Source organism: Hevea brasiliensis, chromosome 5 (assembly GCF_030052815.1).
Source record: "Hevea brasiliensis isolate MT/VB/25A 57/8 chromosome 5, ASM3005281v1, whole genome shotgun sequence".
Taxonomy (NCBI): Eukaryota; Viridiplantae; Streptophyta; class Magnoliopsida; order Malpighiales; family Euphorbiaceae; genus Hevea; species Hevea brasiliensis.
This window is the reverse complement of record NC_079497.1, coordinates 9,606,870-9,745,869: the sequence shown is the minus strand read 5'-3', so window position 1 is coordinate 9,745,869 and position 139,000 is coordinate 9,606,870. Positions and strand designations below refer to the sequence as shown.

Sequence of the window (139,000 nt, the reverse complement as noted above, 5' to 3'; positions counted from 1 at the left end):
GTTTCAAAGGAAATTAAGGAAGTTCGAGTGGAGCAAGTATCAGCAAATGAATTTGTACCTCATGATGGGATTCTCCTCACAATTCATGATAAGACCAGTGACAAAGAATCAGACAAGGTCATGGTTCATCTGGGTATGGGGAAAACTAAAAATGGAGACAATAGCAGTCAATCAGGGTCTTTTCATCATTTAGAGAAAGATTGTGTATCGCAATCAGGTGAAGAAGGGAGTTCAGGCACAGTAACGGTATACAAGCCTTCTTCTTCGTATTCTATTACTGCTCCTTCTCCTTTAAGTGGCCTGCCTGAATTCTCTCACCTGGGTTGGGGTCATTGGTTCACTTTGAGGGATCTTGAGCTGGCAACAAATAGGTTTTCAAAGGAAAATGTCCTTGGGGAGGGTGGCTATGGAGTTGTTTATCAGGGACATTTGATCAATGGCACTCCTGTGGCAGTGAAAAAGATCCTGAATAACTTGTGAGTTTAAGAATAGTTTTGTCAGTTTCCGTGTTTCCTTTTTGGTTTTTGGTGAGAAAAATGATTTGTTCTTCTTATTCTATCAAGTTCTTGTTCAATTAACTCTTTAATTTCTATCTTTAGGGGACAGGCAGAAAAGGAGTTTAGAGCGGAAGTTGAAGCCATTGGTCACGTGCGCCACAAGAATTTGGTTCGCCTTCTGGGATATTGCGTAGAAGGAACTCACAGGTACCCCACCAAATTTTCATTGTGATTGGGATTAAATTTGAGGTTGATTCCCTGCAAAACTGAATTGAGGAAATCAGAGTGTTAGCTTGCTTCACAATTGTGCAAATTTTTTTTGTTCTTATCATGTAGTCTCATCTGTGTTAATGATTATACAGAATGTTGGTTTATGAATATGTCAACAATGGAAATCTGGAACAATGGCTTCATGGAGCTATGCGTCAGCATGGATATCTTACTTGGGAAGCCCGCATGAAGGTTCTTGTTGGCACAGCTAAGGCGTAAGTCAAATTTTCTTACATATCTTTTAAGAAGTCTGGCTCTGATGTTGACTTGGTAATTGGTATTTTTCTTGCAGTCTTGCTTATTTGCATGAGGCCATCGAGCCAAAAGTGGTGCATCGAGACATTAAATCCAGTAATATATTAATTGATGATGACTTTAATGCCAAGGTTTCTGATTTTGGCCTAGCTAAGTTGCTTGGAGCTGGCAAAAGCCATGTCACTACGCGAGTTATGGGAACCTTTGGGTAAGGACTTTTTTCATTAATATTTATGACAGTGCCTACATAGATGATGTTCCAGCGTTTATCACTTTGTTTATTTTATTTATTATTCTTTGATAGTAGAGGAATAATCACTTCGGAAATCCACCCTATTCTTCTCTCTCACAAAATGATATCTTGCAGTTACGTGGCCCCTGAATATGCAAATACTGGTCTTTTGAATGAAAAGAGTGATGTTTATAGCTTTGGGGTTTTGCTCTTGGAAGCTATTACTGGAAGAGATCCTGTAGACTATGGTCGTCCTGCCCATGAGGTATGCAAGAATTATTCTCTTTTAAAGCTTCATAAATTGCTGAAAATGCAATTACTAAATTGCAGGCATCAACAATCATCAATAAGCTACTGCATTTACCATGGTTTGGATGTCCTAGCAATTAGTGGTTCTAGAGTTGATTGCATTACCATAAGGGTTAATGGGTTGGTTTTTGAATTGGGTAATAAGTAGACTGAACGGCTTTTGTGCTTTTCTTGATAGATGGGATAAATAACCAGAAGCAAGACCTTAGAATAACTCTTATAGCTCATAGTTTAATCTTCTACTATGCTAAAAGAAATGCATCTGAAACTTGATAGTATTAACTGGTGCTTGGACAAACCAAAGGAAGGTTTTGACTTGATAATGCCAACCCAACAATGGATTATTTAATGTTTTAGACTTGCCTTCTGTAGCTCACGGTACTTCTGTGTGAGTTTAGTTATTGTATTTGACGTTGAAAGGAGTGCTTTTTGGAGCCCATGAATTGAACAAAATAGTTGGTTTGAAAACTAAGACATAACTTTGTAGACATGGATCAATTCACATTACTTTTGTAATCCACCTTCTCCTCTTTGCAATTATTGGGCTACATAAAGGGTCTAGCCAGTTCTTCCCTGCATACCCAGTTGAGCTTTTTGAACCTGGACTGGAATCCTAGGTTCATATGATTCGTTTGTAAACTTTTGGAATAATTTTTATATTGCTAGTAGATTGACTTCATTTTAATTTTTTCCTGTTGTAGAAATCAGAGAGTTGCTTTCATCTTATTTCTTTTATCTTCTTTTAGTTTTGTCCTGTTAATGGATTGTATCCCTTCAATTCAACATGGGCGCATCTCACTAGTCCAAAATCTATTTCCTTTTTCTTGTCTGGATGATTTTGCTCCCCGGAACTCTTTTGCATATTTCTGCTGTATCCATTTCCAATTGGTGCAATTAAACACGAGTGAGACGGAGAGTATTATGTTTATATTACTTATCTATTGAAAAATGATATTTTATTTTAGAGACTAGTTTATTTTGGCAACTGCCTAGTTGTTTATGACATTACTTTTCAGGGTTGGGGTAACAAATCATGAGGAATTGACTTGTCTCATCAAATGTAATAGTTTGATTTTCCAAGGATATCAACGGTCTGGTAGGATGGCAGTTCCGTGCCATCATACTTCTCATATAATTATGAAAGACTCGATAACTTCATTAGCTGAAGTTCCATGTATTTGATCAGTCTATGGCATTTCTTATTTTCCCATTAGCATATTCTAGAGTTGTATTAATCATTAAATTATCCTATTTGCAGGTAAATCTTGTTGATTGGCTGAAAATGATGGTTGGAAGCAGGCGGTCTGAAGAAGTTGTAGATCCAAACATAGAGGTAAAGCCAACGACACGAGCTCTCAAGCGAGCGCTCTTGACTGCTTTGAGGTGTGTTGATCCTGATTATGAAAAAAGACCTAAAATGGGCCAAGTTGTAAGAATGCTTGAATCCGAAGAGTATCCTATTCCGAGAGAGGTTAGTTTTTTTCTTCAATCTTGTCACACAAAGATGCATCAGATACATTTTAACTTCATTTATGGAGGTAGAAATAGAGTGAAATTTGTGTATGACTCTGCTCCATCCTTCATTTTTCACTGCATAGTTTATGGTGATGCAACATACGGTGAAAATATGATTCTTGATGATGCTAGGAACTTTCCACTTTCCCATGAGAACATTAAATTTAGTTGTCAATTACACAACTTTGATTTACAAAAAATCTAGATGGATGACTTTTGACTGAATTCTATGTTGAGCTTAATTTTTCAGGATCGCAGACATCGAAGAACACAAAGAGACAGCATGGAGATTGAGTCTCAGAAAGAGAATTCTGACACTGATCACAGCGATTATCCAGGATCAAGATCAGAGAGCAGGCGGACGTAATGAAACATGGCTTTTAGTAGGATTTCAGTGGGGAGGAGGGAGATAATTCTTATAATTTTTTTTCCGACTGTTTAAATTCTTGGGTTGCCTCCATACAAGCTGTTGATATCTAGGACATGGGATGGGATAGAAGAGATATCTTTTTTTTTTTGCCCGGATTGGTGTTGTGAAGAACCCATATCATTTGGGAGTGTGTGTACAGTATTGGGTTAGCTTTTTCAATATTATCTGGTGTTTTAGCTAGGACGTGAGAATGCTATAAAGTTTAGTGCTCTTTCTTTTCAGCTCTAAATCATTTACACCATGGAGCCGCTATGACCATAAACTATAACATGATATCTAAATCTTCTTTTTACTCGTTTAGGTGTAACATAAAAACAAATTGATTGGAGAAAATAGCCTACCTGTAATTTCTTTGTTCAGTAGCTGGTAAAGACCATGATAACAATTTGAACTACAGAGGTTCCTCTTCTTCCACCGGAAGGACGAAATTGTTAACATCGGCTTGTACGCAATGGAAGTGTATAAATTATATATATATATATATATATATATATATATATATATATATATATATATATATATAAACAAATATGTAAAATACTATTAATATTTAAAGAAAATTCTCATAATAAATTGATCGTGGTAAATACATTAGTTTTAGTACTTGTAACTACTTTTTTTTTTCCTCCATTGGATTGCAAATCTTAGATTAAAACCTTTCTTCTTCTACGAGATTTCAAAAACTATTCATTAATAGGCAAAACCCCTTATTAATATGCAAAACCATTTATCAACAATTGGCAAAATCATCTTCAATGGGCTAAAACTCCTCTTGAGACTATCCTCGATCTTAATCTAATTTAATTAAAAATATCAATCAATTTAAGAATAATACAACAAATAGGATTTCTAGTCTATGTAGAAAATAATCTCTATTCATCTTGATACAATTCCTCAAAATATATATAAATAATTCAGTAACTCAGGTTTTTGGATAATCCATAGGCCTAATAATATTTAATAGTTTAATAATGAGACTCGTTAAATTGGTTCAACCATTGTAATGTAACACCCCAAAATTTTAAATTTTATGAGCATTTTTGGTATTTTAATTTTATTTAAATTTTAGGAATTTTTTTGAGATTTTTCGGATTTTAAAAATCGGATTCGATTTTCCGAAAATATAAACTTTGATGAATTTTAAAAATTAATTTAAAGACCACGTGGCAAAACTAAAAATATATTTGGAGTCTACGTATTTTTTTGAGTTTTCTGAAATTTTTTTGGAATTTTTGGACCTCGTTTTCGGTCCCGAGGCAGAGTAAAAATTCAAAATTTTGTATTCTGAATCGAATCGGCCGAATCGAACCGGTCCGGATCGGACCGGTCTTCTTCTCTTTTTCTCCTCCCTCCCGCGCGCGTCGACCCTCTCCTCTTCTCTCTCTCTTTTCTCTCTCCTCCCTCCTCCCCTTGCCGCGCCGCCGCCTCCCCTGCGTCCCCACCTCGCCGGCGCCCCACCTCGGCCTTCCCCCACGGCCAGCCGCCGCCTGGAACGTCAGAAAACGGCCTTGGAACGGACGCGTAGCGCGCGCGACTGTTGGACTTCTCGGCCAAAATCCGGCCGATCCGGCTACCAATTGGACCGGGTCTTGTGTCTAAAATCATCTACTCGGCGAGAGCTTTCCATAGACACCAAGAACGCCGAAATCCATCGAGCGGTTTGTCCAATTTTCGCTCGGGAAGTTTTTAGCCCATTTCGACTTTTGGGCTAGATTTCTCGAAAACTGTGAATCCCACGAGAAAACCGAGGCTACCAGCACGCTCCACTCGTCGAGAGCTTCGCAACGACATAAATTTCGAATTTTTCCGACACCGTTTTTCGATGGGTCCCACGGAACTCGCAGTATTTTTCCGAGCATTAAATGAGCTTAGAAAATTCTGAAAAATTTATGTACTAACCCCTGTGTTATGGGCTTCGTGTAGGTATCCTCGATTCGCGGAAATTTGTGATTGACCGGTGCGTGAATTTCGCCGCATGCACTGCTACAAAAAGTCTCCGAATTGGACCAAGGTTTTGGCTAGCCCCCTATTGTCAGACGTCCCGAGCGCGTTCCCGAAGTCGGAATCGGCAAAGGTAAACCCGAACCTTGTTTTTACGTAATTTTCTAGTGCTTAAATAGGATTAAAAATTCGTAAAATATTCGTGGTAGCTTAGAAAATTATGATTCTTTTTGCAATAGCTTAGTAATATTGCTAAGGACCGCGGGACAAAGTTTTAGAATTTTTAGAGCTTATTTGGGCAGTTTTTGCAAAAATGGTCAATTATAAGGACTAAATTGAAATATTACATACTGTGATGGATGATTGATTTGATGGGCCCAGGAGGGGCTGTGTGATATGATTGAGTTGTGGATATATGGATTGTGAGTATAGAAGTGTGTTTTGAACCCTTTTGCAGGTTGGGTAGGTCCTGGGTATAGGGGAGACTCTGCCGGATTTTCGGCACGACTTAGGACGTATTGGTCTTTTTCTTTGTTTGTATTGAGTCAGATTGTATTAATAATTGTAATATAATTGTCGTGAGTCTGACCTTTCTTCCTCCGCCCAGCCGCCATAGTGATTGTCGTCATGTCTGTGAGTAGAATATTAATTTTAATTGTAATTTCGATATTATTATATGTTCAAGTATGCCCAAGCATCACTTATATGCATATATTTATGTAGTTAAACTCTAGGCACGATTTATGTTGCATTCATAACTGTTGATGTGCCATGGATGTTGTTGTGGTAATTTGGAGCAGCAGCGTGCGTTGGCGTGCGTGTGATATGGTGTGGACTATGGATAGGACGGGTAGTCACGGCTTGAGTAATTGGGACCCGATCCTTCGAGGGTAGTCAAGGCTTGAGTAATTATTTGGGACCTCGATTTGGTTATTAAGTGGAAGTCCGAGCTTGAGTAATTCACCGCACCAGTTGGATTTAAGAGAGTCAGATAGGGATCGGCTCCCATATGTTATGATTGATACTACAGGTGTGTGAGTGCTCCAAATTACCTTTTGATGCTATGATGTGAATTTATTGTCGATGTTGCACCTCATTCCACAGGTTGCATTAGTTTTAGATAGTTATAGAGATTATGGTTAAAATTGATATTTTACTCTCTGAGTCGAACGCTCACTCCTGTTCAAAAATTTTTACAGGCCACAGGAGGATATTTTTTGAGGTTAACCTGCTTTCTCCCTCGCAGGTCAATTATTACTGTTTGTATAAACTTGTTAAATCTTAGAATTTCCGCATGTGTTAGAAATGTTTATTTGATTTGGGTCTGTAAACTAAATTATTATTTTGGGACCTATAAACTTAATATGCTATGCATGTTTGATGGATTGGATGAGGGAGCTGAGCTCCCATTTATTATTATGTTGATGAGTATGTGGAGGGTGAGCTGAGCTCCCCAATTGATTATATATTGTGTTTATAGGTCGGGTGAGTCGAAAACTCCCCGTTGGTAAGTCCATTTTATGGCCAGACTCTGTCCGTTTGTTTTCTTGAAATTGGGCCCAAATGGGCCTTAGAGTTGGGTTAATAAATAGTTAGGCTTACTACGGGCCTCGGGGGCTTTAGGCTGGCCCAGGTCCTAGTGCCGGTCCGGCCCATAGGTTGGGTCGTGACATGTAAGACCCACTTAATAAAAGAAAAGAATTTTGATTAAAAATAAGTAATATTAGTAGGATTGCTAAATATAGCAATGCCTATAATTAGAAATATAATCCTATTATTATGTTAATTAATAATATCTATATAATTCTATAATTGACTTATCATGACCAATTATTATCTATATCCTATATAAAGATATCAGATAATTTATGAATGTATGTTATTTCTCCTTAATTAATTTAATACACTGTTCTCTCATATCAGCTCTAACTTGAGCATCGGAGGATATCAATCCTATGGACCCTTGATTTATTTATTTATTTTCTGTTTTGTACGTTCATACTCATAAATAATTTTCATGGACCATAATAGTAGTGCTGTCTGTGGAAAACTGAACACAAAAAGCTGTGTTTTTCATTATATCTTTCATATCTTAAATTTAAACAAGATGGAATTACTGTTTATGAGATCAAGGCTAAACAAAATAGACGACTTGTGGTCTGTGACAACTCAACATGAAAATGACCCCAAAAAAAATTATCGTCACCGCATAAATAATTTCTTCTATTAATTTTGTCTAGAAGAGATCCGAATTAAATAATTTTCGTCGAAGTAAAGTTTGTTTCAATCTTTAGATTTTAACATGTAAAAAGTTTTAATTTTTTAAAATGTTAAAAATAATATCTGGTGTGAAAATTAATTTCTTACACTGGTTCAACCCGAATGACTCCTAGTAGTAAGGTTCCCTTTTTGTGTTACTGTTTGTCACAAAATGATTGGCTGGGTGGTTAACAACCCTCAATGGTCGTCGCACGAGAAAGAAGCTCGGTCTAGCACGCACGGCCCAATGAGGAAGAAAATGGCCGTTGCTAAAATTTCCCCACTTTTAGCCCTATTTACAAAAATGCCAAACGGTTATTAGATGCACTCCAAATATTAAAAAATAATGCACATTCTCTCACAGAAAAATTGATCATTTATATTGTATTGAATATAAAGAGTGAGTCTGATATGATTGTGAAAAATAATACATATACATCGAGTACACCTAATAATTTCTCTTGTTACAGTGGGTGCCTTATTTTTGTTGAGAATTAAAAAGTTGCCATTGCTAGGGGACAGTAGTTTTCGGTTTAAATCGAAAAATTGAATCGAATCGATTGAATTTGGTTCAATCGGTTCGGTTTTAAAATTCAATCAGTTTAGTTTGGTTTATAATTTCGATAATTTTGGTTAATTGGTTCGGTTCGGTTATTTTCATAAAAAAATCAAAAAATTGAACCTAACTGAAATTATTAATATATATAGAAAATCAAAAAAATCGAATCGAATTGAATCGAATCGAATCAAATCGAACCAAAATCAAAGAAAACCGAACCGAACCTTAAGATTTTTTAGTTTTGATTTCTAATTTTTTTTATTTTTATGTTTTTATTATTTAGATTTAATGTTAAAAATATGAAATTTTATAAATTTCGGTTTGATCGGTTTAAAATTGAATCGAACCGATATTTATCGGTTCGATTCGATTTCTCTTATCAATCGATTTGGTTCGATTTTTAAAATTTTTTATTTTCAATTTTTGGTTTTATTGGTTCGGTTCGGTTCTGAACCGAACCGATCGTTTGCACACCCCTAACCATTGCTATATGATACATTTATTGTTATTATTATTATTATTATTATTATTATTATTATTATTATTATGATTAAATTTACAACTCTCTCACTGATTTTTAGTTGCAAAGAAAGTTTCTTTTATTTACACACATGCCATGTTAGCCTCTGTACATGTTTTTGGTGAATATTATAAGTTAATCTATTTTTCTTTAATGAGTGAAATGGCTTTGATTTTGGTCAACATCATAAACTTGCGCCTACACATGGTCTATAAAATTAAGGTTGCCTAGTTTTTTGATATTTACAACTTTACCATTTAAAAAAAAAAAAAAAAAAAGTTCGACAGAGGTATAATTGAACCACGTGTACATTGAGTCTTTGATTTCCCATGCTTGGAGGATCTTGTTCAGAGAAGGAAAAGAAATGGAAAGTTTCGACCTAAAACTATAGTGGTTGTGTTACTCGCGCTCGGCGAACCCTGTACAGTCCAGCTGCGGTCCTTGATAGACAATACATGCCAAGTTTTCATTCTAGGAAGAAGGGGCGTGAAACTCATGGCCGGCATTTAAATGCATAATTGTTAAAATTAGGGCAATTGTGCAAGTTTGATTGAAATAAATTATTTAGTTTATATGATTTTCCAGGATAAATAGCAAAATTATGGGCATCTAAATTTATCTTAGAATTTATTTTTATAAATTTACATGTGCAAATATTCTTGTACTTAAAATTTATTTATCATGCCCCAAGCTTTAGCCTTTGAGTGAAGTTATTTCAAATACAAATATAATGCCTTGTTGGGAAATCCTCATTTAATATAAATGTCTCTGTTATTGATCAAAATCAGAATGTAAACCCTTGGAAATGTACATTATATATTTGATTTATAATATTATTTATTAAGAAATTTTGGATATGTATTATATGGATTATCTTCACAAAAATATTTGTGCAAGTATTATTTTTGTAGATAATTTCAAAAAAGCCAACAGCTCTAAGGCGACAATTCGCCATTATCAAGATTACAAAGGCAACAATCTACCAAGGTAAAAATAAAGGGTGCTTAGTTCATCTACAGCGATACTCTGTTGGACTAAATAAAATAAGGGTGTTTAACCTATTCACGGTGATATCACTTGGCTAAAATAAAGAGTACTTAGCCCATCCATGATGATAGTCCGCTAGGCTAGATAAAATAAGGATGCTTAGGCTACCCACAGTAATAGTCTACCAAGCTAAAATAAAGGATGTTTAGTTTATTCATGGTGATAGTCCACCAGGCTAAAATAAAGTGTATTTAACCCATCTACGGTAATAGTCTATCAGACTAAATACAATAAAGATACTTTGTAACACCCCTATTTGCATAGCCTAGTATATTTTACTGTTCCGGTGACCGGTGTCGATCCGGACAATTAAAGGGATTAGAACCACACTTAAGACAACTAGATAAGCCATAAACACAAATAATTAGTAATTGTCAATTAGTTAAGTATAAATAAGAAAAACAGAACATTAGAAGTTAAACGAGCCGAGAGTCACAGCGATGGGTGACCTTCTCGGGAAGTACTGCGAAGTCATTTTAAACTTAAATTTCAAAATGTAAAATGTGACGCCGCGGTCCTTAGGACCATTACAAACACAGTAGAAAAGAGAAAATCATGAAAAAGAATTGTTAAGTCAATCAAATAATTAGGTCAGGGAGCCGAAAGAAATATTGAATTATTTGCAAATCAGGATGAACCGGCGAGGGGCAATTTGGTCAATTGACCCAGAGAGCTGACTCCTGACCTAACTGTCAAATAAAATCGGAGAAAAGAAAATTTCAGAGTCGGGAATTAAATTAAAGAACTAATAGAAAAATAAAAAAAAAGAAAAGAAAAGAAAAAAGCTAATTACATCACTTTATGATATCAAAATAATGTCAAAATTAATTATTTTAATACCCACAATTTTTAACCCATTCAAATACATAAAGCAAGACTTAAAATACATATATATATATATATATATATATATATATATATATATATATATATATATATATATAACCTTTCTCCTACCTCAAAGAAATCGGCAGCCATGGCTCTTCAAACTCCACTATTGACTCCTCCATGAAAGCTTGAATACAAGCTTTTAAACACCCCATTTGACTCTACCTTACCCCAAATTCTCCCATAAAAACTTGTTTTAGTCACTTGAGAAGAAGGTTTATCACCAAAGAAAGAAGAAAAGAGGAAGGAAATTAGAGAATTCAAATCCAAGTGGAGGTAAGCACCCTAAGTTGAAAATTTGAGAATTTTTAGTTATGTTTGTAGCTTAAAATAACTTAAAAGTTAAAGAAATGAAATGAAATAAATTGTGGAGGACCAAACTAAAATTTCGGCCAGCATGATGGGGAGGGTGATTTGCATGGTTTGATTTATTTGAATGGGTATATGAACCTTAATTAGTTGAATGACTATGGTTAAAGGCATGAAATTGGTTAAATGCAAGAATTGGTGAATTAGGATTTGAACACTTAGGGTTTAGAGACAAAAAATGTGAAAAATTGGTAAATGATATCTTGGACCTAGTTTGAAGGGAGAAACGGTCAATTGTGACCAAATAGAATGTGTTAGAAGTGTTTGAACCCAAACCAAATTCGGGTTGAGTGTGATCATGCTGCTGGCAGCATGACCAAGGTCCCTTTAAGGGACCAAAAATGAAAATTTACAAGTCCAATTGGTATGAGACCAATTGGGAATGAAAATAGACACTAAATGACACAATTTTCATTTAGGAAGTATGCCGAAAAAGTGACCAAAACCTAGTGAATAAATTGACCAAACTTGGAAAATCACAGTCTGTCCTGTACAAAGTGACCAAATAAACAGTGTTTATTTATTTGGTCATAACTTGAGCTAGACAGGTCAAAATGATCTGAAATTTTACCAGTGGATAGTTTAAACATAGACCTAAAATTTTCATGAAGAACACAAACCCAAATTATGCAATTAACCAAGTCATTTGGCCACCCAAAGTTGGTGATCTAAAACTGCCAGAATCAAAAATTGCCTAGAATTCTGGGTTGAGTCTAATCCGGCAGCTATGGTTCAAATAGCTATAACTTGAGTTACAAAACTCCAATTGGAGTGATTCAAATAGGAGAATAAACTTAAGATAATAGGAAACATTTTCTATGAAGAAAGGTTTACCAAATTCTAACAGTAAGATGACCAATGGAACAGTGCAACCTTAGACACCAAAACTGAAAATTTATCGAATTTGCCTAAAAGACTTAGAATTTGAATAAACAATCAAAACCAACAAATTTAATGACCAAAATGTGGTATGTAGGTGAAGTTGGAATTCCCATACCTATTAAGCCTTAGAAAGTCAACAATTTGACTTGAATAGTGTAGTAAATAGTAACCCGAAACACAAAAATTTAAAGAACGTCGAGTTTAACACATTAGAGCTAGGTAAAAGTGAAGTTAAATTTATTTTTGGATTTATGCTAAGTTATGGTACTGAAACACTGTCAAATTGTGTGTTTCAGTTGAAAAGAATACCGAAAAATAACCCGAGGAACCGAGTCAAGGCCAAGAGGCGACTCGTTTGAGTTTTGTGCACAACATCACAATGCTTTAAAATTCATTGATAAAGTGAATGAAATATGTATTTTACTTTTGCTTTGAATTGTTGAAAATTTATTTGTGACATTATTTATGATATTTTGATTTAAATTGTGAAAGTTATTGTGTATATTTGAAATAGCAATATTTAGTAAATTGTTAAGATAAGTTTTGAAACCATAGTGTCATGACCATATATTTGAACACCTCACTAGCACCACTAGTGGAGGTAATTAGTTTCAAATTTTGATTCCTTCTCTGGAGAAGTGTTGAGGTGTGCCAGTAGAAGAGGATTTGAATGGATATCCATATATTTGAGCTAGCTAGCCTTGTGATGTGAATTCTCCTTAGCCTCTGGCTATTGAGATTATATTTGTTTCGAATGACATGATCTAACTGTGGGTTTTATGAAATGTGTTTGATGCTTCGAAATGAAATTGTTTGGAATAAAATCTCATAATTCATTTTTTGTGTTTTAACTCGCATGCTCAGTTCAATTTTTGAATAAATATGATTTAAATTCTGCATAAAGATTCTTTTAGTATGTTGTGTACTATTGAGTCCTAGTACTCAGCGATAGCTTTTATTGCTGTCGTAGATTTAGAGACTAGAAGAGCAGCAGACTAAGCTGCTGAGGTGTGAGGATCTATCAACTTGAAGTTATCGGGTATAATTTATACCCTGACTATAAATATTTTTTTTTGAGGTATGTATTGCACATAATTGTATGGACATGTAAAAATAGGTCTTGAGCAGCTTGTACAAAATTTGTATAAAAATTTGTAATAAATTTTAGTTGAATTTCTCTTAATGTAAGTTTTGTAATGATGTATATAAGTTATTTTGTCCTTAATGAAATATAAATGTAACTATTTTATTTAATTTGAATGAAATGGATTGCTAGTATGTTGATGATCATTGGATAGTGGATTTGAAATTTGAAAGTTGATAACTGTGTTGAGAAATTGATTGAGATTGAGTATGAATTTGAACTGTTTTCTCAAAATACAAATGAAATTCTGTCAAAATTTTTATAAAATTTGCGAAAAAATAAAATGGGCAAAAAATATTAATTTGTTTTAATTTTAATTAAATGTTTTAAATACCTATTAGAAAATGCTCACCACTTGTCAAAAGTAGGAAAATTGTTTTAAAATTCATTGTAGGGTACTTAATGAGTTATCGGTAGGTGAAGTTCGGTAGTTCATTAGATATTCTACGGGATCATGTTATGCCTTACAGAGGGGTAAGGTATGACATACTTAGCTCATCTACGGTAAATAGTCCACCAGGTTAAAATAAAGGTTCTTAACACATCTATTGTAATAGTTCGTCAGGCTAAAACAAATGTGATTAACTCATCTAAAATGATAGCCCACTAAGTAAGCAAATTAAAGGAGTAAGTCTATCTAAGGAATAGTTTGCCAAACTAAGCAAATTGAAGGTGCAAATTCACCTAAAGCGTAAATTCTACCATTATCAAGTTTATCAATACGATAGTCCGCACTAAAAAAAAAAGGGCGATGACCAAAGCTTCAACATGTAAACGAACCTAAAGATTCGTACTCGAAAGGGGGACTAACGATAGAGCTCCTCAAAATATATATAATTAATCCAATAACTCGAGTTTTTGGATAGCCTATGAGCTTAATAATATTTAATGGTTCAACACGAGATTCATTTAATTGGTTCAACCACTGTAAGAATCACTCAAGAAAAGAATCTTGATTAAATATAAGCAATCTTAGTAGGATTGTCAAATATTGTAATGCCTATAATTATACACTATAAATAAAAATTGAATCATATAATTACATTAGTTAATAATATCTATATAATTATATAGTTGATTTACCATAATAAATTATTATCTATATCCTATATAAAGAGATCAAATTATAGAGGTATGTTTTTTTTCTTTAATCAATTTAATAAACTATTCTCTCGTATTAGTTCTAACTTGAGTGTTGAAGAGTTCTCACCGGATCCATACTCCTGACTAATTTCTGACCCATTTATTTTCTGTTTTTTAGGTCTATACCTATAAGAAATTTTCATAAATCGTAATATATTTTATAAAAATATATATATATATTTCTTCCACTCAATTTAGAAAAATGGCCTATTGGTTGTCTTGTTCTCAAATGACGGATATGATTGGAGTTGCATGTTTAGCATCGATGAGTGGTAAAGATACTGCAATTGGTAAAAGTCTTGGAATACAAGCTAACAATTATACTAAAATGGAAAGAAAACACAAGGTGATGCTATAGCACGGAGAGATGACCTTCAGACAACTGCCAAAAAACATGCCTCACCAGATTTCTATAGAAGTATCCCGTTTTTCTTCCGAATGGTCGATATGGTTTCGTGACGGATGTGGCTGGCTGCCACCTTTGTGCCCGCCTGATCATTGCTTACACGGGAAAGGACAATGCAAACAGGACTTTCAAAATGGAAGTTGCCGAGAACTGGAACACGGAATTTATGCACGTTTTTGCGAGTCACGAGCACATGGCATAAATAGGAGCTATGACAATTCAATACCGAGTGAAATGTGGTTTCAACTGAAGTTTGCCATTAAAGTTAAGCTCAATGGCTCATATATGTATCTTTCAAACAGCTTGGGTAATTGTAATAAAATAAATCTATGGACCTTTTGGCTCTGTTATATTCCAGCGTCTAAAAGTATTAAAAATATTAATTAATGAAAAATATATTTTATTAATTTAAAATTTTTTTATTAAATTATAAAAACAGTTATACATATATTATATAAATATATATAATTTATTTAATATTGTAATTATATAATTAAAAATACTTTTACATTTTTTTTTAAAAACATAATTTAAAAAATATTTTTTATATATAAATTATTTTTCATAAAATAAAAAATTCTGATTTTTATTATTATTTTTTTAAATTTAAATTATTTTCTTATTTGGATTAAAAAAGCATGGGCTTTTGCCTTTTCCAAATTCCATTTGCATCCACGCGTTTTTGGCTGGATTGCTAAAATAATACGCTACCCACCACACGTCTCAAGAGTGTCGGCGGAGAAACAACACTAATCAGAATATTAAAACTGTAGTTGTAGCTTAGATACACACAAAAATATAATATTTTTCATAATATTTTTTTAATAATTAAATTTAAATTCTCCCACTGAGAATATAATGATTATTATCATTACATTCAATAGTTTTAGTGTTCATTTTTTTTTTTTGCGTTAATTATAATATATAAAATTAATAAATAATAGTAATTAAATTTAAAATAATTTGAAATAATTGAAATATTAAATAGGTTGGAATGGAATGATTTTCAAGGTTTCGTATTCATTGTTATCCTTGTAATTACTCCTACTTCTTGCATTTCTGAAATTCAAGTTCCTGAGGCTGACTTAATTTATTCAACCAAACAAAACCTAAAAGGAAGGAGGCGAGATGCCACATCGGCGGTTGGTGAGGTTGGGGTTGGTGAAAACGCTGAAGCTACCGTGCACTGGATGTCCCGATAGCCCAGTTGGTCACTCGCCGTCTCTTTCCTCCACCGACTCCAATCAATCCTAACCCTCCACTTTTCACATCCAACGGCTGTTATCTTTTCAATTCACATCTCTGACTTTCAATGAAATGTGGGCCCAAGCAAAGGCAATAATTATGCTAAATAATTATTAAAAAAATATAAAAACCGAAAATAATTACTATTACAGCGAGACCATTTGTCTATAAATACGGTGGCAGAGCAATTCTGTGAGAGTCGCCAAGAGTTCCTAGTTAAAGAGGACTTGTTGAAAGGTCAGCTTCTGCTGTAATTTGAAATCTCTAGATCTGCTCTCTCAAGGGTTTTTCACTAACCGGTAAGATTTCATGCTTAGATTTTGTTCAAATTCCTCTTTTTGCGATTTCCTTCAATTTATACTGTACTAGAAATCAGAGCACAAACTGTGAAGGCTGCTCCAATTTTGGATTTGTTCGAACTTCGTGTGTGTGTGTGTTTTCGTAGATCTGAACCTTTGGGATAAATGGGTCGTTGTTTTTAATGGTATTTGTGGTAATCTATCGTTAGTTTTTAGTTTGTTTGGGGATATAGTTTTTTTTTTTCTTTCCTTTTTGCCTCCTTAGTGCAAGTCATTTCTTTTACTTGTAAATGCTGGCTGTTGGATTTGAGGTCATTTTGTGCTTGGAATTTGGGGTGTCTGGATGGATCCATGTGAAATGAAAATGATATTCTAGTTAGTAATTTTAAGATCCCAATTGCTGGCAGGATTTTGGAGAGGATATAGTTTCCATAAGTTTTCTGATGAATTTTCAGATCTGATGGTATTTTGGGGCGTTTATTCACAAAATTTTAATTTGCACGCTGACCATTGGATGGATCACACATCTCTCATGCCTTGATCCTGAAAGATGGATATTTAGCTAGTTAAGAGTGGCTTTTTGTAATACTGGAAAATCATATTTATACTGAAATTTTGAGTGTGTTTTCTGACTTGCAGTTGCCAGAATGGAAACCTTCCTATACACATCTGAATCTGTGAACGAGGGCCACCCCGACAAGCTCTGTGATCAGGTTTCAGATGCCATCCTGGATGCGTGCCTTGAGCAAGATCCTGACAGCAAGGTTGCGTGTGAGACTTGCACCAAGACCAACATGGTCATGGTCTTTGGGGAAATCACAACCAAAGCCAATGTAGACTATGAGAAGATTGTTCGCGACACCTGCCGTTCAATTGGATTTGTTTCTGATGATGTGGGTCTTGATGCTGACAAGTGCAAGGTCCTAGTTTACATTGAGCAGCAGAGCCCTGACATTGCCCAGGGTGTCCATGGCCATCTTACCAAGCGCCCCGAGGAGATTGGTGCTGGTGACCAAGGTCACATGTTTGGCTATGCCACTGATGAAACCCCCGAGCTTATGCCCCTCAGCCACGTTCTTGCAACCAAGCTTGGTGCCCGCCTCACTGAAGTTCGCAAGAATGGTACCTGCCCTTGGTTGAGACCTGATGGCAAAACCCAAGTCACTGTTGAGTACTACAATGACAATGGTGCAATGGTTCCAGTACGTGTACACACCGTTCTCATTTCCACCCAACATGATGAAACTGTGACCAATGATGAGATTGCTGCTGACCTCAAAGAGCATGTTATTAAGCCTGTGATCCCTGAGAAGTACCTTGATGAGAAGACCATCTTCCACCTTAACCCATCAGGCAGGTTTGTCATTGGTGGTCCACATGGTGATGCAGGACTCACTGGTCGTAAAATTATCATTGATACCTATGGTGGTTGGGGAGCCCATGGTGGTGGTGCCTTCTCTGGAAAGGATCCCACCAAGGTAGACAGAAGTGGCGCCTACATTGTTAGGCAGGCTGCCAAGAGCATTGTTGCCAGTGGGCTTGCTCGCCGGTGCATTGTTCAGGTCTCTTATGCTATTGGTGTGCCAGAACCATTGTCGGTGTTTGTTGAAACCTATGGCACTGGAAAGATCCCAGACAAAGAGATTCTCAAGATTGTGAAGGAGAACTTTGATTTCAGGCCTGGTATGATTTCGATTAACCTGGATCTCAAGAGGGGTGGCAATGGTAGGTTCTTGAAGACAGCTGCCTATGGCCACTTTGGAAGAGATGACGCAGACTTTACCTGGGAGGTAGTGAAGCCCCTTAAATGGGAGAAACCTCAAGCGTAAAATTCTTGCCATCACCAGAAATCAATAATTTGCTTGGCCTTTGCAGCTTCTCTGAAACCATTAAAAAATCTTTCTATTATTTGCTTGTTTTTGTCTTTATTTTTTCGATTTTCCTTTTTGTATTTTTCTTCCATATATAAATATATGGTTTTGAGTCTTGCTAGAAGAGCCGTCTTCATGCCTTGTGCGATTGCTAGGAAAGAAATTAAGAATGCAAAAAGAGTCGGCTGCAGAGCAGGACTGTTATAGTGCCGTTTGTTTGACAATGGAATTCTGATTCATTCTTTGTTATGTTCTCTCAGTCAAGGCTAGTGTATTGGTTTTTCTATTCTGATTTTTCTTTGTTAACTTTGAACCATGATTTATCTCTGGGCATTTGACAGTTTGGAGTTGAATTTTGGTCTTATGTTAGACCAGCAAGCTATAAATTGACAATTAGGGTGATTATATTATATGGTTGTTTGAAATTATAGAAACTGAATGGCAGTGCTAAGGGTCGCCTCATTATCTTAGATTTGAAAAGTCCTGATCTTCAAAATTTGTATGCCAAGGCAGCACTAGAACTTCATGTTCAATTGTGCACATGTTTTAATAATATAATTTCTTGACTTATTCTGGGAAGAACTTAGAGAACTAGCTGATGATAGAGGCCCAGAATGCAACCCAGGCCTAAAGTGCTAGCTGACGAGTTCGGGTAATGACTTGATGTTTGAAAAGCGCGAGAAGAATTGAGAACTTTAACAGTGTTCTGGTGACGCTGGTAAGCAGCCATTGTGTTCCTACCGAACCCATTCATTTCGCTTCTTGATCTTCGTTCCCTGCTGGTTAGAGCCATTGGAATTGGAAGGAGAAATAACGATTCTTCCAGCAGGGTGCTTGCAGAGTTTTCCCCTAAAACAAGACAGTGTCTTGAAGAATACTCAGAATCTGTAACAGCTGATGGCTAAAAAGGGTTAACAGTCGACTCCATTTCACTTGTTTCTCTGTGGCTTGAAATTGTTTGGGCATTCAAGGAACTGTCATGAAACCTTGCAGCATTAAATGTCTCAAGCGTATCTTGTTGCTGATACTGGAAACTTGTTGGCGTCTGGATGAAGGAAAAGAAAGAGTAGAACTCTACCATATCCATCAGATAAAAAGAAATGAAAATTAAGGCATGAATATCATGAACAGCTGAAATGCGGTGGATACCACAAAATATGAACCAAAATATGTATCCAACATTGCATAAACAAAGGCAAAGAAGTCTATGCACACTTGCAGTGGGGCATTACGCTTGGAAGGAGGCATGTGCCCTCCATGTTCCATTGGCATCATGCCTCTGGGGATATCAGAAGTACATAACCAGTCTGAATTATATATAGTACACTCCTGGAAAAACTAAAAGAAACTTTCAAAAATGCTTAACAAAAAGAAAATGTACATCATACAAAGTAGAGTGGTACTTATAAACAGTCAATGCTGATGGAACAAATGAATCCTCAGCTTCTCAATGCTGTTAAAATCCCCTGCTCCTTTTGATCCTCCGCTTCTTTGTTCATTCTTTCTGTCACAAACAGTAGAGTGTTGCTGCAGTGACTAGTAGTGACAATGACTGGCTGGGTTTAATTTTGCCAACGCGCAAAAGTTAAAATGGAGAACGGTAGAACGTTCAGCATGACGACAGTTCATTTGCTTGAAGGCAAATACAAGGATAAGCATCATGGTGGAAAATATTATAGAAGAGTTATGGATTCATTTGATCTTCTAATTTTATTCAATTAATTACTTAATAACATTAGACGTGTGGATTATGATTTATAGTTAACATCTGGATAGTAGCACAAGAAGCGTATTTTCTTTCATAAGATCTTCTTAGAGAGAGGAAGAGAGGATTAAAAGATAAATAAATTAAAACAACCATTATACTAATACCAACATTACAGACTGATTAATTAAAAACAATGGAATAGATCAACAAGATTAGATAATTAACCACACTCACATTCTAGACCACAAACCTTATAACGCATTACAAAATACATAAAACAAGGCGCCAAACTCTAGCAAACTTGGATATAATTAAAAAAACTACCACAACCCAAAAGAACCTCTTCCTAACCTTGCCCTTCCTCATGGTGGTGAGCCTACGCCAACACCAGGAAGAGTGGGACGGACCCTTACACAACCGACCCCAGGAAAGGAGCAAAACCCAGATGGACCAAGGGCAATGGTGGGACCAAAAGGGCTTGGGATGACTGAACCAGTTCCACCAAAGCTTCCAAAGTAGTTTTGTGGGTGGTCAACTTTAAGTGTCCTTCCTCCTTCAACATCCCAGGCAAGGACCACCAGAAACATGGTCAGGATCACCGGCAGCTTAGTAACTCTCTCCATCTTGTTACCACTTTCCTCAACGCCTTCCGCTACAATGAAGATGGAAGCCTAGCCATCCCCAGCCATATTATACTACTTGAGGTTTTTAACTTAGGAAAGTCAATATATGATCATCTTCTTGATTATGACAGTGACACAATGTAAAATGGAAAGTAGACAATTAATAATTCTGCTTCAAAAGTTATTAGTTACCAGACACTTGGGTCTGCCACCATACTAAGTTTAAAAAGCTCCGACCAGGCAAATATACTTAAATGTCCTTCCCATTAGAATGGCTCTGAGCCTCAATCTTTCACTGGAATGGGGTTAGAGACTAGATTGCAGGTAAGGACATTGTGGTCTTTTGGATTGAAAAGGGCATCCCATTTCACAATGACAGCGACAGGAGGAGCACAGGACTCTGGAGGTGTCCAGCTCACGAAGAGCTATGCAATGGCAGCACTGCTAGGGCTGGGTCATTCGGTTCAAATTAAATGGAACCGAATTAAATTGAATCATGAAAATTAAATTAATCGAATGATTATATTTTAAAAATTTAATTGAATTAAAAAAATAAAAAATTAAATTGAATAGAACCTCTCTATTTCGGTTTGATTAAATTCGAATCGATTAATTTTTGAGTTTTGATTATTTTCTGATTTAAATTTAATTTTTAAGTTATTTGATCTGATTTTTACGTTGATTTGAATCTAATAACTATTTATCAATGAAATTAAATAATATATATATATATAATTACATATAATTCATAAATTCCTTATAAAAATAAATTAATTTATAAATTCATAAAGTAATTTAGTTCGGTTTGATTCGGTTCAATAGATATTTTTTCTCTCTAAAATCAAACCGAATTGAACAAAAACAACCTAAATTCTTAAAATACAAAACCAAACTAAATCAAATTATTTTAAAAATCAAACTAAATTACAAAATTAAAATGATTTAATTTGATTTATTCGATTCAAATCGAATAGAGCTTAGCCTATGCAAGCCTTTAAAGAGTGGAAATTTAAGTGAATTTATAAGGGTCTCACCTAACACCGAATAGGATATAGGTATGTACTATCCCTTCAAATGCTATGGTAGACACATGAATTCTGTTTCTCTGTAGTTAATTCATTTCCATTTTCTGGACCTGCCTCTGATTAAATCTTATCTACCTTCTGATGCATTACTATAAAAATATTGTAATGGAGAGGGACAGCTCAGCATTGTAGGACAACACAAGACAATTCAGTGCTTTAGCCTTCCTGTCAAGTGGAACCTTCACTGCATTAACTTTCAGAAGATTTTGATTTTATCATAGTTTTACTTTTAGATTGTCCATAATATTATGGTGCTATTCTCACAAACAAGTCAAGACATATATTCTTATATTCATTCACACTCGAGATTGGATAATGTCCATGTTTTGCGAAAGAACTAAGGTTGATATGATTTAGAATTCTCTATTGACATGCAAAACTGCATTTTGGCAAAGCTCAAAGGTCTAGATCCGCAAAAATGAATATTCACACTAAAAAAAATAAAAGCTGCCACCAACAGTAAGAGCTTTGATGCAGAAACAAAAATGGGAGAGGGTGGTTTTGGCCATCTCTGCAAGGTAATTGCTTATTCCTTTATTTGTCATTTATGTTAAATTTTTGTTTTGGATAGTAAGGTACATATGGGTCGTTGTAGTATAGTGGTGAGTATTCCCGCCTGTCACGCGGGCGACCCGGGTTCGATCCCCGGCAACGGCGTCCTGTTCTCTTTTGTCCTTGTCAACCCAGGGACTGTGAGGGGCGGAGCAATTATGACGTTATGAAAATCTTTATAGTTTTGCATAATGATAATCAGGTCCCGCAGCTCAGTTGGTTAGAGCGTTGGTCTTATGAGCCGAAGGTCGCGGGTTCGGGCCCCGCCGTAACCATTGTCTTTATAATCAAATTTTCCCAAGCATTGCACCGCTCTTGTACAAACGCATAGCTAAGGCTGGTAAGACCACATGCACATCTATTTAATTACAAAGGCTTTTTAATGGTTATCATTTTTATTTGTACCATTAACATTTGTAATTACGATATTTGATCTGTCGGTTAACCTCGACTCATGTAAAAAACCAACTCTACAGTACAGAGAAGTGAATATACCAATTCATGACGTCCACCAATATAGATAGAAACCAGATCACACCTCTACAAAGAAAATATACCACTCTTTCTTCTATCAGCCGGACAAGTTTCACAATTTAAAGGGATATAACGTCCCCATTGAGCTCGGGCAACTAAAACCACATGTCACCATGCCTGGATATTGCGAAGAAGACTAACTAGCATCCAGTGGCTGTTACTATATCCAAAGCATTACAAGCAACTGACCTGCTAAAATTTATGACCCTCAACCCACTATTTTACAAGCACAGACTATATAATTGAACAAGTTTGATCCAGATCCAAACAGAACAGCACTATAACAAAAACATTTTCAACTTGTGCTCTCTCATAAGAGAGATTTTACTGGCTAGATTAGGCATCTACCATCTACCGATGCAGCACCAACTGGTTTACCTTCCACATATCAATAAGACAAGACAGACACCTTGTTTACCTTCGACATATCAATAAAACAAGACGGACACCTTCATTCACCTTAACTTGGGCCTTTTGGGAAGACTACTGCTAGCATTCCTTCTATGAGGTGCTCGAGCTGGTGCTCGAGCCTTACCAAAGGCCTTCATCTTCCTTCTTTTTCTCTCTTCTTCACTGTCTGAGTCATCCCCCTTCTCCCTGTCGGCATAGCTTGCTTCTCTCTCCAACTCTTCCCATGTCTTACCCTCATCCTCATCTGAGTCTTCCTCAGAGTCCTCATCCTCATCATCCTCAGACTCCACCAGTGACTCACTGTCATCACCCTCATCTTCAGATCCTGAGTCAGACTGTACATCTGAAGGCTCATACCCTTGGTCTGAGTCCACTGAGTTCTCAGAATCCGAGTCACTAACTTCCATGTTTAAAAATTCCCAACCACCATCCTCTATAAATTTTTCTGGATCATCAGTGATTGTTTTCAGTATAGGCCGCCAGTTCAGATTTAATCTACTCTCATAGTACTTGAGATCAGTTGTGTTTAGCCACTCCTTGATGTTATCTAGCGATGTGGATGGAATAGAGTCTATCCGAAGGACATCCCTCTTGAAGTCTTTAAATACAATAGTCATATCAAAATTCTTCTGCCCAAGACCAACTCTCTCTAGATTAACTATCTCAATCTCACTCAGGGTGATCACAACAAAAGGAGTCTCTATCAGTTCAACGAGGCAGCTTGATGTAGGGACAATAAAAGCTGAGGCTTTATGGGGGACTCCATGGAACCCAAGCTCTCTCAAGGGTTGATCAAACTCAAGGTCAAGTGCTTTGAATTGAGGTTGGCCCCAAACATCATTCACCCGGTTTACAAAGTTCTGGAAGTCCATGTTTATTTTATTCTTTCGGTCCCTCTCCCGTTGTTCTTCCTCAATCTCATCTGGGTCATAGGCAGATCTCTTTCCACCTCCAACAGTCTGGACCACATCCATCACCTCAATATAAAATTGAACATCTTTGGTCTTCTTGTTCCCCACCATTATGTGATTATGCAAATGAAAATGCAGAAGAGTGATCATTTCCTTATCTGCTGGTTGGAAGAACGCATGTTTGATATTACCATACATAACATCAACACGTTCATCCGGCCTTGAAGTTGAATATCGAAACCCATTTGCATGGGCTTCAAGTGAACCAGTCAGCTTTCTTCCACGACCACTAAAGACAGGGCGAATCCAAAGATCTAGCAATTTTATAGGCTTGAACTTGGCAGATGCAAATTGCAGCTTTTCCTGAGTAACTAAGGTTGCCCTTTCAGCCCTCTCAGACTCTCTGGAAGTGACCTGCCGACGCAGGGTTTTAATCTGTTGTACCACTTCACTTATATGCCTAGAATCCTTGGAGCGAAACGAAACTTCCTTCAAATATATTGACCCTTGAAACTTGAGAGTGTTTGCATCATGAGGACTGAACGGGGTGCCAGGAACATTAAATATTATCCGTATGTAGCAGGTTCGATTACTATCCTGCTGGCTGGACACACTCTTGACAGTAGCAACATGGAAAGGGACCATGGTTCCATGAATTGGCAATAGAACAGCCTCATTCTTCTGGTCAATCTGAATCATCAAGTCTCTTGGAGGGGGTAGGTCATTGACATTCTTATATGCAATCAAATCACCAATCGTCTTCACAAAACCTCGATTGTCTGACGCGGAAGACCCCCCACCAGCAAGCCTCCTGGCTGTCTCTTCATTCTTCTGCCGGGCAAGTTCAGCCTGGTGCTGCCTTCGTAGTTCTTCCTTCGATATTTCCTGGTTGTCTGACCTGAGTGTTGCCTTAGACAAAGTTGTCTCGCCCCCTTTATCTTCAAGTCTGGCTTTGGGCCGTTCTTCTTCTTCATCATCATCATCATTGAATGAATATGCCACATCCTTGACAGCTTTGGAACACTTTGAAGTTACTACATCAGGGAGCTTTTCACCAACAATCACTGTATCTGCGAGCAACACTGAAAATTTCTGGGTCTTTGGGTTTTTAGTCTCTGTCTGCAAATTCTGAAAGCCAAGTGACACATTGAAAACCATTCCAGGTTTCAAAATTCGATCATTTTTGGAATTAAGACTAAGTCCTGACTCACGAAACTCAAGGCCAATTCCAGTTCCTGCAGTTTTAGTCAAGCTTCCAGCCAATTCAGGTGCGTCCTTCTCAACTACAGCAAGTGCTGCTTGATAAACAGCACTGACTTTGTTCCCAGATTTCAATGCACCGATTGCTGCTTCTTGGGCTTTAAGCAGGACTTCATATGCCTTGCTCTGCATGGAATTGGCATCAATCAAAAAAGTTCTAGCAACATTTGAGCAGTAGCTATTGTATCGGGATCCAATTGCACATACAATCACACTAGTGGAGTCATAGTAAAGATTCTCATCATTGCTTGCAGCACTTGGCTTCAGATCAAATTCTCCCCCACTCTGAAAAATTGGAGGGTAACATATGTCAATATTCTCTGCCTTCAGCTTCACCTTAATTCTAGCAGGTTCTAAAATTGCCTTCTCTGTGTCATCCATCAATGAAGAATGGGAGACCTTCTTCTCCTCATCAATCACCTTTTCGAGCTTTGGTACCACAAACTGCTTCATGACTGATGAAGTCAAGAATGCTGCTTTCCTCACATTAGTAAGCTCAATGTTGTCTTTGACAGCAAACAACTCTGAGAACCCATTTGTCACATCACTTAACTCACAATTTGCATTCTTTAACTTTCCATCCCATATCTCCAAAAGCTTCCCTTCAGGACTTTCTTTTGCTATGTGCCCGATGACAGGAGTATCATGACCATTAGAGTTTGACTGAGCATGGACAGCACGAAAAATGTTATCCATCAAGCCACTTCCATCATCACTTTTGGCCTTCACATGCATCACAACTTCAACCCCAACAGAATCCTTGGCAGATTTCTTCACAACATCAAGCAGAGAAGCCTTTTTCTGACTGCATAAGAAATGAACCTGCTTCTTCATGAAGACCATAATGGTCTCTGGAAACTCATAACCAACCAACCAAATATTCAGTGCCGATGACTTCAGGTACCGCAGATCCTCAGAAGGCGGAGGTGTTGCTACAGCAAGAGCATCAGAAGCACCCCACAGGTCACTGTTGTTTTCACTCCAATGTGAATATAACAGTTTCAACCGCTTAGTGAAGTTATCCAAATCTATAGAATAAGGATTGGTGGCCCCTGAAGACTTGCTATTAGAAGGCCGAACATTAGCATTGTGATCACCCATTGAAAGTAGTACAAATACAGATTTTGATTTCCCAACAACTCAGCTAGATAAGCATGCTGACCTGCAGATCGATAAAATACAAACAAATGTCAGTTTAATCTCTCTCTCCATTTGACGAAAGGCTGACCAAAAAGACTTTCATGACTTAAACAAAAATGGCACTGAGTGAATACTTCACAAAATGAGGACTAAGTTCCCAACTTATTGCTTCTCAGGTTTATTAAACAATGAACTTCTTTCCAATCTTTGATCATAAAATTAAAGAGCTACCCGATATCTATAATCTATTATTGCAGAGAGATGCAAAAATGCAAGAAGTACTGGGTATCTTGAGTGTCTTGCTTTGTTCAACTCGATAAAAGCACTTTCCTTGTCCAAAATTAAGTTCATCCTTTCAAGTTCCCAGCTAATAAAACACTCAAATCATTTTCATAGTTAGCTTTTACTTCCATTCATTTTGCTCAGAAACCAAAAAGAGAAGTAGATAAACTTACACCTTCCCCTCTCCCAAGTAGCCGATGCACAGCATCCCTGCACCACAAAAGAATTATCAAACATAGCTCCTCATGGACTTCCAATCCACAAAGACCCATTAATGGTATAAGTGGTATTGGATTTAAAAAAGAAAAAAAAAGTGAGATGCTTTACCTATGTAAAAAGGGAAATCTCATCAAAATCTCACTTTCCTATTGAACAAGCTCGAATCTAATAAATAATTAACGAATCACAAATCGATTTTTTCCTGTTCCTGCAGTTAAGCACTCTCGATCTAACGATCCAGCTGCAAAGAACCAGAAAAAGAAAAAAAAAACTTGGAAGTTACATTTAGTGCTTGAATCCTTCAAAATATAAGGAAACAAACAAAACCCAAGCAAAAAATGAAATTGAAATCCAAAGATTACAAATTTATTGGTACAAAATCATTCGATTTTGATTCAAGATGAAAACACTCCAAGTCAAAATGTGCGAAATTAGAAGGTTCAATTGCGATGAAGTGAAAGACTTGAAAACAGAAAATCATTGGAGATTTGTGAAATTTGAGATACAAAGGAACCAAATAAGATGGATTCAGATAAATAAAACCAAAATTATTATTTATTTTTCAGGGTTACACTTACGATGAGGAAAGGTCGAAGAAGATCAAAAGCAGAGGGTTAGAACAAAAAAATCCAGAGGGGTCACCAATCAAGTAGAAATGGCAATTTATATGTGAGGGGTCAGGCCACTTCCCTCCAGTCGCTTCTCCTCCGGTTCTTCTCTTGCTACGGTTTCTTTTTTTTTTTAATAAAAACCAAAAAATGTAAATGATTTACATCAAATTATTATAATATAAAATATATGATCTCCTTTTTAATTAATTAAAAAATAAATTTAATATTATAAAATATTAAATTTTAATGGATATTTATTCATTTAATAAACTAAAATAAGTATTTCCAAGGAATAAAAAATTTTAATGGTCTTTATTTACTATATTATTGTTTTTCCCTCTTATAATATTCTTGACCTTTTATATATATATATTAGATTGGAAATAGATAAGACTTGTAAAATGATGCACATCGTCTTAGAATATCCTTGTATACATGTCCCCCTTAGGCTTAAAAGCTCAATTATATTTCTTTACTTTAATCTATTTTTTATTTTTTTGTTAAATTTAATTCAAAATTTTTAATTTAAATTCAATTTAATTTTAAAATAAAAAAATTGATAAATTAAATATCTTAATTTTTAAGCTTAAATAGCAAAATTTAATCTTACAATTAAGAAATTAAAGTTTGAAAATTTATATTTTTTTTTCTACTCAGACTGTCTCTAAACAAAAAATTTTAATCTATATTTATATATGTATATATTTTTTCTCTTATGAAAAAGATTAAACAGTATTTATCTTACTATTCTTATCAATAAATTGCCATTTTATAAAAAAAAAAAAAATTACATTATTAGTGTTAACTATTACCACTTAAAAATGATAACGAAAAATATTATCTTTAACTATTACAAGATAATTTTAGTTGCTAATTATAAATAATACCAAAAATTAAATTTATTAAATATCTTATATAAATAATAATAATGTAAAATACAGTTGAAGGTCAAAAATGAAAGAAGGATAAAAATTTAAGGGTGATTAGTAAAAATTACCCCTCAATCAAATAAACACTAATTTTAGTTTAAATAGTGGTAATTTATAATATAATCCCTAATGTTTAGTAAAAATTATAATTTAATCTCTAGTTTTATAATAATATACGATTTTAATCCCTGGGATTTAGTTAATGGTTTGGCTATTCTGTTAAAATTAAATGAAATTATTAGCCATGGAAGCAACTCTAACATAATACTAGTCTGGATCATTTAATATTTTATTATTAAAATTTATCCATTTGGAATTATGAGGGAAATGTTCTAAACGTTGCCTCTTTCTTCAAGTGTATTTTTGCCATTGAATTTTATGACATTTGTTGACTACTTGGTTTTAATATTGACTAACAGCCAGGACTATACAACAAAATTGAAAACCTGAAGAAACCCATGAAAATTGAAAGAAATCAGATCAAAAATAATGAGTTTTATGCTTATGGTTTAGTTGTGGGTTGAAGAATGAAAGAACGCTAAGTAGTTGGTTCGGTGAGAGAATCCATGATAAAATTACACTCATCTCTCGTCACCTTCTTCCTTCTTTTGATCCCTTCACATTTAGTCTTGATGATGCTGTGAGTTTTCTTAAGATAAAACTTGGTCTACAAGAATTTGTGGCTCTAAAATTTATGGCTCTTCAAAGTGGTTTTTGAGTTCTATTTGGATAGATAAGTGACTTCGTGTTTTCTTATGGGTATTTTGAAGTTAGATTTGCTAATTGTTGATGGGTTATTGTGAATTTTGGGATTTATTTATTGCAATCAACATCTTCACCAAATTTTTTTTCCCCTTAGTTCATATTCGCTTTGAATCTGAAAAATAGAATGATTGTCCCATTTTTGCATTTAGATTTTCTTTTTATCAATTTAAACCTAAATCGATTAAAGAACCTTCAAATCTAATCAACACGGTTCTTTCTTTTACAACAATGGTTTTGGTGGATCCTATCAATTTGTTTTGACTTAGAATAATAACTTCATGAGCTTGGTCTTACTTCATTGTCGAGAAAAGAAGACTTCTATTGACAAGTTTAATTCACACATAGCTCCATTCTTTTTGGTGTCACGACCCGAACCTACGGGTCAAACTGATACTAGAACCTGAGCCGGCATAAAGCCCCCAAGACTTGCAGTAAACCTTACTAATCTCACATTCATAATCAGGGTTCAAAATTGAGATCCATCATGCAAATAAAATCAAATAAAATATTATATTATATTTTTATTCGGGTCAACCTAACCCGATAACTATTAAAATCTAAAGTCATGGGAGTCCAGCTTTACCCTGAATTAATTAATTATAAACTATATAAATATCATAAAATTTTCATTTATTGATATAAAAAACTTAAATTAATATAGTCTCCAACAAGGTCTATCTTACTGCTAACACATGCGGAGTTCTAGATTTCAAATTGTGAAAATAATAAAATAAATAAATAACTAATGTTAAACCTGCAAGGTAGAAAGCAGGTTACTCTGAAAAAGAACTCTTTCTGTAGCCTGGAAAAATACTGAAAATGAGTGAGCATTCGACTCAGAGAGTAAATATTTATTTTACATACAATTTCTATAACTATCTAATTCTAATGCATCATTGGAAATAAAATGCATCATCTTCATACAAAAATCATATTAAGTCACATCAAAGATAATCTGGAGTACTCACGCACCCGTGTTAAATCCATACTCACACATACATATATAGGGGAGCTGATCCCCCTACCCAACTCTCTTAATCAAAGGCCTGCCAACGAGATCAACTCGAGCTAGACTTTCGTTTATAATCTATATGCGGGAGTCAGCGAGATCAACTCAAAGCCGTACTCACCCTGACTTCCTTAAAAAAAGGACCGAGCCCCAAGCGAGACTAGCTCAAGATGATTTGCCTATCCTACCCATATCCATATACACCACATATACAACTACTCACACACACAGCTTCAGATTATTAAAACACAACAACCAAAGTAGTATTATCAATTATAAATGCAAACAGGACATGCCTAATATTTAGCTACATAAATATAAGTAAAAGTGATGCATGAGTATGCCAAAAATATAATAATATTAAAATTATAAATAAAATGAATATATACTCACAGTATATCGAGGGCTATTGTGGTTACTGGGTGGAGTAAAATAGCTGATTTCGATCACCTAAATAATTATATTATAGATTTATTAGTACTAATTCAAAATAAGACTCTAAAGAGACAGAATGCTTAATTTATACCAGAAATCCGACATAATTTTTTTTATATCTATAACCTACTCAACTTGTAAAATGGTTCAAATAGTACTTCTAAACTCAACCCATATCTCATCATTATTATATGGCCCCTCCTGGGCCCTCCAAACCAGACAATAATTACAACCTCAAACAACTCAATTATAAGACTTTAAAATTAATATTTTTCAAAACTATCCAAACTAACTTTAAAAATTCTATAAACTTTCCCCGTGGTCCTTAGCAATATTATAAGGTTATTGCAAAAAGAATCATAATTTTCTGATCTTCCACGAATATTTTATGAAATTTATTCTAAACCCAGTATGAGACAAAAATTGAGCAACTTAGAGCTCAGGTTTACCTATGCAAAATCTGACACCTGAAACACATTCAGAACGTCTGAAAATGCTAGGATTGACTATAATATCGACTACGTTACTAGACAAGCCGCTGGATAGCCAGATCTAGGCGAAAATGCAATCTCGGCGCCAGTGAACTACCATCAATCCGATCTAACCTAAATTACACCAAAAAATTATTAATAATTATCATAAAATTATTTTTTATTTTTGGGAATCGAAAAAGCTTAAAATTCTCATCAAACAATTTGGACCGTTCGATGATTGTCGTTTTCAAACGGTATCCGATCGGAGTGGGGCAGGTCCTATCTCTAATATTTCGTCATCTTGAGTCCATCAGTGGTCTCATATTTCAGATCTGAAGGTCGTATCATAGGAAAAGTAGCCGAAAAGCCACTGCCTGTTCTTTCTCTTTCTTCGAATCTTGCCGGAATCTCCATTAAAACTGGTGAGTCTTAGTCGGACGAGGAACCCTGAGTTGCAAGAAGCTTGCTGCCATCGTCCCCTGTCCTCCGACCTTCAAACGTGGCCGAAAATGGCCTTGGAAAGTCCCCTTACCGGCGCTCTCTTTCTTCTCTTCTTTCTAGCGGCTGGAGGAGCTTTCGCCGGCATCCATGGCTGTTGGAAGGAGGCTGGTCGATGCTGGAGCTGCGAGGGAGGGTCATCGATTTGGCACTCCTCACCAGAAGGAGGAAAGCGAGAGAGAGGGAGAGGGCGTTGGGAAGAAAATTTTTTTTTGGGGGGGGGGTGTTTTACTTTTAATTACTTATATAAATATTATATTAATATAAACCTAAAATATCTAATCCATTTTAATACTAAAATAATATAAAGTACGATATAATAAGATAATACAAATAAATACACTTATAATTTTATTCTTTCTTGAATAATAAATTTAAGAATAATTTAAATAAAAAATCTTAATATAATGAGTAAAACAAATCAAAATTTCAATTAAAATAATATTTACAATATAAATGATACTATAATTAGAACTTTTATTCTTTAATAACCAATAGATTTCAATGCACTTGAAATAATGATAATAATCAACAATTAAACTAAAATATTGCATCAAATATAACAAGTTTTATTAATATACTTAGCTCAAGCAATAGTTTAACAAAAATTTAATTTAATACAATAATAAATAAAGCTTTTAAATTTAGTTTCAAAATATAATAATAATAATAATAATAATAATAATAATAATAACAATAATAATAATAATCTCATAAAATATGCTTAAACAATAAAATAATATAAGAAAAATTATATCTTTATAGGAAAGAAAATTTCATGTTGTTACATTTGGGTGGATTTAATAGTAGACCTTTAACCCGTTTGAATTAATCCATATACAAACCTACTAACAACAATTTCATTTAATTTTAATAAAATGACCAATTTATTAATAAAATAAAACCTCATAAATTAAATCATTTCTCATTAAAAAAGTATGAATTAAATTGTAGTTTTACCAATGAAATTGAATTGTAGTTTTACCAAATCTTGAGGACTATATTATAAATTATACTTTAAATAATTAGAAAAATCTATATCATGTACCAACATTATTTAATAATGTGAAATGGCTAGTTTTTTGAATCGCCATAGATATGTAGCTTCAACAATTGGTTCCAAGAAAGCCCTTGAGGGTTTAAGCGTTTGGCTACCCATCCTTGCTATGAATAGACCAAAGAGAATGCGAAGCCCATATAGGATCTCTCTTTTACTTCTCTATTTTTTCTTTCTCCATGACTTGCTATGATTCTTGGTGCCATGGTCTCGTGCTTCCTTTGTTTGGTTGGAACCTTGAGGATTCTATTATGTTAGGGGTCTTTAAAATCACATGAAGTTGCCATGCATGACCTTAGTAATGTATTTCAGTATGTGTCTTCTCTCTTCCGGTGGCAGATGTCCGATAAAAAAGTGGCCTTTTCTTGGTGTGGCTTGTGTTACATCTTACTGCATTGCATTTTCTCAACTCAGGCTAACAGTTTTGGACCCTCAACTTGCTTTACCTAGGGTTTCATCTATTGACTATTGTTTTGTGAATCGAAGCGTATGCTTTATTTGTCAAGGCCATGGGCCATTTTTATTATTGGACTTCAAGGCCCTAATTATGTAATCTATGTATCTAGCAGTGGGCCTATTTATATCTAGCAGTATGCAATATACTATACACATATAAAAATAATTATATAATAAAACTAAGAAGATGTAATTTATTATTTTATTAATAAAAATATATATATATGCTTGATGTATCTAATAATCAGTGTCAATATCAATTTCCTTTTATTATAAAAATTACAATTATTATTATTATTATTTGTCCTCAGAAAATTAAATAAATAAAAAAGGTAAATTTGAACGGTTGGTCAATGAGGAAAACCCATAAACAAAGACTTTGTATAATTATTTCCCATATTTTCCAAATTTACCTAATTTTCCCTTTTTTTTTTTTAATTTAAAATAAACTATTAACCATTATTTTAATGCTCCGCTCTGACTGTCACCACCGCATTATAGCAAAACAAAAAAGGGAAAAAAAAATGTAAAACACACAACAAAAAAACCAAAGGAGGAAGCTGAAGGCCCTATACACACATAACCTACAAAAGTGGATCTATCGTCACCACTTTCTCTCTCTATTGTCTGATCCCCTACTTCCTCCAAACGGTATCGTTTGGATAGAGCTTCTTCTTCATACCCAGAATTTTCTGGTTCGATCGGTATGCTTTTTATTCTTTGATTCTATGTTTTGGCTCAAGTTTTGTTTTTTTTTTTTTTTGGAAATAAAATTTGGGTTTTTGGCATATGGTATTTGTGGTTTGAGATCGGTATGTATTGGGTTGGATCTCGTCTGAGTTCCGATTTGGGCGTGTTGGTTCGCCTGTTCTCTTATCTGGGACTAGGATTTTTTTTCCCCGATGATAATATCCTTCTTTTTATATATTTTTTAATTTCGTTGGTCCTCTATATTTTGTGAAATTTTGGGTTTTATTTTTTTTGTTGGATCTTTTATATTATATTGTTTCTTTTTTTTTTTCTTAATTGCGTTGATAAATTTTGTTTGTTTGTTTTTATTTTATTTTATTATTATTTTTTTTTCTGTTTGTGGTCGTTCAGAGAATCCCCTTTTGGGATTTGTTTTGATTATCATTTGTTTTAATGTGTATGTAAAATTTGGGTATATTGAGGTCAAGCTATTTGTATGGAATTATTTGACGTTAAGAGCACTGTATAAATTTTATTGTATTGGAATCTGTTGAGATGGATTCGTAAAATTTATGTAAACTTTTTACGAAAATGTAATACATTTGTTATTTTTTCTCTTGATTGCCTTGTGAGATGAACATATGTTGATTACTTGATTTGATGGTAGGTAGCCCTTGTGCGATTTCAGCCTAAATTTTCTTGGAAAATTTTATTTACTAAATTAAAATATTTTAGAAAAAAATGAAACACTGATTTTTCAATGCTATTATATTTGGTTGAAGAAATTAGTTAAATGATTGAATTTCTTGGCTTTGAACTTGGTTAGGAGGCTAGGAGCTATGATTTTCTGACCAGGAAGGTAGAGCTTGAAAATTTTTGGTACATTCAGTTATTAGTTCAGCTGGAATTTACACAATAAACTTTAGAGCTTGTGCTTAGATATAACTAAAAGTTTTCTGGTTATAATTAGGTTTGGACTTTGGATTATCTCATAGATGTGTTTAGTTTAGTTCATTAATCAATCTGTAATGCTTTTTAGGTGGGTTGTGAGCTGGGAAATATAATTTATGTTTTGTAATTTAAATTATATTTTCTGATTGTTGCAGGTAAATGTTTAGTTCTATCACAGTGCAAGGATAAGAAACATTTTTAACTTGTCCAACAAATGGCTTCTGTGGGTGTGGCACCTACTGGTATGAGAGAAGCTAGTGGCCATAATGCTGGTGTTGATAAATTACCTGAGGAGATGAATGATATGAAAATTAGGGATGACAAAGTATGGCGATCTGTGAATCTGTTGATTATTTTTACCTTCATTGCTTCTGCTTTACTGGTTTTTGAATATAGGCCACTATCTAATTTTCCTTACTTTGTAGGAAATGGAAGCAACAGTAGTTGATGGCAATGGTACAGAGACAGGTCATATTATAGTTACAACAATTGGTGGTAGAAATGGCCAGCCAAAGCAGGTATGCTTGTTTTTGTTTCCCTTTAAATTTTGTGGCATATCAAGAGCCATTGAACCTTATTTGATCCCAAGCTTCATTAGATATGATGGGGATGCTTCCAAAATGAGCTCTCTATTCTTTTACACCTGATTTTATCATATTGATCATTTTTCCTTATGCAATCTCCTCCATCTCCAACTCCAGACAATAAGCTACATGGCTGAGCGTGTTGTTGGGCATGGATCATTTGGAGTTGTTTTCCAGGTATGGAATTATTGCATTTGGTTGAATCATTGGGCAGTATTGTTTTGCTGTATTGGTATACCTTTTCCAGGTTTGAACTAACTTATAAGGGTTTCATTCATCAATTGGGATGTTCAATTCAGGCAAAGTGCTTGGAGACTGGTGAAAGTGTTGCTATAAAGAAAGTTCTTCAAGATAAGAGGTATAAGAACCGTGAACTGCAAACCATGCGTCTTCTTGACCACCCAAATGTTGTCTCGTTAAAGCATTGTTTCTTTTCAACAACTGAGAAGGATGAACTTTACCTTAATTTGGTTCTTGAGTATGTCCCTGAAACTGTTCACCGGGTGATTAAACACTACAACAAGTTGAATCAGAGAATGCCACTGATATATGTGAAACTTTATGCATACCAGGTATGGAATGGGGCACTTGAGTTTGGTACTAGGATGGTGTTTTATTAGAGAATGGGACTAGTTCATATGGTTGCAATATTTGTCATTTTCTTTTCCTTTGTTCTTTTGTCATTTTCTTTGTCATGTTATTTTCGTCTTTGCATAGACACTAGTTAATTTTCACTTAGTTCTGGAAATGGTTTCTACTTGAAACAATAGTTCATTGGAATTGAAATTGGCAAGATATTCACATATTGTTGACAATTTGGCAGATCTTCAGGGCATTGTCATACATCCATCGTGCAATTGGAGTGTGTCATCGGGACATCAAACCTCAAAACCTTTTGGTATGATTACTTGGGCATTTATAAGTTTTATATAAAACTGCATAATTGTGGTGAAAAGCTTATAAATGAATATGTAATTGTACTGAAGCCACTGGTGTTCACTTATTATGTCTATAATCTTATTAGATAAGAGGATGATTATATAAAAGTTATATGTATTCTAAGCAAGGTTCTATATAACTTCACAATTCACATGAAATGACTGCTTAACCTCTTGGATAATTGAACTGGATGATGAAAAATTTGTTATGTCCAACATGTTTTTTTTTCCTAAGTCACTCAATAGCTGAAATATTTTTCCTCTGTGCAGGTTAATCCTCATACACACCAGGTTAAATTGTGTGATTTTGGAAGTGCAAAAGTCTTGGTATGTTTGTTTTTGCTTTGTTATTTTACTACCATTTAGTGTTATCTTTGACATTTTGGGATTGAGATGTTTGATAATTCATTTTGACAGGTAAAAGGGGAGCCAAATATATCTTATATATGTTCTAGATATTATAGAGCACCAGAGCTAATATTCGGGGCAACTGAGTACACAACAGCTATTGACATCTGGTCTGCTGGCTGTGTTCTTGCTGAACTACTGCTTGGACAGGTAGGAAGTTTTTGTATATAATGTTCATTGCCTTGCTATTTGGGTATGTAATCTCCACAAAATCTTAATAAGTGTGTTGTTCCTCTCAGCCTCTATTTCCTGGTGAAAGTGGAGTTGACCAGCTTGTTGAGATTATCAAGGTAATTTTGCATCTTAAACCTTTTAATTATCAAGTGAAAAGTGTTCTGTATTAAATTTGCCCTTTGTTTTGTAATTTATAAGTTGTAACTATGGTGTGAAATGGAATCTCTCTTCCTCACTTGGGTAATATATGCATTGCTTTCATAAGTATCTGCTTCATTTATTTATTTCTTCTAATGCCAAATATCATTTGTAATTTTTTTTTGCAGGTTTTGGGCACTCCAACAAGGGAGGAAATTAAATGCATGAACCCAAATTATACAGAGTACAAATTTCCTCAGATTAAAGCTCACCCATGGCACAAGGTATTTAGAATTGGCTTAAAGCTCAATTACACCCTTATACTTATTGTGAAAGTTCGATTTAGCCCATTTTCAACTTTATGTCCAATTTAGCCCAAAATTTTTAATTTAAGCTCAATTTAACCCAAAAATAAAGAAAATCAAGAAATTAAACCTCTTAATTTTTGGGTTTAAATCAAGAAATAAAGAAATTTAGTCTCAAAATCAAGAAATTGATCTTCTTGATTTTTTATTTAAATAAAAAAATAACGAAATTTACTCATAAATTTTAATTTTTGGGTTATATTGAGCTTAAATTGAAATGTTTGGGTTAAATTGGATAAAAAGTTAAAAGTGGGTTAAATTGAACTTTCCCGATAAGTACAAGGGTTAAATTGAACATTTTGCCATTTAGAATTTGAGGTAGATTGATTATGTTTGTGTTAAAACAGCTTATTTATTCATTAATTCCTTTTTTTAAAATAATTTTAGATATTCCACAAGCGCATGCCTCCCGAGGCTGTTGATCTAGTTTCAAGGCTACTGCAATACTCTCCTAACCTGCGGTGTACTGCTGTGAGTTTTTTTTTTTCCCTTTCTAGGTCGTTGTTCTGAGTGTGTAGTTTCTAAGGATACATGAGTGAATGTCTCTCCTCCATTTACGTTGCTTTTTGATAGATTTTGTAAATCTTTTGATTAGTTATGTAATCATTTAATGCAGACCTAGGAGTCATTGGAATCAATGCATAGAGAGAGCTTAGTTGATTGTTAACATGTTATGATATAATTTTGATTACAGAAACTGAACATTTTAGTTGTTCTGTTATGATTGTTTCTGGGGTTTTTGTATTATGCTTTGTTTGATTCAATGCTGTCTTGTTTTGCAAGGATTAGATCCTTATGTTTTTAGTTTTTTTACTTCCATTGCAGTTGGATGCCTTGACTCATCCTTTTTTTGATGAGTTACGCGACCCTAACACCCGCCTACCAAATGGACGTTTCCTTCCACCATTGTTTAACTTTAAATCTCATGGTAGGCAAATCAGTCACTTTGTAGCAAGGTTAATATCCCTGTTTTCATGGTGCTTGTTAATGACGTTGCTCCTGCTTGATCATGTAGAATTGAAGGGTGTCACAGCTGAAACCTTGGCAAAATTGATACCTGAGCATGCAAGAAAGCAATGTACGTTTCTTGGCTTATGATTGAACGTGAAGTGTAGCGAACTTGGGCAAAGTGATGTCTGCGTTATCCTGATGTGGAAGCTATGATGTTTGTTTAAGCTATTTGGGTAATCTTTATTTTCACATGATTTTGTTGTATCACCTTGTTATTATGTAAAAGCTGAGTTAGAGACATGGTTCTTGATGCTTGCCCAAGCCTCCATGGGTGGTCTATTCCAGTATCACAACATATTGTAACATTACAGAAGCAGACGAAGATCAGGTGTCTTATATATATTTCTATTTCTACATGACATGTATTTTTGTGTTTTAATTATTAGTATGTCGATGATGAAGCTGTTAGCCATGAAGGGGGATGAGCCTCGGGCTTTGCAGTTTTATTTTGCAGTTAAAGGCTGAGCGTCGATAACACCTTGTTTGGTTCAATTTCAAAATATTAAATTTTGTGAAATTCAATTATTTTTAACACCTTTATTTGAAAAGAAAAGAATTCAATTCTAGATATTGGTTACGACTAAAATTAACTTTTATAAAATTTGATGAAATTTAAAGTGGATCTTACAGAACTTACATAACAATATTCCATGGATTATAGTGTTCTTATCAAAAAATTTGCTCTCATTCTAATTTTTTATTTTGCCATATATCAATTCTATGAGCTTGTATAATGCATGTCATATTATTTTAAATGATGCATATAATTAATATAGGATAAACTTAAGTTGAATTAAGAAAAAGGGAAATTAAAGAAGATAGAAATCATAAATTAGTTATCTATTTATTTACTATTAATGTGTAGATAACTATATAAAATATTTTATATTTGTTTTGAGTTTTTAATATTTAAATTTATTAATGCCCTAAGCAATGACATTATTTTTATTGTTATATAAATCTTAGGCATGTGAATTTATTTTATATTTATTATTACATTGTTAGTTTATATATTTTTTAGTTATAAATTTATTAGGTATAAGTTTTTTTTTTAATTTATATAAAATTATTATTTTTAATTTTATTTTTGAGTATATTTTAAAAAATTAATATAAATAAATGTCAATTCTAAAATTATATTAAATATAAACTCAACTCAACTCAACTAAGCTTTTATCCCAAAAATTTATGGTTGGCTATATTGATTCGCTTTTTCCACTCTGAACGATTTTGGGTTAAATCCTTAGAAATATGTAATACTTATAGGTCATGTTGTACTACTATCCTCTAAGTCAATTTAGGTCTACCCCTTTTTTTCTTTCTATTCTCTAACCTAATGTGCTCTACTTGTCTAACTAGAGCCTCTGTATGTCTACGCTTCACATGACCAAACCACCTCAATCTCCCTTCTCTCAACTTATCTTCAATTGGCACCACTCCTACATTTTCTCTAATACTCTCATTACGGACTTTATCTAGTCTAGTATGGTCACTCATCTACCTTAACATTCTCATCTCTGCAACTCTTATTTTATATGCATACGACTCTTTCAGTGCCCAACACTCACTACCATATAATATAGCCGGTCGTATAGCTGTACGGTAAAATTTTCCTTTCAATTTATTGGAAATCTTACGATCACATAAAACTCCCGTGGCACGTCTTCACTTCAACCATCCAGTTTTAATCCTATGACTAACATCCTCCTCACATCCCCCATCTACTTGAAGGACTGAGCCTAGATATTTAAAGTGATTACTTTGGGACAGTACCACTCCATTCAAACTAACTCCTTCTCTATCACCAGTTTGGCCTTCACTGAACTTGCAATGCATGTATTCTGTCTTCGTTCTACTTAACTTAAAACCCTTTGACTCTAGAGTACTTCTCCAAAGTTTTAGCTTTCTATTGACTCCTTCTCTTGTCTCATCTATCAGAACAATATCATCTGCAAACATCATGCACCAAGGAATACTCTCTTGTATATGTTTTGTCAGTTCATCTAAAACTAATGTAAAAAGGTAAGGACTTATGGCTGATCCTTGGTGTAATCCAATTGAGATTGGAAAATCTCTTGTGTCCCCTCTCACTGTGAGCACAATAATAGTTGCTCCTTCATACATATCTTTCAATACTTGTATGTACCTAATAGATACCCTCTTTTATTCTAACACATTCCATAAGACCTCTCTTGGAACACTATCATAAGCCTTCTCCAAATCAATAAAAACCATGTGTAAATCTTTCTTCACATCTCTATATTTCTCCATCAAGCTTCTAATGAGAAAGATCACTTCCATAGTTGAGCAATGGGCATGAAACCAAATTGATTGAGAGAGATAGAAGTATCATGACGTAGTCGATGCTCCACAACTCTCTCCCACAACTTCATAGTATGGCTCATGAGTTTAATTCCCCTATAGTTTGAGCAACTCTGTATGTCTCCCTTATTTTTAAAAATAGGTACTAAAATACTCTTCCTTCATTCATCAGGCATTTTCTTTGAGTTTAGAATCTTATTAAATAATTTAGTTAACCATGCCACTCTCATATCTCCCAAATACTTCCACACTTCAATTGGTATTTAATCGGGTCCACAGGCTTTACTCACTTTCATTCTCTTAAGTGCTTCCTTTACTTCTAAATATCTAATCCTTCTAGTATAATTCACATTCTTTTCTATTGTTCTATAATTTATATTCACGCTATTACCATTTTGACTATTATTAAAGATATCATTAAAATAATTTCTCTATCTTTCTTTAATGTCCTCATCTTTCACCAACACTTTTCATTCTTTATCCTTAATGCACATAACTTGATTGAGATATTGACATTTCCTTTCTCTCCTCCTTGCTAATCTATAAATATCTTTATCCTCTTCTTTAGTTTCAAGTTTCTCATATAACTTTTCAAAGACCTGTGCTCTTGCTTGACTAACTGCCTTTTTTGCCTCTTTCTTTGCTATCTTGTACTGTTCATATGCCTCATTATTATCACATTTAGGTAATTTCTTATACCATTCCCTTTTTCTCTTCACTGCCTTTTGTACTTCCTCATTCCACCACCATCTCTTTTTTGAGGGTGGTCCATGTCCTTTAGACTCTCCCAATACTTTTCTAGCTACTTCTCTAATCTTTGATGCCATCTGTATACACATATCATTGACCTCCATATCCAGCTTCCATACTTCGGACTCGAGAAGCTCATTTTTGAACTTCATTTGCTTTACTCCTTTGAACTCCCACCATTTTGTTGGAGCTACACTATTTCTTCTGACCTTACTTGAATTGTTCCTAAACTTGACATCCAAGACCACTAGCCGATGTTGACTTGTTAAAGCCTCTCCTGGAACGACCTTGCAATCCTTGCATAGAGCTCTATTTGTCTTCCTGGTTAAGAGGAAGTCGATTTGGCTTCTATGTTGCCCACTTATAAAAGTCACTAAATGTGACTCTCTTTTTATATAGTAGGTATTTGCTAGTATTAGGTCGTATGCCATAGCAAAATCTAGGATGCTTTTTCCCTCCTCATTTCGACTGCCAAAACCAATACCTCCATGAACATTCTCATAACCTTGTCTATCACTTCCAACATGTCCATTCAAATCTCCACCAATGAAAACATTCTCTTCATTCGGTATGCTTTGTATTAAATCATCCATATCTTCCCAAAACCTTTGTTTACTCTCACTGTCTAGTCCTATTTGTGGGGCATAAGCACTAACTATATTTATTGTTTCTCCTTCTAGTACTAGCTTTGCTAGTATAATTTTATCTCCTACTCTTTTCACAGCTATTACTGCGTCTTTCAATGTCCTGTCTATGATTATGCCCACTCCGTTCTTGTTTCTCTCCTTTCCGGTAAATCACAGTTTGTACCTTGAATTACCCACTTTCTTACTTTTCTCTCCTACCCATTTAGTCTCCTGAATGCAAGCAATATTCACCCTTCTCCTTTCCAAGGTATCCACAAGCTCCATTAATTTTCCTGTAAGTGATCCAACATTCCAAGTACTAACCCTGATCCTCCTCCTATCCTGCTCCTTCATAATTGGTCTCCTTCTATGATATCTTCTATTGTTTTCTATGTCTATCTTGTGTTGTGTTCCACTATTTATTCTACTATCTGTCCTATGGACTAACTTCTTTACTCACACCCGTCCATGATGTGGGAACCCTTGCTCACTTAACACCACACCCGGGCGCCGGTATAGCGCATCGCTTTCAGTGAACGCCCTACACCCTTGCATATTTCTCACTACACTCGGGCTCCGATGTAGTGCGTCGTTGGTAGAGGACGCCTCAACGTTTATATCATTTGAATCCATATCATAGAGTGTGATGAAATTTTTACACTGGTTATCACCTACCACAACCCTCCTCCTTTATCCGGGCTTGGGACCGACTAAGCGCAAACTACTTAGGCGGAGTTTATATTAAATATAAATTATATAAAATTTAATTAAATTTTATATTTTCAAATGTGTCATACCAAAAAATAAAATTCATTTCAAATCAAATGAATTCTAAAAATTGTGGTAGAATTGAACCAAATTCCATGTGCTACTCAAGGCAACTCTCCCATCCCTTTTGTGCTAGTCTCATGGTGATTGAATTGCTGCAATGCAAATTTAAACACGTGTTCTCTCTCTCTCTCTCTCTCTCTCTCAAGCTTTCTTCAATTCCCCAATTTTTATTGATTTTTCTAAGTATAAATTTGTGGTTTTTTCCTATAATTGTAATAATTACCCTAACACTTTTGTCATTTTAGTTTAGATTTGATTTTTTATTGGTGAGCGCTCAAGCTTTTTAGCCTCATTGAGTAGTTATTTTATAATTATAATAATTATTTTTGTTAACTTTATATCAAATATTTTTAAAAATTATAAATTTTTTAATTGGTGGATTGTAAAAGTCACTCCAATTTTTTAAAAAGGTATAAATTTGCCATCATGTTTATTATCTTAATCTCGGCGGGTTTGCTCATATTTTAATTCTATTTTCTAATGGTGGATTCTACAATTATTTTATTTTTTTAACTATATAATTAATTTATTTAAAATAAAGTAATTTTTTATTTTACAGAAAATTTTAAGAATTTATGAAATTATATATTATTTTATAAAGTTTACATAAATTAATATTTTATTTTTTTATAAAAAATATTAAGTTAATATGAAAATAGTAACATTTTACAGAGAAATATATATATGAATGAAATAAAAAAAAGAAGTTGGGTGGCAACATAAAAACCCATAGAGACAGTTGAAATGGCGCTTTGAGGTGGCAACACGGAAAATGCCGTTGGGAAAGTATTACTGCGATTACTGCGACAAGGAATTCCAAGACACTCCAGTTGCTCGGAAACGTCATCTCCAGAGCTCCTCTCACCTCCGCGCCAAATCCCTCTGGTACAACTCCCTTAAATCCCAAGGTATATCTATTCATCCACACGCATCTACTTACGCACCTGTAATGCATATTATGCAATTAACCCTTTTCTTTTATTCATTTATTGAATTTCAGACCTCAATCGGGCTTACATCGATGGTGGCGGCGGCGCCTTTACTAAAGGAGTCTGCAATCGATTCGTCAAAACGGTATCTTTTTCCTCCCAATTTTTATGGGTTCCCTTTTTTATTTATTTATTTTTTTAGTTTTGCTATGATAACATTATGGTTGCGTCTAGTTATCAATTTGTGCGTTTCTTTCGTGTGTTTTGAAGGGATTTTGTCCTTACGGGGATTCTTGCAAGTACTTGCATCCCACCAACAGCAATAACCTGCAAAATAATGTTAATCTTTTTCAAGGTATTTTTTTTTCCGGATTCCTGACTAATTAATATGTAATATAGCCAATGAAATTTGAAGTTTAAATTTCTTTAGTGAAAAGTATTAAATTTTTTTTTTCATATCTAATGCAATTTTAATATTCAGCTACACGCCTCATGAATAATGTTCATTCACCAATTATTCTAGGAAATCAATTAGTTGGAGGAAGCTCTTTGCCAGGTAAATTCAGCTTTATTCATTGCTGAGATTTAAAGGACTGTTGATCTATATTTTGCTATTTAATTTCCTCATTTTCTCGATGTTATCCTTACATATTGTACAAAACCATGCTTAAGGCTTGTATATTTTGAATAACATTAGTTAGTAACGATGCAAATGTGCACTTGTATTATGATGTTACAATATGATTGACATGGGTAACTATATTGGAAAAATAGAACGTTTATATATTATGCCACATCACTAAAGCATGGGCAACTACTTTTATCTTTTATTAATTTTTCCAAATAATTATGTCCTTATTATCATTCACAGCTGATGTGGTGAGAGATAGCATGGGAATGCCATGGGGCAATCTGCCTCCATCGCTAAAGCCTCCTCCAGAGGGTGGATATCTGCCTTTTCCATTTGTGGATTGGGGTTAGGTCTGTCATGCTACATCTTATTATGCCTATGCCTGTACTACAAATCCTTATTTATCATTGTTGCCTGTATGGTTAATGGATTGTCTCAATATCTAACTGTCAATTTGTCATGGACATTGGACAAATGCTATTTGCTTGTATGTCACAATAACTAGAAAGCGTAGATGATTTTGTCTGCTCTCTTGTATCTGTTGTCAGATTGCAATAAGATTGTCTTGCTGCTGTGGTATCATAGATTTCCTGTTTTTCTCATGTAACACAAATGATATCATTAGTTGTGATTGGTACTTTGGTTTTGCTAATTAACTAGAAAGCGTAGATGATTTTGTCTGCTCTCTTTTATCTGTTGTCAGATTGCAATAAGATTGTCTTGCTGCTGTGGTATCATAGATTTCCTGTTTTTCTCATGTAACACAAATGATAGCATTAGTTGTGATTGGTAATTTGGTTTTGCTAATTAGGTTCCACCGGGGAATATGCAGTAGCATAGACCCATTAAGAACATGGATAAAATAGGATCTTCAGGTTCTTATAGAAACTATCGCTATCTGTAAAATACCCTGAGAGAGGGATAAGGCTAAGTAGAGGGACAAGGTTTTTACATTAGTTGGGATGTGAAATCTAAAATGAGGAAGCAATTGTTTGTGAATTTTTAAATTAATAGTGACACATTTGTGCATCCTGGCCAGATGAATTTTATATTGAAAAATGGATTTAAGTAGAGAATTTTAGCCTTCTTCTACTTGAATTTATGGCTTCCATTTAGATATTTACTGCTGCATCTTTAGTTTAATTTCCCCTAGAAACACTACATAATATTCCTTTTCTATGCATCTTGCTCCACCATTGTCTTCCTTCTTTTCTTACTTAGACATTAATGATTATGATGATCAACCTATGATAATGGGGGTGAGTTGTGCTTTAATGAAGAACATGAATGCAAGGCTGGCAAACAACAAACAAATTGTAGACAATTTAATCATGTCTGTAATGTATTGACCCTCTCATTGTTCAATCTTCTTATTGATACCACTCTATCCCACACATTAGAATCATCTGGGAACTTGGAGCAACTGCAATCTGATGCACACTCCTTCCTATTGCAGTAGAAACTGATAGAAGTCATTCTAGTCGTGGCAAACTGAAAATGGTTGCGCCAATTTTTCCGATGATAGAACCTAATGTCAGACAGGACAACAACTACGCCAGAAGCTGACACCCAATTGATGTCACAATTGACTCAGCAAGTGCTGCAAGGGTTGGCATTGGTACTAGGAAAGTGATCATCATCCCAAAGTATGTTAAGACACAGAGTGAACATGAACAGCACTAACCAATACCTTAGGAACTCTGCAATTGATCCAATTCCAATTCCTGCCATGGCATTCCCAATCCCTACAACTGCAAATGTAGCAACGAAAAAAATATGGTATCTGATGCAAACCTCAAGAACGATGCTTTAAAACTCACGAACAGGTTTGTCTTATAATCCCAAGAAAGCCAAAATCAAGTTCAAACACCAAGGAATACCTTGACTTATCAATTATAGAGAATTGAAAACCAAGATAATTCAAAGGTAGAATTAAGAATTCTTGACTCAAAGTTTATAATCAAACAAGAATCAAGAATATCAAGATTATTAAACACTACAAGATTAATTACTCTTGAAGAATTTAGTTTAGTTTAAGAAAGAACTTCCGAAAAATCTCTCTTGTATGAATTTTAATCAAAAGTAACATTCCTGAAAAAGTATTAAGCTAGCTTATTTATGCAACTGAAACCCTAAAACTAAAAAAAATAAAACATAACCTTAAAAACTAATTAAAAAACTGGAGTGGGCTGTACTCCTACCTAAGTTCCAAAAACATATAAATAAAGCCCAAAATATATAAATCTGACTAAAATAATTAAATAAAACTATTCATACCTGTCCTAGATTAAAAAAACACACTAAATTTACATAGAAACCCATCAATTTTGTCCAAATATTTGTTGATCATCTCCCACGCAAACTTGGATCAAATTAAGCCACTTTTCATCTTCTTGTAACCCTAATTTGTTGATTGTATCTCCATATTTAGCTTCTTGTGCAACTACTTCCTCAATCAACTCTTGCATCTTCTCAACTCTAGTTCTTGTGATTGGAGCTTCTTGTGCAATTGAATCTTGAATATCATCTCACGAACATTCCTATGATTTTGTTGTTCTTGTTGATTTCCATCAATATCTCACCCACTGCCCATGAGACTGGATATAATATTGGAAGATACATCCCAGCCCTTCTCTCAGAAATAAGCCAACCTGTCTTTGCCATTCTGAGGAACGTTGTTGTGGGTCTGAGTGTAACTTGCATGTTTATGTAAAGTGAACGTGAAGACACACCATATATGTCCTTGAACTCAATCTGGTCGTATGGGGAGCCCATCATGAGACCAATCATTATATGGCCTGTAAGTCTACTATATGCATAATTGTATGTTGCACAATCTCCGTAGAAATCTGTGTTCTTAGTAGTACCAAAATGGCTTGCCTTGAATATGCAACTGGGTAAGTAGAAGGTAGATCCTTTGATGTTGTTGATTTTTTAATGGAAATCAGAGGCAACTAGAGGGGGAGAAAAAAGAAAAAAAACAGCAACCAAAGCTTTTGGAGACTGAATGGTCTGATCTTATTGTTTCATTAATTTGAAGTTTGAATTTATACAAGAAAGCATAAATCTGCACATTCAGCAATATTTCCTATTTTTCAGCGTAGCAAGATTATTCCTAAAAAATAGTAACAGGAACAACAGATTAAATGGTAATTTTTAGATTCATGTTTTGATTGTTTCAACAGCCACATTAGCATCTTCGGTAGGCTTTGCAGCTACTAAGGCATACTCTCTTATTTATACTATTCGGTGGCATAGTATTTATATCAGTGTTTAAGCTACTAGAATAGCTAATATAATAGCTCCTCCACTCCTCCTCCTGATTTTGATTCGCACTGACTTAGGCTTCTCTTGTTTGTTGTGCATTGCATCTGATCTCTATCTGTCCTAGCTGTTCACATTTTTTACATTGTGCATTTGGTCTCCACCAACATCTTTCTTCTTTCTTGTGGGTGATTGTTCTTTTTGCAGAAGGAATAAGGTGAAAATTTTTATTTTTTGTTATTTTTATTTCTTTTGCTTTTACTTGGTTATGTACTTGTATTTGGAGGGCTCCCTCCATCGCACGTTCTTCCCTCATTCTTTGTTCATTCGTGCGCTTGCAAAGCATGAATTAATTCTGCCAAGGTAATACTTCACAGGTGTCTAGCAAGGTAACCAGTATTTATGAACAATTTTTTCATAAAAAATGTCCTTACCTAGACAATGCTAAGTAACTTGTCTACATATTCTTTGACTGTTTTTGACTCCTTCATCTTTTGCATTTCAAATGAGATTCAACACCTGCGTAGTTTTCACTCTTTCATTTCCCCAGTGTTCATGTCGGAGGTAATCTTAGATGGCCTTTGCAGACTCCAAGTTCATGATTCTGGTGAAAATGAGCGGAGATACAACAACATAAGGCAAGTTATTGCTTGGCCTTTCTCGTTTTCTTTCCTTGATGAATCTTAATTTGATTCATAGTTGGACTAGCAGGCAGATCAGGAACTTCGTAGTCTTCCTCAACTACTCCCCAAAGGTCTTGTGCATTGATATGAACTCTTATTCTTACGGCCCATGCTGGATGGTTGCTTCCATCAAACATTGGTGCTCCTGTTGGGTAGCTTTGTGTGTGTGGGGTTTTTATTTTATTTTATTTTATAAGCTGAAGATGATATTTTTTGTAAATTGGTTGTGTGTTTATGATTTGCGGTAACCTCACGATATCCCTCAAGAATTCAACTCTAATACCCTTTGTTATTTTTTTTTTTTTAATGAAAATTGGAGGCAATTAGGAAAAAAAAAAAAAAAAACCAACAATCAAAGCTTTTAGAGACTAAATGGTATGATCTTATTGTGTCATTAATTGAAGTTTGAATTAAAAAAATGGCTTAACAAAATAGTATAAAATCTGCCACACATTCAACAATACTACCTATTTTTAAGCATGACAGGATTATTCCTAAAAAAATAGCAACAAGAACGACTTAAATTGATATTTTTAGATCATGTTTTGATTGTTTCAACAGTCACATAGGCATCTCCTGTAGGCTTTGCAACATATGTTTTACCTTTCATCGTTTTCCTTACATTATAGTTGGCTTCAGTAGGCCTCTAGCTAGTAGCAAAGAAGAAAGATTTAAGTTTATCATATTTAATTAACGATAACAGCATTACTTTTCTAAAAAGAAAACATGAAGAAACATAAAGGATGCAGAAGTGGTTGTGGAAGATGGTAGGATCACGGTGAATAGTGGATACTGATTCATTTGATGCGTTATTTGGATTCCAATAAGAATAAATTTAATCATGATTAGCCGCCCAGGACATTTGTGCCAAAACCCACACTCCATTTTCTCCTCCCATTCCCACCTCTAATTTTCATATGCTGCGGAAAACTCCCCTTTTTTTTTTAATAAATTTTATTTTTTGTGCTCAAACCTTAATTTTTTTTGAAGTAGAATTATTAAAAAATCAGGTACCATACTCAAGACAAGAAGCAAGGCAAGGTGGGCATGAATGATTGTCAATAAAAGCAACTGAAGAAGAATGACTAGACCAACTCAAAAGCTAATAAGCTATTGGCCGGTTAAGTTGAGTTTCTGCAAAGTATAAAATATCACATTTGGTTAACTAGAATATTATTAAATAAAAATTATGTAAACAAGAATCTCTAGTGGGTTGTCCGTTGCCATGCCTCAATGCAAACAAGAAAATTTGATAGCATTATTTTTTTCCCCTGTAAAAGCTGATGTCAATATAATTTAGCTTTATTAATATTCTAATTTTAAAGCATAATAACTTAAATTATAGCAATGTATTATCCCACGTGGGTTTGGAATAAGATAAAAGGTTTAAATATAAAGATAGGAGCAATCCTTCCTTTTGAACTATTTTTCAAAATTAAATTAGATCCTGTTTATTTTCTCTATATGGTATTAAAGTCAACTCTTATATCGATGTTGGGACACTATAAATGTTTAAGTCTGGACATGAGAGGTTGATTACTACAATTTCATTATAGACAAATTATATATTGAAATGGAAAAAAATGATAAGATAGAAACTAAATTATCAATTACCAATTAGATTAATTCTTGAAATTAGATTGCCTTCCATAATTACTCAAGAAAAAGTAACATACTTGTATCAAACTGAAAGAACTATAAAGCCAAGTACTAGGAATATGTTTGCTATCAAGAATGTTGCAGTAAAGATGTGCAAAAATACAGAATTACTAGGGAGATGAGAGATTGAACCACTAGTGTAATGAAAGAAAGAATTAAAAGGGAACAACAGGAATGTCCTGTTATATATTTACCAAGCCCATTCCATTAAAAAGAAATGCTCACAGTCATATGCAGACTCCACATTCTCACAAGAAAAGCCAATCTCTAAATGGAATTGGTCGGTCTTATGCCTTTATTAAAAATATCTCAAAAGTAGCCTCCACTAATGATTCCTTGTATGAAAATAACTCTAGCGTGTATGTAAATAATAATTCTATGGTTTTACCAATAAATTTTAAGCTTAATGTTACTGAAATCATGATTTTGAATTCTAATTCTTGCCGGCCCATATCCTCTCCTCAGTCCTCACCAAGTTTGTAACTTGTTATAGTGCTTGTAGTGGTCACATACATATCCTCAAGTCTTAATACTGGTTTTCAACTTCCTTGAACGTGGGTGCCTTGCTTCTCTTTATCCCTGCGAATGTGATCTTGAAAAAGGTTCTTTGAAGGGTGCAGGCGTGATCTCGAACTGGGCTACACCTAGTGATCAAAGAGGCCTACTCTAGTTTATTAGCTCAAACTTTTTGTTCTATAAATAGCCCAATATTTTCATTTTCACTCCATTCCCTGTCAACTTAAAAAGCTATGTTGACCATGACATTGTCTCTAAGTTTCCTTCTGGTTTTTGCCTTCTACTCGTGTCCCTTCTTTACTTCCACTGAAGGAAGAGTAGTTCATGGCCTCACAAAACACAAACACTTGCATATAGTCTCTCAAATTTCACTACCACCTGTTCCTGCTCCTGCACCACAGGCCACTAGCCCGAGTTACATTGCAGGTTTTCCTACTCCTGAACCTAGTCCTACTAGAGTTTTCAATGTACTATCCTTTGGTGCTGTTGGTGATGGCTCCTCAGATGACACACAAGCATTCAAGATGGCTTGGGACGCTGCCTGCCAGTGCCAGACAGAATTGTCAGTTCTTCTTGCTCCTGTTGGTTATAGTTTCGTGATACTACCTACTATCTTCGCAGGACCTTGCAAAAGTGGCCTTGTGTTTCAGGTAATAATATTGGACGGTAAACTATTTTATAATCTGAGTCTTCCCAATATAATTCAAGTACCCTTTTCTTTAAAGAGCAAACTGATACTGATAACTTGGCTATTTTGCTGCTATAATGAGAAGATTGATGGAACCATAGTGCCTCCAGATGGCCCTGAATCATGGCCAACAAAGACCAGCAAGCGACAATGGCTGGTCTTCTACAAAATCAATGAAATGTCATTGCAAGGGGGAGGTGTCATAGATGGGAGAGGAGAAAAATGGTGGAACCTGCCCTGCAAGCCTCACAAAGTAGGCCATTTTAGGCAACTTTGTTTCTCAGATAATTTTCACTGAAAACTGCTTATATCTCTGGACTAACATGCTGTGGTAATAAGAAACAGGGAATGAATGGAAGAGCACTTCTTGGTTCCTGTGACAGCCCAGTTGTAAGCATATACATGATTGGAATTATTTCCCAAAAAATTGGTTTACATTTATAGCATGTGTTTCTTGAAATTTTCTTTTACTGGTTTATAATGCAGGCCATAAGGTTTTTCATGAGCTCCAATTTGACAGTCCAAGGACTTATAGCGAAGAACAGTCCTCAATTCCATTTCAGGTTTGATAACTGTCAAAATGTTCTCGTAGAAATGCTCAGCATTAAAGCACCAGCTCTAAGTCCTAACACAGATGGAATTCACATAGAGAACACTAACAATGTTCACATATATAATTCAGTCGTATCCAACGGTAATTCTAATGTCTTATAGACCTTTCTTCTCCTTCATTTCCAATGTAGAACTCTCTCTCAAGTGCCATTTATGTTCTCTGGTTTTTCCTGTAGGGGATGATTGTGTATCAATTGGAGCTGGTTGCCATGATGTAAATATCAGGAATATAACATGTGGTCCAAGCCATGGAATAAGGTACGTTCGCTTCTTGAATCTAAATTTGCTGCAAAGTGGTACAAAAGTTTGGGTTTGGCAGCTCTAGAAGGAGGCCTATTCTTCAAATTTCAACTTATCAGCAGCTTCATCTATGTAGGACCAAAACTTTTAATGCATATATAACGCATTGTTGATACCGCACTTTATTCTAAATTATGTGAACTTCTGCTCAAGAATAGACTAAAATAGTTAATATCTGGCGGCAGCATTGGGAGTCTTGGGATTCGCAACTCGCGAGCCTGTGTATCAAACGTTACAGTGACTGATTCAGTGATCAAGCACTCTGATAATGGTGTTAGAATCAAGACATGGCAAGGAGGCTACGGCTCTGTATCTGAAGTCACATTCAACAACATTCATATGGACACAGTCCGGAACCCAATTATTATAGACCAATACTACTGCCTGAGCAAGAAATGCGCTAACCAAACAAGTGCAGTATATATTTCTGATATTTCCTACATAAACATTAAGGGGACATATGATGTAAGGAGTCCACCTTTGCACTTGGCCTGCAGCGATTCAGTCCCTTGTTCTAACCTTATATTTTCAGATATAGAACTCCTTCCTGCTAAAGGGCAGTTTGTGGCTGATCCATTCTGCTGGAATGCTTTTGGGGATACGCAGACAGTTACTATCCCACCACTTTCTTGCTTATCAGAAGGCATCCCAAGATTTGGAGACCAGACCATTGTTGATCAGTGTTGAAGCGGGACGAGTTATGTATCATCATGAAAAGTTTCAATATCAGAACTTCAAGCTATAGTTTTAAATTTTAACCACCAGATTATTCCTAGGCTGGCAAGAATTTCACTATAACGATAATAGTTTGCCAAGACTCAAAAGGAGTGTAAGCAACAGAATGCGTACATGTAGGCATGCACTTGCCTTAAAACTACCGGTAAGGACCTCACTTTTCTCCCATCAATAGGCACCAAAAACATTTGCTCAGACCTTAAAACTCGTGTGAAATTACCTTTTCTGAAAAATGGTCCCTTAATGTGTGAGTTTTAACCATGTGGTGAAAGTGACTCTGGTGATGATATAGAACTAAATTAACACTAATTGCAGAGGACAATTCCCCAGTGGATGTCATCTTTGACACGGCAACCCCAAAACTATGCACATGAAAAGGCTAAACAGTATAGCTGTTATGGCTGTTTTGTCTTTGGTGGGATGGTGGACAAACTTGTTACCAACTGCCAAGTAGCTCGCCACCACGGTCCCTCCTTATGCTCGGCAGTCGACATTAAAGATATTTCTCTAATTTGGAATTAGTTTGGAACAATTTGCCAATACAATAAAACGAGTAAATTCTAGGAAAATTTATTATATCAAGTCAAATTCTATCATATGATTAAATTCTAAAAAAGAATATTTAATTTTGAAATCTTTCACAATGACTCCATACATGAATTTACGTGTAAAAATGTACTGTTACAATATCAAAAAATATTAAACGAAATCAGTTTCACATTGAGTTGGATTGCAAAAACATTCAGAATTTGAGAATTTGAGAAGGGGAAAAAAAGGGTTAAAAAATTCAATCACAAGCCATATATAGATAAGCCGTTTTGGAAGAAACTGCTGCATGGAAAGGTGTGGTTAAGTGAAGTAAAGAAGACATGACAAGAAGCAATGTATGCGTATGACTAATATAATTATTCACATATTAACAGAAGATTTAAGAATCTTTTGATGATTGGCCAACCATTTAAAAAAAGGCCAAGGGAAGTCCAGAAGAAGCAATATCCACCAGAGAACATTCTTCTTTCATTCAAATACAGTCATCCGTTTATTGAAGCATTTCAATACAGGCATCCGTCCGCTTTTGCAAACAAGGTCAACAACACTACAAGCTTAGAAGCCCCTGGACATAAATATGCAAATGGATGCCAATAGATTACTTACTAATATAACGAAGCAAGTACCTCCAACAAGGAAGCAGCAAATTGCATTTGGGTCTCCTCATCAATGGTCAAGAAGAGAGGTACATGCACAAAGAGTGACTGGGTCCCATTTTGCTCTGCAAAGCGGAGTGAGTGGTAGTAAACATAATTGCAGACAAACCGACCAGCATCATCGGAGGTCACCACCTCGTAACCTTCCTTTGCCAAGGCCTTTGTAATCTCCTCAACAGGAAGAGTTGTCTGTAGGCAATAAGAATAATAAATCCACATAGGTTAATGAAACAGAGGTAAGAATAGATTTAGTAAACATCATTTTTGACCATGCTAAACGATAAGATTGCCTTGTGAAGGCAAAAGCAGCATAGCTGCTACTTATTACATTCAGAGTCCGCCATATACCTCCACATAACAAATGAACAGCATCCAAATGAAGCCACTGTCTCCTAATGTAAGTAAAAACATTAATGATGGATTGTATTTGAAATTTTCTCAAAACAGATTGATATCTTCTAAAGAGACTTCATTTCGAGAATCTTCAAATGAAACTGGAAAAAAGTTGATGCACAAAACAAAAGGAATTGTGTTTAGTAGTGCTTTTATTTCAAGGCATAAAGCTTGTGGCTTTAGGTTGCAGTGAAATAAACACTTAACAGACCACTAAAGGACAGAATAAAAAGGGAAAGAGATGCCTAATAAAAGGAATTAGGTCCCCTGATATGATAAACAGATGGTGGTTTCAGTAATCGCTAGCTCCTCTGCCTTAGCCAATTGATGGCAGAGAGGCCATAAAGAGTGGAAACCTTCGAATACATCATCACAAATCGGCCATTCGGTCCAAGCTGCTATGACATGAAAGTTTTCAACTCATTTCCTTCCATTTTCAATTGGACAATGTGTGAATATTGAGAAAGTTAAAATTGTGATGGTAATTCCTAAAACCTACGATAGGAACACATAACAATTAAGAGAGATTGCAGACACTGAAAAATGGTGCACAAGGAAACAACTAATGGACAGGAAATTCAATACTGCAAATATAATGATAGGCAAGCTGGATAAAAAGAAAGACAATCCAGGACACTTTCTATTGAACTGCACAGTACTTTCAAGCTGAACACAGCACATCATCCCAAAATAAAAATTGCAGGCAGCTTCCCTTGCATTGTCAATTACACAAGCCCCTCATTCTGCTTTGTACATTTCCTTTTAAAATAAAAACATGGTACGAGAACGTGCCATTGCATATTCTGTAACTCAGTTGCTGTGGAAAAGAAAAGATGTGGTAGAAAAGTAAGTAGCCTCAAATACCATAAATACAGTCCAAGAACTGTATAAAACCTTTTTATATCATAATAAAAGTCCACCAACATTCAGCAATCATGATCATCAATTAATAATTTCTGCTTGTCAGAAAACATAAGATCCACTTCTGGGAATAAAGGTACAAATAAAGGTATAATGAAACACATGTACCTCTCTTACTCGTGAAATTCCACCATCTGAAGGAATAATAGGTACTTTCTGCATAACAAATTATAAATTCAATGAAATGGAATTCTCATTTGGAAAAATAGAGAAAGAGTTGTATGAAAATAACAGAAAAAAGGATACATCTAACCTGTGGTTTCCATCCCATCTCATCAGGACACCGAAAAGTAGCTTCATTGACAGCTTGATGCTCAATGGCAAATCTAGTTGCCCCACTATTAACCCCAAAGTGCAGCTAAAAGAAAAAAGTAATCAAGCAAAATTTAACAAACTGAGAACTTCAGAAAGTATTATCATGCAACACGCATCAGGTTAAGAAATTGAGGAGGCATTTGCGCAACTAACCCAAATAATTCTCTGAGAAGTTGAAGATTCAGAATTCTTTGTGTTTACGGCAGATTGAAATGTCTGGTACAGGGGAATGAGTGCTCCTTGTCCTGCAGTTTCAAGCACATTAAAGCTCCCCAATATCACACCTTTTGGCAAACCCTTCTTCTTCATATACTCTTCAAGATTACTGACAATAGTCTCAGTTGGATTTTCTGAAACTCCATGGAATTTCTTAAATCCTGTCACATGGATTGTTACAGCTGGAGGCCCTTCAGACCCCATCAGTACTTGAGTATTTAGACTGAATGTTTCAGCATGAAATCTGAAACGAAAAATCCAAGGACCTGCGTGAAAAGAATAAAAATAAGTTCATCAGTCACCCTAATAGAAGCGATTAATCATGACAAACTTCAAAATATCTCCAGTTAAATAACAGCGAGTTAGATAATTTTTGTTCTTCAACAAATTGAATGCTCTTCAGTCTTCCCTGTATTCCCCTCTGGAATAAATCATTTAATGTTTAATAATGATTAAGCTCTAATCTAACAACGAGTTGGATAACAAAATACAAACGACTAAACCCAGGAAATTTCTATTCCACCTGAAACAAAATTCTGATTACTGAGAAAATTTGCAGAGAGAATTTGGAAATGGAAGTTTAAGTTTATTCAGGAAAGTCGAAAGGCAGTTACAAAGTGGTAGAAGCAGTAGCCTCAAATTAAAGATAAAACACAACAAACTGACCATCTGTAGAATTGAAAGCAAGCTTATAAAATTGAAAATATATGGAAAATAACCCATTTCCTAAAACCATGAAGAGATTAAACAAGTCTAAAAATCCAATCCAAAATCAAAGAAATACACAGCTAAAATAGATAACACCTTCAAAGGCCACAGAACATAACAAAAACAAACAACCCAAAAAGAAATAAATCGCTTTTAATCCTCCTGAACCCGAAATTCAAGCTAATAACTAAATAAAAACATCATTGATAAAAGACCCAGGTGATCAATCTGTCCTAAAAAGGGAAATTAAAGATTTTTTCTTTTAATTGAGAAAGAAAACATAAGACCTTCTAAAAATTTCTCACCTGTAATGTTCAGATGGAACGAAAATGAAAGATGAGAGAAAAGGAAACGACTCAACCACAATAGAAAGTAGATTCACTGGTAAAACAGATTCATTCAATAAAAACCATTACAAAGGGGCATAATTGAAGAAAAGACAGACGAAACTCGGGCCCAAATTTAACAACTAAAAAGGCCCTCAATTAAATAAAAGTTACAATTATAAATTTAGGTCCAAGTCTAATTAAACTCCTAATAATTTATGGATTCAACTCAAAACCGGACCTAAATTTTAAACCCGAAACACTGTCCCTTTCAAAGAAGAAAACACCCTAGCCGCCTCTGCAACTTCCAATTGAGCCCAACCTCTGCTGCAACTTCCAACTGAAACGACCATCAACGGATGCTAGTAACCATGAAAGCCAAAGCTATGAAGACCTGAAAGTAATTTAAACGACAGATAAGAAATGGGTAATAAAGCAGGAAAAGATAAAAATAAAAATACGAACTTTGTTGTCATCTTCGAAGAGAAACGGTAGAAAGGGGCCACTTTCATATTATAATAATAACAAGAACAATCACCATAATAATAATAATAATTATCAACATCATTAGCGGCATGTCTTTTGCGATATGGTTAAAAATGAAACAGTGCGTATAAATATTGTTAAACGGTGCGTGCTGAAATCCTTTTATAGTGGTGACTTCCAAAATAAGAATTCGGTTTAAATCGCATAGGATTGAATTAAATTATTAAAATTAAATTAATTAAATTATTACATTTTAAAAGTTAAATTAAAAAATTATTATTTAATTTTTATATTTTAAAAATATTTTTTTATAAAAATTTTTATTAAATTATTTAATTTTCCTTTTAAATTTTTTTATTAATCATACTATTTATACTATTATTTAATTCATCTATTTTTAAGAAATTAATTAATTACTCTTTTATTTTGAAAACACTTGTTATTTAGTTTTTTTATCTTAAATAAATTAATTAATTGATTTATATATATTAAAAAATATATTCTTAGATGAAAATAAAAATTTTATCATGTGAGACTAAATTTTAATTTATATTTTTATTAAATTTTTAATTCTGTGGATATCATTTTCATGTTTTTTGAGATCAATTGATTGGGTCCTAATGATGTCATCCTTGGGCAATATAAGGCTATTTCTGGAGACTAAAAGATGTAAACTTGAACAGGCTATTTCCATTACAAGTTTTAGTTGTCATGTGTGGCTGCTGTACTCTACTCTTTAAGTATTGTTTTGGTTATTTCCTCATTGTTGTAATGTACTCTGCTTTACACTTATATCTATCTATTTATGTTTGATTAGTTTGAGAGTTGTGTCAATCAAGTGAAAGTGAGAAACTAAAGAGAACAAATTTTGAATAATTTCTGGATAGATTTGCCAGCCTAGCTGGTCCCATATTTGGAATAAGGTGGAACAGGGGGTATCAATCCAAGATGTATTCATTATACAGCGACAATCATATGGATTTATGTCCCACACCACATAACTAATCATTCATTTTGAATTGTCAATGCCATGTTTGTGGATTAGACAAATCTGATTGATTCTTGAAAATGGGTCTGGTTCTTCGGCCTTCAATAAACTTATCAGATATCTTCCTGTCATTGCAAGCCTTATTAAGGCCTTCCATTTAATTGACTGACGGATGACTTCAAATAAATAAATAAGCAAGCAACAATCTCACGTTTTGATGACTTCAAATAAATAAATAATAAAAGATGGAAGTTTTTCTTTGTGGAAGGAAAGAAGTGATCTTATACAATTTTCTTTTCTCAAAGGAAATGTCTAGTTCTGAGTCTTCATCTCGTTGTCTCATCAATAGACGAGGAAAAGAAAAGTGTTTTGGCTTGAGAGTTTAACAAATTAGACGTTGGAAAAGAGCAAGTTGTTCTCCATGATCATGAATGGCAACTCGAAATCCAACAACTGCTTTCCACCAAAATGGCATTTAGAACCCTTCCACTTTTCTTTAAATTAACAAAGACCTGAGACTCCTATGAGTGTTGGGAGTTCAATTTTGCATCTTCTTCCTCTATAAAAGAAAATTATGTACAGCTACTGTGAAAGATATTTGCTATCAGCAACGATGAATAAAGAAAGCGAAGGAGGAAGACTATTGTTAGGAGTAGGTCCAGAAAGACGTCATGTATTCTCTTGGAGAAGCACTTCATTGCAAGCGGCCACATAACACTATGTCATGGGTGCTGCGTCAGCTCTGTTATATCATGGAGATTACGTTTCTGGGCCAGTACGATGCTAGCAATTATTCTTCCTACCCACTCCCCCACCTCACCTCTAATTTCCCAAAAATGCCCACCAGTAATTCCATTAATAACAATGTGAAATGGGCAACTCCGCCATAATAATACACCTCGTGATGGACATTTCTATAAATTTGTTCCTCTTTTAAATACCTTTTCTTTCTGCCATTCAACCACCCAGTGATGACTCTATATACAGCAAGAAACACGGGGTTTGCAGTTAGTGAGTCACTTGCTATTGCCAACTGCTAAGCTAGGCCAGTTCTTTGTACTATATTACATGCCAGCATGTGCATGGATTGCGATTCGTTAGGTATCAGGGAATAAGAAAAGACTAATACTCTCTCCATAGTCTAATACTTGTTTATGTGTTTTAAATCTTGAATTTCTTTGATCCTGTTTGAGGAAAGCTCGCATGGAGAGTGATACAAGGAAGAGGAAGATTGAGAACGTTGAAGAACAAGAGAAGGGAAAAGAAGAGCAAGAGTTGGAAGAAGATGATGAAGTAAAGATGGAGAAGTTCTTTGCTCTGATAAGAAGCTCAAGAGATCTTATGAGAAAGGACCCCAACGAATCCAAAGAGAAAGAGGAGAAGAAACCTGAAGCAGCTGCTGCTTGGAATCCATCATTCCAACCAGAAGATTTTATACAAGATATTTTTAAGGACAGTCAGACAGATCCTGGTCCTTCCAAGACAGCAGAAGATGAACAAGAAAAACAGAAGAAAGAAGAGGAAGAAGGAGACAATGGATTAGACCTAGATCTTTCTTTGTAGTCATGTATTATGTAGACTTCTTTTGCAATTTGCACGTTGAAAATAAATGGGCAAAATTTTCCACTGTTATTATTATTAATAGATTGACATATTGCCATCTATCAAGGACCACTAGAATGTGTAAATATGTTCCGTCAGTGTCAATTTTCCATATACAGAGAGAAGAAAAGGGAAAGAAAAACTGAGAAAAACTAGAAATAGGAAAAAAGACAATTGGATACCATTCTCTGATCTGGTTATAGCTTATGTGCCAATATTATCACTCCTAGCAGCTAGGGGCCTTCTTGCTTAATCATTTTCACTAAATGGTAGACTGTAACATTAATTTAGAGTGGGGCTTTGAGGGCAACATTTGAAGAAGTTGCGGAAGAATGAGAGAACAACTCTTGAAACAAACAAATCTTTGGTCATGTGTTGCATCTTGTTGAGTTTGATCTCAGATCAGCTGCTTGACCCACTGCAAGATCTACCCCAAATAATTTATGACAACTTCATAGAAGCAGCTTGTCATTTTTTGGAACACTAGGGCAGCCTTAGTGGTGGCCAATGTCGCTGGATGCATGTCTTATGACCGATATTATTTGCAACTTTAATTAATTGGTTTGAAGTCATGCTTCCCATTAAGCTTTCATAAGATAAATATCAACATTAGAGGGATTATGATGTAGTGGTACACTTATTGCATGATGCAGATAATCAAAGATAAAATTCCTACTTTTCCATCCTTAAAAAAAAAAGAGAGGAATCAAAGGGTAATTATCAGCAGCTACAATGCCATAAATGGACAGAATATTAGAATGGAGCAGACAAAATGACTGTTTAGGTGGGGGAAAGGAAGACTGACAAGTGGCCATTGATGTGAGAGGAAAAACATCCTGAATGATGCAATACAATTACCCTATATAATCCGCCAATTATTCATAGCTACTTTGAGAGAAAAGAGCATCCTAGTTGATTCACTTCAATCACCTTCACTGGACCAAATTAAAGGTCTTACACCCCATATAGGTCCCCACTAATATGACATATTTCCCTATGATCATGCACCAGATTTGTGTAAAGTGCGAAAATGAAGTCACCCTTGAGCAATTGCCAATAAAAATCATAGTGGTTAAGTGGAAACTACACCAACCATGGAAGAAGAGATGAAAAAGAAGCTAGGCATCGTTGCAGAAAGATATGTTGATGAAGATGAGAAGGTTGAGAAGTTCTTTGCAATAATTAGAAGGCTAAGAGATGCTCGTAATTGTTCGACAAACAGCTTGCGCGAATTTGAGGCTTGCAAGAGAATGAAGAAAGCAAAGAAGGGACATGTACCAGTATGGACTCCATCCTTTCAATTGGAAGATTTTGCTGGGCTGAACTTAGCTGAGACAATTCAACCAAGTTCTTCGAACAAGGACCAAGAAAAGGAGAAGAGAGAAGAGCTAGACCTCAATCTTACCTTGTGAAGATTATAGGATTCTTATAGAGCACAAAGTAGGGGATTGATGTTCTTGGGAGTGGTTTGATTCTAGGTTTGCAAACTCAACTATAAGATTGTTTGTTCATGTGATATTATTTTCACTGCTTTTATTTACTACGTTCAGAAAACAGAAACCTTCCTGTGTGTTCCTCTGTTATATGTTAAGATTTTTCTAGATATTTGAAGCAAGAAAAAATATTTTGTGATTTTGTTAAATCAGTGTCAGCTAGTAAAGTTTAGTTGTAAAGTTGTGATCATCCATAATTCAAGGGATGATGTCTACATGGAGTCTAGAAAAGTTAGTTTGAGTTTGGGCAAACCAAACAGTAATGTACTTGATGCTCTCTGTTGGTAGTGGTGGTGGTCTCCTTTCTCTTGTTCTTGCTGTTCAATGTTATTCAAGACTGAAATCAAAGAAACCTGTGAATATGCAAATCATCACATGAAGTATCTGCATTAGAAACATAACTTTCAGGGAAACAAAAGAATTGTTTTAGGCCTGTTTTCAATTGCACTAATTTCTCCAAGAAGATCAAACTATACTTTCCAAGCACCGTTGAAAAGAAAAATTCTTAATAGAATTAATAGAGATTTCATCTCAGGGGTGTTCATGAGCACAAATAACTAGTTCAATAATTTCCCTGATAAGAACTGGTACAGTAAAAGCACAAAAAGACGATGCAGGACAATACAAATACCTCATCGTTAAACAATGTTCCAACAAGTGCTCCTTTTTCTCAAAAATCTTCTTTCAAAACCCTTACGTGAAATTGATAAGGACACAATAAGATAGACATGATAAATGTCAACTTCAATAAGGTAAGCACTATTCGATTTGAATCAAATAAATCGAATCGAATAATTTTAATTTAGTAATTGATTTGGTTTTTAAAATAATTCAGTTCGATTTGGTTTTGCATTTAAGAATTTTAATTATTTTGATTTGATTCAATTTTAAAAAAAAATCGATTGAACTAAATTGCTTTATCGATTTTTAAATTGATTTATTTTTATAGGAAATTTATGAATTATATGTAATTATATATATAAATTATTCAATTTCATTGATTAATAGTTATTAGATTCAAATAAAAATTAAAATTAGACCAAATAACTTGAAAATCAAGTCTAAATTAAAAATCAATAAAAACTCAAAAATCAATCTGTTTGAAACGAACCAAACCAAAATAGGACGGTTCGGTTCAATTCAGTTTTCATTCATTTTGATTCGATTCGATTTTTAAAATATAACAATTCAATTAATTTGATTTTTGATGATTCAATTTAGTTCTATTCGGTTCGATTTAAATCAAATATTCAGTCCTAACTTTAATTGTATACTCGGTGAAATAAGATAAGAGTTCAAATTTTAAATGAAAAAGTAAAGAAATTAGGTAAACCTGAAGATATTATTGTGGCATTGATAAGAGCCAACTTGAAGGAATCACCCACAGTACAGAAATAGCTTCATCCCTAAACAGGGAAAACTCATTGGATACTTTTGGCGTTGAGATAGAAGCGAAAGAGAATTCCAGTTCCCACTCCCTTCTTGTCTTATAGATTACCATACGATAAAAACGACAAGTCGTTAACCAATCCCAAATCAATATGGACTTGTGATTAATCCAACAATACAAAAATATATACTACAATTTTTCAATAATATCCATGATTAATTTGCCATTATATTATGCAATTAGTCTAAAATTCATTGTATTTAGTATATATTTATTTATAATAGTAGTAAACAAATACAAAAAAAAATCTAAAAAATAATCATATTATTTAAAGTTCTTAAAAATAAAATTTAAATTTGAATAAATTAATTAATAACTAACCGGGAAAAAAAAAAGGCATAAAAAAGAAGTCAATGGTTTGAAATGGGTCAGATTCGCATATTCGGCCCTGCCCCGTTAGCGGTCAAGAGCAAGGACACTCTGCAAATTGATTGCAAAATTTTTACTTTTCAATCCAACATGATTAGGAATCCCAACCCTTTATGTTACAACCTTCCAATGATGAATTTCTTTCTGAAATGCTGGACCATATGAGATGCCAATAGTTCCAATTGGAGGACTGTTCTGCAGGCACAGCAGACTGCAGAAATCAGCAAGTAAGAACAGGCCCCACGCTCCACAGGTTTCTCCACAGGTTGCAGTGCCCAAAATAAATATGTGGCCCCGCGCAACTCCCGTCAAATTCTGCCAGCTGCTCTTCAGCATCCATTGGATCCATACAAGGGTCTGATTACATGCATTCGTGATTCTGCCACCTCGTCAATCTTTGGCTCCAAAACCCATCTGTAATCTTTGGCTTACGATCAGCTTTGCCTGGAGTTTATTAACAAGTGGATAAATTAAATTTTAGAAGTTATAATGAAATTACTTTTAAATTAAAAAATATAATATAAAATTTTTTAAATTTTAAAAATTTATATTATAAATTTTTTTTAATTATTTATAAATAATACATTAATATTAAATAATTTAAAATAATAATAATATGAACAATTATTATTATTTTTTAAAAATAAAATTTATTTAATATTATGACTGAAATTTTTTTCATAATTAATATGTAAAAAAATCATAATTAATTATATCATTAAATAAAAGTGAAAAAATTATTTATATTATTATTATTATTTTAAATTATATAAATCAATTATTGAGAATTAAAAAGATTTTATTATACAAAATTTTAAAATTTAAGAGATTTTATGTTATATTTTTAAATTAAGTGCCGATTCTATTACAATACCTAAAGTCTAAAGACCAACCTTGAAATTTATCCCTGATAAGGCACTTTGCAATCACCAGTAGTCCCCACAAGAACACAACCCGTCCTTAAAATGATGAAATCTATTAGCGTCCCTCAGAATAATCTCCCTTCTTGTTACTTTAGCTATTAATTTAATTGCAGAGTGGCAGTCACCACAAACCCGAAGGTTTTTCATGACACGAATGGGCATCCCTTCTGGCACCTTCAAAAGTCCATATGCCACAGCCAGTTTCTCACTGTGATAGCGTAGGCTATGAACCTTCTCTTCCTCATCCACATCATGCAGCACAAAGCTACCATCAGGACAATAGCCAATTTCTCTTAATAATCCACCTAGCTTTTCCAATATTTTCAATATCGCTGCATGCTCAGGATGTCCGGTGCTATCTCCCCCAGTGAACATATGCACTTTCTTCTCTACTTCAATCCAACTACAACCGGGTGGTTTGCTTACATTTCTGGCTCTCATGGATTTTCTCAACTCAGCTACATCTTCCCATCTACCTTGGGATGCATAGATATTTGAAAGCAAGATGCGAGGCCCAGCATTTTCAGGCTCAAGCTCTAAAAGTTTCCTTGCTGCAACTTCAGCTAAATCCAACTTCTTATGGGTTTTACATCCACCTAATAAAGCACCCCAAACAATAGCATCTGCTTTCATAGGCATATTTCCAATTAAACTCATTGCCTCATTTAGTCTTCCTGCTCTGCCAAGTAGATCAACCATGCAAGCATAATGCTCAATTCTTGGATCCACTAGATATCTAGATTTCATTGACTCAAAAATATCAAGCCCTTCTTTAATCTTCCCACTGTAACTACATGCTGTCAGAACTCCAATAAAGGTAATTTCATCTGGTGCAACGCCTGTAGAGAGCATGTCATGGAAAACATGAATAGCTTCATTTCCTAAACCATGCTGTGCGTAACCCGTAATAATTGAATTCCACATGATAGTATCCTTCGTAGAAAACGTATCAAATACCCTCTTTGCCTTTACAATATCACCACATTTAATGTACATTGTAATCAAAACCGAGGAAACATACAAATCAGAATCAAACTGGGATCTTACCAATTGTGCATGGACCTGTCTGCCATGATCAAGACTTGCCAAGCTACCACAAACGGAAAGAATGCTTATTGTAGATGGGAAATTTGGCCTAACTCCTTCCCTTTGCATCAAACTAAACAAATTGAGGGCTTCCAATTCAAATCCTTTTCTCTCATAAACCTTGATCATGGCACTCCATGTCCCATCGTCCTTCTCTCTCATTTGATCAAATACCCACTTTGCTTTCCCTACCTCCCCATTCTGTCCAAATCCAATGATCATCTCGTTACAAGCAGCAACTGGCTTCATTGGCATTACCTCGAAAAGTTCAGCAGCTTCCTTAATCCTAGCGCTCCGAGTATATCCCATCAACATTGCCGTCCATGTCACCTCATTCTTATCCGGCATTACTTCAAACAACTTCCTAGCCACATCTACCTTGTTATTCATGGAATAACCACTAATCATAGCAGTCCAAGCAATGACATTCCTTTTTGGCATCTCATCAAAAATTTCTCTTGCTTCACTTAATCTTCCCTCCAGGCACAAACCTCCAATCATATTAGTCCTAGCAACAACATCCTTCAGTGGCATCATATCAAAAAGCTTTCTGGCTTCATCAACACGTCCATCTTCAATCAAACCACCCAACATAACAGTCCAAGAAACCACATTCTTCTCAGGCATTTCCCAAAAGAGTGACTCTGCCTCTTTTATCATCCCCTCCTGCACGTAGCCCCTGACCATAGCTGTCCACGAAACAACATTTCTTTCTGGCATTTTATCAAACACTTTTCTCGCATCCATAATCATACCATTTTTAACATACCCAGAAATCAATCCATTCCAAGACACCGTGTTTCTGTCAGGCATCTTATCAAACAAATTCTGCGCCTCGCGGGGCTGCCTGTTTTGGAAGTAGCCACCAACAATTGCATTCCAAGAAACAACGGTTTTGTGAGGCAACTTATCAAATATTCTTCGAGCTCTATTAATTTGACCGATACGAGCGAAATGGGAAATCTGGGAATTGGAGGATGATGCAGATAAAGCTGCGCAGTAGGTTCTATGTGAGATAAACGGAAACCGCATTGCTGAAAAAGAACAGGAGAGCAGTGTAATCGCAAAGATGAAAACACTGAATTTTGAGATTTTGTTAGTTTATCGTTTTTTTTCCCCTGGAGCTTCGGAGATACTCGACAGCCACAATCGGCCAGTAAATTAACACAGAAATACGCGGGAAAGTCTAGTGACAAGGGGAGCTAGTGCAAGGGTGGGCGCAAAACTTTTTAAAATTAAAATTTTACCTATAAATTTTAATTAATTTTTTAAAAGTTACTGTTTATCCTCTTAATTTTTTTAATTAAAATATTAACTAAATTTTTTTAAAAAAATTATTACTTTTACTTTCAAAATATATATATATATATATATATATTTTTTATTATTTAATTAAAATATTACGTATAATTTTTTTTACTTTTATTTAGTTAAAATTAATTATATAGATGACTTATTTGATTAAAATTAATTATATAGATATATTTTTTCAGCTTCAAGGAGGAAGTCTGCTGTCAGTCTATATGGAGTCCTAAGTAAAGATATATTCAGTGGTCTGACGAGGAGAGATTAAAATACCTTTTATATGTTGAACAATATAATCATATTTATTAAATAAGCTTTTGAACCTCAATAATTATAGTTTTGGATGAGTTTTATTTTTAAAATGAAAGACACGTTTTATTTTCAAATTTCATTTTAAGGAATTTAATAGGATAATTTCATATTGTTAGATAAAATATTAAAATTATATATATTATTTCAGCTTTTATATTTTTATATTAATTTCATGCAAATTTTTTATATTATTTAAATTTAATTTTTTTAACATGTGAAATGTATCAGGTCAACTTAGAAATTTGTTTTTTTCTTTTTGAGAGTTTCAAGTTTTTAAAATTTTATTCCTCAGATACAAGTCTTTTTAAAATGTTAATTACAAGGCTAGAAATGCAGGGACGGGATTAGAAATTTGTCATTGAAATAAAAATAAATATTTGAAAAAATTAAATAAAATTTCAATAAAAATATAAAATATTCAGAAATTAAAATTAAATAATATAGAAAATATAAATAAAATACTCTTGAGCCCTTCATTATTAATAATAATAATAATAATAATAATAATAACAACTAAACAAATATGAAATATTTTTTTTTAAACACTTAAAATAACGTATAATAATTTATTTATAAATTTTATCAATTTTTTTAATAAAATTCAGTTTAAAATAAGCGATCTTGAATTTATAATAAAAAATGAATTGTGATGTTCCAAATATGTTAAATGTAAATTAATAAATGAGTTTCATAAAATTTTATAAATCTATTTATTAAACAAAAAGTTTTACATGAATTTTTGTCAATTTAATTTTATAAATTAATAAATGACTCGGCCCATTTTCAGTCAGAATTGCAGAATCCTCCTTGATTCTGATTTTAACTTCGTTCTGATTTCAGTTTTGATCAAATTGAATAATTGAAAATTTTTCTTTTTCTAGGATGACTCAGTTTCAAACCACACCACACTTATATGTAAACATTATTTAATTTGAATCAAATAAATTTAATCGAACTATCTTAAATTAATAATTCACTTTGATTTTTAAAGTAATTTAATTTAATTTAATTTAATTTTTATTTTAAAATTTTTAATTATTTCAATTTGATTTTAGAGAAAAAAAATCAATTGAATTGTTTTATTTATTTTTAAATTATTTTATTATTATAGAAAATTTATGTATTGCTTTATTTATTTTTGAATTACTTTATTATTATAAAAAACTTATGTATTGCTTTATTTATTTTTAAATTACTTTATTATTATAAGAAATTTATGTATTATATGAATTTTTTTATATATAAATTATTTAATTTTATTGATTAATAGTTGTTAGATTCAAATAAAGATCAGAATTATACTAAATAATTTAAAAATTAAGTCTAAATAAAAAATCTATTAAAGCTTAAAAATTGATTGATTCAAACCGAACCAATCCGAATTAGGGCAGTTGAATTCAATTCAGTTTTTCATACACTTCAATTCAAATCGATTTCTAAAATATGATAATTCAATTTTGGTAATTTGATTTGATTCAATTTAAACCGAATGCTCAATACTAACCACAATGGCAAGTTTCCTACCGCTACATAAATCAAAATTTTGTCTACTAATTCAAATAAAATAAAATAAAATAAATCTCCACTACATATTTTCAGTTGATAACATGTTTAATAATAATTAAAAAAAATTCAGTAGATTTCTGTAAAAGAAATCGAACATAGAGCAAATGAAAATCAATTACGACAAAAGAAATCAAACAACGCACGAGGTGAAGAATAAGCTGTTGAAAGTACTTTTGAGGCTATAACTGCATTAGCTGCTTCAGTATAATGGATCCCATCCCAGCTTAAAAATTTAGATCCCTCGTCACACACCTGATATCCAGGCTGACCACATGTCACCTTGATATTGTAATTGTATGGAGCTCCTCCAAAACCACAACATGCCATTAGTGGATTTGAAAAACCTGCAATGTCAATGCAATGCGTTTACTCAAAACTGCCAAAGTTCCTACAAAGTTATCTTCAGAATGCAAAACATGGGTACCAAATGGTTATCAGGTCTGTTACAAGTCTTTGTGAATGATTATCTTTACAGTCAACAGTAGAAAATACTTGTCAAGCAAAGAAGAACATTATTTAACTTACCATATTTGGAGGAGTTGGCAATGAGATCGTATTTGACGGAATACATATCTACATAGACTATGGTTGCACCTGTCAATTGAGACCTCATCCTTTGGCATGAACGGCGCAGTCCTTCATTGAACAATTTTGCAGCACTATTGTAACTAGAAATACATCCATGTGGATCCAGATCCTTCTTCTGAACTAATGCAAGTTTTTGAGGGAGGCAACCTAATGGTCCGGTGTTATGTATCCAGAACTTCCTGCCTCCTTGATCATATAAAGTCTATTTGAAATTAAGGCAAATTCTTCTTAGTGGGGAACATTCGACAATATCACAGGCAATCTGGGTAATATTTGACAAAAACACAAGTGTATTGCAGTTACCAAGCTCTTTTGGATTACTAATATTACCTTTACAGCAATTTCTATTTCTCGAATGATGGATGGAATCCTTTTGATCACTTGCACATTGGATAGTTTTTTAGAGAATGAATCAGCAACGTCATTTTGTCCAATATCAATCATGTAAACTGCATTCCGAAACCCTTCATCATTGATCATATTTCTTGAACCTAAAAAATGAAAACTCTACACATGCTCAGTAAGTTCACTTGTTTACATATCTACAATTTTTTGCAGCAGAGAGTTGCCCAAATAGTTTACAAGTTTGATTACTAAGCTTGTTAGTTACTAATTCAATTGCTAAACACACATTTTAAAAGAAACTGAGACATTACCAGCAGCAACAAGTTCAAGGGCACGAGCTTTGAAATGAAGGAACTGCATTATTTGAATGTTCAATGAAAAAGGAACATACTTTGGGAGAGTCGAAGACCCCACAACAGCAAAGTTTACACCATTTGTGAACCTGGACCCCCCTAATGAATCCATATATGGGCTTAGAAAACTAGCATTCAAACTTTGGCCTGCACAGGGTAAAAACAACAGACACTATGCCTTAGAATTTTTATAATGCCATAATTTTTTCCATCAAATTGAGAAGAATGAGAGTTCATACGAAATTGCTCTAAAATGAAATTATTTAACCTAATTATATCAGATAAAAATCATTCATAATCTTAGCGTTTAAAAAAAATTCTTAAATTATTGGTACTGTGGGAGAGCATACTCACAGAGGAAGTCGATCAGGAGACGTCCATCAGACAATCTACCGGTTGATTGACGGAAGAATAAGCGACCATTGGGGAGATTTACAGGGAAGCCGAGTCCGGCGGCGAGTCCACCAGTATCGGAGTTGGAATCCCCAAAGTTGAAGATGATAGGCGGGCTCTTGCACTGAGAGTGAGAAGCAACAGAAGTGAAAAATAACGGAAGAAAAATAACGAGAATAATGAAGTTTAGAGATTGGGATAGCAAAGAGGGAAACGCCATTAGTGAGGTCAGAACTCAGAAGCGAAATGCAGCGAAGCGAAGCGCGTTTTACTCTGGTGTTGCTTGCGTTTTATATAATATAGGCGAGTGAAGTGACGAGTGATGAGTGAGATATTGTCTTTTTTTGTTTTGCTCTGAAAGTATTTACTAGACAGCAGTGATAGTGGGCCAGCGTAACGTATAGATGTCGATGAAGTTTTGAGATGACTCAGACAACCCATGTGACGTGTGCAGATCCAGACCAATTTGGACCGACTCATTATTTTTGCCTATAAGACTTTGTGTATGAAAGTGAGAGCTTGAATCCCCGATCGCCAACATATGATGTTAACCGTTAGGGCATTTTCCGTCAAAAGTTGCCACCGACAATCAAAAAGAATGGCTGGACTATCTTATATGGGCTATGGGCCTTGGCTCTAACCCAAAAATACCAAGCCCGGGTTATCTTATAGGCTGTCTTAGACCAAAGAAAGTGGATTTAGAACGTAGCAGATAAAAGGAGTTCAAAGGTTACTGTTTTGATCATTGTCTTTAGTAACGTCTTAGACTCATATTTTTTTTTTATTAAATAAAGTAAATCATTGTTTAAACTTTAATGTGGTCACGTGCATGTCATTTTCACTTTTTTGGAGAATAGGTCTAACGTCCACCCACGACCAATCCATTACCCATGCACTTATTTATGACCTATTTAGTATTTTTATTAGTATTGTTATTAAAAAAATATTAAAATAATAAAATTACTTTTTAAAAATTAATTTTTTTAATGATATTTAAAATTATATTTTTATTAAAAAATATAATTTTAGACTTTCAAACGTAAACGTAATGTCAAACAGACACACTTAGTTAATTGGTGATGTTTGCTGTTTCGAACTCATGCTCTCGGTCCATCACCTTTTCCCCCTGCCCTATAGCCCGACCCGCATGAGACCCCCATCCCCATGAACTTCATTGTTTTAATTTTCATTAGTCTCATTTTTCTTTCATATAATATAAGCTTTACTTTTTTCAATTTATCCTCTCTTTATTAAAAAAAAAATTATATTCATATTTTATTTTATGTCGCAAACATACTGAAGAAAATCTTTTATCAGAAAATTAAGAGAATAAAAATTTAAATTTAACATTTATTAAGCGATGATATGATTTGAGTACATTAGTAAGATCACGTAACTTTATAGATTATTATAATTTTTTAAAATTAAAAAGGTGAATTTTTATACTAAGAATTAATGAAATGACTAAAATAACCTTTTTGCTTTTTGAGGAAATATCGCCCATGGAAAGTGCACTCTACTTTAGTGAAGGGGTTCACAGGGCAAAAAAGTATCCCCACTAGATCATGGCTCGACAAGAGGCGAAAGAAAAGGCATATATGTCTCGTAGTTGTCTTGACCCACTTATTATTAGATTTAGGACGAGGAAGATTTAAAAAAAAATTAAATAAAAAATAATAGTTATTACACAAATAAAAAGTAATTTTTTTTATAATTTTAAAAAATAAGTCTCATATATCATATGATAAAGAATTTTTAAACATTGAATGTATTTAATAATTTTTATTAGCACGAAAGCCTTTGCCATTTTATACTCACCTATTGCAATATCAATTCCCCCAAATATAACCATAAACATAAAATTGGTCCAAAGGAAAAAAAAAAAAAAAAAAAAAAAATATATATATATATATATATATATATATATATATATATATATATTAATTGAAAAGAAAGCACAATTTCATCCTATTATTAACTATTTTATGTAATTATTATATGTATAGCGTATAAATTTTAATTGTCAAATATGATGAGATTTTTATAAGATATTATAATAAAATTGGGTCAAATTCTTGCTTTGCTTATATTTGAAAATGCAATGTAGTTAACGCAGGTTGATGAATAGCATGAACTTGCAAGCTCAAGATAGGACGAGACAAACGGCCTTTTTTTTAAAAAGAAGCAATTAAAAAAAATATATTAAAAAGGGTGACTTAAAAAGTATTTATTAAAAATGAGTGTTTTGAGCTGACAGATAACTAGTATGAGCAATGTCCTGCAAACAAAAAATTAAAAAAAAAAAATTTTTAAAAAGTAGCTAAACGCTATTTAAAATTACATTTGACTGTTAGACACTACAATAAGAATCGTGCAACTACTTTTCTAATATTAAAAATATAAATTAATTACTTTAAAGTTCTTAAAAAAAATTTTAATAATAAAATTATTCATATATTTTATAAAATAATTTTAAATATTATAACTATTTGCAAATAAATCCTCATATTTTTGTAATTAAAAAATATGTAATTTGTACATAAAATAAATTACTATATAATATAAAAATTTAAAAATACAAATATTATTTATGTGTAAAAGAGCATTAATATTAATTTATTTAGTAAATTAATAGAATTAGTATAGTGGATAATTATATTAAATATTTTATAAATATTTGAAAATTGGTATTATTTAGTATTTATTAATTTGACAAAATATTAAATTATGATAAATATTATTAATATGAATTAATAAAAAATATATGAATAAATAATTGTTGAAATAAATTAATTAAAAATAAATAAAATAATTTATAAATATTAAATTAATATTTGCGAAATATGAAATTAAAATTAAAATAACTAAAATAATAAAAATAACGTATAAATATTTTAAATATAGTTTTAATATTTAATAACATAAAATTTTGATAATTAGTTTATAATAAATAGTTTTTAATAATTATTAATCAATGAATTATGTGGAGGTCAAAAATTGATAATTAGATAATAAAATATAAATAAAATGAATAAATATTTGCATTAATTATCTTGATATATATTAAGATTTAATTTTTTTTAACAAATAAATAAAAGTGACACAATTAACATAAGAAAGTATCTATTGAAAATTTTAAATAAAAGTGTAAAAAAATTAGGCAAATAATTTAAGTAATATCATACAAAATATTACTAATATAGTAGGTGAGACGGTGTTTTACATCTTTATTGAAAAATTTAAATAAAAGTATAAAAAGATTAGATAAATAATTTATACATACTCGTGATATCATACAGAATATTACTAACATGATAGGTGAGACTGTGTTTTGCATCTTATAGCACAAAAAGATAACTTAGTTGTGGCACTTGATTATATTTTTTAATTTATTTTATTATTTACATTTTTACTAATTAAATGTATTATTATTAAAATATTTATAGATTACTTATATATTTTTTTTTAAGTTGCCACCTTTCAGAGAAAAAGCCTGAAATTTTATGAAAACCCATCTGAAATTCAATCAAGAATCCTTCCTTTTTTTTTTTCTTCAAATATAAATTTCATCAAATTTATATATATTAAAATTTATAAGATAATTCAATTTTTTGTGATTGTGAAGCTTCATTGAGCTACCTCTGGTCCCAGGATTTTAATGCGAATTCTAATTATGATATAATTTAAACTCTCCATGAGATTATGATATTCATATCTTTATTTCAATAATTATTTTGAATTAATTTATTTCAATTAATATTTATCACAAATTTAACATTTTATTAAATTAATAGATAGTAAATAACATCAATTTTCAAATATTTATAAAAATATTTAATATAATTCATTCACCATATTAATTTTACTAATTTTCTACATAAATATAAATATTCTTTTACATATAAATAATATTTGTATTTTTAAATTTTTTATATTATATAGTTATTAATTTTATGTATAATTTTTAATTTTTTTTATATATAATAAATATTAATAATTTTTAATTTTATAAATTAATTTTTATATATTTATTAATTATAAAAATATAAGGACTTATTTATAAATAGTTATAATATTTAGAACAATTTTATAAAATACATAGATAATATTATAATTAAAAAAATTTTTAAAGACCTTAAAATAATTAATTCATATTTTTAAAAATTAAAAAATAATTGATTATTTTTTAAAGTAGTGTCTAACGGTTAAACACAATTCGAAATAATGTCTAACTACTTTTTGGCAATTGCATTTTTTTTAATTTTTTATTTACCAACAATTATTTATTTTTATTTTTATTTACTAAAAGCTAATTATACTAATAACTAGTTTTCTCTATTATCCACGCCAGCTAAAACACTAACTTTGTAAATACTTTTCAATTGCCTCCTTTTGAAAAAAGCCCGAGACAAAGCTCAAAGTAGCTTTGTGTACATATACTGCGAAAATGGCAACCATTGGTCCATGCAAAAGCACAAGCGTTTACAATAAATCTTGAACGTTTTCTCTCTTTTTAATGCACAGATTTTCCTTCCCTCACTTTCTGTTATTTTTTTTTTAAAAAAAAAGGAAAAAAAAAAAACTCTCTTGCTCTCCTTCTATATCTATGTGCTCTCCATTTCCTGATTTCTCTTAAGTTATCATTATTTCTCCCTTTCTCTGCTACTCACTAGCATAGTCCTTTTCTTTGAGAAAGCTTAGATCGAGCGAGATATAATGGATGTGATGGGTGATCTTTTGCCATTCTTGGCCATGGTTCTTGTGCAGTTTGGGTTCGCAGGCATGAATATCACGTCAAAGCTTGCAATGGACTCTGGCATGAGCCCACTCATTCTTGTCTCTTACCGGCAAATCTTTGCCACCATTGCGATGGTCCCCTTTGCTTATTTCTTTGAGTGGTAAGTCTTGGAAACTATATACATCTCGAAAGAAACAGGTAGCTAAATCATGAGTTCTTGAAATCTCAATTTAAAGAGCACTTGTTTTGTTTGTTCTGATATAATGGCTTTGCATGTACCATATTTAGTATGCATGGTTGATGCCCAGTAGTGCATGCCCTCTCTCTCGCCTTTGTAATTAAAAATTCAAGAATATATGTTAGAATTTTCTTTTTGTTCCCTTTCTGATCTGAGTTTTCTTTAAAACAGTTGTGATTGTATGTTCGTTCGTTTAACAGTACCCAAGAAAACAAATGCACAAACTTACTTCCAAACAAAATGGCGATTACTTTTTCCCCCCTTGTCTTCTTCCTTTACGTAAGAGCAATAAAAATGATAAAAAAGAAAAATGTCTACTTTTATTTTGTCCCTTTTTCTTTCCAAAAGTTAATTTGTTGTTTTACGCATAGAAAAAAAAATTGTAGGTATTAATTAATATCCGTCCCAGTACTTTTTGAATTCTCAGAATTCTCTAGTCTCAACATAAAAATAAAAATTTATATATTTGAATAGATAATCTCCCTATATATTTTATATTTTAAATTTGTAATAAATTAAATTAAAAAAAGTACTTTTGTAATTATTTAAAGCATATTTAACATTAATTACTATTAAAATTATTATTAAAAAATATTTTTAATATATTAAAAATATTAAAAATTAATTAAAGAATAAAATAATAAATATAGTAAAATAATTTTTCATATTATTTTTTTCAACAATATTAAAATGATGCACCAAAACTCAATGCCAAATGGATCTTAAAATTTCCCTCTACTGACATGATATTTTCTATTAAAGATTTTTTATTGAGAAATTATTTAAAAATCCGTGGTGTATAATAAATTTATTATAAAAATTTAATAAATAATTAAAATTAAATTATTATACATATAATGAATAAACTTAATATCATTATTTATAAAAATACTTAATTAATTATATTAATATTAAAAAAATGTATAATTAAATTTAATTGATTTTAATTATAAAAATATTAAAATAATTAAACTTTCTTAAAAAATTAATTTTTCCATAATATTTAAAATAATAATTTAAAAAACATTGTTTTTTTAAACCTCAATATCAAACGATGGCTTGTACATTGTGTGCTAGATTCACTTAAAAGATTCATGCTTCGAAATTGGTATTTACACATATAGTACACAAATTAGCCATGCATGGCTGCCGGTTGTCCACTCATTTCTGCACTAAATTAATGCATGTGGCACGCTACCTGCTGTTGTCTTTATTACCTATGTGCTTAAAAAGGGGCCCATGCTAGGCCTGGGGCTCCCTACCTCAGCTGGTCAAGAACGTTTTTTCATGGATTATCGCATTTATTCTTTTGTTTTTTATCCCCTGAATTTTATTGAAAAAGCTTCTCAAGAATTTCTGCTCTTGCTTTGGTGCAGGAAAACAAGACCCAAGATTACCAGGACTCTGCTGTTGCAGATTTTCTTGTGTTCCCTTACTGGGTAACCAATTCTACTCTTTATTTTACCTTCTCTGCTTGAATATTAAGGCCTGGAAATGAAATTAATTAATTTAGTGTATTATGACTGTTTAAATCAAAACTAATATATGTCAAATATGCAGGGTGACTGGAAACCAGGTTTTTTATTTTGTTGGGCTAGAAAATTCAACCCCGACGATTGGATGTGCACTGACTAATATTCTTCCTGCTGTCACTTTTGTTCTTGCAGTCGTTCTCGGGTAGTGAATTTGATTCATTTTTCTGTTTCCTCTGCTATCCGTTGGTTATTTATATTATCCTTATCTGTTGGCTATCTGTTGATTCTTAATTGTAATGTTTTTCAGACAAGAATCAGTTGGAATCAAGAAGATATCAGGGCAAGCTAAGCTGTTAGGGACAATAATATGTGTTGGAGGTGCCATGTTGTTGTCGTTTTACCATGGAGCGATCATCAGTATAGTCGAATCCAGCATTCACTGGAAATATGCGGATGAAATGGGAAGCAGCAATTCTGCTTCAAAATCAAACTTCATTTTAGGCCCTCTGTTTATAATGGCAAGTGCTGTTTGTTGGGCAATCTGGTTTACAGTCCAGGTAATTAATTAGAAAGCTTTAGTTTAGTCTCTAAAAATTCTTGGCAACTTCTATATTTGTTGTATAATTTGCAGGTGAAGGTAAGCGACAAGTTTCCAGCTCCATACACCAGCACGTTGTTGATGTGCTTCATGGGTAGCGTTGAGTGCGTGGTCATTGGCCTTGGTGTTAATCACAAATTATCCCAATGGTCATTGCACTCTCCAGACAGGCTTGTTGCTGCTCTTTATGCAGTATGCTTCAGTTTCACAGACCAAATTCCATACCTTGTTGATCTGCAAGTTCTTGAAAGATTTTTATTTGATAACATATGAATCATAATGTTATTCCAGGGAATTGTCTGTTCTGCTCTAGCATTTTCCCTCACTACATGGAGTATCCAAAAGAAAGGAGCACTCTACGTCTCAGTCTTCAGCCCCCTGTTGCTGGTTATAGTCGCTGTTCTGAGTTGGGCCCTGCTGCGTGAGAAATTATACGTTGGAACGTATGCATATAATGTGTCTAGCATTAGTTTTAGCTTTACATATCAGCAATTTCCCTTTGGATTCTAAAATTTATGTGCTTGATTCAGTGCTGTAGGATCTGCCATGATTGTTGCTGGCCTTTATGCTGTTCTGTGGGGGAAAGACAAGGAGATGAAATTGAAGGCTTTTGAAGAGATAGAAGCACGGAAGGAAGAGAAAGGTGATCTTGAATTTCAGCTGCCCTCAAATTCCAATGGCAGTATTGCTCCTGCTGCAAACTAAGTGAGAGAAACATTGAACCAAAGCAAAGTTCTCTGTTTCAGCAATTCATCTACCAAGAAACATAAATTTCACCCAAAATCCACACAGCTCTTGCTTTGAGGTGTATGTGGGTGATTTTCTTTGCCCCATTTTAAGAGTAATATTATCTTAGGCTATTAGCTTAACCAAGAACTTGATTAATTATCATCTTAAGGATCATTGCTTTGTTTAATATAAGCACATGTGCTAGTGCTGCATTTTGTTAAATGATATTTGGAATCTATGCCCACAACTTGCTTAAACAAAAATCTCATCTCTATGCACAAAGAAATGCAAAGACAGAGCCAGTGACAAGCTGGCTAGGCCAACATATTCTTCCATAACCACTTCTGATTAATATGCTATTCTCCATCACAGATTCCCCAGGAAATTGCCACCAACCCACATTAAAATACCAATGAACATAATGTCCAATTGAACATAGAGCTTTCACAGATTGCATATGTAAAATGAATAACAAATTAAAGATTAAGATAATTTTTATGTCAGATATTGTTGGTGCTCTCAGTGCACTTGAAAATAAATATTCTTTACACTTTTATTCATGTGAAGCTCTCCATAAATCATGAAAAAATGAATTATATATTTATGTTAGTGAAGATGTATTGTGCTGGCCACTAGGTGTTTTGCATAATTTCTATCTATTAGATTTGTATATGTTATCATTTATAAATATTTATCATATATTATACATGTGATACTTTAATAAATTTATAGATGTTCTAAGAAAATATATTTTATTTTTATATATGTAATTTCTTTTAAAATTAAATTACATGTATTAAATTATTATATATATATATATTTGAAACTAAATTATTAAAATTTTCCCTTAATTTTTATATTTTTTCCTAAAATATAGTGGATAGAAATAAGGCAAGGTTCAAGGTGTGATGATTCCACTTGAATGGCCCAAAATTTCTCGTACTTAGTACATACCCTATTACTGAAAGCCCTGCCGCACCAAATAAGCACTCACTAACCCTAACGATTAATGAGTAGCCATTTATCAAAGATTTGAAAATCGTTAAAACACTAACGTTGTAGAAATGGCCGTTTTCTCAAACTGATTTATATATGGACGACATGGGCCTTCCTTTCATTTAACGTCCGCCTTCTTCTTCCTTTCCTCTTCTGATCCTGCTTCTGAGCTGTTCTAGGTTTCTGTAAGTTAGATGTCTCTCTCCCTCTCTGCGCATCCATGGCGTTATTTCCCTTTGCATGTCTTATCTGGATTTGGTTGTGGTTGTTGTTGTAGATCCAGATTTAGATCTGCATCTGTTTACTTATTGTTTTATTACGAGGCATCTGTTTGGTTCATTTCAATTTCAAAGTTTCAGCTCTTGATTTACATCGATTTCTTCTTTGTTTTCATAGATCTGATGCATCTAGGAACTGGTTGCTTTTGTCTGTGCTTTTTGTTTATTTGATTGTGTGTTGTCTTGGTTTAGAAGGGGAATACGCATATGCTAAATTAGGGTATTGTTGATTGTTGATAAAATATAATGAGAGTGAAAATGAGAATGAAATGGCAGGTTGCTCTTATCTTGTAAGGTAGAGTAAACAAATTTGTAAGCATCCCTAGCCCTCATCTTGTTTATATATATATATATATATATATATATATATATATATATATATATATATATATATATATATATATATTGGAAGTGTGCATGTTTTTCGCTCGTCATATTATCAGACTTATGTGTTTTGCATTTTGACGGTAATGTGTGCATGACAAAAGATTTTGAGCGATTATGATTTCTTATGTTAATTTATATTCTTTGTTTGGGTTGATTTGGTCCTTTTTGACACTTATGATTTGGTATTTTTTGAATTCAGCCTAGATAAGAAAGATGGGGCTTTCATTCACCAAGCTTTTCAGTCGGCTCTTTGCTAAGAAAGAGATGCGAATTCTTATGGTGGGTCTTGATGCTGCGGGTAAGACCACCATTTTGTACAAGCTCAAGCTGGGAGAGATTGTCACAACCATTCCTACAATTGGTATGCTTTGTGTCTAACTTGTTGACAACTGTTTAGCCGCTAGGATGCTCTGCCATTTTACAGTTGTATGTAAATGGATTTATTGCAATTTTGTTGTTTTGGTTGGGTGAGTATTTTTCATTTTCATGCAGGATTTAATGTGGAGACTGTGGAATATAAGAACATCAGTTTCACTGTCTGGGATGTCGGTGGTCAGGACAAGGTATGTTATATTATTGTGTATAGCTGCGAGAGCTTTGAATATATGATCACAATTAGGAAACGTGTTATTAAGAATTTCCTTTTGTCAGTGACCTTAACATTGCATAATTATTGACTATACCTGGTGCAATAGGCTTTTATAATGTATTTACTTGACTATTACAACCTTTATGCTCTCAGCTGTGCTTATGGACGGTCTTGTGCTGATCAGATATCTTCCATCAGCACATAACAAAATCATAAGCTACATCTGTTGCCACACGATGTTTTCAGTTTTCCTTTTTCTACTTGAGAGAAAGCTTTATTTTGTGTGGCAGAAATTTTATGTATTGTGAACACATACACATGCATCTTCTCTAATTGCACTTGTTGGTAATATACGTGCTTATGGACAGTCTTGTGCTGATTATTACTATTTTTTATCAGCACACAACAAAGACATAAGCTAAATATACTTTTGCTATCTTTTCTTTCAAGTTTTTCCTTGACTGAATGAGGAAAGGCTATCCATGCCGTGGCAGACAATTCATTGTCTTTCTAATTTTTGCACGATTGCGAATGGTTGGTTATGCACGTGTTTATGGGTGTGTTTTTTTTTTTTTTTTTTGGTGGTTAGCACACAACTCAAAGGACAAAACTAAGCAATATGGACTTTAGTAATGTCTTTAGGCTATCCATGCTGTGGTAGACAATTCATTGTCTGCAATTGCATGTGGTTTCTGTTTGAGATGTACATGCTTATGGGCTTCTAGTTGGCTCATTTCATACCCTATTAGCAATGCCAATGTGACTTACTGACTTGCTCATGTGTGCCATCCATGTCCTTAAGTGCTTAAAGAAGTCTGCCCATGGGTTCATGCAATATATCAGATGTGAACAGTTCTGTAATGTGCTTTTATGTTTTCTTTTTAAATGTGTGTGTGTGTGTGTGTGTGTGTGTGTGTGTGTGTGTGTGTGTGTGTGTGCGTGTGTGTGCGTGCACGCGTGCTGTAGATTGTGTGATGCTTAAGAAATATTGTGAATATAGACAATCTAGCGCGTAATACTGGTATTACTAAGAAATTCCTTAGTTATACCATGTTGGTTGTAATTTGTTCAAATGAGAATGTTAGGGGTTTGCAGTTGTTTTATTGATGCGTATGACTTGTTGAAATCCCTGTTAATGGACAGTCTTTTTCTCATATGAACAGATTCGACCTTTATGGAGACATTACTTCCAAAACACTCAAGGGCTGATATTTGTTGTTGATAGCAATGACCGTGACCGTGTAGTTGAGGCTCGGGATGAACTGCATAGGATGTTGAATGAGGTTTGTAGAACACACACACACACACACACACTCACAAACACATTGAATTTGATGGAAATGGTTCTGTTAAATATCTGCATGAAGTATTTTCCCATAGGCAAATACTAATTTTTAGAAGCAAATTATCAGTGGGTTTGTTTGTGCTTAAATATGTTTTTTTAACTGGGGACATTTATTAATATTCTATTTTATGCATAGGATGAATTGAGGGATGCTGTGTTGCTTGTATTTGCAAACAAGCAAGATCTTCCAAATGCTATGAATGCTGCTGAGATTACTGATAAGCTCGGCCTTCACTCTCTTCGTCAACGCCATTGGTATTTTAACTAACAAGTTTCCCTTTTTAATCTTTTGTTTAACAGTTGCAAACTTGGACCAATCTCTATGGATGGGAATTGGATGGGAAAGCCAACTTTCATTGATGATATTTTTGTTTCTTTTCTTGCAGGTACATCCAGAGCACATGTGCCACTTCAGGTGAAGGGCTTTATGAAGGACTGGACTGGCTCTCGAACAATATTGCTAACAAGGTAGGGCCTTAGTCGCAAGTATGTTGGAATGTGATTCCTGATATTAACATGTCTTGCTTGAAATAATGTTGTTTTCTGATGACTGCAGGCTTAGGGGATGGATAAGTTTCCTGCCGATTCTCGGGCTGCTCCCTGCTTCAAAATTGGTTATTTGGGTTTCTCTGGATTTCTTATCCTGTAATTGTTTAGAGAATGTCTTAGATATTGTTTACTGTAATAGAAATGGTAAATGGTTCCTGTAGATTTTGAATAATTCATGATTCACAGTTCGTATGTGTTGCCATGATATGCCTCTGATGAAAAGGGCGGTTATGTTTCTTCAAATGACTGGTCAATCGTTGATGGCAATTTTTGTTGTTAGTGCATATAATTCAAAATTGTGAGGGGGCATCGTGGTCACTGACTCGACTTAAATTTGTGTAAAAGGTTGAAGATCAACAACCAAAAAATAAACAAAAATGAAGGTCAGACTTAATTAGGCTAAGCAATTGAATCTGATTCTTAATTAATGGTGGGTTTAGAATATCCATGGGCGCATGGGCCGGATCACTTTCGAATTGTTGGGCGTAGTGTTTAAGCGATTGGGCTAGGATGGGGCTTGTCAATATCTCTATTTGTATTCAGCATTCGAGTTGCAAACTTAAACCAACCTACCTCTATAAATGGGTGTAAAGATGTTTATGAAGAGGAAAAGAGTGCATTCATTGCATATGTCATTGGGATGCTGAAATTTGATCGAATCCCATCAAGTAACAAGATACTGTCCTGTGAATAGAGTTATAGCAATGAGATTCCTCAATTGCTTATTCCTTTCAATTAAAAAGTGAAATAGGTTCACAGTGAATGGCTTAAAAGGAAAAACCACTTCTGCAGGTGGGTATTGCTTGTGGTGAGCAATCGTTTTCTTGTTATTTCTTCCAGCAAAGTTCATAGAAGCATCAAGGTCTATTGATGGAGATCTATAGGAATAGGCTGTGAGAACCCTCATTTGCCTATTTTTATTAGCCAGAGGATTTGCAGGCCTCGTGCTCTAGGCGTCATCCTTTTATATGGATCCATTATTTCATAATCTTTAAGTGACCTCAGGGCATCTTCGAAAACCCCCACTAGTACCTGGTAAGTGTTTTCGCAAGCCCGAAGTGCATTCTTCAATGCCTCAATGCTTGTGTTCTGAAGGAGTTGCAAAACACATGCATGGGTATTGTTAGCTTTTCTTGTAGCTTGGTCTATTGTTATCTGGGTCAGATCAACACAGTTTGTTGATTGGGGGTCTTAAGGGTTCTCATTGAGAGTATGGTTACAATTACAAAAGCCATATTCTTCCATTTGGCCACGGACTTTATAGATCAATTCTTGGGTTTCTTTGTCAACAATATTGGGGTTGATCAAGACGAAGATTACCAGCAGAGGAACAGAAACAGAATAACACCAATGACCAAATCCCATTTTTCTTTTCAAAATCAAGAACACGAGCAGAGGGGGATTGGTTGGGTAAATAGAAAACAGAAGGCACAGTCTCAGTTACTATAGAGAGAGCCATACTCAAAGCAATAGATGGAGTCGTGATAAAAGCAAGTCAAAATTCACGATATTCACTCATGGGTATTTCTTAATTTGCCTTAAATTATACTGTAAATAACATTCTGTTTACTATATTACTACATAGTAGCTGCTTACTATCTGAGTTGGGAGTTGTAATTTCATGGGGTATTCTCTTTCGCACATTAATTTGAACAAAAACAGGCAAAAATTTGAATAGGAGAGATTAGTATCTCCAAGATTGGGAATATTTTTTTCTTATTTTGAACAGATTTTTTTTATTTGATTAAATTATATGTAATCGAAGTAAGCTATTGAACTTGTCCAAGAATTCAAATTTAATTTGTTATAGGTATTGAAAAAATTATATTTTATACAATGAAAATAGAAGGAAAAAGGAACCTGCTGTTGCCTTTGAGAAGAAAACAACGCTGCATATGGGAGATCTTTAACCAAACTCGCAAGAGGTTCTGCGAAGGATGGAGTCTTTAAGATTGTGTAGTTAAATAAAGATTGAAGTAATTAAACTTGGAGATAGTAGATAGATAAAAGGAGGAGGCCAACATTACCCTATGATCAGAGATATCTGGAAGTGTGATTAATTTGATTTGCCATTATCTTTGACCTTCCCAGACCACAGACCATTAAAGGTGGGATGGTTAATGCCTTACAGAAGATTGTTTGTGAGCTTTGATTGATCTCTGGTAGGAAACAATCATAGAAGAGAAAATTGGAGAGAATTATAGTAAAAACACTTTAATAATGTTGCAAAATAATTAAGAAAACCAACAACATCAAAAGGTCCTCACAGGAGAGAAAATCACCCCAATTCTAATACATGGGGGACTCGTAAAAATAAAAATATTCTCACCTAATAATAAATAAAGCGTTTCTTTTCAATATACAAATTGTCTCTACTACCAATAGCCTTAGGCCTAGGCAGCAGATGGGGCGTTAATGTAGTGAGCAACACCAGCCTCCGACAGCGCAGCCAAGAATGGTTGCAGACCACCTTCAGTTCCACCAGCAGCAGCCACAGTGCTCTTGTAGTCCAAAGACTCGTCATCGTAAATATCCCACCATTTATTGACCAGCATCTTGATGTCTTCCCTGTCCATGTTCTCTTCTTTCCCAGTGTACCTCCATGGCTTGGAGCCCTAAAGAAGATTTGAAAAAACACCATTTCCATTAGAATAGTGGACTATTACATAGATAGATAGGCAATACGTAGAGTTAAAGCACAATTTGATACTTACAGCAGCACAGTAGTGAGCAACCTTGACTTTGTCAAGTTCAATGTTCTCAGGATGGCGCCAGAGCAAAGCCAATAGAAGGTTGTAAATTGGAGGAATTGGCCTGTAAACGTCCTTGAAGAACATGTTCAAGAAATCCTGCCAAAATTCAAGGTAAGAAACATTTTAGCGGAAAATGGGCTTAAAAAATATGAAAAAAAACAAAACATACATACAAGTAAAACTTGACATTTACCTGCTCAGCAAAGAGGGTAGGAGGGGTAAGTCTGACGGTCCTCAAGAGGTCATCATATGTGGACAAATTGGGCTCAAAAACAAACATGCCAGCATTGAAGTAAAGGGAAGGTTTAGGGCCCATCTTAGCAGGCCACTGAACCCTATCCGGGCACTGCTGGCAGTAGCCGATCTTGTGCTGTGGTGAGTGGCTCCATGTCTGCTCACAAAAACAGTCCATCACACCATAAAAGTACCCATCTTGCAAGTCGAAGAGGTGGTCTATATTATCAAATACTTGGATGTCACCATCCAAATAAATCATCTTGCTATACTCCACGAACTGCAAGCAAAAGACGACCCAGATAAATAACTTGAAAATAATTGAATTGAATTTAATCGAACTTCAAAAGAATTTTAAGAAACGCATACCTCCCATATACGGAGCTTGGAGTAGTTAATGACATAATAAGCCATGGCAAATTGGGTCTGGTTCTCAGGCGGGTGCAAAGGTTCAATTTCCCTGACTATGCACCCCTGGGAGACCAGAATCTTTCGGTGCTCCTCTGGGACATCGGGCAAGATAGCTACCACTAGTGGGTATTTGCTATTAACCTTCCTCAAGCCCTTGGCTAAGCCGACAACACCTTTTACATAATCTCCATTACCAGCCAAGAACGTCACATAAGCACAGCTAGATATACTAGCTTGCTTAACGAGAGAGGTAGTCTTGGTGGCGGTGGTGAGATCAGGAGCCATGATGAGTGAGTTTATCTTGAAAAGAAATTAGAAGACTGTTGACAAATGTAGAAAATGAAGTGCTTTGTTTACAGAAGAGAAGGGAAGAGAAGTGCTTGGAAATTGGAAAGACTGAAAAATTTAGAAGAATTGCTCTGTTGGTTGAGTTTGTCGATGGATTGGGGGGGCAGCGCCCGGTTGGGGTGGTATTTATAGTATTTGAGGAATCGGAATATACCACAGGATCCTTTTGGTCACACCTAAATACCCTTTAGATTTCAGTTATCTACGGTTAGGTTTGATGGTTCGCTAATTATTATCTATACTCTCTTGATGGAGGGTAACTTTGACAAATTCGAAGATAATTTTAAAGTTAAAGTAAAAGTAAAAGTTTCCATAAAAAAAAAAAAATTCATATTCTGGCGAACCGCCACCGCCTAAGGACCGTAACTGGGCCAGGAGCCATAGTGTCATAACACAGTATCATCTAACAACAATATAAGAAAGTCATACCTGTCAATGCCACGCAGGCATCCGTAACCATATGGCATTCACCTAGGCGCCTGTCATATTTTAATAATAAGAATACATGTACGAGAATAAAATAAATCACGTAATGTCACGTACGCCAAAGTTCGACAGGTAGCTACGCATCGGTTAATTGTTCCGAATTTAAGGAGCTGAAAGGTAGGGTCCACAAATATCTAAAGCGTGTTGCATGAGTGCATGGGATCCTGGACGTAGCAAGTGTCACTGTCTGATTTAGGGGACGATCATGTGCCACGTGGTGAGAAAAGTAGGTGGGAGGAAGCAACGGTCCAATGCTCTTTTATTCTACTTGTACAGTTTTGTTAGTTGGTCTAAAATGGGACCCAATTGTTATTTATGTTAAAAAGGGTAGAATTTAAGTTTTAAAAATAGTAGCTTTAGACCGACAATTAGTTTGGATAATGTTTTGGACTTTATTGTAAAATTGATGAGATAAAATTGAACTTGGCTTCCAATATCTTCTATTACACGCAGCAAATCCTTACATTGTTTTGTTTGTGAAACCATTTATTTTAAAAACTTAAGCTTATATTTAAAAATTTTAAAAATAATTTTATATTTTTATATTACATGCGCTAAAGCTTACTAAGCTAATTAGGGTGGCTAGATCTGAACTTTAAATTTTTTTGATCTGAAAGGCTCTGAATCATATGAAAGAACTACTCAATTTAAAAATTTAAATTTGTAGATGAATATTGTTTATCTTCCAACAGGTCAAAGTCAGGTTTCCATCAAAGCACATGCTTTTGCCTTGTCAATAGATGCAAAGAAATGCTGCAAATCCATTAGTAAAGAAACAATTCCACTAGCCTGGATAATCAATTTGCATGTCGTAACTCTTGACAGGTTCTCAATTCTAATTATGCAGAGAACGGCTGGTTAGAAGAGACTGTATTTTAATGGGAGTTGTACTTTCCAAGTGTTCAGTAAGTAGGGAAAATTTTGATCTTGGAAAATGCAAAATTAAGCTACAAAAGCCAGGCTAGGTTTTAATTATTTGCATGATTAAAACATGTCATAAACCATGGAATATTCACATCCATTTGAAGCTTGCTAAAACAGGAAGGAAAGCATACCATTTGACAATGATGCTCATGAACCTGTTTAAAAAAGAGGATACAAATCATTTTCCAATCTAATCTATTCATGCCATCATCTTCGTTCATTATCAAATTACATGAGGATCGATTCCCATTACAAAAGAATGATAAGAAAACCTACCTCACAGTGTGGTAAAAGATCAGATTTGAGGTAAACTTCAGCTGAAGAGCAGTAGTTGTACCTGAGAATTTGGGGATCTTCAGATTTTCAAAGATGGCAGTAAAGAAAGGCACTAGAGTTATGATTTCTCTTCATTTCTGAACTAACTTATTTTTTGACTAATTTCATATGAAAGTTTCATGTAGAAAAGGGCAAATGCATTCTTTATAACATTATAGCTCCATATGAATTTCATCATTGACTTAATGCAACTGAAATGCTATGCAGAACATTATAATTCTGAATTACTCTATAAACTTTCCAGTAAGATCAACTATCAGCTAATTATTGGATGCGAGAAAAGAAGCATACAAATTTTAGAGGAATTGTATGCTGTCACACCATGATCTGTTGATGGAGATCTGTAGGAATAGGCAGTGGGAATCCTCATTTGCGTATTCCTATCAGCCAGCGGATTTGCAGGGATTGGCGGGGTGTTAAATTACAAGTATCACAGCCGCCTGGCTCCCTAGGCATCATCCTTTCATATTGATTCATGCTTTCATAATCTTGGCCTAAGTGCATTCTTCAATGCCTCGATGCTTGTGTTCTGAATGAGATGCAAAAGTAGTTTGTTGATTGGGTCTTCACGTTCTCATTGAATCCATTTGGAGACAAACTTTAGAGAAACAATTCTTGGGTTTCTTCGTGACCAAAGGTACGGTTGATAAAGAGCAAGATTACCAACAGATTACGAGCAAGAAACAATAGCTCCAATGAGCAAAACCCACTTTTATTTTCAAAGTCAAGAACAAGATGCAGAGGAGGATTTGGTGGGTGAATAGAAAATAGAAGGCAAGAGTCTCAAATTTTCTGCTAGTAGTGGAAAGAGCCATAATCAAAACAAGTCAAAATTCATGACATTTACTTGCGGTATTTTTTACTTTTCCTTTAATCTGTTTCCTTCTTCAGAAAAGTTTGTATCTACAAAGACTACTATTAGTTTGTAAGAGAGAGTACTATCCAAGAAAGGAAATTCTTTTTTTATTTTGAACAGATTTTTTTTATTTGAATAATATATAATCGAAGCTAGCTATTGAACTTGTCCAAGAATTCAAATTTGTTATAGGTATTGAAAAAATTATGATATATATTTCGTACAATGAAAATAGAAGGAAAAAGAAACTGCTGTTGCCTATGAGAAGAAATCAAGGCTGTATAAGGCTTGGAGATCCTAAACTAAGATCAAAAAAGGTTCTGCGAAGGATGAAGTTGTGAGGTTGTGTGGTTAAATAAAGAGAAGTAATTAAACTTAGAAATAGTAGATGGATAAAACAAGAAGGCCAACATTAGCCTATAATCAGAGATCTCTGAAAGTGTGATTAATTTGACTTGCAATTATCATTGACCTTCCCAGACTATAGACCACTCAAGGTTTATGGTTAATACCATTAAGTTCATAGAAGAGAAAAAATGGAGAGAATTACAGTAAAAACACTTTAATAATGTTGCAGTATAATTCAGAAAACCAACAATACCATGGAGGGATAAAAGGTCCTCATAGAAGAGAGAACAACCCCAATTCTAACACATGGGTATTTGGAAAAATAAAAGTATTTTGTCACCTAATACTAAATAAAGCTTTACAAAATCACTATACAAATTATTGCTACTAATCATAGCCTTAGGCAGCAGATGGGGCGGTAATGTAGTGAGCAACACCAGCCTCTGATAGAGCAGCCAAGTATGGTTGCAGACCACCTTCAGTTCCCCCAGCAGCAGCCAGAGTGTTCTTGTAGTCCAAAGACTCGTCATTGTAAATGTCCCACCATTTCTTGACCAGCATCTTGATGTCTTCCCTGTCCATGTTCTCTTCTTTCCCAGTGTACCTCCATGGCTTGGAGCCCTGAAGAAGATTTGAAAGAACACCATTAGATTGGTGGACTATTATATAGATAGATAGGCTATATGTATAGTTAAAGCGCAGTTTGATACTTACAGCGGCACAGTAGTGAGCAACCTTGACCTTGTCAAGTTCAATGTTCTCAGGATGGCGCCAGAGTAAAGCTAATACAAGGTTGTAAATTGGAGGAATTGGCCTGTAAACGTCCTTGAAGAACATGTTCAAGAAATCCTGCCAAAATTCAAGGCAAGAAACATTTTAGCGGAAAATGGGCTTAAAAAATATGAAAAAGATCAAAAATATGTTTATTTCTTGGTTCTTGGGAATGAATCTAAGCAAAAAAAATTCCAAAACATATATACAAGTAAAACTTGACATTTACCTGCTCAGCAAAGAGGGTAGGAGGGGTAACTTTGACCGTCCTCAAGAGGTCATCATATGTGGACAAACTGGGCTCAAAAACAAACATGCCAGCATTGAAGTAAAGGGGAGGTTTAGGGCCTAACTCAGCAGGCCACTGAACCCTATCAGGGCACTGCTGGCAGTAGCCAATCTTGTGCTGTGGTGAGTGGCTCCATGTCTGCTCACAGAAACAGTCCATCACACCATAAAAGTATCCATCTTGCAAGTCGAAGAGGTGGTCTATATTATCAAATACTTGGATGTCACCATCCAAATATATCATCTTGCTATACTCCACGAACTGCAAGCAAAAGACGACCCACATAAATAACTTGAAAATTGAATTAAATTTAATTTAATCGCACGTCAAAAGAATTTTAAGGAAGACATACCTCCCATATACGAAGCTTGGAGTAGTTAATGACATAATAAGCCATGGCAAATTGGGTCTGGTTCTCAGGTGGGTGCAAAGGTTCAATTTCCCTGACTATGCACCCCTGAGAGATCAGAATCTTGCGGTGCTCCTCTGGGACATCAGGCAAGATAGCTACCAATAGTGGGTATTTGCTATTAACTTTCCTCAAGCCCTTGGCTAAGCCGACAACACCTTTCACATAGTCTCCATTACCAGCCAAGAACGTCACATAAGCACAGCTAGATATGCTAGCTTGCTTAACGAGAGAGGTAGTCTTGGTGGCGGTGGTGAGATCAGGAGCCATGATGAGTGAGTTTATCTTGAAAAGAAATTAGAAGACTGTTGACAAATGTAGAAAATGAAGTGTTTTGTTTACAGAAGAGAAGTACTTGGAAATTGTAAAGACTGAAAAATTTAGAAGATTTGCTTTGTTGGTTGAGTTCGTTCGATGGATTCGGGCAGATGGGCTGGGGTGGTATTTGTAGCATTTGGCGAATTGGAATATTCCATAGGATCCCTTTGGTCCCACCTATGCAAATAACACAGCACCTTCTAACAACAATACATGAAAGTCACACCTGTTGATACCACGCAGGCAACCGTAGCCACACGGCCTTCACCTAGGCGCCTGTCATATTTTAATAATAAGAATACATGTACGAGAATGAAATAAGTAGGGTCCACCATATCGAAAATGTCACGTATACCCAAAGATATACAGGTGGCAAGCTAACACACATAGGTTAATTGTTTCGAGTATGGGGAGCTGAAGCGTGGGGTCCACAAAAATCTAAAGCGTGTTGCGCGCGTGCTGGGCTCTCGGAATAGCAAGGGTCACTGTCAGATTTAAGAGACGGTGATCTGCCACGTGGTAAGAAGAGCTTGTGGGGAGGAAGCAACGGCCATGTGGTCTTTATTCTACTTGTACAGTTTTGTTAGTTGGACATGGGACCCAATTGTTATTTAAAAAAATGGTAGTTTTGGACCGACAATTAGTTTGGATAATGTTTTGGACTTTATTGTAAAATTGATAAGATAAAAGTTTCATTGAAAATATTAGCTTTCAATGCCTTCTATTACAAGCAACAATTTATTGTGGAATATTCTATTAATATCCTCCCATTGTTGACTGGCAAATTAATAGATTAATTTTGAGAAGATTAATAAAAAGTAATTATTATTTTTATAATTTTTTATTTTTATTAATATTATTTAAATATTTAAAAGAAAATAAATTAATTTTATTTATTTTTATTTTTTTAATATATAAGGTGGTACAGTGGATTAAATAATTATATTTTAGAAAGATTTAATTATTTAAATAAAAAATTAATTGCATTAAGAAAAATGGCAATAAATAAATTGGTGAAGGTTGTGGAATTCTTAGGCTTTAAATGTTTGTGTTTACCTTAATTTGTAGGCAAATTCCAAAGCACACAATGGAAATTAAAAATTGAAAAAAATCAAAATAAATCTTCTCGTCGGTGGGCGTAAATGAAGGAGACCCTACACCTAACCTCATTTTCTTGCCTTTCTTTTATGATTTAGTAATTTATTTTCAAAAATATCTAAAAGACTCGAAAACGCTGAAATAAATAAAATTTTATAATTTAGAGTTTATTTATTTTGCAGAGAAAATATTTTTCATAACTATTTTATATGAAAATACGTTTTATTATTTAATTATAATATTAAATTAATAATATGTATTATTTCATATATATATAAATATTTTTATATTTTAATAAAATTATTAAATTTTTAAAATAAAAAATAATTTTCTCTAAAATTAATTTTTTTATAAAAAAATATTTTTCATTAACCTATTTTCCTAAATACTAAACTAATAAAATATGAAAAATATTAAATAATATTTTCCATTAAAACAAATGGAATCCTAATATTCTTGCCTTCATTTTTTTAAAATACATATAATTTGATTAAAATAAATATTGCAAAAATTTTTATAATTAATAATATATATCATTTAATTTTTTATTTAATAATAATTTTTTTTGTTATTTTTATAATTAAAAATACAAAATAAATTTTTTTCTTTTTTTTTTAAAATACAATTTTAGCAAAGTCATAATTAGAATAAACTAAAATAACCAGAATCGAAATTGTCGGGAACCAACCCGATCCGATTCAAGACTTTTAATTTCATTGACAAAAATGGCATCAAAGTTTAGAAAAGATTCTTCCAAAAAAAAATATTATTTAATCTCTACATTTTAATGATCTAATCACTTAATTCTTGTATTAGTCTCCGTATCAAGTCAATAATTTTAATTTTAGTCAAATTATAATTTAATTTTTATATTTTAATAAAAATAATTAGTTAGCCTCTTAATTTTTTTTAAAAAATATATTAATTAGTTATTGTAATTTGATTCCATTAACCCTTTAATATCTTTTGTTAGTTTTTAATACCCAAATTATCTTAACCCTCCTCCTTATGTCTCTCTACATAAGCACCCACATCCTTCTCTTTCTCCTTCTCATTCTCTCTTTATTTTTCATCTTTTAATAAAAATTAGTATAAGTTTACACGTAAAAAAGTTAAATAATTTCCCTAGTTCTTCAAGTAATCAAAACACTAATTTAAGAAAATTTTTTTGTAATAGAGAAAACACAAAAATGATAGGAATTTAATTATAATACTTTAAAGATTTAAAAATAAATGTAAATTTTTATTTACATAACAAAATTTTCATTTTCATTCAAGAATGTATTTTCAAAATATTGCGTTTTCAAAATATAAGGACTAATTAATTAGTTTTACTAAAATAGAGGAACTAAATAGTAGTATTTCTCAAAATACAGAGATCAATTAATTAATTTTTCTAAAATAGAGAGACTAAATAGTAATTTAATAGACATTGACTAACAGAAAATTTGACAGAAAGATTAAATAATTTGACGGAAGTAAAATATAAGACTAAATATAGTGAATTTTTTCAAAATACATGAATTAAATAATTAGTTTCATTAAAATATAGAAAGTTATTTATAAAAAAAAATATTTGATAATTATAATAATTTGAGACTCATTTAGCTTTTTAAAATGCAATTGCCTCCATTTGAAGGCAAACAAATCTGCAGGCGATCTAATGTATAGAATACAGATCGAATCTAATTCCACCTCAAAAGTTAGCTTAGGAAAAGGCGTATTGCCAAGTCATATATATGGCTCAAATATTTCATTTCAAATCAATATGGACAGCAGTTAATGTGAAATTCCTGATTCCATCTGTCAAACTAATTCATCACTGTTAATCTACTATTGGTGATGACATTTCACCTTTAGCTTTATCTGCAGGAATTAAATATATTACACCATAGACTAAAAGGACCATAGACTATAATTTAAGTAAAAGCACCTTCCGTGATTGATCACTAAACATATTCTAGTGGAACATGCTAGTATCATGTGAAATTGCTTAAAGACTGTGAGTGGAACAAAATGGTCTTGATCGGTGGCTGCATTCACACTGCAAGTTCTTTGTTATTGGTCTCAGCTTTAATGGTTAGGAATTGGTCAACATATATCTGTCATGGCAGATTCCATGCATGTTCTTGAAATTTATTATGATAGTAAATACATAATTTTTCTTTGTTCAATCCTTGAATATCCTAGAGCAATGCAAATTTTCATGGGAAATTAATAAATATGCGCTTTGCTATTGCTACTCTGAAAGAAAACTGACTGCTGAGATATTACATGAGACAAGGAAAGGTTTAAATTGCTTAATAACAACTCCAGTTTAGTTGATCTCCCATGCAAATGCCTTTTACAAGAGCCTGTGCACAAAATCTGGATTCCATATATTTCTATTGAAGTGGTAATTGTTTGATAATTGGTAACTTACTGCTACACTCGAATGGAAACAGGAAAAAAAGAAATGGGCTGTATGGATTAGGCCTGGAGAGCAAGACTCTTACCGAGAATCATGTCATCAGTGGAGAAATCAGCCTCTTTCCTATATTTTCCTCCACCTAAGTCTAGATTGTAAGAATCTGCAAGGCCTTCCTCCAGGTCAAATTCAGGTTTCCATCCAAGCACATGCTTTGCCTTGTCAACAGATGCAAAGAAATGCTGCATTATTGAAAAAGGAAAATTCCATTAGTAAGGGAGCAATTCGACTAGCATGGATAATCTTATAAAGCCAAATCTGTTGTCATTGTCTACAGTTAGATAAGATTTCACCACATTACTTCTGAATATTGCACGGAAATTATGCTTAACACTCAAAGTCCGTCTTCAGTTACCAAATTTTCACCAAATCAACTGCTGCCATGGCAATCTCTTTACCTGGTCACGGAATGGGAATGCCTTCTTTTTCCCAAGGTCAAATTCCTGGGGATTATAGTGAATGATCTCAGGTTCTAGAAAACCGGCAGGCTGAGAGAAAGAGTAGATTCAAAAAATAAATAATAGGATTTACTTTTGACATATATTTAGCAATATATTACCAACAATTACCTTCGCACTTGCCCTTGCTAATCCATCAAAGGTGACCTACTTTTCTCCAGATATGTTAAATACTTGCTTGCTTGCTTTTTCATTACCAAGAACTTGTACAAAAGCCCTTGCCAAATCCTGAAATTGTTGAGCCATGTTGCATCAGAAACTTTTTCTCATATTGTCAAAGATGAAAATCATTAAACTGCTTATCACAGATCACACAGTTGTAGCTCAAATGCAGCATAGGAGGGAGAGAGAGAACACAAGCACAAACTTCAAATAAATGCTTCTGTGCTAACATACACACAAAATTGAATGCTTCAAAAAAGGGGCATTATTTGTGGGAAAACAAGTATTGCCTGCTTCTAAAAACACAAAATTGAATGCTTCAAAAAAGGGGCATTATTTGTGGGAAAACAAGTATTGCCTGCTTCTAAAAATAATCACTCAATGAAACTGGTTGAAGTAAATAATCTAGAAATTTACATGTAGTAACCCTTGAAGGGTTTCTCAATTCTAATTATGCAGATATGATTAAATGTCACTTCTACTAGACTTGCTTTCGGTCCAAATGTTGCTCACCTTTACATGACCAAGTGGGGTAATTTGCATTCCTGAGTTGGGAATTGGAATTGGGCAACCTGCTTTCAACCGGTGAAAGAACCACTCTTCAACAGGGTTGTAGTTTAAGGGCCCATAGATTTAGACTGGCCTTAAAGAAGTCCAGTTAACACCTCTTGATTCTAGTAAGCTCTCTGTTTCAAGCTTTCCCTTGTGCCTGCTTTTAGGATCAACTGCATCTACCTATAAGCAGAAAACAACTGGTTAGAAGAGACTGTATTTAACAAGAATTATACTTTTCAAGTGTTCAATAAGTAGGGAAAATGTTGATCTTGGAATATGCATATTTGCATGATAACAACATCTCATAGACCATGGAAAATTCACATCCATTTGAAGCTTGCTAAAATAGGAAGGAAAACATACCATTTAACAATGATACTCATGAACTTGTTTAATAGAGGATGCGAATTCCAATCTAATTTATAAAGTTGAGGTTTGTGTTAGAATGTTGTTTTTGAGAATTTATTCATGCCATCATCTTTGTTCATTGTCATATTGCATGAGGATCCAATTCCCATTACAAATGAATGATTAGAAAACCTACCTCACAGTGTAGTAAAAGATCAGATTTGAGGTAAACTCCAGCTGAAGAGCAGCATAGGTACCTGAAATTTGGGGATCTTCAGATTTTCAAAGATGGCAGTAAATAAAGGCAAGAGACTTATGATTTGCAATGATACTATTAGCAAGTGAAGATGAGTGCCAAACCTACATCAAAGGATTTTCTTCCTTTCTAAAGTATCAATCAATCCATAAAAATTGGCATAAAACACTATTTTTTTTTTCAATCTCAAAAAACTATGTCTGGCTCAACATTGATTGCAGTTTGAATTACACTTATCCATGTCCAAAGCCAATATTCTAGGCTTCTAGCCTATAGTTCTTCAAATGTCAGTATCTGGCCATCAATTTATACAAAAGCTTGAATGGAGACATCTGACATTACTCATTTCCGAACTAATTTATTTTTTTTTTACTAATTTCATATGCATGAATTTCAAGTAGAAAGGGCAAAGGCATTCTTTATAACATTATAACTCCATAGGAATTTCATCAGTGACTTTATGTAGAGAAACTGAAATGCTGTTCAGAACATTATAATTCTGAATTACTCTGTAAAATTTCTAGCAAGGATCAACCAGTGACGGATCTAGAATTTTTTTTTTTCCGGAGTCAACATATGAAATGTAAATAAAAAAAAATTATTATTGAAAATATTAATTAAAATTCATTTATCAATTTATTATACCATTTTGTCTTAATAAAATTCATTATTAAAAAGTTATAGTACAATTTTAAAAGCTATAGTACAATTTTAAAAGTAAATAACTTTTGAATGCATAACATGCTTTTTTTGTCCTGAATAATTTTAAATTTTATCAAAAAGATGGTTCAATAATTAAATTTATGAGGGGTCAACGTACACAAATATTTGAAGATACAAAGAATATTTAACAAAAAAGAGGGTTCAACTAAACCCGCATCTTATACATTAGATCCGCCACCGGGATCAACTGTGTCAGCTAATTAGATGTGAGAAAACAAACATAATTTTCTAAGAGAAGCATACAAATATTTGAGGAATTGAAGTCAACTACAACCAGACTCACACTGATAATGAAGTTCAAATCCACTGACATAAGAGCTCCTTGTGAACAAGTTATATACACAAATAGCTAAATAAAATGTAGGCAATATCATCAACAGAATGTTCAGAGCTTACTGTTCAAGTTTTGGTAGAGCATCCAATATAGGTGCAACTTCATCTGCCTCACGTCCTGAAAATAAGTGAAGAAAAAATCAGTATATGGAAAAGACAACTAAACATTTGTTCCCTAGTTAAACATGGGAAGTGAGGAAAGGGCATAGAAATAAGAAATTGCATACCATTTATATCATAAACAACATCTAAGCCTTTAGCTGAGAGACTGGATTTCACAAAATCAAAGTCCTTCCTGTCTGCTTTCAATTGTAAGATCTAGCAAATCATGTTCAATTGCAAAATCCTTATCTGATTAAAAAACTACCATAGAAGAAAAAAATCAGAACAGCATTTCTCCATGGATAATGATTTTCATGCATTTGTGAAAATACCTTGGAAGAAAAATCAGCAAAATCCTGGTCTGATTCACCTGCCAATTGTTGGGTAATTGGTGCCTTACCTCTAGTAAACAAGGTCACCTGCAAAGATTACAAATATACCACTAATTTTATATGGGTGTTTCTCATATGTTTTGAATCATATCCCAGGAAGTGAAGATTGCTGGAAACAAGAATTTAGGTGAAATGCAAAACAAGAAGGCTTGATTTTGTTAATGGAATATGATAGGAATACAATAGATATTCTTAGCTTTAGTTCAAATTTTAAATGTAGAATAATTATTTCATGGAAAAGCTACCCACATCTCAATTCTTGTTTGAAATCTTGAATGTGCAATGCAAACTGAAGAATTACCATCATAGAATAACTATTCCATTCAGTAAACCAAACAAAGCTGAAGAGCAGGAATTCAGAAGAGATGGGTTTACCTGATGACCCTCTTTGACAAGAAGTTTAGATAAAAACACGTCAATGAATCGAGTGCCTCCCATTATAAGAATATTCTTGGAACTTGATGCCGTTACCTGTAGTGCTCCCCTTGTCTGCCATACCTTTCTTTTACGCTGCAAGAAAACGTATAAACATAGACGTAACTTAATCAATCATAGGCAAAACAGAGAGAAACAGAACCAATTGTTTTTTCTTTTGAAGAAATCAAATGATTCAACTAGGATAAGTAACATTTCTACACATGGATGATTAGTAGAGGAGAAGAGCCCTATGGCCATTGTTTAAAAAAAAGCAGTTCTTTTGCAGCAAGTACCTCAAGTTTTTAATAAAGAATGTGATTCTACACATAACATACAGACCTGCAGTTGAGTGTTAAGTATGGTGCATTAAAGTCAGAGAAAGAGGAAGGGAGGAGAGAGAAAGAGGGCTGAGTTTGCTGCTGGACTGCTACTAAGCTTGGCATGATGAGGAAGCCTCTCTGCTATCCCCTTTTCCCTTGTGAGTTTGTTAAAACAGAAATTTGAAAGATTGTGGTTTCTGCCCATCTCTCCTTTTTCTTGGCTCCCTCTCAATTCCAAGAATTTAGATAAGACAATGGCCCCACCTAACTTTGGTTCTATCCACAGAGCACAGTCTGTCATTCATCAACAGCATTACCGCCGCTACTGTCGTGTTTCCCTAGAAAGAAATATAAGCCAATACAATACAATGCAATGCAAGCTCCCAAAGATATTAACGGCCCTATATACAAATGGAGAAAAAAAAGAATGGAGGAGGGAGTCCAATGGACATAAAACTTAAAAAGGGAGAAAAGAAAAAGAAAAAAGAAAACTTATAACTTGAGAGGTTATTTCGTGAAATTAGAGGGGCTATTTAATAAATATAAAAACTACCAAATTGTATCTCTGAGCAATGCAAGCCAGGTCCTGCAAGAAAGTTTCTCTGCTGCTTTCTGTCTCGCTCGATAACAACAGAATTACCAGAAGAAGAGAAGCTTTATTTAGCTTATGCACATATTTATCATGGAAAGCAGCATTCAAAATCTTGATAAATTGCTAAATCTTTCTGAAAATGGATCTCACCCAGGTGAGTTGACTCGGCCTCAATCCATCTTCGTCTTCAATTTCAATTGCTAACTTTTAGATTTATTGGTATATGGTGTTGAATTTTAGGGTAACCCTGTTGTGTATAGATAAAAATATACGTGTGCCATTTTTAATCGATCTGCCTTCATAGTGGTGGATTTTGAGCTCTTACACCGTTTGGTTCGCCGGAAAACGGAGAAAAAAAAAAAGAAAAAAAGAAGAGAAGAATATACAAACCATTTAGTTTTTTGTTGGTTTTGAAGTTCATATTGCTTATAGTTTGTTTGGGAGGAAGTGGGTTTTTAAAGTAGCATGCTTGTTCGGTTGTTTGGGAGGAAGGCTTTTTTTAAAGGAGATAAAGGTTTTTGGAGGTTTCAAAACCTTCAAAATTATCGCTTTTTCAAACTACCAAATTGGTGGATTGGGAAGTTTTGCTACCTTACTTTATAAAACCTTCCCTCACTTCATCCAATCTCCATCCAAACATACTGTGGGGAAGTATTGAGAATTATAGTGTAAATTTCAACTAATGATGGAGATAGTGGGAAGACATAAAATGAAATTTGTGCACCTATCGTAGTTTCAAATTTTATTAAACTCTGTTTATAAATATCAATAGAAACAATTTTCTTTTTTGAAATATGTGATTAAATGATTGAAGTTGCAGTTGCATAATGTCAGTATACAATTCTAAGATTTGTGCTTCTGAAGTGAAAGTTTAAAAAAAAAAAAGAAGAAGAAGAAATCCATATAGTTAGAAATGCAAATGAATTGTTCTAAAAGTTGTTAGTTGTAATGAGGGATTTTGTGATCTGTTGTATCATATGCCGTAGATAGAATGATTAGGGGCTGGCGTCTAACAGGATATTCAAAGTTGATAGAATCATCTATTGCATAATATTTATTGAAATTCTAAGATTCCTCTTGGAATGTAATGATAAGGAGACACTGCCATGAAGTTCCCAATGAAATGGACTATAGAGCTTCTTCTGGCACTTTTCTTTTTCTCTTAATAATTTTCAGTTTTATTAGATAGGGGTGTTGTTGATGTTAGAACCCTGATCAGGACTAATCATAAGTTCTGCTTCTCAAATAATATATTTTTATAATTTTGATAGCCTCCTGGAGAAAATTATGCCAATCCAAGGACATGCTTCTTTCATGTTCTCTTCAAGGTTTGTCATACTCATATCTTTCCTTGTAAATTAGCTTTATAAGAACAATTCATTATACATTCTTGTGTTTCTTGTTTTTGGCAGGCTGCAGCTTTGGCATTTTACATACTTTCTGCACTGTTTATTGATAATTTTGTTATCATATTTGTGGTGACTGTTCTTCTTGCTGCTCTTGATTTTTGGGTGGTCAAGAATGTGAGTGGTCGTATTTTAGTTGGTCTTAGGTGGTGGAATGAAATAAATGATCTTGGCGAGAGCGTGTGGAAATTTGAATCCCTCGAACAAGAGGTTAGTATAATTGTACATTGTTCTGCCTTCATCAAATTCAAGCATAGATTGATTTTGAAGTGTCTACTCAATTGCTTTAGGACCTTTGCTCACACTCATATTTAATCTCACACATATTTGTACATGTTTTTGCATTAGTCATTGGCCCGGCTGAACAAGAAGGATTCGTGGTTATTCTGGTGGACTCTTTACTTAACGGTAAGCAAGTGGAATTTTATATAGCATGTTACTGAATCACCATATGCTTAGCATATAATACTTTAGAAAAATTGGATGCAGAATATTTTTAGTTGAAGAAATGTAAGAGGATACACCATTGAATGTTAAAGTGAATTATTGCCAATTTTTGTGAAAGATTCTAATTGAAGCATCTGAAAGGTGAAAACAATAGGGAACTGTTAGTGAATAGAGCTGTGGATGTGATTATGTTGGTACTGGTCATTCCTGCTTGATTTGATATGGTTACTCTTTAGTGTCTGGAATGAGATAAATGATCATTTATTCCCAATGTTTTCTATATTTAATGTTGTCCATTAACCTCATAGGCCGTTGCATGGGTTGTGCTTGGAATTTTTTCTCTCATAAGGTTTCAAGCAGACTACTGCCTCATTATTGGAGTTTGCTTGACTCTTAGTGTAGCAAACATCATCGGCTTCACTAAATGTCGCAAAGGTGAGAAAGAAGTTGTTTGGTTTCTCAATTAGTATTTTTTTGCTTGAATATGATCTTTAGCATTGTTTTGCTCTTCAGCATCATTCTTCTTAAAACATTTGTGAAAAGATTTATTATTTGATAGCCGAAGTACAGGAATATGAGATTTATGTTGATATCAAATAAATCATCCACATTCTTTTTTTTAAAAACTGTGTTGAGGCAGTGAGAAAGGGGACCAGGATTTAAATTAACATATCTCATGTATAACTTGATAACAGTACATTGTGTGCCATTTGCTGCAGCTTGCTTGTGCTGTTCTTATGCTCATCAATTAATTTGTTCATTTATGGATCACACACACACACATGCTTACCTGATCCTTCCTCCCCTCTCTCAATCCCCCTAAACCCCCAACCCCCCGCGCTAAATTTTATTGTCCTTTTCAAAGTTCTGCCAGACACCAATTGGATCAGGGCCTCTGGAAAATGATTGAGTAACAATTTTTTTTTTTTTTGAAAAAAACTTGTGTTCTGTGTAGATGCCAAGAAGCAGATTCAGAAGTTTGCATCCCAGACTATAGCAAATCGAGTCTCATCTACTATTCAGTCGGCTTTCAGTGTCGTGTGAATTCATTATGGGAAATGGGCATAGGATGGAAGATCTGCAGGTTTTTGTGAGAGAGTTGCAAAGTGGTGGGGCACTGTACAAATTGGCTTATTCTTTAAACTGATGTATGATAAATAATGGATGTTTTTGTTCATGAGGAATAGTTATTGCAGGAATGCTTTAACATTTATCATTTAAAATCTCATAAATCATGATTTGTTATTTATTAAACAAAATGCAGTGGGTGATCATATTATCACTCCCCAAAAGATTTTTGGCACATCTAAAATTAACTATAATGCCTTATTTTCGTTATAAAAATTCTTAAAAACATTTTTAAAAAAAGTTTTGGGCACTGTTATAGTTATTCTATTTAATTTTATTATAATACAATGGTATTCTGCAGAGATTTTTTTAATTAAATAATAATTAATAAAAAATAAATTTTGTAACTTGATCAAGAAAAGAGTTAAAGGAAATAAAATTTATAAACAATTTAAAGACTCCTTCAATACTAAAAAGTTTATAATCTTACAGATACTAACACCCAATTAATTTTGTGGCTTGGTCTCACAGTCACACCAAGACTGAATCCTATAGATAGGAGCAGCAAAATAATCAGGCTTTGGTTTAGCAGCTGCTTCCAGTTGCACATCCTATGAAACTGAATTTTGATGATGGAGTAGAAGTAAGAAATTTTTGAAAAAATAATTATATTTTTTTTCGTTAGAGGTTACTTCTTTAATTAAAAAATAATTCAATTTGTTTTATCAATTATAGTTTTCTTAAGAAATTAAATGAGGGATGTGATTATTTATTTTAAAATAAAAAAAAGGAGGATTAATTTATAAAATAATAATAATAATAATAATAATACTATCAGCTCTGTAAGTCTCTGACGCTCCCTTTCTTTGGCAGTCGACAGAGAGACGGAAAGGGACCGACTCAAGCAGGCCAACTCCTGCCGATCCAAACATCCCCTATCACTGGAGACATTGCCCCTAGCGTTCCCAACCCGAGAAACACCTTCAGCTGACAGATTGTCTGCTTGAACAGAGATGCTGCAGTGTATATTTCTTCTCTCCGATTCTGGGTAAAGATACTCTTCCTTATTTTCAATTAAAAATACTCTGCGAACCCAAAATAATTTTGCGATTTGATCTGCTTTAATTGAAGTTATTGTATTTTTGAAATTTTCTGACAGGGAGGTAATGCTAGAGAAGCAGCTAACTGGGCACAGAGTGGACAGATCGATTTGTGATTGGTTTTGGAATCAAGCTATTTCTCAAGGTGATTCCTTTAAGGTACCTACATGGCTTTTACACTATAATTTAAGCTTCAACTTTGGCATTTTAAGTTCTGGGTCTTTTTCCAATTTACTGATCATTGTATATTCTTGTTGTGTCGTGAATTTTACACTTTTTTTTTTATGTTTCTTTCAATAGCAACAATCGGTTATTGCTTCACCAACGCATTACCTGTTCCAAATTGTTCGTGAGGGGATCACTTTTTTAGCTTGTACCCAAGTTGAAATGCCACCTTTGATGGCCATTGAGGTAGATTATTATTATTATTATTTTTGGCTATGTTCTTGTCATTTTCGATGTGCTTATATGTTCGTTGAACAGCCTAAAATCCTTGAATTTTACCTGGTTGATTTATAGTTCCTTTGCAGAGTAGCTGATGTTCTCTCAGATTACCTTGAAGGGTTGAATGAAGATTTGATAAAGGATAACTTTGTCATTGTGTATGAGGTACTTTCCTTCATCTTTCTGTTCTCATTCTAGTTTCATGCTGGGTACAGAGATAATTTGGGATTGGGATAGAGACATTTGAGAGGGTGCATCTAGTATAAGCTTGTTCTTATATAAAAAGAGCCTAGCAGTTCCTAGATCAAATATTTACTTTGATATTTGTGCAAAGTCAATTAAAGTATGCATATAATTGAAATAATTGACTTTGCACAATCTCATAGCAAATATTTGATTTAAGGGCTGCTGAACTTGTTATTAGACGACAACGAGCTTATAGTAGCTGGACCTTATTTGGGACTGCGTAAGATTTGCCTGTTACAAAAAGTGTTGAATTCAAATACAACTGACATAATTTAATTCAAATATGCAGCTTTTGGATGAGATGATAGACAACGGCTTCCCTCTGACCACAGAACCTAACATACTGAGGGAGATGATATCTCCGCCAAATATTGTTAGCAAAATGCTGAGTGTTGTGACTGGTAACAGTTCAAATGTGAGTGACACCCTGCCAGGTGCAACATCATCCTGTGTTCCATGGAGAACATCGGACATAAAATATGCAAATAATGAAGTTTATGTTGATCTTGTTGAAGAGATGGATGCAATTATAAACAGGTTCGAATCTATATTCTTAACACTGCTTCAAACTTCATACTTCAATTGTTTATTTGTACTTCTCCATCTACATCATTATATTTCAATTTGGTTAATTTCAAATCTTCCAATTGGATTGAGTCTAATTAGTGGGACTTATTTTGTTGGTGATTTGAAGTTCGTAATAGTTGCTATTACAAAGTACTAAAGTAGGTTCTCCACTAGTCCATGATAAATAGAAGGTGGGACCATAAATAAGATAGCCGTTTATTGATTAACTAATTTTTTTGTATTGAACACACATCTGAAATGTTATTTTTAATGTTTTCCAGTGAAAGGCCCTTGAATGTTTCATTGATGTTCCATTTGAATGTTTCTCTAGTGTTGCTTACATTCATTTGATGTTTCATTGATCAAATGAGATATTTTGTACTAAAAAATTTTTAGTATGCTAGTCATTTATGTTATAAGACGAGGAAAACAGTCATTCAACAAAATTTTAGTTCAAAGCATTCATAATACAACAGAAATGGGAAAGGTTTCAAAGATAGGTGAATTCATTTATTTTATTATCATTTTTTTTTTTCAGAAAAAAAAAGAACTGCAAGTTAAAAAATATAAAATCTGGCCATTCAAAAGTTTGGGAGAAGGGAGGAGGGGGATTTTGGGATGAGCCTGAAAACATATTATAAGACTTCTTGGGAAGAGGGGGAATCTTGCTTCGTGAAAAACTTTGATAGCACTTCGGCATTCTCACTTTGCAGCCACAAAAACTATTGAAGACAGGTTAAACTGGTGAATGGTTTACCTGAACCCTCTGAGTTCTGATAAAGATTGAGGAGTGCTTGAATGGGGACAAGAATAAAAAAGCTGAGAGCATGAATTCAAATGGAAGCTATGAAATAATTTTTTGGTTGAAGACATTTCTTGATATGAATCCTACAAGCATGTCAGATCAATACCTGTTGAGGCATCTGCAAATCTTTAAATATAATATTATGAACGCTCCCGAGGTTTGTAGGGGATGTTGGCAGATAACTGGAAATTTGATATTGTTAGTGAAACTATAAATTACATGTGATATGGATGATGTGCTACATAGGGTTTCTGTTGGGGTGGAAAATCCATAGATTGAACAATTTCTTGATTGTGATTGATGTCTCTTAACCTGAAAATAATTTTAAAAATATGTTTAAAGTGTCTACACAGAATCATAAAATTATAGGCAGTGTCCATTTTACTTCTTTAATATTCTATTTTCCTCAACAAGATGGGATTGGATTACGTGAATGGGTGGCATTAATGGTTCCAGTTGATGCAGGAATGTCAGTGGGGATCACATAATGACTTTCATCATGAAGCAATTGCTTTTGTGTAGCTCATATTTTTATACTGCATGGTTTTGTTTGAAAGAGTTAATTAATTCTCTCTTATTGCAAAAATTGTTCAGGGATGGGGTCTTGGTGAAGTGTGAAATATATGGTGAAGTTCAAGTGAACTCCCACATAACAGGTGTTCCCGATTTGACTCTTTCATTTACAAACCCATCTATACTGGATGATGTGAGATTCCATCCCTGTGTTCGGTTTCGACCTTGGGAGTCTCATCAGATCCTGTCATTTGTGCCACCTGATGGACAGTTTAAGCTCATGAGTTACAGGTTTGTTAATCTTGCAGTAGTTTAGCTTTCTAATCAAGGGTTTTTCTATCGTAAAACCACATAGGTGAAAAAAACATGTTTGTGGAAAGCTTAAGAAAACTTTAAGAGTTTACTGACTTCTGGTCTCTTAATTGGTTCCCATATGTGCTACGTATATAACATAACATTTTACCTCTATGCAGGGTTAAAAAGTTGAAAAGCATACCGATATATGTAAAGCCTCAACTTACATCTGATGCTGGGACATGTCGTATCAATTTGATGGTTGGAATTAAAAATGACCCTGGGAAGATGATTGACTCAATAACTCTGCAGTTTCAACTGCCTCCTCCTATTTTATCAGCTGATCTGACTTCGAATCATGGAGTAGTGAATATCCTATCTAATAAGGTACGCCACAAGAAATTATTGTAACGGCCTTTAGTATCTGGTTTTAGGTTTTAAGGTATTCCTTGCATTCTATCCTTCATCATGTAGAGAAGTCTCATATTTCATGTCTACTACACGACAAATGTTATGTGGGGATTCACAGTTAGCAGCTAATTAAAATCTTGATATGGAGGACGAGCCTGGATATTTTCCTTTTTCTTAAAGGAGCAACAAATTTTTTTTTCTTTGCAAGAGTTTGATTATGTTGTTTTTTTTGCTAACATGTATTTGTAGATTTGCTCGTGGTCAATTGACCGAATACCAAAAGATAGAACTCCATCATTGTCTGGAACATTGGCGGTTGAGACAGGATTAGAGCGCCTTCATGTATTCCCCATATTTCAAGTGGGTTTTAGGATTCAAGGTGTTGCCCTCTCAGGCCTGCAAATTGATAAACTGGATCTGAAGGTTGTACCTAATCGTCTTTATAAAGGGTTCCGAGCTTTGACACGAGCTGGACTATATGAAGTTAGGTCATAGTTGAAATTTTGTATCGATTTAAACTTCCGAATTGTTTGTTCTGCTTGTCATGAATATTTTGTTTTCTTGTATTACATTAGGGACGCCAGTAGTGCTTTCATCCATGGATATTGTCAGATTTCCAATCTTGACTTGTACACATTTTTAGGATAATTGGAATTTGTAATCGTGTTATCATGCTGTGAATCTTTTACCCTTTCCATCTCTCCTTTTATTTCAAGTACATTGCAGTCAAACAAAATCTTGAATGGCATTAACACCTGATAATGGTTGTTATTCCAGACTATCTCATTAATACCTGACGAGAACATACAAGCAAGAGACTGATAAAATGCAGACAATATTGATAGAGTTGCAAAATATTGCAAGACAATGAGTGTAACCATAAAACGCGAGATCCTAAATTATAAAATGTAGAATGAATCAAATATACCTAGTCAAATCAACCATCCACCTTGTTCACTCTGAAGGAATCCATTACTTGACGAAGATCATTTTCCTCTTCCACAAATACATTTTCTGGTGTTTGTAATCTCAGTTCATATAGCCTGTTATTTTCAACTCCAAGAACTGATAGGTACCTCCTATTCCATTCCAGACGAACTACTCGATCTCGTGGCATGACAGCCATCTCATTGTTATTTGCATATGACTTTATGTTCACCTGATAACAAAACAACCCAAATACCAACTCACCATTTTAAGCTATGAATCCAATTCCAAGCTCAATTGGTATGGCCATAGTCAAAAATAGCAAGCAAATAGCCAATGCCTTACCTCAACTTGATAATAAAGCTTCCCATCATCAGCTACTCTAGAGGAAGTGGAGAGTAAATTTGACTCACGCCTGACGCCAAGTCTAGTAGACATAAACTCTGTCAAATACTGTTTAAGCACTTTCTTTCCAGCTTCTTTGGGAGGACCCAAGTCTTCAACGCTCCTGTAATTGGAAGATGAAGGGGATGACATCTCCACCGACAGATTTTCATCTAAAACAAAAGGATCCCTGAAGAATATGTCAGCCCCTGAGCCTCGAACTTGAATCCAGTTCTGTGGGTACTTGAAGGAATACCCATCAAAGGTATCAATGTGCTCCCTGAACCCAATAGATGATTGAGCCAATGCAGTGTCGTGGAAACCCATCTCTGAGAAGACACAGCTTGACAAGATCAAGGCCATTCCATCTCTCCTTGTAACTGCAAAATCTTTAGTCTGATTATATAAGATCAAAAAATTGGGTGGTGAGAAGCCATTAGAAGTGTTTTAATCAGCTATGAGGTCACATTAAATTGATAGGAATTACCGAGTTGTTTTTACAGGACATGGAGGGGCAGCGAGTGGAATGGGTGGAGATGGGCAGAGAGCAGCAGCCGAGCCAACTAGGAAGAACAGCAGAACGAGTTGGAGGGGCGAGCTGAACCGGAGGTGTAAGCGAGTCTAGGATTGTGGCCATTTCAGAGATTTCCGAAGAGAATCAAGAAGAAGATAGGCTCGAGGAGGAAAGATTACATGGAAATGAGGATGAGATGGGGCATGGATTCTCGTGCCAGCGAAAGATTTTAGAAGTTGGGTTGAATGGGCTAATGTGTTTAATTAGCATCGGGCCATTGGATGATTTTGGTTATTAAAGATATAATTTGGCCCAATTTTAGAATGCTCCAAGCTTAAAAGAGAGACACGTAAGGGTGGTTGGGCTCCAATTGTGCCATTTTAGCCCATATGAAGATTTTCCTTTTTACCCCTTGTTCGAGATGGTGGAAAGTATTTGGGGAAGAAGAAAAATGCGAGGGAAATAAAAAATTTCGGGTGGAAAGCAATTTAGGATTGAACATTTGGTTTAAATTGAATTGAATCGAATTAAATTATTAAAATTGAATTAATTAAATTATTATATTTTAGAAACTGAATTGAATAAAAATTAATGAAAAATCAAATCGAATCACTCTATTTTAGTTCAATTCGGTTCAAACTAATTAGTTTTTGAGTTTTGATGAGTTTTTCAATTTAGACTTATTTTTAAGTTATTTGGTATGATTTAGACCATAATTTGAACTTAATAACTAATAATCAATAAAATTAAATAATTTATATATATATAATTACATATAATTCATAAATTCCCTATAGAAATAAATCAATTTAAAAATTAATAAAACAATTCAATTCGGTTCAGTTCAATCCATTTTTTCTCTTCAAAATCAAACCAAATTAAAATAACTGAAATTCTTAAATGTAAAATCGAATCGAATTGAATTATCTTAAAAATTGAACCAAACTGAAATAACTGGAATTCTTAAATGTAAAATCGAATCGAACTGAATTATCTTAAAAATTAAATTAAATTATCGAATTAAGACAATTCAATTAAAATTATTCAATTCAAATTGAATAATACTCACTCTTAGAAAGCATATTGTGAAATTATAGTACACTTTTCACTATTGGGCTAATATGTAAATCAATAATTCAGTGTGTAATTGATAAGAATATATTTTGATTTCAATTAATATAAAATTTTTTACTTTTAAAAAATAAAAGTAAATTATGATTTATTATTAAAATAACTTTTTATTAAAAAATATCATAATTGATCATTATCTGTTATGAACTATCCACAGATTTATAAGAGCCAACAAAATCATTGCCCTTTAAAATTTTAATTTTTAATTAAGAATAAATTGATCATAAATATGTCCCGATATACTTGGTCATGCTTTAGTTGCTTATGGCATTCTCCTAGCAAAATGGTGTGGATAAACCCAAATAACATTTGCTTTCGTCGCGCTTTCCCTGGAATAAGATACACTTGAAAAATTGGAAAAGTGCAATCCCATTCATCAATATGTGCCACATGGCTTAATGCTAATGGTTTGACATAAGCCTATGGTCCAAAGTGCTGGATGAGATGCGAAAATTAGTGGATGCCAATTCCATAACACGTCACCGCCCCTTATCTAACTTCTGAAGAAAATCCATAATTTTTTTTTTCAACTTGCCTCTTGAGTGACATGCAGAGTCTTTTAGAGCCATGAAATAAAAGGCCAAAGATATGGAAAAATTTTTAAATACAACCTTATATTTACAATCATTATATTATCATTATTAATTACAATTAATGATTTTCACAATTTTCCCAATTAAAATGCATATAAGAAAATTATGATTTGATAAAAAAGGAGGTGAAGAAAATTTCTTGTTGTCATTAAATAACAAAGATTACAAGCAATGTTGTCAACTTCTAATTTTTTTTTTCCTAAAAATAAATGACTTAGTAGATTTTGTTTTTGTTTTGAAAAGAAAATTTTCCTATTTTATAATTTTCCCCTATTTTTTAGTAAGCATCTGATACTATAATATTAACCTTCATGCCAATAATGGAGGTGTCTTTTCCCATTAATTTCCGCCTAATGAAGCAAAAAAATGGAGGGTTGTTCAAGGGCATTTACAGTCATTGTAAAATCTTCAAAATAAACAGTTACTATCTTATGGCCTTCACAATGGACAAAGCCCGCCTGCCTGCCCGCCCCATCACCGTCTCCTTCTCTATATAAACTGTATTCTTCCTCATTTGAACCATTTTCATTTTCAGACACCATTTTCCCTCACAATTCACTTGTTTCAGACAATCAATATTTTGCTTATCCTCTTTCTCCCCGTAAGTTGTGATTATTACCCAATATCCTCTATTTGGTTCGTGAAAATCCCACAGTAAACAATTTTCTTTCTATATACATCTTTGGCGCTTTGCCCATTTTGTTTTTGATTCTTGATGCAATGATTACAATTGGTTTCCTTAGCAATTCCACCATGAGGCCGTCTTGTAGATTCCTTATGACTCGAAAGACTCCGGGTATTTTCGGGTCTGCAAAATACCACCGTACTTTAACCAGCGATTTATCAACGAATCATGTCAGTTTTGAACATAACAAACAATTTTCCGCATACCCTTTTCGAATCTTCGGGTTTCGAAGCATAATCAATAATACCCAGAAAGTTTTTTGTACACCCATTACGAATTTTGGCCAACCTAGGCTTATATCAGGTTCTCCTTGTGGTGATTGTGCTAGAAGAAGAAAAAGGAGGGGCGTTTCTCTTGTTGCTAGTGTTGCATCAGAAGTGAAAGAATATTCAACTTCTGTTGAGACCAGAGTGAATGACAAGAATTTTGAGAGAATTTATGTTCAAAATGGAATTGGCGTTAAACCGTCGGTAGTTGAGAAGATTGACAAAGATGAGAATGTTGTAGGAGAGGAAGCATCTAGGATAGGAATAAAAAATGTAAATACTGAGAATTTGGAGGGCGTTAAGGGAGTTAGGAGTCCTGGGAGGGAAGAGTCGGAAATTGAAAAAGAGGCGTGGAAGTTGTTGAATGATGTGATTGTCATGTATTGTGGGAGTCCTGTGGGTACGGTGGCTGCAAATGATCCAGGGGATAAGCAGCCACTGAATTATGATCAGGTGTTCATCCGTGATTTTGTGCCTTCAGCTCTTGCATTCTTGCTTAGAGGAGAAGGAGAGATTGTGAGGAATTTCCTGCTCCATACCTTGCAATTGCAGGTGATGTTTCAAATTCCACTTATATTTATATTTTTGTTTTATCCATTTCTGTTTATGTATGTGTTTATATTGGGTAGTATTTAGCTATAGCCTGATTTCTATGTAACTAATTATTGGTGAAGACACCATTATAGTTTTATATTATCATTTACACATCATCAAACAAATTTTCCGTCATGAGCCATTCATTCCAGTTATCAGAACAAGGTTTGTTTTAGCAACTGTTGTAAGTTTTCTGATTCAAACTCTGCATTCATAAGCTATCAACGTCATATTATGATGTTTTACATAAATATGATTTGGTTTTTAAATGCATTAATTTGTTGTGGAGGTGATGGTGGATAAAATTTTTCATAGCCGTGAACTTCTTAAGCGGAGAAGTTTCGTTGTAAACTTTTACGGTTGAATATAATGTAATGTTGCTATAGATGGTGTCCAAGTGGTTGAGCATGATCTTTGAATCTGTTGAGTTGCATGTTTCTTTAAATTGTCCATAATCATATGTTTTACTTTTTTGCCTAGTCATGGTCATTGACTCAATACTTGCTTTATGTAGTTATACATTAATATCTTGTATTCTCCAACTGAAAAATGTGCTTTTCTTTTATCTTAGAGTTGGGAGAAAACAGTGGATTGCTATAGTCCGGGACAGGGGTTGATGCCTGCTAGTTTTAAAGTCAGAACTGTGCCTCTTGATGGCAATAAATTTGAAGAAGTTTTAGATCCAGATTTTGGTGAATCAGCTATTGGCCGTGTTGCACCTGTCGATTCTGGTTTGTAAATTGCATCTCTGATAGTCATGCCAATATGCAAAATTTTGTAGGAGTAGATCAGAAGTAGTTCTTCTAATAAGGATGTTTACTTTATGCTGTTAGTGTCGTTCATGCGTTTAGTAGTGCAATATCTAGTAGTTCTGCGCAAACTCCAGAAGTTAAAAAAGAGGAAAAAAATGGCAATTGTTCTTCCAATAGTTCTTATCATGTGGTTGCATCTGAATTTGCATTCTTAATCTTTTTGGTAGGGTTGTGGTGGATTATTTTATTGAGGGCATACGGGAAAATTACCGGTGACTACACATTGCAAGAAAGGGTGGATGTTCAGACAGGCATAAAACTGATCTTAAACTTGTGCTTAACTGATGGGTTTGATATGTTTCCTTCTCTGTTGGTCACTGATGGATCTTGCATGATAGATCGACGAATGGGTATTCATGGTCACCCACTTGAGATACAAGTAAGTTCATGAATTGCTTTCTGTGTTATTATCTGTAAAATTATAGTGGCCTGGAGATTTTGTCTATTGGGAAATTTATAGATTTTTTTCTAAAATCCTCTTTTTTTCCCTTTGTGTTTTTTGGGTGATATGAAGTCTGGTTTATGATCTTATTTCATATTTCCCGCTTTTGTGATTATTTGTCTTTAGTTATGTGTTTGGTCACATTTGTCACATCTTAGTCCAACCTTTTGTATGTTTATTCACATGTTGTTCATCTTACTTACTGCAATATATTTCTGTAGGCCTTATTCTACTCTGCTTTGCGTTGCTCTCGTGAGATGCTGACTGTAAATGATGGGTCCAAGAATTTGGTGAGGGCCATCAACAACAGACTCAGTGCACTGTCATTCCATATTAGAGAATATTATTGGGTGGATCTGAAAAAGATCAATGAGATTTACCGGTACAAAACAGAAGAGTATTCTATGGATGCCACCAACAAGTTCAATATCTATCCTGAACAAATTCCTTCTTGGCTCATGGATTGGATACCAGAGGAAGGTGGATATCTTATTGGGAATCTACAGCCAGCACACATGGATTTTAGGTTTTTCACTCTTGGAAATCTTTGGTCTGTTATTTCGTCTTTGGGTACCCCAAAACAAAATGAAGCTATTCTCAATTTGGTTGAAGCCAAATGGGATGATCTTGTTGGATGTATGCCCCTTAAAATATGTTACCCTGCTCTGGAGAGTGAGGATTGGCGTATAATCACTGGCAGTGACCCAAAGAATACGTGAGTTATTTTCACTGGGATTTTACTTATTCCCTATTCATGCATGAATGTGCATGATTCAATTTATGATTTTAGTAAATTCTTATGTTCCTGTAATATTGTTGGACCTTTGCAGCCCTTGGTCATATCATAATGGTGGATCTTGGCCAACACTTCTTTGGCAGGTAAAGCTTAAATATGAACTAATCTTATTAATCATTTTCACTTGTGCCCATTTTCCACTTAGAAAACTGTTCTGGATTTGGGTCTGTAGAGTAAAAGGTTATGTCACTTGATACTCTCACACCTCCTGCTAGTTATGGAGATCTGGTTGAGATCCCATTTTGTTGTTTCTTGATACTAAACACAAAACGAGTTGTTGCTATTGAAAAAGCTGCATGAGATGCATATTTTTAGAAATATGACTAACATCTGTTATGGTGTAGTTTGGTCTTACGTGTGGCAGGTTCCTCTGCTCCTGAATGTTTTACTGACTACTGCCTTCTAAATTTTCCTTTTATGTATTGGTTTCAGTTCACCTTGGCATGCATCAAGATGGGCAGATTAGAACTAGCACAGAAGGCAGTTGCTTTGGCTGAAAAAAAGCTTGCAGTTGACCGCTGGCCTGAGTATTACGACACACGAACAGGAAAGTTCATCGGAAAACAATCCCGACTATATCAAACATGGACAATTGCTGGTTTCCTGACATCAAAAGTTCTCTTAGAGAACCCACAGATGGCATCGATGTTATTATGGGAGGAGGACTATGAGCTTCTTGAAATCTGTGTTTGTGCACTTAGCAAGACTGGCCGGAAGAAGTGCTCTCGAGGTGCTGCTAAGTCACAGATTCTCGTGTAGGGCGATAGCAGTTCTGTCAAAAACAGAATCTGTTATTACTGTACAGCTCCATACATACACTAGCAATTTCTTACATATTAATTACTGCATAAGAGCTTCAGTCTACTCTTCCGATCGGTCTTGGGATTTTGAAGACTAGGACAGCCACAAGTTTGTATTGTGGTTCCTTAACATTTCCACTATGTGTAAATTACTAAATTCTTTGTAAATTGTATTTTATTTTTTTTAATTGATTCTGAATAGGATTTGAACTCAAGGTCTCAAGATTCTGGAAATAATCCAGTATTGGCATTAGTTAAAAATTAGATTCTATCCTATTTCTCTTCATTTTTAATATCATTTTGTATTTTAAATCTCAACTTTAAGTTTATTTAATGAATTACTAGCTAAATGGTTCAAATTTTCTACTTTATAAAACAGCAGTAAGCTTTAATTTAATTTAATTTTGCTTGATTCACTGGCTGAAAGAATAATTCTCTCCCTTAGTTTTTCTTATAATCCATTTTAGGCACTAACTTATCTTTGCATATGTCGTTTGCAGTTTCCTAATTGAGTCGCAACTTGTTTTTATCTCACTTCAACATAAGAGCTTGCTTCTATGGAACTCACTTATTAATGGATATGTTACAAGCTAGAGCTATGGCGAAGTTTTTCTTTTGTTTAGTAAAAAATGTTGCTGTGGTGTATTGTATAGCTTTCAACTCTAAAGTTTGCCATGAAATTGGGGATAAATTTCAAGAATTGTCCTTAAATTTTAAAAATTGTGATAAAATATCTCTAAAATTAAAAATATAATATAAAACCTTCTAAGTTTTGAAATTTTACAAAGCAATTTTTTTTTTTTTTTTTACTTTTAATAGTCGATATATAAGTAACATATTAATGTGGACGATTTAAAGTGGCAATAATATAGATAATTATTATTGTTTTTCAGAAGCGAAGTCCCTCTAATCAGCTGCTATATATTTAGTGCTTTATTTTCTCATATAATTGAGATTCTTTCATGATTGATTTATGAAAAAAATCTTAACTAGTTTTACTAAAGAGAGAATTGTTCAAGTCACCATCACTCTGAATTGTTCATATTAGAATGTTACTTATAAACCATGAGAGTCAAAGAATTTTAATGTGCAAAATTTTAAGAGTTTATGTTATATTTTTAAGTTTAGAGATAATTTTGTTATAAACCTTAAAATTTTAATTTTGTTATAACCCTTAAAATTTAAGGGCAAATATTGAAATTTATCCAGTGATTTGAATTGATTCATGGGAAAAGTGAAGCAATTAGGCTTGTTTTGTATAATAAAATATTCAATTTAATAAAATTTAAATAAATAATTTTTTTTGGCAGGTAATTCAATAATAATAAATTCACATTAAATAGAAAAATATAAATTAATAAATAAATTTAATGAATACAAATTTTATAAAGAAAATAAAATTATTTTATTAATAAATAATGATTAAATAATTTGATAGTGAGATAGGAAAATTGAGAAGGGAGGGGGGAGAAAGAGAAGGGCAGGAAAGAAAGGTTAAATTGTAATTTAATTTTTAATCTATAATTCTGCTATTGAACATTAGAAGAATATATTTGAAACACAAATAAAAATTGGGTGATTTTAAATTACAATAGAGAGGCAAAAGTAAAACAACAGTAGAGGATGAATAAAAATTACCTAAGCTATAGAGTGTTTTAGTCTTTGTTATAAAACTTGAATGGACCTTGTAAGTTGATCTAATGAATCAGTGATTTAGACATAAAATCGAGTCGATTTTCTCATTGAACCGAAAGAAAAATTGACCTGGAAAAAATTAGATAATTTAGTGGTTGGATCAATGACCTATTAAATTGATAACCTATTGACTCAATAACCCATTAACTAGTTAATCTATTTTTTTTTAATTTTTAAAAATATAAATTATTGATATTTTAATGTTGAAAAATTAAATTTTATTTCGTTAATAAATAAGATTTTATTATTTATAACAATACAAGAAACTTTATAAAATGGTACATTTATTTTTTATTTTTAATTTATAATTACCATTTAAGGAGATAGTAATTCATTTATGAAAAATATTTTTATTTTATTTAAAATTTAAATTCTTTTAATATTTTTATATAAAATTTTAAAATATTATTAAAATATCTATATATGTATAATGTTGAAATATTGATTAAAAAATAAATTTAGTTGATACATTTATTCAATTATATTAATAAATGGAATATTTAATTAATTTTTTAATAATTTATTAATTGAATCATTAATTTATAAATTGAATAATGATCCATGACCCGGTTCCTCAGTCCGGTCAAGTTCCAAATCGGGTTATGACTCTGGTTTTACTTCAATTTTTTAAATGAGAGGGCTTCTTGTAATTATAGCTAAACCTAGGGGGATAATAGTAATTCTTCCTATCCCACATAACCATATAAGTGCGGTAGGCTCACCTTTCACCCGGCTGTCGGACTCCTTCCACTCCATTTCTCACCGTCTCTATAACTATTCTGTTTCTACAGTCTTCCTCTTCCATTTTCGTTAAAACCTCCAACACGAAGATCCCATTCTCACATATACCATAACCCTAACAATGGGACCCAAATGCAGCAACTCCAAACTCAAAACCCCAGAAAACCTCCACTTCAAGCCTGGCTCCATCGTCGAGATTAGCTCTGACGACGACGGATATCTGGGCTCCTGGTATGTGGGCAACGCCGTGCCTCCAGTAAGAAGCCTAGTAAATACTTAGTCCAGTACGAAAAACTATTTAATGACGAAGCTGGCAAGAAACCTTTAAGGGAGATTTTTGATTTAGTGCAGTTGAGGCCTGTGGCGCCAAGGGAGAAACATAGGAAGTTTAAGTTCGGTGAGCAGGTGGATGCGTACTATAATGATGGATGGTGGTAAGGGGCCATTACTGAGGAGCGTGAGGATGGGAAGTTTGCGGTGTTTTTTCGGGGGACGAGGGAACAGATTGTGTTTGGAGAGGAGGATTTGAGGTTGCACTGGGAGTGGAATAGCGGGGAGTGGCAACCGCCATTGGAAGGGGGTCCAAGAGTAGAAAGAGGAGGAAGAAGTGGCAGAGGAGAAAGAGAAAAAAGATGAGGCGAAGAAAGTGGTGAGTTTTTTTTTTTTTTTTGTTTCTTTGAATATTTTGTTACTTTTTTTTTTGTGGTAACTTATAGATCAATCTGTTTGATTCTATCGATTAGATTAAGAATTTTTTTTTTTTTTAAAAGAATAAGAGTTCTGTTCTTTCAAAGGAGTCTTACCTGACAAATAAAATGAAAATGTTGAAGGGTTGTTATTGTTGAAGGGTTGTTATTGTTGAAGTAATTCTGGAGATTTCTTGTAATCTGCCATTGATGATTGGTAGTTTGATGTTGGTAACCAATATTTTCACATTCTTTGCATGGCCCATGCGGCCTCGATTGGGAAGTTAAGAGTGATGCGCTGCTTTGCTCAAGTTCCTTTGCCATTGGTAGCAGCTGATCATTTTAATGTTTGGTTTATTATGAATTTATGATTTGGGATTATTGAGATGTCAAATTAAAATAAACATACTTTAGGAAGATATATCTGCATGTTTTTCTATTAGCTTCTATCTTGTGTTAGTAATCCTTCTCCCTCTCTCTTTTGTGTGCACGTGAAAACTAAATTGTTAAATTGTCAGCTTGTTGACTCTTAAAATTGTGCAGAAAGCTCAAATTATGAAAGAGGTGAAACCTGTTGAAGCAGTGACGGAGCTGAAGTTTAGCAAGGGAACACTGGTTGAGGTTAGTAGTGATGAAGAAGGTTTTAAAGGTGCTTGGTTTGCTGCCACTATTGTTGAAGCGATGGGAAAGGATAAGTATCTTATTGAGTACCAGAGCTTGAGAACAGAAGATGATAGTGATTTTCTAAGAGAGGAGATTGACACTCTGCACGTAAGGCCCTATCCCCCAGAAACCATAGTTGTTGATCGTTTTAAATTGCTAGATCAAGTTGATGCTTCATACAATGATGGTTGGTGGGCGGGTGTAATTGCTAAGGTTCTTGCTGACTCAAAGCACATAGTCTACTTTAGGGACAGTAGGGAGGAAATGATGTTTCAACACTCTGAATTAAGACTACATCAGGATTGGATTAATAGCGAATGGATGTTTCCTTCATTGGTATGGCATGGATATTTGAACAAATGTTGTTATTGTTGATGATTATTTAGACTGTTATTGGTATGTTTCCCAAAATGTAGCAGAGAATTTTTTGTATTTAGTCATTTTATCAATAATGACAAATTCTAGAGCTAAGTTGATTTTTAGGAAGTCTAAATTTTATTGGACATTTAGGTTTTGCCACAATTTGCAATTCAGACTAGTAAAAAAGTGGGGTGTATTGCAAATATAAGAATCTAAAATAATTATGAATTAAGGCTACATCAGGATTGGATTAGTGGCGAATGGATGTTTCCTTCATTGGTATGACATGGATATTTGAGCAAATGTTGTTTTTATCGATGATTATTTAGACTGTTGTTGTTGGTATATTTCCCAAAATGTAGCAGGGAATTTTTTTGAATTTAGTCATCTTATCGATAATGACAAATTCTAGAGCTAAATTCATTTTTGGGAAGTCTAAATTTTATTGAACATTTAGGTTTTGCCACAAATTGCAATTAAGACAAGTTAAAAAGCAGGGTGTATTGCAAATATAAGAATTTAAAATAATGCAATTCACTAAAAGCTACTCTTTAGCACTGTTATCAAAGGCGCGCCTCTGGCTTAGGGTGTACCAGGTGCAGCAGGCATCGCCTGAAGGGAAGAAAGGCGCAGCACCTCAACAAGGAGCATCGAGGCACACCCTCTAAGGAGGCCGGGCGTAGGAAATAAGGAAAAAAAAAAAGAGGGATTATAGGGTTTCTTTTAAAAGTCTGTAGGCAATACCAAAGAAAGAGAAGAAGAAGAAGAAGAAGAAGAAGAAGAGGAGGAGGAGGAGGAGGAGATGACTCAAACCTATGATTTCCGGCAGCTTTAGCCAAGTATGTTTTAATTTTGCTTGTTTTTTCTTCATCTTCTTCTTCTTCTCTCTTTCTCTCTCTCTACCTGTCTATCTCATCCATGGCAGGGCCTTCCTCTCTCTCTCTCTCTCTCTCTCTCTCGTCCAAGTCCCAGCAGCGGTGCTCTTTTTTTTTTTTCCTTCTGTCATGCTAATATGCCATATGCTGGTTTTTTTTTTTTATTGTCTAAATTTGTGATTTTGTCTAGTTTGAATGTGATAGAATGTTGACAATTTGGCATGTGATGTCCATTTGTTGAGACTTGAGATGCTAATTCCATTACTCTAAATTTCTTATTAGTTATTAGCTTTTAGTTTTATGATTGAATTACTCAACTCAACTAAGCCTTTATCCTAAAAATTTGGGGTTGGCTATATGAATTCGCTTTCTCCACTCTAAACGATTTTGGGTTAAATCCTCAGAAATGTGTAATGCTTTTAGGTCATGTTGTACTAGTCTCCTTCAAGTCAATTTAGGTCTACCCCTTTTTTTTCTTTCTATCCTCTAACCTAGTGTGCTCTACTTGTCTAACTGGAGCCTCCGTATGTCTACTCTTCACATGCCCAAACCACCTTAATCTCCTTTCTCTCAACTTATACTCAATTGACACCACTCATGCCTTTTCGCTAATACTTTCATTACGGACTTTATCTAGTCTAGTATGGCCACTCATCAACCTTAACATTCTCATCTCCGCAACTCTTATCTTAGATGCATACGACTCCTTCAGTGCCCAACACTCACTACCATATAACATAGCCAGTCCTATGGTTGTACGGTAAAATTTTCCTTTCAACTTATTGGGAATCTTGCGATCACATAAAACTCCTGTGGCACGTCTCCACTTCAACCATCCGACTTTAATGCTATGACTAACATTCTCCTCACATCCCCCATCTACTTGAAGGACTGAGCCGAGATATTTAAAGTGATTACTTTAGGACAGTACCACTCCATCCAAACTAACTCCTTCCCTATCACCAGTTTGGCCTTCACTTAATCTGCAATGCATGTATTCTGTCTTCGTTCTACTTAACTTAAAGCCCTTTGACTCTAGAGTACTTCTCCAAAGCTCTAGCTTTCTATTTACTCCTTCTCGCGTCTCATCTATCAGAACAATATCATCCGCAAACGGTTTTATGATTGAATTAAATTGGGTTTATTTTCTTATTACTAATTGCTATTAGGTCTTATTATAAATTATTAGAAATATTATAATTGAGTTATGATTATGTTATCAAAATTATTAATATCTATTATTATAGTTAGATTATGGTATTATAAATTAGTTTGTATATTGCATTATTGCTACTTGCTATTAGGTAAATATGGTTTATATTATTATAAATTATTAATTTCTTTGTCTCTAGTTTACTAGTTTATTAAACTTTAACTTTTAAGTAATTTATTAGTGTCTTTAACTTTTAGTAGTTTATTTTTACCTCTTTTGAATTGCAAAATTATTATTACTTGAATGCTAATTAGTTATTATTATGTAGTTTTATGTTACTTGAAGTGTGATAAAATATTTATAATTTTTTTAATTTTTAATTATTTTTTTTTAATTTTTGCGTCTTACCTCGCTCGGGCGAGCGCCTTGCGCCTAGGCTCCATGACACTTTGACGCCTTGGTGCGCCTTGAGCCTTTAATAATTATGCTCTTCAGTGGTTTGCTGGTGTTTCAAAAGCATTCAGAAAACCATGCATGTCACAGTGTTTGGGGGGTGGTTTGCATACTAGATTAAATATGCCTCAGTGAGTGTTTGGTTTAAGTTATTAACAGAATGCTGCTTTGTACTGGAGTCCTACCTATGAGAACAACTTTTGTTCATGCAGGCCTTTGTGGTTGGCAGGCAGGTGATGTAATTTCATGACGTTACTTAGTTTTAACACCACACCATTCTTTCTGAAGTTAATTTTTTTAATCTGGATATTATTGAGTACAAAACAAATTTATAATGCTCTCGGATTGTAAAATATGTGCTTATACTGTGAATTTGTCTCAGGCTGTGAATCTGTGATTGCTGGAGAAAATGCAGGGTTTTGCTATGAGAATCTGCAGCATTACTGTGTAGATCCTGATATCCATTTCCATACTGTATTCTATGACAGTGGTGGAAACCAAATTGTCCCAGCTTTGTTACCTGACAAGTTGTACATCCTTGGCTGTTTGACTGGTAATCTAGTATTAGACCTATGTTGATTCCTTATAGACTGTGTGGCTCCCTAGCTTCAGCCTCAAACTGCTTCATTGAAGCAAGGAAATGAAAGTGTACTATTTTTAGTTAAATTGTACAGTGTCATTGGAATGATCATTTGAAGTTGCTTTGCTCACAAGGTCGAATTATCTATCACTCTCTGCTTATTGTGTTGCTTTCCATGTGTATTAGCTCTTTGGCAGTTTTAAGTTCATGTGAGCCATTGATAAATGTGAAGTGGTAACTTTTGTAGGAATGCACCTTTAGCTCCATCAGACATGTATTCTTTTTTCTTTTTTTTTTTTCATAATTACTTAATATTAACCAATGATAAATCTTCTTGGTTTTTTTTCATCAATATATTCTCTCTCGCAGCCTTGACCCAGTAACTATTTCCTTTATCAAGAAGGTTAACGCTTAGTGCTAGTTTTGTGTTAACGGATTTAAGGAGCTTATGCACATGGCTTAATCTTCACAAATTTTCAATCCCTTAGTGGATATATGGATGGGGAAGTAAACATCATTATTAAGGTCGTGACAGTGAATGGAATTAGTTGCTTTTTGTTGTTGGGCTGTTAGTGAAGTACTTGATTTGTAGCAGAATTGTAATAAGCTTTAGATTAGGAAATTAATTGTACAAGTCAGTTACAGAAGAAGAGATGAGAAATCAATCAAATAATACAAGAATCGCTCTCCCCCTCTCTCTTACTGCTTCTTCTTCCTTCTTTCTCTCCTTTCTCCCTCATTTTTCCTTTCCTTCTTGCTGCCCAAACTCCTAAGTCAAGCCATCAGAGTGCTGGGGCTTAACATTTGGAATCAAGCGTGGCCAATGGAAATTCTGCTTCTTTCTTTCTAATTTCTTTTCTCTTCCTCCCCTCCTCTTTGAAACTCTCCCTCTTTCTTCTAAATCTTCTTCCTTTCCTCTGATTTCTTGGTTACCAAACACTCTAATCTGGATCCTTATGAATTCAGATTTCTTTTTTCCTAATATTTTCTATCCCTTCTGTCAATTAAATTTTGGCTGTTTCTTCCATTTTCTTTTAATACAAACACATTCCAGCAAGATTAGTTGAAATAAGAAAAAGATGGGTGATTCTCCAAGGAGCGTTGATCAAAAGTTTGATTAACTTAGGAAAATGATAAGGGCTCTCATCCAAGAAAAAGAAAATTACGTTCAAAAGATGTGTCTAAAGGAAAGAAAAAAAATAATTGCCATGATGACTGGAGAAACACCCAAAGGTCGACAATGCCTACCGATCTTCCCACCTCTACATGAGCCAAATTTTGGAACCAAAGTGCAATTCTCAACCCCAAATGAAAACGTGGATCAAAGCCTTCGCACTAATTTGAAAGCTTTTGATGAAAATGGGCACAAGAAAGACGATGGATATAGGACTGAAAAGCCAGTTAATAAGCGTGGATCAAGATGGAGAATCTGCAACCAATCATAAATCTTCAATTCAAGGTTATTGACATTCCCGAGTATAATATAATATTTCTCTAGGCCATGAAGGTGAATTGAGAACACCAATTGAAGATGGAAAGTTCATTGACATTCAAAAAGGAAGTAGACACAGCCGAAATTGAAAAATTGTGAGTACTTTGCTAGAAAAACTGAAGACTCCAAAATAAATTTGAAACCCTCAAGTCAAGATGAAAATGATATTATTCTTATCCTTAAATCTTTTGAGAAAATATTTGGGATGCCATTAAAAAATTCTGGGTTTACACAAGTCATTCTTAAACTTAATTCTTTTGTTGTTGAGATTTCTGGAGCTATTCTAAAGAAAGGAGAAAAAAAGAGAATTAAAGGAATTATGGGTATATATTGATATACCAATTCAAGAATATGGTCTCTGTTGAGATCGCACAAGCTTACTCTCTTTTGTTTCAGAATTACTGCAACCGATCAGTAGAGCTAATCCACTTTTAAGCATACTTACAGTCATGGCCACAAGGAAGAAGTTAAAGCAGATCAGGTGCTAATTTTTAACACTTAAAACTTCATTAAGGCCATGTTAATGATTTCAAAGGGAATGGTAATGTTAGGTCAGTTACGTTGGAATCGTCTACAAAACTGTAAAATCTTATCAATATTATTATATAATCTCTTTCTCTAATACTTTTTTAAAAAATATATCTTGCTGTACATGTTAAATTAATTTACTTTCTTATTTTTGTTTTCATGCATGTTTAAAGAGAACAAATTTCTTTTAAATGATTGAATATTTGCAAAATCATCACCTGAATGGCTGAAGCATAATCTTCTTCCTTTCCAAAATGACTTAATTTTTAACTTGAATAACACAAATAGTTCCATTTCCACTCTACCTCGTTAGTTTTTGTTCCAGATTATCTTTTTTTTTTTCTGTAAAATCATTGAATAATGAAACCATTTTATGAAATTCTAAACGAATTTTATTTCCAGTAAACAACTTAGGGATAGAAGCCACAACAGATAAAGACTTCTTAGTATTGAAACTTGTAAATAAACTAACACATCCTTCACTTACGCAGCTGCTTTCACTTCCTTAGCTTCCTTGTTTTCTTCCTTGTCATGCTTAGTTTCTTCAACCTCGAAAGCTGAACAAGGGAAAGACCTGTAAAGCCCAGCAGGTGTCTGGAAAGTGATCTTGCCAGTTGGTGGATCATCCAAATAGATGTCACTTAGTGAGACCCAAACCAAGAGCTCCTTGGTCTTCACCCCAGTTAGCTTCTTGATCTTGCCGGGCTCCACCACAGCTGTGACCTCAGTTGCATAGGTCACAAGTTTTCCAATCTTCTCAAACTTGTGGGTTATGCTCTTCTTCTGCTTGAGCCACACAAATCCTGTCTCCCTTACAATCCCACATTCTATAATGTCTTGTAAGGGCAAGAGCCCATTGGGCAGGCCTACTTCCTTGAGCAAGAGCTTTGTTTTCTCTTGGCCGATATCATCTCCTTGGTAGAACTCAGCATTGGCCTTGAGCTGTTCTGTGACAAGAGACATTTTCTTCAGCTTGGTTATGGCTGCTGCTTCTAAATTAAATGACCTCAACCAACTGCAGATGGAGTATGTGGTGAGGAGTTACATCTAGCATTTATATAGTAGCGTAGATTTGTATTTGCCCTTGTACATTCTACAAATTGCCAAAAAACCAAATGGGGTGATCCAGAAATGACTTGTGGATCATATTCAGAGTCAAAGGGGATCTGGAAATTGGATCATTTGGTCAAAAACTAGAGAAGATTGTAATTTAGTTGAACAAGAGGGACCATCTGCTTATATTTGTGAGACGGTTGAAAATTTATGGCAAAATTAAAGGGAAGAGGGAGGTTGGAGGTAGTTACCAATAAGATTACACCACGTGTAAAAAGTTGACAGAGGCAACCAATTTATTTGAGTTGACGTCTATGCTGAACCCAAGGGACGGTATCGTCTATTCATGAAGCGTGGCAAGCTCACCTAAAAATACTGTTCAAAGAGTGAAAATAAGCAAAATGAATACGGCGGTGTGAGGGTTTGAGTCTTGTTAAATTTCTAATTCAAATTTTTTATTCTAAATTTAAAACAATTTAATTTAATTTTTTTATTTAAATTATTATTAACCCTATATTTAATTAAAATAATTAAATTTTTAAAATTTTATAATTTATCCTCGTTTAAATTTTATATTTAAATATAATAAAAATAATTTCATCAAAATATTCTCTGTATGTCTACGTATGTGCTGTCCAAATCAAAATATTTTAATAATTTTATATTTTCAATCATGTCTTCCAAATCAATCATGTTATGTTATGATAAAATAATTAATTTAATAAAATTTAAATTATTAAAATATAACAATAAAATATAAAAATATAAATAAAAAATTAATTTTATATGAATAAATAAAAAAAATTAGCCATAATCATGTTTTATCATGGCTTAAGGGCCTATTTGAATTAACTGTTGAATACAACTGATAGTTGTTAGCTGATAGCTGTTACTGTTAGCTGATAGCTGATAACTAATAACTGATGATAGCTATTTTATATTAAGTGTTTGGTAAAATTATATTTAGCTGTTGCTGTTAATATGTGAAATGACTAATAAAGATATATATCATATAATTTATTTTATTATTTAAATAAATAAAAAATTATAAATTTATTACATTATATTATTTATTTTATTATTAAATTAAATATATAATTATTAAATTAATATATTATATTATTTAAATAAATAAATAATTATTAATCTTTTATATTATATCATTTATTTTATTATTAAAATAAAAAAATAATTATTTTTTTAAGATAATTAAATAATTTTAAAAATATAGATAAAATAATAAAATAATTATTGTTGTCAATAGAAAAATTTATAATTAATTTTAAGTTTTTTGATATAAATAAATATTTTATATTTTACGTTATTAATAAAAAATATTTTAACAAAGTTGAAATACGTTAATTAAAATATTAAAATTATAAATAAAAAAATAAAAATATTAATAATATTAATTTTTAAATTAAATAAAAAAAGATAATATGATCAAAATAAAAAATAAAACTAAATCAGCTATTAGCTAATGAGAAACAGTTCTAAAAATAGAGCTGATACAAACTGCAGCTGATGGGTATCATATCAGTTGCCCATTAGCTATCAGCTTTATTTCTTTAAGCTTGTCAAACATCATAATTTATCTATTTGAGTATTTATCAATGATCAATTAAATCCAATAAATAAATCAAACACCTCCTAAGTGTACAGAAATAGAGCTGTTGAGACATGGCCGTGGGGAGTAGCAGACGTGGACAGCACATGAATAATGCAAGCTAACAACCTTGCATAAGGTTTCATAGCTGTATAACACTTTATAATTTCCACAACTGCCTCTCATTAGTCTAACTTTCAACTCTCAACCAACCAACTGCCCAAATATTATTCGGCGGATGCGCCATTACTTATCATAAATTTATTATCATCGCTAATTATAATAGACTCCTGTAACATTTTTCATAATCAATAATTATAATTAATTTATTATATATATAAAATAAATATATTTTATAATTTTTCACGATAAATTTAAATTCTTATACGATATATATTAAGTGATTTTAAATCATAAAAATATTTATCTCCTTTTCAGGTTAGATTAAAAATTAAATAAAGAAATTAATTTGCCTATAACATTTAATATTCCTGTTTTTAGATCAAAAAATATCAAAGGAAAATAAATTTTTATATGATTTAGCCAAGATATATATATACATGTATAAAATTTAAAGTTGCATATGACACGTCACTTAAGAGGTTTATAAAAATTTTATTAAATTCTGATCTTAATGACTATTGATAAAAATAAAAGTGAATAATTTTATTAAAATAAATTAAAATATAATAACTAAAATAAAATAATTAAAAAAATCGAGTAACTACGGTTAAAATTTGTCATGCATTCAACCTTAACCCTTTTTAGGGTGAAAAGGCAATATAATTTTAATATTTTTTAATCACTTAAATACTATATTTTATATAGCGGTAAAATAATATTACAGATGAGTTTTCACGCTAAATATTAAATTTATTTTCTCTATTTGATCATTCATAAATATATATATATATATATATATATATATATATGTGTATGTGTAAAATAAAATTCTTTTGACCCCAATAATCAATGTATGGATAATTTAGAGTGACAATAATGTAGATAATTGCTATTATTTTTTGAAAATAAAATTTCTTTAATTAGTTATTATATATCTAGCATTTTATTATTTTATATGGTTGAAATTCTTTTATTATCGATCTGTGAAGAAAATTAAAGCCAATTTTGCTATTGTCGCACAAATAAAAGAGATTTGTGCACTTGATCGCTGCTTTAAATTGTTCACATTAGAATATTATCAATAAATTGGCTATTAGAATAGAAGAATTTTCTTGTACAAAATTTCAAAATTCAAGAAATTTTATATTACATACAATCCTTAATGTTTATGGAGAAATTCAGTTATTAGCTAGGTTTGTCACACGTTACCCCTCTGTAAAGTATAACATGATTCTATAGTATACTAGATAAATTATCGAATTTCACCTACCGATAACTCATTAAATACACTACAAGGGATTTTAAAACAATTTTCTTATTTTTTGAAAGTGGTGAGCATTTTTTGTAGGAATTAAAAACTTTTATTGAAGTTAAACCATATATCAAATTTTCAATCAATTTAAAGTTTCCGCAAATTTTATAAAAATTTCGGCAGAATGCCGTCTATAATTGGGAAAAATCAGTTCTTCAAAACCTGTGAAAAACTTCCAATAATTTCATTTCTCAACCCCAACCGCCAATATATTCTCAAATCAATACAATTCAACCAAATTTCAATTCAAAATTTATAACTCAAAACTCTTTTCAAAATAATTCAATAAATTCATAAGCATTGCATTAAATTAAATTTACATACATAAGTCTTAATTTACAAAAGGAAAATCAAAATAATATTATTATAAACTTTAATGTACAACTGCTCATCTAACTACTTAGATACATATGAACAAAAGATTATTTATATCAAGTTAAATTTACAAGGGTATAAATAAATACTCGTACAAAAATCTTCAAACTGTGCTCCCCTATTACTGTAGCAGCTCACTCTGCTGCTATGTCCTTTTCTCTATTTGCGACAGCAAAATAAAGCTATTGCTGAGTAAATGTTACTCAGTGGTACACAATAAAATTTAAAAAGTTGAACATAAATCATTCATTGTCAAATCATAATTTAAACATTACACAATCACGTTTCACAATTTTCAAATCACATTTATAACAAATCACAATTTAAATATTTCATAATTTTCAAAGCTAAATATAACACAAATTTAGTCAAACAATTTAATAAATACAGTGTTGCCAATCAATAACACAACTTAGGTCATGACACAAAATTTCCAAATATTCCGTGTTGTACACCACAACAAGACAAACTCACCCCACTAATCGAAATCAATGAGGGAGGTGGCTAGCTAATTAATGAGTACTCATCTAAACTCACTTCAGACTGACAAGCCAGAGAGGGAGGAAAATGATCAAATATCAAACTCAACCCTACAAGTGGAGGAGGAACATAGTAAGGGACTGCCATGCCAAGTGTGAATAAAAAATAATTTAAAACTATAATGTTCAATTATAATTGATACAACAATCAAACAAACTTCATTTCAAATCTTTATTTCTAAAGTAAGCAACACACAAATTTTCAAATAAAATTCTCAAGGCCAAAACCAAATTCAAAATCATATTGTTCAAATATTTCATACAAATCAATAAATAATTTTCATTTTAAATTTCTGTTGTAAAATAGGCAATACAACATTCTCGAAATTCATAATGAACAAAACACATCCACAATGTATAACAAATAAATTTTTATTGTGAAAACTATAATTTAAAAATTTTTGTGCACAAACCTGATGTGAGTCGCCTCTAGGCCTTGACTCAGTTTGCCTTATCCTTTTCCGAGTCTTTTTCAGCTGAAACACGTAATTTATAGTGTTCAGTATCTTATCTCATAATAAATGTAATAATTATTTAATTGTATCTCTACATAGGCCTAAATTGGCATTTTCTAAACTTTGCATTTCGGGATTACTATTCATGATACTATTCTGGTCAAATTATTGACTTTCTTATGCTTAATAGGTATGTAAATTCCAATTACATCCACATACCACATTTTGGGTGCCTAATTTGTTGGTTTAGGTTGCCCTTTCAATTTCTAGGTCTCCTAAGATAAAACTCAAAATTTCAGTTTTGGTGCCCTATTTTACACTACTCCATGGATCTAGTTATTATGAAAATTTGGCTAAGTGTTCTTCATCAAAGTTGTTCCTTATTGTCTTATCTTTAATTTCTTTTTTGAATCACTCCATTTGCAGTTTTTTAGCCCAAGTTATGGCCATTTTCCTAAGGCTGGCCGGATTGGTGTTACCCAGAATTTCTAGGCACTTTATTGGTTCTAGCAGTTTTGGATAACTAATTTTGGGTGGCAATTTCACTTAGTTATGGACAGAATTTGGGTTGGTGTTTCTCATAAAAGTTGTAGTGCTATGTCATACCTTTTCAATGCCATAAAAATCAGGTCATTTGGACCTGTCTAGCCCAAGTTATGGCCAAATGACTGTTCATTTGGTCATTTTTATACAATAGCAGTGCACAACACTCGGATTTGACCTAATTGTTCACTATGTTAATGCAATTTTCTAGGCATGGTCTCCAAATGAAAATTGTGTCTTTATATGTCTATTTTTATTCCCAATTGGCCTCACACCAAATAGGTTGGTAAAATTTCAGTTTTGGTCCTTGAAAAGGACCTAGGTCAAACTGCCAGATTAAGACCCCACTCCAATCCGAATTGTATTTTGTTTCTACCAATTCAAACACATCACAAATAGTCATAATTGACCATTTCTAACCTCTATTAAGATCATTTGCATCGATTGATTATTTCCTCCAATTTTTCCTCCAACTTTAAGAACTCAAGAACCCTAATTTTCTAAATTACTTAATTCATGCAATCAAAGTGTGCTATTCATACATACATACTCAATTGAACTTAATTGCATGATTAATTAACATGAAACACACCATTTCCTCAAGTTCACAAGGCTGGCCGAATTCCATATGGTCCATTTTCTTGTCATTTAATTTCAATTTTTCATCAAATTCCAACTTCACTCAAGTATTTAAATCATAAGATAAAGAGAAATTGAAGAATAAATACTAACCTCACTTGGTACTTTTCAAATCTTCAAATCCTTTCTCTTTTCTTCAAAATTTCTACTTTAATTCTCCTTCTCAAGTTGCAAGAGCAAGGTTTATTTAAAAATTTAGGGGATTTTATAGCTAATTTGAGGGTTTGAAAAGCTTGAAATCAAGCTTTAATGGAAGACAAAAAAAAACAAGAGAGAGAGCATGGAGATGGTGCCGTTCATGAGGTTGAAGGAAATGAAAAATTATTTTTCAATTTCATGTTTTTATGTCTTATTTTTGACTTAGTCAAATTATAATTAAATAATTTTTTATGTATGATGTCATGGGTGAGGTCACAGCATGATGTCATTAATTCCATTTTCTTTTTCCTTTATTTTTCCTTGTTTCTTTAATTTAATTCTCTTTTTCGAAATTTTCATTTCTCCTATTTTATTGAACAGTTAGGTTAGGAGTCACCTCTAAGTGTGAATTAACCAAATTGCCCATCGCCGGTTTGATCCGGTTTGTAAATAATTCAGTATTTCTTCCGGAGTCCTGAGTAAGGTTAGGACTGACCTCGCAGTCACTTCTCGGGAAGATCACCCATCGCTGTGGCCCTCGGCTCATTTAACCTTTTATGCTTTATTTTTCTTATTTATACTTCACTATCTGGTACTCACTATTTATTTCCATTCAGAGCTTTTCTATGTGTCTTAAACATAGTTCTAATCCTCTTAATTGCCCGGACCGACACTAATCACCGAAACAGTACAATATACCAGGCTATGCATATAGGGGTGTTACAAGGTTATTATTTTTTTCTAGTTATATCATACAGCAAAATGTAACTGGAAATGTGATTTTGCTTTCTTTATATAAATAAAATGGAATAAGATTCAATTTACTCCCTCATTTTCACAATAAGGTTTAAATAAATACAAAATGTAAAAAATTGGGTCAATTTGATCTTAAAATTGACAAATTGTGTCAATATGCACCACAAAGTAAAATAAACATGTGAGCACCAACATTTAAATGAAAATTACATTATAACCCTTATATAAATTACTATTTAGTTCTTAAAAATTTTACTAACATAATAAGTAAGTCCTTATATTTTTTTTCAAAGAAAATTTTTTTGTTATTGTAATTATTAAATATTTGTTAGACCTGTTGTGTCACACCATACCCCTCTGTAAGGCATAACATGATCCCGTAGAATACCTAATGAACTACCGAACTTCACCTGCCGATAACTCATTAAGTACCCTACAAGGGATTTTAAAACAATTTTCTTACTTTTGATAAGTGATGAGCATTTTCTAATAGGTATTAAAACATTTAATTAAGTTTGAAAGCTAGTTGAAAATTTTGGCCCATTTTATTTTTTCGTAAATTTTATAAAAATTTTGACAGATTTCTGTCTGTATTTTGAGAAAACAGTTCTTCAAATACCTGTAAAAAGCACTTCTAAAAATTTTTCTCAACCACTACTTCAATTTCACAATCAAACTCAATCAATTTCAACAACTCCACAATCATTTCAATCAATTTCTCAAGTTCAAAATTCAATAATCCTCAAGGTACAGTCAATCAATTTCATACATTCATATTTCTTTAAAGATAAAAAATTTACATCATATAAAAATTTACATTAAGAAAATCCAAACTAAAATTTATTACGAATTTTATACAGATTTTGTACAAGCTGCTCAAGACCCATTTTCACATGTCCATACATTTCTGTGCATTACATACATCAAAATAAATATTTACAATCAGGGTATAAATTATACCCGATAGTTTCAAAGCAGGAAGATCCTCAATCCTCAGCAGCTCAGTCTGCTGCTCCTCTAGTCTCTATATCTGCGACAGCAATAAAAGCTATCGCTGAGTACTAGGACTCAGTGGTGCACAACATACTAAAATAATCTTTATGCAGAACTTAAATCACATTTATTCAAAAATTTGACTGAACATGAGAATTAAATACAAATCATGCATTTTGAGATTTTAATCCCAAACAATTTCATTTTGAAGTATCAAATCACATTTCATAAAACCCACAATTAGATCATGCCATTCGAAACAAATAGAATCTCAATAGCCAGAGGCTAAAGAGAAATCACATCACAAGGCTAGCTAGCTCAAATATATGGATATCCATTCACATCCTCTTCTACTGGCACACCTCAACACTTCTCCAGAGAAGGAATCAAAATTCGAAACTAATTACCCCCACTAGTCATGCTAGTGAGGTGTTCAAATATATGGTCATGACACTGTGGTTTCAAAACTTATCTTAACAATTTGCTAAACATTGTCATTTCAAATATACACAATAACTTTCAACAATTTAAATTAAAACTTCATAAATAATATCACAAATAAACTTTCACAATTCAAAGCAAAAGTAAAATACATATTTCATTCACTTTATCAATGAATTTTTAAAGCATAGTGATGTTGTGCACAAACCTCAAACGAGTCGCCTCTTGGCCTTGACTCGGTTCCTCGGGTTCTTTCCCGATATTCTTTTCAACTGAAACACACAATTTCACAGTGTTTCAATACCATAACTTAGCATAAATACAAAAATAAATTTAACTTCACTTTTACCTAGCTCTAACGTGCTAAACTCGACGTTCTTGAAATTTTGTGTTTCGGGTTACTATTCACTACACTATTCAAGTCAAATTATTGACTTTCTAAGGCTTAATAGGTATGGGAATTCCAACTTCACCCACATACCACATTTTGGTCACTAAATTTGTTGGTTTTGGTCATTTTCTCAACACTTAAGTCTTTTAGGCAAAATTGTCAATTTTCAGTTTTGGAGTCCTAAGTTACACTGTTCTATTGGTCACTTTACTGTTGGAATTTGGCAAAACTTTCTTCATAGAAAATGTTCCCTAATGTCTTAAGTTTATTCTCCTTTTTGAATCACCCCAATTGGAGTTTTGCAGTTCAAGTTATGTCCAAAATACGGTTACTGTTCATGCTGCAGATTTTAGTTCTAGCAGATTTATTGATCCAAATTCGTTCTGTAATTTGATCAAGTTAAGTCTATAATTTGGTCCAACTTTCTTCATATGAAATGTTCTACTATGCCTTAGGTTTCCATCGGTTTAAGAATCACCTAAATCGGAGTTTTCTAGAGAGAGTTGTAGCCATTGAAACTTTACTGTTCATATGGTAAATCTGCAGTCTGCAGATTCAGTGATCCAAATTTGCTCAGTAATTCGATTGGGTTAATGGCATAATTTGGGTTGGTGTCTTCATGAAAGTTTTAGGTATATATCTCATCTAACCACTGGTAAAATTTCAGGTCATTTAAACTTGCCTAGCTCGAGTTATAGCCAATTGAACAAACACTGTTCATTTAGTCAGTTATACAGAGGCAGACTGTGATTTTTCAACTTTGGTCAATTTGTTCACTAGGTTTTGGTCACTTTTTGGGCATGCTTCCTAAATGAAAATTGTGTCATTTAGTGCCTATTTTCAGTCCCAATTGGTCCCATACCAATTGGACTTGTAAAATTTCATTTTTGGTCCCTCAAAGTTGACTTTTGGTCATGCTGCATACCCAATCCGAATTTGGCTTTGATTCACTTTTAACACACTTAATTAGGTCACAAATGACCATTTCTTTCCTTAAACTATGTCAAAGACATTATTTAGCACTTCTTCACATTCTTGGTCTCTAAACCCTAATGTCCGAACCCTAATTCACACTAATTTTTGCATTTACTTGATTCCATGCCTTTAACCATAGTCATTCAACTAACTAAGGTTTATATACCCATTCAAACTATTCAAATCATGCAAATCACCCTCACCCTTATGCTGGCCTAAATTCAGTAATGGTCCCTCACAATTTTTTCTTTTCATTATAAGCATATTTACAAACTAAATAAGTTAGAAATGTAAGAATCAAACTCAATTTATCAAATTTGATTACTAACCTTTTTATGCAGAATTTCCTTTTCTTCAAAACTCCTTCCTTTCTTTTTCTTTTTGTTGTCAAGCTCCTTATCTAGGTCTAACTACAAGATTTAATGTTGGAGAGTAAGGTTTTTATGGTGGAATTGAAGGTTTATGAAGCTTGACTTAAGAGCTCTAATGGAGTTTGAGAGAGAGAGCTAAAGGAGAGAGGTGGGCGGCTTCAAGGGAAAAGATGACCAAATGGATTTTTTTTTCTTTTCTTTATGCTTCTTTTATGTCTTATGAAAGACCAAAAATTAATTAAATTCACAAATTCTTATTTTTATGGCATAATGCATGATGTCATGTATGATGTCATCACCTTTTTAACTTTTTCATTTTCTTTCTTTTTTTTATTTTTCTATTAATTTTTTAATTTAATTCTCGATTCTGAAATTTTCTTTTCTCTGATTTTATTTGACAGTTAGGTCAGGAGTCAGCTTTCGGGGTCAATTGACCAAATTGCCCCTCGCCGGTTCATCCCGGTTTGCAAATAATCCAATATTTCTTTCGGCTCCCTGACCTAATTATTTGACTGACTTAATAATTCTTTTTCGTGATTTTCTCTTTTCCACTGTGTTTATAAGGGTCCTAAGGACCGCGGCGTCACATTTTACTGTTTGAAATTTGAGTTTAAAACGACTTCGCAGTCGTTCCCGAGAAGGTCACCCATCGCTGTGACTCTCGGCTCGTTTAACTTCTTATGTTCTGTTTTTCTTATTTATACTTAACTAATTGGTAATTACTAATTATTTGTATTTATGGCTTATCTAGTTGTCTTAAGTATGGTTCTAATCCCCTTAATTGTCCGGTCCGGCTCCGGTCACCGGAATAGTGAAACATACTAGGCTATACAAATGGGGGTGTTACATGTTGATTTTAATTTTTTAATTTGAGGTGTAATTGAGAGAGATCAAATAAACTAATAATTTTTTTAATTTAATTTTTCAATTAATTTTTTTTTTCTTTATCATTGTTGTGATATTTTGGAAGGGGAAAGTAAATAAATAGAAGGGGTAAAGAATAAAAGTAAAGAAATAGTAGTATAGAGAAAGGACCAAATTATAGCATTTTCATAAATTTAGAGGATCAAATTATAAATGTCAAAAATATCATGTTAGTACTTCTAACGGTGCATGTATTCCACATATTGAATTGATCTAATTTGTCAATTTTAGAATCTAATTAATTCTATTTTTACATTTTATATTTAATATTCACTATGAAATTGACCTTCTTATCGTAAAAATTTAGCCTTTCATAGTGTTTGATGCGGTGTGAACGTTGATGAAGTGATGCTGCAACGCAATTTTGGACACATTAAAAGCGTTGATTGCAGGTTATGTTAGGCATCCGTATTCAAAATTCACACGGCTACTCGGGGAGGGTAGGTGGTATTGGTTGAGGAGAGAAAGAGCTTCGTACATGCTGAGAGCCAACACCCTTGAATCCATTACTTGCAATCACTAATCGAAATAGCCACCTTTGGACGCACAAAATAAACATCACAATTACAACTCTGCTCTAGACCCGGCCAAAGCCGGTTTAAAATTCGGATTGGAACCAACCAACTCATTTTTCACTCACACATTAAATCTGGATCAAAATCGAATTAGGACTGGACGATTTCAGGCTGAACCACTGTTTTTATTTGAAAATTTGAAAAAAATCTGAACTGTTGAATTTAGATCAAATCGAGCCGGAATCAAGACTAAAATTGTTAGATTTGGTTCGTCTAAAAGGGTGAACCAGAATTGGCCTGGTGGCTGGGTCTGCTCAACTCCATTCACTTCCCTTCCTAGGGAGAAGGATGAAATGCCTCAGCTCCTACCTGATTAAGAAGAAAGCAAACCAAAGAATAGTATTGAAGCCATTTATGGCAAATTATACAATCAGATGAATAAAACAACAACAAAATGGCAACTATGGCAGATGACGCATTTTTAACATGAATTAGGTAAAACAAACCCTAAAAGCTCGGCGAAGAAGGATAATTATATGTTACTCTGTAAAGCGTTGATAATACTATTATAATGTTATTTATGTAACATGAATTTTGGATATGCTTTTATGAACTTGAATTGTGATTCGGCTCAACAAGTTTTGCATTGTGATTCTAATGGAATATTTTGTAAATATTTTACTTTTTTTTTTATTACAGCGTAACTTTTCTCTCATGTCTTTCTTAAGAAAAATGAATCTGATTTAATTCACACTCAAAAAGCTAACTCAAAGGGAGAGGAGTGCCTAAAGCTTTATAAAAGACACATTACTAGGGGTGTGCAAACAGTCGGTTCGGTTCCGAACCGAACCGAACAGATAAAACTGAAAACCGAAAATAAAAAATTTTAAAAACCGAACCAAACCGATTGATAAGAGAAAACCAAACCGAATCGAACCGATAAATATCGGTTCGGTTTGGTTTTAAATCGATCAAACCGAAATTTATAAAATTTCATATTTTTAACATTAAATCTAAATAATAAAAACATAAAAACAAAAAAAATAGAAATCAAAACTCAAAAATATTAAGGTTCGGTTTGGTTTTCTTTGATTTCGGTTCGGTTCGATTCGATTCGATTCGATTTTTTTTATTTCCTATATATATTAATAATTTCAGTTCGGTTTGGTTTTTTTGATTTTTTTATGAAAATAACCGAACCGAACCGATTAACCGAAATTATCAAAATTATAAACCGAATCGAACTGATTGAATTTTAAAACCGAATCGATTGAACCGAATTCAATCGGTTCAATTTGATTTTTCTATTTAAACCGAAAACTGCTCTCTCCTACACATTACCCCATTTTAGACCAATATGGGATATTAATACAACACTCTCACACTTAGGACTGAACACTTGAAGCATAGAATACTCGTGAAAAGCCCACTATTGATTAAAAAACTCTGATACCATTTAAAAAAAAAAAAATTAGTTGGGTCTAGCACACCCCAAAAACTAGCTCAAGAAGGGAGTAGTGCTAAGGTTTTAGAATGATCACATTACTCCTATCCTAAATTAATGTGAGATATTAACAATTTTGTCCGTAAATATAAATTTTATACTTTTTTTTTCTCCTATATATGTGTGTCTTAAATATCTGTGTCCCCATTAAGGTCCAGTGAATGACATTAACTTTCTGAGGAGGAAAAAAAAAAGACAAATATTAGGGAAAGAAAAGATAAGAAAGATAGCTAATTCTAAACTATTAAAAGTTGAAGCGTGACCATAATAACAAATTAAACAGAAAATTATATCACGATAAAGGAAACATGTGTGAGACTAATTTTTGAAAATTCATCAGACTTAAACAGAATACAAACACCAAGTTATAGGAGTCTTCTTGTAAGCCACAGAGTTACGATGAATTAGGCCCACCTCTAACTTTCACATTTCTCATCTTAATTTTCTTAATCAATCAAGTTGACAACAATAATAACAACAATTAAATTTTAATTTTAAATTAATTAGAATTATTATATAAATATTTTTACGTTATTCAACTTTGTCAAACTTTGTCAAATACTAAATCTGCATAGAAATGAAGAAATCAAAGAGAAATTAGAGATTTATTAATAAGAATATATATATATATATATATATATATATATATATATGAAATGAAATGAAATGGTAACTTTATAAAATGATTCGATTTTTCAGCTCAAAGATTTTTAATTCTAAAATTGAATTAAAACGAAAACAGATTAAAGTGATAATGTCTAAAAAAAATCCTCAACTTTTAGTTTTTTACAATTGGGTTAATTGCCAAAAAAAACCCTGAAGTTTAGTAACTTTTGCAATTAAATTTTGAAATTTACATAATTATCAGTTAAATCATTATATTTGATTGATGTCTCAAATTAACCCTAATTGTCAAAAATCCATTACTATACTTAAGGAATTCCATATCAGCTGCCATGTCATCATTGAAAAAGTTACGTCAGAAATTATCAATTAAACTCTCACATTTTATTGATGTTTCAAATTGACCGGACCTTCAATAAATTATTAGTGTACTTCAATAAATCAGAAATTACTAGCTAAATTTTATTCTATAGATACAATTATCATATCACATTCTAATCAACCTACACATTTAAGTCAACAAATAACAAAGTTTGTTCATTGTTACTATACATATGCATAACAACATAATACATCGTTTAAAATTTTTTTAATCTTTGTCAACAATTCAACTCTGCTTTGCATATCGTTAATCAATGTATCATTTTTATTACACTTTTCACTGAGTTGTATATATTTTTCAGTAATTTTGTTATAAATCTCATCCAACTTTGTAACTTTCTTCTTAAGAGCATTTGTTTGCTGAAGTAAATGTGTAAGTAGCTCTTTCTCCCTGCCACTACAAAGTGGATCGAATCACTGGAAGAAAGAACAATCATTCCCCTAAATCAATTGCTCATTAACATCAGTTATCAATACATATAAAGTATAGCTCTCAATCAAAATTGTCACGACTCAACCTATGGGCCGGACCGGCACTAGGACCTGGGCCAGCCTAAAGCCCCCGAGACCCGTAGTAAGCCTAACTATTCCTCAACCCAACTCTAAGGCCCATTTGGGCACAATATCAAGAATTCAACCGAATATAGTCCGACCATAAAATGGACCATTCAACAGAGAGTTTTTGACTCGCCCGACCTATAAACATAATATATAATAAATTGGGGAGCTCAGCTTACCCTCCACATAATCAAAATATCATAACTCAAATAGGAGCTCAGCTCCCTCATCCAATCCCATCATGCATATAGTTAATAATTTTACAGGTCTAATATAACTTTTATAATACAGGCCCAAAATTAAAATAAATGCTTCTAACACATGCGGAGTCTAAAATTTAACTCAATTATACAAAATATATTAAATACTATTAATGAACCTGCGAAGAAGAAGAGTAGGTTAGCCACAATAAATAATCCTCCTGTAGCCTGGAAAAATAGATAAACAAGAGTGAGCGTTCAACTCAGAGAGTAAAATACCAATTTTAATCATAATCTC

At 33.5% G+C, this 139,000-nt stretch overlaps 19 protein-coding genes, 2 non-coding genes and 2 pseudogenes across 37 annotated transcripts in view; 14 read left to right on the top strand and 9 right to left on the bottom strand.

The window, feature by feature from the left end:
• LOC110644552 (probable receptor-like protein kinase At5g18500) overlaps positions 1-3,729 on the top strand; it is a 5,014-nt gene extending 1,285 nt beyond the window's left edge. For both annotated transcript variants that reach the window (XM_058146916.1, XM_058146915.1), the window contains 7 exons: positions 1-476; positions 600-704; positions 860-982; positions 1,060-1,230; positions 1,390-1,519; positions 2,822-3,034; positions 3,329-3,729. The exon at positions 1-476 is cut by the window's left edge and continues 213 nt beyond it. In XM_058146916.1, the coding sequence (XP_058002899.1) occupies positions 1-476; positions 600-704; positions 860-982; positions 1,060-1,230; positions 1,390-1,519; positions 2,822-3,034; positions 3,329-3,445 (1,335 nt within the window). In that variant the 3' untranslated portion in view covers positions 3,446-3,729. The remainder of the gene's footprint in view (positions 477-599; positions 705-859; positions 983-1,059; positions 1,231-1,389; positions 1,520-2,821; positions 3,035-3,328) is intronic.
• A 12,322-nt stretch (positions 3,730-16,051) lies between these two features.
• Positions 16,052-18,330, top strand: LOC110644721 (S-adenosylmethionine synthase 1). Of its 2 annotated transcripts, none has more exons than XM_021797675.2 (2): positions 16,052-16,210; positions 16,850-18,330. In XM_021797675.2, the coding sequence occupies exon 2, from the start codon at positions 16,858-16,860 to the stop codon at positions 18,037-18,039; it is 1,182 nt and encodes a 393-aa protein (XP_021653367.2). In that variant the 5' UTR covers positions 16,052-16,210; positions 16,850-16,857; the 3' UTR covers positions 18,040-18,330. The 2 variants fall into 2 exon arrangements, with proteins under 2 accessions (XP_021653367.2, XP_021653444.2); XM_021797752.2 differs by having other exon boundaries at positions 16,066-16,210; positions 16,857-18,330.
• A 3,752-nt stretch (positions 18,331-22,082) lies between these two features.
• TRNAD-GUC (transfer RNA aspartic acid (anticodon GUC)) lies at positions 22,083-22,154 on the top strand. The gene has a single exon. It is a non-coding gene; the product is annotated as a tRNA-Asp (tRNA).
• A 96-nt stretch (positions 22,155-22,250) lies between these two features.
• Positions 22,251-22,324, top strand: TRNAI-UAU (transfer RNA isoleucine (anticodon UAU)). Its single transcript has one exon. It is a non-coding gene; the product is annotated as a tRNA-Ile (tRNA).
• Positions 22,325-22,590: 266 nt separating this feature from the next.
• On the bottom strand, positions 22,591-27,510 carry LOC110644855 (FACT complex subunit SPT16). Of its 3 annotated transcripts, none has more exons than XM_058146912.1 (4): positions 27,385-27,510; positions 26,915-27,047; positions 26,761-26,797; positions 22,591-26,327 (listed from the first exon to the last, which is right to left on the bottom strand). In XM_058146912.1, exon 4 carries the CDS (start codon positions 26,264-26,266, stop codon positions 23,039-23,041), a length of 3,228 nt encoding a protein of 1,075 aa, XP_058002895.1. In that variant the 5' UTR covers positions 26,267-26,327; positions 26,761-26,797; positions 26,915-27,047; positions 27,385-27,510; the 3' UTR covers positions 22,591-23,038. The 3 variants fall into 3 exon arrangements, with proteins under 3 accessions (XP_058002895.1, XP_058002896.1, XP_058002897.1); XM_058146913.1 differs by lacking the exon at positions 27,385-27,510 and adding an exon at positions 27,169-27,290; XM_058146914.1 differs by having other exon boundaries at positions 22,591-26,797.
• A 6,011-nt stretch (positions 27,511-33,521) lies between these two features.
• LOC110644940 (shaggy-related protein kinase alpha) lies at positions 33,522-38,654 on the top strand. Its single transcript, XM_021797947.2, has 13 exons — positions 33,522-33,743; positions 34,836-35,005; positions 35,106-35,198; positions 35,382-35,441; positions 35,564-35,836; positions 36,088-36,162; positions 36,473-36,529; positions 36,620-36,760; positions 36,850-36,900; positions 37,111-37,206; positions 37,675-37,758; positions 38,113-38,215; positions 38,303-38,654. The coding sequence occupies exons 2-13, from the start codon at positions 34,895-34,897 to the stop codon at positions 38,383-38,385; spliced, it is 1,227 nt and encodes a 408-aa protein (XP_021653639.2). The 5' UTR covers positions 33,522-33,743; positions 34,836-34,894; the 3' UTR covers positions 38,386-38,654.
• Positions 38,655-43,516: 4,862 nt separating this feature from the next.
• Positions 43,517-48,614, top strand: LOC110645025 (zinc finger CCCH domain-containing protein 3). 5 transcript variants are annotated; one of them, XR_009148819.1, is made up of 7 exons: positions 43,519-43,735; positions 43,828-43,901; positions 44,027-44,111; positions 44,238-44,312; positions 44,628-44,737; positions 48,239-48,293; positions 48,367-48,614. XR_009148819.1 is itself a non-coding variant. In XM_058146909.1 (6 exons), the coding sequence occupies exons 1-5, from the start codon at positions 43,600-43,602 to the stop codon at positions 44,735-44,737; spliced, it is 480 nt and encodes a 159-aa protein (XP_058002892.1). In that variant the 5' UTR covers positions 43,519-43,599; the 3' UTR covers positions 48,239-48,614. The 5 variants fall into 5 exon arrangements, 3 of the variants coding, with proteins under 3 accessions (XP_058002894.1, XP_058002892.1, XP_058002893.1); XR_009148820.1 differs by having other exon boundaries at positions 48,202-48,293; XM_058146909.1 differs by having other exon boundaries at positions 48,239-48,614.
• A 1,983-nt stretch (positions 48,615-50,597) lies between these two features.
• LOC110645487 (polygalacturonase At1g48100) lies at positions 50,598-53,077 on the top strand. Of its 2 annotated transcripts, XM_021798715.2 has the most exons (6): positions 50,598-51,159; positions 51,283-51,450; positions 51,543-51,587; positions 51,684-51,891; positions 51,986-52,067; positions 52,295-53,077. In XM_021798715.2, the coding sequence occupies exons 1-6, from the start codon at positions 50,743-50,745 to the stop codon at positions 52,794-52,796; spliced, it is 1,422 nt and encodes a 473-aa protein (XP_021654407.2). In that variant the 5' UTR covers positions 50,598-50,742; the 3' UTR covers positions 52,797-53,077. The 2 variants fall into 2 exon arrangements, with proteins under 2 accessions (XP_021654407.2, XP_058002890.1); XM_058146907.1 differs by having other exon boundaries at positions 50,598-51,450.
• Positions 53,078-53,839: 762 nt separating this feature from the next.
• LOC110645575 (uncharacterized) lies at positions 53,840-57,410 on the bottom strand. 4 transcript variants are annotated; one of them, XM_058146908.1, is made up of 6 exons: positions 57,394-57,410; positions 57,170-57,322; positions 55,832-56,160; positions 55,617-55,721; positions 55,472-55,519; positions 53,840-54,238 (listed from the first exon to the last, which is right to left on the bottom strand). In XM_058146908.1, the coding sequence occupies exons 3-6, from the start codon at positions 56,096-56,098 to the stop codon at positions 53,999-54,001; spliced, it is 660 nt and encodes a 219-aa protein (XP_058002891.1). In that variant the 5' UTR covers positions 56,099-56,160; positions 57,170-57,322; positions 57,394-57,410; the 3' UTR covers positions 53,840-53,998. The 4 variants fall into 4 exon arrangements, with proteins under 4 accessions (XP_058002891.1, XP_021654576.2, XP_021654507.2 ...); XM_021798884.2 differs by lacking the exon at positions 57,394-57,410 and having other exon boundaries at positions 57,170-57,351; XM_021798815.2 differs by lacking the exon at positions 57,394-57,410 and having other exon boundaries at positions 57,251-57,338.
• Positions 57,411-59,105: 1,695 nt separating this feature from the next.
• On the top strand, positions 59,106-60,064 carry LOC110653540 (uncharacterized). Its single transcript, XM_058146906.1, has 2 exons — positions 59,106-59,503; positions 59,601-60,064. The coding sequence occupies exons 1-2, from the start codon at positions 59,479-59,481 to the stop codon at positions 59,963-59,965; spliced, it is 390 nt and encodes a 129-aa protein (XP_058002889.1). The 5' UTR covers positions 59,106-59,478; the 3' UTR covers positions 59,966-60,064.
• A 4,142-nt stretch (positions 60,065-64,206) lies between these two features.
• LOC110645773 (pentatricopeptide repeat-containing protein At1g56690, mitochondrial) lies at positions 64,207-66,522 on the bottom strand. The gene has a single exon (XM_021799050.2). The coding sequence runs from the start codon at positions 66,355-66,357 to the stop codon at positions 64,243-64,245; it is 2,115 nt and encodes a 704-aa protein (XP_021654742.2). The 5' UTR covers positions 66,358-66,522; the 3' UTR covers positions 64,207-64,242.
• Positions 66,523-68,473: 1,951 nt separating this feature from the next.
• Positions 68,474-70,522, bottom strand: LOC110645856 (GDSL esterase/lipase At1g09390). The gene is made up of 5 exons (XM_021799150.2): positions 70,149-70,522; positions 69,753-69,941; positions 69,427-69,587; positions 69,034-69,298; positions 68,474-68,852 (listed from the first exon to the last, which is right to left on the bottom strand). Exons 1-5 carry the CDS (start codon positions 70,405-70,407, stop codon positions 68,620-68,622), a joined length of 1,107 nt encoding a protein of 368 aa, XP_021654842.2. The 5' UTR covers positions 70,408-70,522; the 3' UTR covers positions 68,474-68,619.
• A 4,213-nt stretch (positions 70,523-74,735) lies between these two features.
• LOC110653551 (WAT1-related protein At1g09380) lies at positions 74,736-79,984 on the top strand. Of its 2 annotated transcripts, XM_058146903.1 has the most exons (8): positions 74,738-75,085; positions 76,540-76,602; positions 76,724-76,840; positions 76,946-77,195; positions 77,270-77,428; positions 77,528-77,679; positions 77,767-77,879; positions 79,826-79,984. In XM_058146903.1, the coding sequence occupies exons 1-8, from the start codon at positions 74,904-74,906 to the stop codon at positions 79,828-79,830; spliced, it is 1,041 nt and encodes a 346-aa protein (XP_058002886.1). In that variant the 5' UTR covers positions 74,738-74,903; the 3' UTR covers positions 79,831-79,984. The 2 variants fall into 2 exon arrangements, with proteins under 2 accessions (XP_021664942.2, XP_058002886.1); XM_021809250.2 differs by lacking the exon at positions 79,826-79,984 and having other exon boundaries at positions 74,736-75,085; positions 77,767-78,187.
• LOC110643913 (ADP-ribosylation factor) lies at positions 79,840-82,352 on the top strand. 2 transcript variants are annotated; one of them, XM_058146905.1, is made up of 6 exons: positions 79,840-79,987; positions 80,119-80,189; positions 81,379-81,498; positions 81,697-81,815; positions 81,947-82,028; positions 82,117-82,352. In XM_058146905.1, the coding sequence occupies exons 1-6, from the start codon at positions 79,840-79,842 to the stop codon at positions 82,120-82,122; spliced, it is 546 nt and encodes a 181-aa protein (XP_058002888.1). In that variant the 3' UTR covers positions 82,123-82,352. The 2 variants fall into 2 exon arrangements, with proteins under 2 accessions (XP_058002888.1, XP_058002887.1); XM_058146904.1 differs by lacking the exon at positions 82,117-82,352 and having other exon boundaries at positions 81,947-82,055.
• Positions 82,353-83,887: 1,535 nt separating this feature from the next.
• On the bottom strand, positions 83,888-85,967 carry LOC110644596 (galactinol synthase 2). 2 transcript variants are annotated; one of them, XR_009148818.1, is made up of 6 exons: positions 85,466-85,967; positions 85,056-85,376; positions 84,824-84,958; positions 84,439-84,724; positions 84,137-84,268; positions 83,888-84,037 (listed from the first exon to the last, which is right to left on the bottom strand). XR_009148818.1 is itself a non-coding variant. In XM_021797459.2 (4 exons), exons 1-4 carry the CDS (start codon positions 85,790-85,792, stop codon positions 84,503-84,505), a joined length of 1,005 nt encoding a protein of 334 aa, XP_021653151.2. In that variant the 5' UTR covers positions 85,793-85,967; the 3' UTR covers positions 84,308-84,502. The 2 variants fall into 2 exon arrangements, 1 of the variants encoding a protein (XP_021653151.2); XM_021797459.2 differs by lacking the exons at positions 83,888-84,037; positions 84,137-84,268 and having other exon boundaries at positions 84,308-84,724.
• Positions 85,968-89,003: 3,036 nt separating this feature from the next.
• LOC110644586 (galactinol synthase 2) lies at positions 89,004-90,704 on the bottom strand. Its single transcript, XM_021797448.2, has 4 exons — positions 90,218-90,704; positions 89,806-90,126; positions 89,520-89,654; positions 89,004-89,426 (listed from the first exon to the last, which is right to left on the bottom strand). Exons 1-4 carry the CDS (start codon positions 90,542-90,544, stop codon positions 89,205-89,207), a joined length of 1,005 nt encoding a protein of 334 aa, XP_021653140.2. The 5' UTR covers positions 90,545-90,704; the 3' UTR covers positions 89,004-89,204.
• Positions 90,705-93,585: 2,881 nt separating this feature from the next.
• On the bottom strand, positions 93,586-98,617 carry LOC110644581 (chloroplast stem-loop binding protein of 41 kDa b, chloroplastic-like; annotated as a pseudogene).
• Positions 98,618-98,799: 182 nt separating this feature from the next.
• Positions 98,800-101,900, top strand: LOC110644569 (Golgi apparatus membrane protein-like protein ECHIDNA). 2 transcript variants are annotated; one of them, XM_021797415.2, is made up of 6 exons: positions 98,800-98,969; positions 100,087-100,143; positions 100,228-100,431; positions 100,570-100,629; positions 100,977-101,103; positions 101,624-101,900. In XM_021797415.2, the coding sequence occupies exons 1-6, from the start codon at positions 98,955-98,957 to the stop codon at positions 101,710-101,712; spliced, it is 552 nt and encodes a 183-aa protein (XP_021653107.2). In that variant the 5' UTR covers positions 98,800-98,954; the 3' UTR covers positions 101,713-101,900. The 2 variants fall into 2 exon arrangements, with proteins under 2 accessions (XP_021653107.2, XP_021653116.2); XM_021797424.2 differs by lacking the exon at positions 100,087-100,143.
• Positions 101,901-102,588: 688 nt separating this feature from the next.
• LOC110644547 (AP-3 complex subunit mu) lies at positions 102,589-106,788 on the top strand. Its single transcript, XM_021797375.2, has 8 exons — positions 102,589-102,784; positions 102,896-102,995; positions 103,137-103,247; positions 103,356-103,445; positions 103,816-104,063; positions 105,493-105,702; positions 105,885-106,092; positions 106,366-106,788. Exons 1-8 carry the CDS (start codon positions 102,750-102,752, stop codon positions 106,609-106,611), a joined length of 1,248 nt encoding a protein of 415 aa, XP_021653067.1. The 5' UTR covers positions 102,589-102,749; the 3' UTR covers positions 106,612-106,788.
• A 147-nt stretch (positions 106,789-106,935) lies between these two features.
• LOC110644565 (psbP domain-containing protein 1, chloroplastic) lies at positions 106,936-108,162 on the bottom strand. Its single transcript, XM_021797401.2, has 3 exons — positions 107,915-108,162; positions 107,389-107,823; positions 106,936-107,275 (listed from the first exon to the last, which is right to left on the bottom strand). Exons 1-3 carry the CDS (start codon positions 108,062-108,064, stop codon positions 107,054-107,056), a joined length of 807 nt encoding a protein of 268 aa, XP_021653093.2. The 5' UTR covers positions 108,065-108,162; the 3' UTR covers positions 106,936-107,053.
• Positions 108,163-109,877: 1,715 nt separating this feature from the next.
• On the top strand, positions 109,878-114,419 carry LOC110644540 (alkaline/neutral invertase A, mitochondrial). The gene is made up of 6 exons (XM_021797360.2): positions 109,878-111,168; positions 111,782-111,941; positions 112,190-112,401; positions 112,686-113,179; positions 113,295-113,343; positions 113,693-114,419. Exons 1-6 carry the CDS (start codon positions 110,386-110,388, stop codon positions 114,017-114,019), a joined length of 2,025 nt encoding a protein of 674 aa, XP_021653052.2. The 5' UTR covers positions 109,878-110,385; the 3' UTR covers positions 114,020-114,419.
• A 2,073-nt stretch (positions 114,420-116,492) lies between these two features.
• On the top strand, positions 116,493-118,304 carry LOC110643904 (protein AGENET DOMAIN (AGD)-CONTAINING P1-like; annotated as a pseudogene).
• A 5,351-nt stretch (positions 118,305-123,655) lies between these two features.
• Positions 123,656-124,331, bottom strand: LOC110644526 (uncharacterized). The gene has a single exon (XM_058146902.1). The coding sequence runs from the start codon at positions 124,247-124,249 to the stop codon at positions 123,770-123,772; it is 480 nt and encodes a 159-aa protein (XP_058002885.1). The 5' UTR covers positions 124,250-124,331; the 3' UTR covers positions 123,656-123,769.
• Positions 124,332-139,000: the final 14,669 nt, after the last annotated feature.

Coding starts and splice junctions, on each gene's coding strand:
- LOC110644721 (XM_021797675.2), top strand. CDS start 16,858: ATGGAAACCTTCCTATACACATCTGAATCTGTGAACGAGGGCCACCCC.
- LOC110645773 (XM_021799050.2), bottom strand. CDS start 66,357: ATGCGGTTTCCGTTTATCTCACATAGAACCTACTGCGCAGCTTTATCT.
- LOC110645575 (XM_021798815.2), bottom strand. CDS start 57,281: ATGGTCGTTTCAGTTGGAAGTTGCAGCAGAG. Junction 55,722..55,831: donor CTTCTCAGAGAATTATTTGG/GTTAGTTGCGCA, acceptor TTTTTCTTTTAG/CTGCACTTTGGGGTTAATAG. Junction 55,520..55,616: donor AGATGGGATGGAAACCACAG/GTTAGATGTATC, acceptor TTTGTTATGCAG/AAAGTACCTATTATTCCTTC.
- LOC110644565 (XM_021797401.2), bottom strand. CDS start 108,064: ATGGCCACAATCCTAGACTCGCTTACACCTCCGGTTCAGCTCGCCCCT. Junction 107,824..107,914: donor TGTCCTGTAAAAACAACTCG/GTAATTCCTATC, acceptor TTATATAATCAG/ACTAAAGATTTTGCAGTTAC. Junction 107,276..107,388: donor AGCTTTATTATCAAGTTGAG/GTAAGGCATTGG, acceptor TTTTGTTATCAG/GTGAACATAAAGTCATATGC.
- LOC110645025 (XM_058146909.1), top strand. CDS start 43,600: ATGCCGTTGGGAAAGTATTACTGCGATTACTGCGACAAGGAATTCCAA. Junction 43,902..44,026: donor GCAATCGATTCGTCAAAACG/GTATCTTTTTCC, acceptor TGTGTTTTGAAG/GGATTTTGTCCTTACGGGGA. Junction 44,112..44,237: donor TAATGTTAATCTTTTTCAAG/GTATTTTTTTTT, acceptor TTTAATATTCAG/CTACACGCCTCATGAATAAT.
- LOC110644547 (XM_021797375.2), top strand. CDS start 102,750: ATGCTGCAGTGTATATTTCTTCTCTCCGATTCTGG. Junction 104,064..105,492: donor ATGGATGCAATTATAAACAG/GTTCGAATCTAT, acceptor AAAATTGTTCAG/GGATGGGGTCTTGGTGAAGT. Junction 105,703..105,884: donor TTTAAGCTCATGAGTTACAG/GTTTGTTAATCT, acceptor ACCTCTATGCAG/GGTTAAAAAGTTGAAAAGCA.
- LOC110644586 (XM_021797448.2), bottom strand. CDS start 90,544: ATGGCTCCTGATCTCACCACCGCCACCAAGACTACCTCTCTCGTTAAG. Junction 89,655..89,805: donor CTACCCTCTTTGCTGAGCAG/GTAAATGTCAAG, acceptor GAATTTTGGCAG/GATTTCTTGAACATGTTCTT. Junction 89,427..89,519: donor TTGCTCACTACTGTGCCGCT/GTAAGTATCAAA, acceptor AATCTTCTTCAG/GGCTCCAAGCCATGGAGGTA.
- LOC110645487 (XM_058146907.1), top strand. CDS start 50,743: ATGTTGACCATGACATTGTCTCTAAGTTTCCTTCTGGTTTTTGCCTTC. Junction 51,451..51,542: donor TGCCCTGCAAGCCTCACAAA/GTAGGCCATTTT, acceptor AATAAGAAACAG/GGAATGAATGGAAGAGCACT. Junction 52,068..52,294: donor GGTCCAAGCCATGGAATAAG/GTACGTTCGCTT, acceptor ATCTGGCGGCAG/CATTGGGAGTCTTGGGATTC.
- LOC110645856 (XM_021799150.2), bottom strand. CDS start 70,407: ATGGCGTTTCCCTCTTTGCTATCCCAATCTCTAAACTTCATTATTCTC. Junction 69,942..70,148: donor TCTCCTGATCGACTTCCTCT/GTGAGTATGCTC, acceptor TACCCTGTGCAG/GCCAAAGTTTGAATGCTAGT. Junction 69,299..69,426: donor AAATAGAAATTGCTGTAAAG/GTAATATTAGTA, acceptor AATTTCAAATAG/ACTTTATATGATCAAGGAGG.
- LOC110644940 (XM_021797947.2), top strand. CDS start 34,895: ATGGCTTCTGTGGGTGTGGCACCTACTGGTATGAGAGAAGCTAGTGGC. Junction 35,199..35,381: donor GAAATGGCCAGCCAAAGCAG/GTATGCTTGTTT, acceptor CTCCAACTCCAG/ACAATAAGCTACATGGCTGA. Junction 36,163..36,472: donor TCAAACCTCAAAACCTTTTG/GTATGATTACTT, acceptor TCCTCTGTGCAG/GTTAATCCTCATACACACCA.
- LOC110643913 (XM_058146904.1), top strand. CDS start 79,840: ATGGGGCTTTCATTCACCAAGCTTTTCAGTCGGCTCTTTGCTAAGAAA. Junction 79,988..80,118: donor CACAACCATTCCTACAATTG/GTATGCTTTGTG, acceptor ATTTTCATGCAG/GATTTAATGTGGAGACTGTG. Junction 81,499..81,696: donor TGCATAGGATGTTGAATGAG/GTTTGTAGAACA, acceptor TTTTATGCATAG/GATGAATTGAGGGATGCTGT.
- LOC110644540 (XM_021797360.2), top strand. CDS start 110,386: ATGATTACAATTGGTTTCCTTAGCAATTCCACCATGAGGCCGTCTTGT. Junction 111,942..112,189: donor TGTTGCACCTGTCGATTCTG/GTTTGTAAATTG, acceptor TCTTTTTGGTAG/GGTTGTGGTGGATTATTTTA. Junction 113,344..113,692: donor GGCCAACACTTCTTTGGCAG/GTAAAGCTTAAA, acceptor TATTGGTTTCAG/TTCACCTTGGCATGCATCAA.
- LOC110644855 (XM_058146914.1), bottom strand. CDS start 26,266: ATGGGTGATCACAATGCTAATGTTCGGCCTTCTAATAGCAAGTCTTCA.
- LOC110644569 (XM_021797415.2), top strand. Junction 100,432..100,569: donor TTGAATCCCTCGAACAAGAG/GTTAGTATAATT, acceptor TTTTTGCATTAG/TCATTGGCCCGGCTGAACAA. Junction 100,630..100,976: donor GGTGGACTCTTTACTTAACG/GTAAGCAAGTGG, acceptor TTAACCTCATAG/GCCGTTGCATGGGTTGTGCT.
- LOC110653551 (XM_021809250.2), top strand. CDS start 74,904: ATGGATGTGATGGGTGATCTTTTGCCATTCTTGGCCATGGTTCTTGTG. Junction 76,603..76,723: donor TTCTTGTGTTCCCTTACTGG/GTAACCAATTCT, acceptor TCAAATATGCAG/GGTGACTGGAAACCAGGTTT. Junction 76,841..76,945: donor GTTCTTGCAGTCGTTCTCGG/GTAGTGAATTTG, acceptor AATGTTTTTCAG/ACAAGAATCAGTTGGAATCA.
- LOC110653540 (XM_058146906.1), top strand. CDS start 59,479: ATGTGCATGGATTGCGATTCGTTAG. Junction 59,504..59,600: donor CATGGATTGCGATTCGTTAG/GTATCAGGGAAT, acceptor GTTTGAGGAAAG/CTCGCATGGAGAGTGATACA.
- LOC110644526 (XM_058146902.1), bottom strand. CDS start 124,249: ATGTCTCTTGTCACAGAACAGCTCAAGGCCAATGCTGAGTTCTACCAA.
- LOC110644596 (XM_021797459.2), bottom strand. CDS start 85,792: ATGGCTCCTGATCTCACCACCGCCACCAAGACTACCTCTCTCGTTAAG. Junction 84,959..85,055: donor CTACCCTCTTTGCTGAGCAG/GTAAATGTCAAG, acceptor GAATTTTGGCAG/GATTTCTTGAACATGTTCTT. Junction 84,725..84,823: donor TTGCTCACTACTGTGCTGCT/GTAAGTATCAAA, acceptor AATCTTCTTTAG/GGCTCCAAGCCATGGAGGTA.